Source organism: Tiliqua scincoides, chromosome 1, assembly GCF_035046505.1.
Source record: "Tiliqua scincoides isolate rTilSci1 chromosome 1, rTilSci1.hap2, whole genome shotgun sequence".
NCBI classification, from domain to species: Eukaryota; Metazoa; Chordata; class Lepidosauria; order Squamata; family Scincidae; genus Tiliqua; species Tiliqua scincoides.
This window is the reverse complement of record NC_089821.1, coordinates 15,037,318-15,166,921: the sequence shown is the minus strand read 5'-3', so window position 1 is coordinate 15,166,921 and position 129,604 is coordinate 15,037,318. Positions and strand designations below refer to the sequence as shown.

The following is a 129,604-nucleotide window of genomic DNA, read 5'->3' as shown; positions in this document are numbered from 1 at the left end:
TGCGCCTGAGGCGGTTAACGGCTGTTTCCGTTGCCCCTGCTTAGGCTTCTCGCGGCTGCTCCTCCCGCGCTCACTCGAGGCGCTCGGCAACCCCGCCGCCTCAGGCGACAGTCATCTCCGCGCCTTCCCGGGAGAAAGCCCGTTGACGAGAACGGGGCTCAGTTCCGAGCAGACAGGCGTGGGACGGGGCTCTGAGGCGGCACTCCTGCCCACACCTGCCTGGGAGCAAGCCCACTGACTACAACGGGGCTACATCTGAGTAGGCGCGCGCAGGGCTGTGCCCTGAGGCGGCGGTGTGGCGCTTCTCCTTCCTCCCCTCAAGCCCCTCCCTGCGGGCGCCGTGGCGGGCGCCCTTCAGCTCCTCGCGCGGCTCCGTTGCCTCGGGAGGCCGCGCCCGCCTGGCGCCAAGCCCTCAGGCTGACGGCAGCCGGCGAAGGGGCCGCCCCGCTCTCCGGCTGTGCCCGCTTTGCGCCTGCTGCTTCTCCGCAGGGCCGGTTTTGGCCGGCTGCGAGGGCGGGAACGGCTCCCCTCGGCGCCTCGCCCCTCCCCCCCGCCGCCAACGGCCGTTTTCCCTCATACCTCCTCGCGCCAGCGATTCCCCCCCCCCCCCCCATTCCTCGAAACAGGCGCGAAGTCTGGCTTGGCTCTCTTCCCTCAGCACCACCTAGCGAGTCCTCTTCCTCCTCCCTCACAGCCACCCAGCCGCATTCTCTGTCGCCTTTGAAGGCGGACGAGGAGAGCTGCTCCCAGCCACGTGGAGGAAGAGATGCTGCAGCTGCAGATGCGCATGAGGGCGAGGATCCAGTGGCTTAAGCATCCGCACACTGACACAATCCACACTTCTACAGTGCCACTGGTAAGGCTCAGTGGCAGCCCAAGGGTATGCATGTCTACTCAGAAGTAAGTCCCATTAGAGTCAATGGGACTTACTCCCAGGCAGGGACGTGCAGTGGATGGGGAGACAGGTTAGGCAGAGCCTCCCCAGTGGAGTCCTTCGAAAAGTGGCACCACTGTGGGAGGTGTGCAAGCACCCTCAACCCGTGCACTCTGCTTGCACCTCTCCCACAGTGATGCCACTTTTCAAAGGATTCCGCTGGGGAGGCTCTGCCTCACCTGCCTCCCCATCCACTGCACATGGGTTGAGAGTGCTTCCGCACCTGCGTGGCAGCACTTTTAGAAAGACTCCTCTGGGGAGGCTTTACCTCACCATCCATGGGTTGAGAGTGCTTGTGCACAGTGGAGCCGCTTTTCAAAGGACTCCGATGAGCCCTGGGGAGGCTCTGCCTCACCTGCCTCCCCATCTTCCCGCAAGTTCCTGCTTCCAGGAAAGGGTGGATAGGCTTGGGCTGTCAGGGCACAGCATAATTCACTATAAGCCACTTTCACTTAACTGGCCATTTAAACATTTGTTTGCTGTGGTTGCAGCCTCTTTGTTGGATTTTTAAAAAAACTTTCATTTAGGCTGCAATCCTAACCACACTTTCCTGAGAGTATGCCCCATTGAACAAAATAGTACTTACTTCTGAGTAGACATGGTTAGGATTGTGCCCTTAAGAACATAAGAAGAGTACTGCTGGATCAGGCCAAAGGCCCATCTAGACCAGTTTCCTGTGTCTAACAGTGGCCCACCAAATGCTTCAAGGAGCACACAAGACAGCAAGACACAACGTGCATCATGGTGCCCTCATTTTGCTTTGAAATGTTTGCTTTGAAATATTTTTAATTGCTCTGTTTTAAAAGTATGCCACTTTGGGCATTTCCAGCAGCTGCAAATTAAGAACATAAGTTCTGCAAATAAAAATAAAATTTAAGAACCAGTGGATAGCAAGGGTGACCAGATGTCATAACTGGAAAAGAGGACAAGGCACCCCAAAATGTGCAACGTCCAAGAAAAATGTAGGACATGACAAAATAAATGCTAATAACACTTGCATATTGATTCTATGTGGTTAAACACTATATTTTTTAGTAAATTTAAAACTATTGCATGTAATTTATTAGCTATAAGAGGCTACGTGCTGCCTGCAGGGGCCTGCTCACAGGGAAAAGGAAGACATTTTAAGTTCTTTTCCAGGACATGAGTCTAAAAAGAGGACATATCCTGGAAAAAGGATGTGTGGTCACCCTGGCTGTTAGGAGATTATCATGAACTTGACCGTGTGAATTTTTTTTTTGAAAGAGCAGTCTAAAGTGTTTTTCAACCAGTGATACTTGTACCACTGGTGGTACTTGAGGTGGTGTCAGCTGCTACACATGGGACCCCCAGATCCCCACAGCATGGCAGTGAGACAGACAATGCAATGCAACAAGCAGCAGTAGAAGGCTTTTCATGTGCTTGAAAAAGCCCTTTTGTCTGCCCTGAAACTCTTAACAGGTGTTTGTCTGTTGTGTCTGGCCTCCCAATTTGGAGGTAGCTGGTGATAACATTTCCAGTTACTTCCAGTGGTACTTCCAATAAGTGGACCATGTTAAGTGATACAGTGAGGGACAAATGTTGAGAAACATTGGTCTAAAGTGACTCTCTTTAGTTGGTCAAAGAATTAGATGACTCTCTAATTCTAGGAGTCATCTCTTGTTGGCATCCTTCAGTCTAGTAAGACTATGGTATCGCGCTCTGAATAGTGGTTCTGGAACAGAGTGTCCTCTTCAGTGCGCGAAGCCTGGGTAAAGTAGATATGGAGGATAGACTGTTACCAATGCAGAAAATCCCCCCTCTCCACGTCACTGAAATGGTCCAATGGAAAGGCAGAGGCCAATACGGTTGGTTCCAGCGGCGTCGCAGGAGTTGCCAGAACATGACTGTGTTCAGCCATGAACTGCCTCAGGGACTCCGGCTCCGGATTTTGCCTTGAGGTTGACTCCTGAAGCCTTTTCCATAACTGGATGTAGCCACAAGGCAGTGGAGGTTTGGGATCAGAGTTTTCCTTCTCTCAGATGAGCTGCCTTCCCAGGCTAAGGAGTCCCATCTACCCGGTGGCTGTTTAGTCGCCTCTTACGACAAGTACAGCCAAACTGAGGACCTATTCTTATCCCCAGGGGAAAGGGGATAGGAGTCATCATGGTGTCAATTACATACCATGTTTTGCTATCGCAAGTACTATATGTAAGAAGACTCTCTTCAGTTTCTCAGGTTTTATTTGGACTCCCTACTTTGTGTTCACACTGACCATAAGGCTTGGTTTCAGTACCATCCCAGTCACCCAAGTTACATGCAGCATATTCATGGGAATTTTCAGATTATCAGTTTATGTAGTAACAATAGGTATGAAATTATTGCTATTTGGTGGGCAAAAACTTAAATAAACATCACATTCTCGGGTGGAATCTACATGGCAGAGTCAGTGCTTGACATCTGAGGAAGCTCCTCCCGCAGGCAGGCAGGTCAGGTTACAAAGTCTTCCTGAGGGGAGGGGCTCCCGCCATTCCCCAGACTGGCCTTGCCTTTAGGCAGGGTAGGTTGGGTTTTTTCTTGGTCAGCTTACCTGACCTTCAAAACTGTTTTTTTTCTGGGGCTTTGGCCCCTTCTTTTAAACAAGTTGTGAGGAAAAGGACTACAGTTGTCCTGCCTGAGCTCCCCTGACTGCCATCCTTGTTGGGGCAGAAAATGGGGTTGCTTCTTGCCCCTGAAGCAGCTGGACAACTATAGGCTCATGCTTCCCCCCGGTTTTGGGAAAAACATAGGAGCCTGGCTGCAGGGCAATTCTGGATGGTGGATGACAGCTCAAGCCCTTTCCTGCCAAAACTGCACCACAGCAGTAGGCTGTTGCCCAGAAGCTGTGTGGAGAAGGCAGATCTACTCTCCCAATTCCTGCTCAAACAGCAGTGCTGACAAGACAAGCCTTTTTCCTGCAAAGCACCACACAGCAGTTAAGGTGCTGCCGAGACCCTGTGAGGGCCAGGCAGAGGCCTTCAGGAGCCAGGTGAGGCATTTTTTGATTCAATAAGGGGGTGATTGTGGAAGATGGCGAGCCCCTCTAGAGAGGCATCTGAGACCCAGAGTCCAGGCTCTCTGCCTCTAATACCTGGGAGGAATAGCGGCCATTATTCAGGCCAATGTTTCTTCCAGCTTGGCCACAGCTGTGGTGAGCCTCCAGAGATCCCTTCTAAGCCTGAGCTCCCCCCCCCCCAAGTACTGAGTCCCTCAGTGTTGGGGGGGGGGGAATTTTTACCTCAGAATTTTTTCCTCAGTAGCTGCTACTGCACTTAAAGGATTGTTTAGCTCCTGCCTGGGCACATAATAAATAATAATAATAATACAGGTATTTATATACCGCCTTTCTTGGTCATAAGATTTCTCCTCAGACTTTATTCAAAGCGGTTTACTAAGGCAGGCTGTTCTAAATCCCCGTAGGGATTTTTACAATTGAAAGTTCTATCTTTCAAGAACCACAACGTTTCAGATGGATCTTTCTGATCTGGTATCACATTCTGGCCTCCAGTTTCCTCCCACACAAGCTGACAAGCAGCTCCTTCATCTCTCACATAGAGGGCAGCCAAGACACTTCTTCACTCACACCAAAGTGCAGGTGGAATAACTCAGCTTGCCAGCTGCTTCAAGGTCTCACCGTTCAAGGTGCCTGTGGCCACGAACTGGTGACCTGCAGATGTTATCTTCAGGCAAACGGTGGCTCTACCCTCTAGAACAGAACTCCTGCCTACATCCCTCTCAGCTGAGGGGGATTTCAGCCTGTTCCATCAGGTGTGGAGGCCTCACTCCTAAGAAATCAGGAGGCTGCCAACTGAGTCATCCCTGATGAGGCACCACATCCTGCTGGGACTGTGTTATTCCTTCTCATCTCAAGCAGCAAGGCAGAGGGTTCAGGAGCTGCCAGACCTCCTGTCAACTGTGCTCAGTGCTTTGGCACACTGAAGGTCAGGCAGGCTTAAAAGAAATCTGGCGCCCAGCCTGTCCCACGCTCCAAGCTTCACCTTTTCTCCACAGCATTTGCTGAGGAGTGCCTTAAGGACTCCATTTTGTGAGTCATGGTTCCCTCATGGCTTCTAGGGATGCGACAACATGCCTGAAGTCTCTGCTTTAGTGTATGCAGGATCAAGTTCCCTTTCCCCAGAGCATTGGAGAGAGTGCTGGTTCAACAAAATCAGTTTGAGAGGGGATTTGGCACTTCCTGGGGCCAGTGGTGTCACTAGGATTCGCGTCACCCAGTGCGGTATGCCAGCATGTCATCTCCCATGCAGTGGGCGGGACAACACCCCAGGTGGTGGGCGTGGTGATGTACCATCACTCTGCCCCCACTGGTTTTTTGGCTTTACCTTTTGCTAGAACAAAGATAGAACACATTCTGCATGAAATTATGCATTGATTGATATATACCGTGCTGGTATTATTCCTCCAAAGTGTGATTTTAGTCACTAGTGGTGTCACACACACTTCCCCCTGGGTGTCAACTTACGAACAACTTTGTCGGGGCCCCTTCCAGATGCCCTGACCCCCGACTTACCCTGGAGCAGGCACCCCATGCCCAGGGTGGGGAGACTTCCCTGCCCTTGAAGGGGGCAAAGCAGGTTGGTTCACCCCAACCAGCCAGAGGAGGTTGGCAGGGCAAACAAGGAATACTATAGGAAACAAGCCAGGAACAGGAAAGGCCTTTTCTGCCCCACCTGGAAGAAGGGGAGGGGCCAAAGGGGGCGGGCTTGCTCCATAAAACAGGGAGGCCAGGGATGAGAGGTCTGGTCTGGGCAGGAGGTCTGATCTAGAGGGTAGAGCCTCCGTCTGCCTGAAGATAACATCCACAAGGTCGCCAGTTTGAGGCCACCGGCACTGTGTGACCTTGAAGCAGCTGACAAGCTGAAGCTGAGTGATTCCATCTGCTCTGAGCGTGGGAGGATGGAGGCCAGAATGTGAAACCAGATCAGAGTGAAACACCTGGACTGTTGTGGTTCTTGAAAGATAGAACCTTCTTTCAATTGTAAAAATCCCTACGGGGATTTAATCAGCCTGCCTATGTAAACCGCCTTGAATAAAGTCTTGAATAAAGACCAAGAAAGGCGGTATATAAATACCTATTTAAAAAAAAAAAAAAGAGGTGGTCAGTGTGAAGCAGGGAGCTGTGAGGTAAACAGCTCCTGCTCCTAGGCCAGGTCTGGCAGCTCTGCTAGTTAGGAGGACAAGGGTGCTGGAACCCCCTCCCCCTTCAGCCAATCTGAGGCCTCCCTGGGGGTGGGGCAAGCCTGCTCCAGGCTCCTCCAGAGCAGGGACCCTACAACCTTATTGCACCTTATCTCAAACTTTTAGCACTGGGACCCACTTTTTACAATGACAATCTGTCCAAGACCCACCAGAAGTGATGTCATGGTAGAAGTGACACCATCAGGCAAATTAAAATAAATAAGTATAAATAAGTAAAGTAAAACCAATAATTAAATAAGCAGAAGCCCTGTTCCACCAAGTGAATTTCCTCTGTAGCCTGCATGCAATAACACCCCCCCCCCCAAAACCAGTAAGGTTTTTAGCCCTACCCAGTGCCCAGTTCAATTGAAGAACTTCCACCTGGCTTTGCAAGTCTCAAAAAGTTCACCTCATCAGCTGAAGCCTGTTTTGATCCTTTTAAGTGGGGGGAGGCTGCCTTCTGGAGCACTTGTTGAGCTCCAGTTCCATCAGATCAGGAACATTCTGGTGGCTTCACATTCCCCTTTGCATGGCCTGACCACCCAGTAAGGCACGTTTGCTTACTCATGAGTAAACATGACCATGAGGCTTAGTTTTGCTTTCCATAGGGCTCAATACATTTGTCTGCTTGGAGGGAGGAACTTCCTTCTCAGGTATTTTTGGGGGCTGCATTCATTGGATCAGGACTATTCTGGTGTCGTTGGATTCCTCTCAGCCTGCCCTTTCTGACGGACTAAGGCAAGTTTGCCTGCTCACTAATAAACGTGCGATACAGCTCACTTTCACTTTCCATAGGGCTCCATGCATTTTTTTGTTCTCCAGCTTTTTGGCCATAACTTTTGATAGAAAGGAGATGTTTCACTCTGGAGTTTTGCATTGCATTCTACTGTAAATTCCGCATCCAATGGTATATAACATGATGGTATTACTCTTAACCACCGTGATTTTAGTGTTTCACTCCCCCAGTGCACGTCACCCCCCCTGCGCATCACCCAGTGTGGCCTGCACCCCCCGCACCCCCTAGCGACGCCACTGCCTGGGGCTGCTGTTGCTCTCCCAGGACATGATTCCCCAGGCACAGGATGCCTTGCTAGTGTCCCAGGAAGCACAAAATTTAGTGCAAAACTGGGTTTAAGTGCTTGTGAATCAGACTGCAGCTGTCAAGTTGGGGCAGCTCATGAGTACTCAGCAGGGGGTGAGAGGACAGGACTTTATGTCCTATAGTCTAGTCTAAGTCCTATAGTATCTGGACTTTAAGTTCAGTGTTCACCTTCTCCTCCCCCCCCCCCCCAAATCTTCATTGGGGTCTATTTTCTCTAATTCTGAGGGGACTCCACTAAGATGTGCACATCTCAATCATCATCTTCCCTGCCGCCCCAAAGCTTCTACAGGGGTGGTCAACATAAGAAGGCTCCAACTACTAAAGGTAACTGGCTTCTTGAAATGGGCACAACAGACTCCATATCCTCTAGAGAGGAAGGGTAACTCTTGGGGGAGGAAGCCCCTAACACAGAATTACCTGAACAGGCTTTTACCAGTGTCCTATTTCCTAAACTGTTACCTAAGGCAACTAGGTCTCTCAGTCATGGCTCAGAGGCTGGGTCACCTTCTGCCTCTGCCAGTGCAACCAGGCCAGAAGCCAGGTGTCTGTTTTTTTCCTCAGGGTCCCACCAAGCCACCTGAGGTTCCCTTCCAGAGGCATTTAAATCCATCTTGGAAGCAGAGTGGATGACACCATTTCAGAAGAAACATACTTCCAAATTGCTTGGTAAGCTTTATTCTCTGTCTCAGATTACTCTGCAAACTACAAGTCAATACTCCCATTGCTACCTTGTCTTCACATGCGGTGATTCTGTCAGAGGGCGAAGGGGAACTGAGGGGCCCTTGAGATACAGAGGTGGCTCTCAAGAGAGACTTAGAACCTCTTCTTATGCTTTCAAGGCAGCTGCCACCAACTTCCTAATATCTAAAACTACCTTTTGGGGGCAGAAGAGTTGGCCATTTCAGACCACTACCTATCCAGGAGTGTCAAGAAGGTGCTGAGGAAAATTGCTCTGTAAGTAGCCTTTTCTACAGATACCCCTCTTGATGTTTGTCAGTTTGCTGCAAGATCCATGGCCTCTGCCTTAGTGGCTAGAAGAAATGCCCAGCTCCAACCCTGGGTTGTTGACGAAGGTTCCCAGGCCAAATTGGTTGTCCTTCCCTTTGAAGGGAATAAAGCCTTTGGGGAGCACAATATCCCATTGAGAACAGGGGTCAGAGAGAGGTTTTGCCCACTCTTCAAAAGGACTATTCCAAATATAAATAACATCAGTCCTTTCATGGTCACAAACTATCCTTTTGTCCCAAGGGTCGATCCAAGTTTACATATCAGTGGTGCAAATTTTAGTCCCATCATCCCTTGGGCAGATCTCCAAAATCTGCATCCTCCTGCCAGAGCATCAAGTCTAACAGATAATCTAACACTTGATGTCAGGTTTGCCTTTGAGTCGGCCAGAGTAGGTTAGTAGGACCCCATCACAGGTCTTATACTAATGGGGGAACAGAGATTAATATGTGAGTCTTCTTATAGTAATAAATGGAGTGCTTTGGCAGTCTTTTCCAGCACATCAGGAGCCACTTCAAGGCTTTTCTGTCACTCAGCTGTTTGGGCAAGGGAATGGGTTACTCCCTATAAGAAAGAGCAAAGCACACTGGCTGAGCCTCAAGAAGACAGACCAGGCTGAATGGTAAATTCACAGCCAAGTGTTCTCATTTCTGAAGGTTCAGGCCACTGGTGCTAGACCTGTTTTGTAAGCCAGCACTACAACCAGCTGATGAGATTTTTTTTCCAAGGGAGATGCCAAAGGGATGAACACCCTTCATCTCACTTGGCCCTGAGGTGTTCTGTATGCTTTCCTTCCTATCAGAGGACTTCCAAAGGTGTTACTAAAGATAATGCTAGAAGGGGTTTCCAACCTCAAAGTCCCCTGAGTATACCAGCCTTTTCACCTTCCACTGAGGCTGAACCTGCTATCTCAGGGTCCCAGCATCCATCCTGAGATAGTGATGCTGCAGCTAACTGTATGGCACTCGAGCAACAAACACTGTCCTAACTTAAGATATTGAGAGCTAGTTCTCAAGATCCTACTTGCTGATAGGAGGGCCATCTAGCGGGTTTATATTCTACCCAGAGGGGGTTGGTGGGAGTCTGTTTCCAAAACCAGGTCCATCCAGAGAAAATTAAAGTGAGGGAACTCTTAGAGTTCCTTTAGTCAGGTCTGGATAAGGGTCGGAGTATGGCCACTCTGATAAGATTTCACCATTTCATGTGTTTTGGGGTATCCTGAGGGTTAACTCTTGTCTTCCTATCCTCATGTTAGAAAATTCACCCCCCTCCAGTGACCAGGGCCCCTTGTGGAACTTAGATCTAGCTCTCAAGGCATTAACACAGCTTCCTTTCAGGCCTATGGCTACTTGTCCTTTACATAAATTTTTTCCAGAAAACGGCCCTTTTTTAGTGGGAATAATATCATCTAGATGGGTGTCTGCATTGACAGATTTTTCTGTAGCTAGAACTTGTGTCTGTTTCAGAACAGGGTGGTTCTCCTCACCAACCCTACCCAAGATTAATTCTGTGTTTCCCAGATCCTGTCTTTCGTTCCAAACCTTTCAACCTAGAGAGTGGGATTGGCATATTTTGGATGTGTGCTGGACAGGAAGTATATCTGCAGAAACTCTACCTTCAGTCATATGAAAGCTGTTTTTACTGCACAAGGCAAACAGAGATTTAAGGTTTCCCTATCCACCATCTCCAGATGGGTAAAGGATGCAAGAGTTGATGCGTACAGGGCTCATGGAAGGGAGCCGCCTCAGGGCATAGTTGCTCATTTGCTAAGGGGTGCTGCTACCTCTAGCATTCAGGGCGTTTTTTGTCTTTGGAGATGGTTTGTAGAGCAACCACCTGCAGGCCCCCCCCCATTTGTTCATAAAGCACTACTAGGCAGATGCCTATGCTTCCAGGGATGCAGCCTTTGCCAGGTGCATGCTGTAGAGCAGTGGTTCTAACTCCTTTAGCACCGGGACCCACTTTTTAGAATAAGAATTTGTCAGGACCCAGCAGAAGTGATATCATGACCGGAAGTGACATCATCAAGCAGGAACATTTTAAACAATTCTAAACTGCAATCCTACTCAAACTTACCCTGGAGTAATTCCCATTTACTGTCATTGTTAAAAGCATCTTCATAGCAGCCTGTTAAACATACAGACATGTGACATTTCCCCAAATGTAGTCACTTACCAGGGTAGCATCAAGTCTAATGTATTAAAAATAAAATATTGAAATGAATGGGTTATTCATTTCATTCATTCATTCAAGCCACCTGAAATTGGCTTGCGACCCACCTAGTGGGTCCCAACCCACAGTTTGAGAAACACTGCTGTAGAGCATAGTTTCAGATGCTTCAGGTAGCTCCCACCCTTGAAGAGAAACTGCTTAGGTATTTCCCAGATGTCAAGGACTGACCCTGCCATGGAGATTTCACCTGAGAACAGGGAGATTTGAGCTTACCTGTGAATTCCCCTTCTCGGTGGTCTCCATGGCAGGGTCAGTCCACCCACCCTCACAGCCTGAAGCATATAAAAAAAAAGACAGCAAACACAAAACAATGGGGTGGTAGAAGATAAGGACAAAACATCCCTGACAGGTCCTCATTAGGTCCCTGAACTGGGGTACAGTATGGTTCTAGCCTTTCCTGGTTCAAAATGGTGAGATTTAGGTCATCGGAATTCATCGGAATTCAATGTGTCCATTCATACATTGGACTTCAAGGATGGACATCTACCTGAGCAAGTCCAAGGCAGAACTGATCTGGGGAGGGGCCATTGAGGCTTTGGTAGTCTGGGGAATCGAGGGAGCCCCTCCCCTCAGGAAGACTTTGTAACCTGACCTGCCTGCCTGAGAGGGAGGAGCTTTCCCAGATGTCAAGGACTGACCCTGCCATGGAGACCACTGAGAAGGGGAATTCACAGGTAGCTCAAATCTCCCCAATTTCTCAGCACTCTTATGGCAGCATATTGTTGCTGGGAAAATGCAATTTGGAAAGGACTTTTATTATGGCTTAAGTTGATTTGCCTGAAAGCAAGCAAGGGAGAGGTGCACATAGACTTTATAGTGTCATCAGGATACAAACAGCTTCACAGAAAATACGACAACTGATCTATCCCCAGTGGCACAGATATTGATGCAGGAGTGTCTGAATATTGACACAGGAGTGACAACAGAAAGTGAGGGAAGGAGGTAGTTTTAGGCACATGTACAATTTAGTCACAATGGGCATATCCCAATCAGAATCTGGCCCAAACTGTGCTTCAAACAAACAAACACCTAAGAGCACATACCCCTGCATGTTAAATTGGAAGTGAGCCCCATTGAGTTCAGTTGGTCTTATTCCTACATGAATGAGTATCGGATTGCAACCTAAAGCACCTTCAGTGTAAAACTTTTATGTGTGAAATAGCTCTGTTGACTCACTTGTTGGTAGTTGGATTTAATGTGGTTGGTGACAACATGTAGTATGGAGTCTTGCTGTTTCCTGCCTGCTCACCCTTCCAATATTATCTGTACTATCCCTGTCTGCTGCCCAGTGAAACTGACAAGATGAATAGAGCCATTTTCACCTACCTTTTAAAAAAAATCTGACTTTTACTGTGCACAGCAGTTAGGCCATACACACACATAACCTTTTTTAACAGAGAAAAAAGATATTTCTTATCAGAGTATCAGCAGAAAAGTCCCATTTCACAAAATAAGAGAGGGGATGAGTCCCCACAAAAGCTAGATGGAGGCAGAGTAGTAGGGCTTGAGACAGAGGAGCAAGTGAGCCAGCCCAGTCCCCCAGGCTCCTAAAACACTGAGCTACTGGAGTTTGTAAACTCCCACTTTGGAGACCAGCTTGAAGCAGAGCGATCTATTCAGTGGCTGTTCTGCTCATGCCTCTATGTATCTGCTGTTAGATCTGTTGTGTGCCCAAAATGTCATTGGGATGGACAATCAGCACTGGATCAAATAGGTACAGCGTGGAGTTTGTGCTTCTTGGCATTGAGTGGATTCAGACTGGCACTTCCAAATGTGTTCTTTCTATAACAGCCCAGTCCTAACATGGAGTTGAACCAGCTCTGAGTGTTGCAAACATGCCATAAGGCATGTTCACAGTTACTCAAGAGCTGGCAGTGCTGGCACAAAGATGTGTGCCAGCCTGATGGCACCAGATCCATTCCCCATGCCAGTGGGCACAGGTAAGTGCATGCCTGGCGGTGCGGGAGTGGAAGAGTGTGGCAGGACATCTGGAAGGGGGCTTTCTGGGCAGGGGAGGATGGAACAGGAAAGAATCAGACCTGGATGGGGGCTGCTCATACCATATTGATTGGCCATGGCAGCTCATACCATATCCTAACACCCATTCCCAGACCGGGCAGCCCTACACAGGCTTCTTGGATGTGTGCCAGCTAAATAGCTGTTGCAGATCCGAGTTGCCCTATAGGGCAAACCGTAAAGCACTTTTGCACCTCTCTGAGGGAAGATACGCTGGCGCACGGATGTGTGTCAGCCTCCCTGCACCAATGTGGGTCCTGGAGGAGAGGTGAGTTGCATCATTCAGGACTGGACAGGGGGATGTGGTCCTACTGGACCTCTTGGTGGCCTTCAACACCATTGACCATGGTCGTCTTCTGGGCTGATTGGCTGAGTTGGGAGTTGGAGGCACTGTGTTGTAGTGCTTTCGCTCCTATTTGGCAGTTAGGTCCCAGATGGTGGTGCTGCGGGATGCCTGTTTGACACCCTGGCCCTTGCGGTGTGGGGTGCCCACAGAGTTCAATCTTGTTCTGCACGCTATTTAACATCTACATGAAACACTGGGAGAGGTCATCCAGGGATCTGGACTGGGGTGCCATCAGTATGTTGCACCATTTCAGGGTGGCTGCTGAGGCTATAGAGTGCTGCCTGGAGGCGGATGGGACCTGGATGAGGACTAACAAACTGAGATTAAATCAGGACAAGACAGAGGTTCTCCTGGATTGGAAATCCATGATGCAGGTATCAGAATATCATCCTGCTCAGATCAGGGTTGGACTCCCTCTGAAGGAGCAGGTACACAGCTTGCAGGTTCGCCTGGATTTGCAGCTGCTCCTGGACTTGCAGGTGTTGGGCAGAGGAGCCTTTGCCCAGCTTTGGTTGGTGTGCCAGCTGCAGCTGTACTTGGATCTGCAGACCTAGGCACAGTGATCTAAGTCCAACACCAGAACCACTATACACTACCCTGGCTCTCTAAAAGAGAGCTCTGCAAACTCTTCTTGGCCATTCTGGAATTTCACCATCCAGAATTTCACCATTCTGGAAATTCTGAATATTTTGACGTAATCTTGAATACTGAGGTACCACTCTGCTAACCTTGATTCCAGCTTACTTACAGCTGCTAAATAATACTGTTCCCTATACAAATCCCTTTAGAGGACTCCACTACTTTCTACAGTTGCAAAAACTATCCATTTATTCCTACCCTCATGTCATGCGAAAGGGATCCTGAAACATAAGAACATAAGAACAGCCTCACTGGATCAGGCCATAGGCCCATCTAGTCCAGCTTCCTGTATCTCACAGCGGCCCACCAAATGCCCCAGGGAGCACACCAGATAACAAGAGACCTCATCCTGGTGCCTTCCCTTGCATCTGGCATTCTGACATAACCCATTTCTAAAATCAGGAGGTTGCGCATACACATCATGGCTTGTACCCTGTAATGGATTTTTCCTCCAGAATCTTGTCCAATCCCATTTTAAAGGTGTGCAGGCCAGTCGCCATCACCACATCCTGTGGCAAAGAGTTCCACAGACCAACCACACGCTGAGTAAAGAAATATTTTCTTTTGTCTGTTCTAACTCTCCCAACACTCAATTTTAGTGAATGTCCCCTGGTTCTGGTGTTATGTGAGACTGTAAAGAGCATCTCCCTATCCACTCTGTCCATCCCCTGCATAATTTTGTATATCTCAATCATGTCCCCCTCAGGCATCTCTTTTCTAGGCTGAAGAAGCCCAAACGCCGTAGCCTTTCCTCATAAGGAAGGTGCCCCAGCTCCATAATCATCTTAGTCGCTCTCTTTTGCACCTTTTCCATTTCCGCTATGTCTTTTTTGAGATGCGGCGACCAGAACTGGACACAATACTCCAGGTGTGGCCTTACCATCGATTTGTACAACGGCATTATAATATTAGCCGTTTTGTTCTCAATACCTTTTCTAATGATCCCAAGCATAGAATTGGCCTTCTTCACTGCTGCCGCACATTGGGTTGACACTTTCATCGACCTGTCCACTGCCACCCCAAGATCTCTCTCCTGATCTGTCACAGACAGCTCAGAACCCATCAGCCTATATCTAAAGTTTTGATTTTTTGCCCCAATGTGCATGACTTTACACTTACTTACATTGAAGCGCAACTGCCATTTTGTTGCCCATTCTGCCAGTCTGGAGAGATCCTTCTGGAGCTCCTCACAATCACTTCTGGTCTTCACCACTTGGAAAAGTTTGGTGTTGTCCGCAAACTTTGCAACCTCACTGCTCAACCCTGTCTCCAGGTCATTTATGAAGAGGTTGAAAAGCACCGGTCCCAGGACAGATCCTTGGGACACACCGCTTTTCACTTCTCTCCATTGTGAAAATTGCCCATTGACACCCACTCTCTGTTTCCTGGCCTTCAACCAGTTCTCAATCCATGAGAGGACCTGTCCTCTAATTCCCTGACTGTGGAGTTTTTTCAGTAGCCTTTGGTGAGGGACCGTGTCAAACGCCTTCTGAAAGTCCAGATATATAATGTTCACGGGTTCTCCCACATCCACATGCCTGTTGACCTTTTCAAAGAATGCTATAAGGTTCGTGAGGCAAGACTTACCCTTACAGAAGCCATGCTGATTCTCCCTCAGCAAGGCCTGTTCATCTATGTGTTTTGAGATCCTATCTTTGATGAGGCATTCCACCATCTTACCCGGTATAGATGTTAGGCTGACCGGCCTATAGTTTCCCGGGTCCCCCCTCTTTCCCTTTTTAAAGATAGGCGTGACATTTGCTATCCTCCAGTCCTCTGGTACCGTGGCCGTTTTGAGGGACAAGTTGCATATCTTAGTCAAGAGATCTGCAACTTCATTCTTCAATTCTTTAATTACTCTTGGGTGCATGCCATCTGGGTTCGGTGACTTATTGATGTTTAATTTATCAATGAGGTCTGAAACAGCTTCTCTTTCAACCTCTATCTCCTTTAATTCCTTAATTCCTTAAAACCCCTCTATTGTCACTTGGTAACGTTACTGTGGCCACTAAATAACACTGGATTTGTCAGGTTAGTGCTTGGTCCCCATCAAACAACACTGCTACAGCAGGATTTCTTTAAAAAATATTGACTATAAACTTTAAAGCAGTGAGGTAAGTATTAACATTCTCTATAAGAGGTTTGCTCCTCAGTGGGACTTTCTAGATGGTCCTCAGGCAATGCTTCTCATGTACCTTAGCCCTTCCCAACAATCTGCTCAACAGCTTTTCCTCAGAGCCACTATCTCTCCCGACATTCTTTTTCAACTGCCTCTTAACTACTCTTTCCAAACATTCCAACTGCCTTTCCAACTGCTTTTCCCCAACTACCATTCCACCACACAGTTCTCCTTTCCTAGAATGTTTCCCTATTGTTCTCTTCTTGCTTCCTGGGTGTACGACATCAGTGCTGTTCCCCGCTGTCCCCTGGCACTATAATAGACAATGCGGAACGAACCCGATCTCTCTGCCCCAAAATACACTCCCTCGACACCTCAATCCCTCAAAAATCAGGATGACGAGATGTCATAACCACAAAAGAGGAGCAGGCACCCCAAAATGTAGGACATACAAGAAAAATGTAGGACATGACAAAATAAAAGCTGAAAACACTCATATACTGATTTCATGTGATTAATTTAAACACTAGATTACTTACTACTAAATTTAAAACTATTACATATAATTTATTATGTATAATTTATTAATTAGAGAAGGCACTGTGCTGCCTGCTCACAGGGAAAAGGAGGACATTTAAGTTCCAGGACATGAAGCTAAAAAAGAGGACGTGTCCTGGGAAAAGCGGACATCTGGTCACTGTGCTCAAAATAGCCAATTACTGATTCATAAGAGGACCTCTCTTATTCCATGACTGCTCAGTTAATTGGGGGAATCTATCATGAGGGCATCTGACAAGTCTGTCTTGGAAATTCGAGTATATATAATTTCTATGTACCACCTGTATGTACATATTTATTTCTACTCTTAAGATGTTCTAAAAGGTTTTTCACTTTACAGAAGTCGTGCAGATTCTTCCTCAGCAAGGGCATTTTTGGCACGTTTATTAACTATAAATTCAACATCTTCTACCAATTTAACAGATATTAGGCTAACAGCTGTTTCTTTGATTTATTTCTAAAAATTGGTGTTAAGGTGGCTACCATCCAATCCTCTGAGAAAAAGGCCAATTTTTGTGACAAGTTGTATATTTTTATTATAAGATTAGTAATTTTGCACTGGACTTCAAAAGTCTCCAAGGTACGCTTTCAAGACCTAGCAACTTGTTAATTGATCTAGTAGTTTATTCCTTGTCATCTCTTTTTCCTCTTCAGTCTTGTTTAGCAGAGAAGTTAGTAATTTTCTGGAAGCCAAAACAAAGTACATGGAATGAGAAGAGATGTGATCTAAGCAAGTACATAATTTAGGCCCACCCAAAAATCTGGACATGGCAAGAGGATTTTGGTTTTTTGCTTTGCCCAGCAGACTTCTATGTCTAATCACATTGCTTTTCAGTCTCCCTAGTTTCCAAAAGGATTGTTCTGTAGCATGAAGGCAAAGTTCAAAGATCCCCATAGAGCCAGTTTCATATTTCTCTGGACCACAGCCAAGAATAGGAAATCATTTCCTTCTTCAAATTGAAAAATGCTAACTATATCATGAGATCAACTTCAACAGGTGACAGAAGACAATTGTGCATCTGGAAGAACAAAGATATGTGACAATACATTTAAGGCAGGGGTGCCCAAACCCTGGCCCTGGGGCCACTTGCGGCCCTCGAGGCTTCTCATTGCGGCCCTCAGGGAACCCCCAGTCTCCAATGAGCCTCTGGCCCTCTGCAGATTTGTTGGAGCCCGCACTGGCCCGACGCAACTGCTCTCAGCATGAGGGCAACTGTTTGACCTCTCGCGTGAGCTATGGGATGAAGGCTCCCTCCACTGCTTGCTGTTTCATGTCTGTGATGCAGCAGAGGCAGCAAAGGAAAGGCCAGCCTTGCTTTGTGCAAGGCCTTTTATAGGCCTTGAGCTATCGCAAGACCTTCATTCATTCATATAAGTTCATCTTTAATATATTCATTTATGTAAACTTATTTAAATTTATTCAAATTTTAAATGTAAATTAATTCTTTTTTTTCCCCGGCCCCCGACACAGTGTCAGAGAGATGATGTGGCCCTCCAGCTAAAAACTTTGGACACCCCTGATTTAAGGTGTAATCCTGCTTGCTGTGCATATACAGAGCAGTATGCAGAGTTTCATCATAAGAACCAGGATCACATTCTCCTTCCTGCTGCCAAGTAGACAGCTCTATAGCCAAGCAGTGTACTGCAAAGATAGGCCATTCTGCACTGCCATTAAGAGCCAGCATCTTGGGTGTGGGAGCAAAACTACTCCCCCCCCCCACAGCAAGATGCTTCTAGAAGGCATAAGAACAGCCCCACTGGATCAGGCTATAGGCCCATCTAGTCCAGCTTCCTGTATCTCACAGCAGCCCACCAGATAAAAGGCAGTCAGAAGGGCCTTGCTTTGGAGTGTATGAGGTTGACTGTGATGCTGCTTGATGAGGTTTGATAATGTGTTGATGGTTTGGTGCAAAGGCCCAGAAGGACAGGTAAATAGATTTTTTACATACCTAGTGTCAAGTCTAATCAGGTACAGACAGGAGAATTCTGAGAATACAGATACAGTGACCTATGACACAGGTTTTCCTGTTGTGTAGTGAATGAGTATATCCTTCTTTCAGTCTATGTGTGGTACACTTCCCTTTCCTAGAAAGTATCAACTGTTATAGTCCTGTTACACATGATCACCAATTTCATCTTTCCGGAGAGACTGTTTTCTACAAAAGGCCTACCTGTCTCCACAGGTTTTCCTTTACGCTGCTGATTCTTCTGCATCTCTATTGCTTTCAATTTTGCAGAAATATATTCTAATTTCTTTAAGACTACCTGCTGCGACTTGCCTAGAGAAAACAAAGAGTCAGACTTCCTTCATGCTTGGCAAGCCAAGGGGGATTCCAATCTGGTGGGACTCGTGGGGAGGCTCTACCAAACCTGCCTCCCCACACACCACACACACAACAGGTGTGTGTTAGAATGCACCTGTACTAACACCCCCTGGGCATAAACTAAGGCAGATCATGCACAAGCATCCCTGATGGTGCAGCACAAGCTTTGTGGCTGAGCTGCCCCCTGGATGCAGGAGGGGGAAGGAAGCCACGCGGGCACCAAGCCTGCCACGCCTCTGATGGGCTCACCCTCCCCCCCGCACAGCCAATCCTAGACTTCGCCCCGCCCCATCCCCGCCCGATGCAGCCCAGAAGGCGTCAGAGGCTCCGCGAGAAAAGGGGAGTGTTGCTTGCACAGGGATGAGCTTCCAGCAGTTTCCCAGGCGCCTGGGAAGGGGGAGGACCGAGTCCTTCCCATGCACACCCCTCCCCTTCCCACTGCTTTCCCTGCTTAGGCAGATCCCCGCGTGCCGCCAGGCAGGAGCACACCGTGCGCCCATGCGGGCAGGTCGCCTGCTGGCCGCTTGTGCCCCAACAGAGTGGCGTCCTGCAGCTCACAGTGGCCCACCAGATGCCTCAGGGTGGGCTTGAGACAGCAAGACACACCTGCATCCTGGTGCCCTCCCCTGCATCTGGCACGCTGAGGTAGCCCGCATCTTATATCAGGAGCTCACACATACCTACCAGGACCTGTAACCAGTGATGAACTTTTCCTCCAGAAATTTGTGCAATCCCGTTTTAAAGGCGTCTAGGCCAGATGACCTCACCAGACTAATTACACACTGGATAAAGAAATAGTTTCCTTTGTCTCTCCTAACTCTCCCAACACTCAATTTTAGTGGATGGCCCCTGCTTCTGGTGTTATGTGAGAGGGAAAAAGAGCGTCTTTCTATGTCCATCCCCTGCATAATTTTGTATGTCTTAATACATACAACTTGCAACTACGTGCAAATGTTGCACATGAAGGCCTAGGCCAGAGGTTCTCAAACTTTTAGCACTGGGGCCCACTTTTTGGAAGGAGAATTCTATCAGAACCCACTGGAAGTGACATCATCAACTAGGAAATTTTTTTAACAATCCTAGGCTGCAATCCTACCCACACTTACCCAGGAGTAAGTCCCATTTACTATCATTGTTAAAAGCATATACATAATAGCCTGTTAAAAGTAGAAATCTGTAACATTTCCCCAAATGCATTCACATACCATGGTAGCGTCAAGTCTAATATATTAAAAATAAAATGTTGAAATGAATGGGGACCCACCTGAAATTGATTCATGACCCACCTATTGTACTGTGGTAGGTAATCATAGTGCAGGGCTGGGTTGATGGAGCAGCGATGTGCCTCCTCACACCAGAGGTGTAACTGGTGGAGCCTGAGGGCCCAATCCTATCCACCTTTCCACTGCTGATGCAGCTGTGCCAAGGGGATGTGTGCTGCATCCTGTGGTAGGGAAGCAATCAAGGAGGCTTCCTCAAGGTAAGAGTACATTTGTTCCCTTACCTCAGGACTGCATTGTGGCTGCACCAGTGCTGGAAAGTTGGATAGGATTTGGACCTGAGGGGGCACTTGCTCATGGTGCTATGCCAGGGGTTTGCAACATGCAAGTTAGTCACTTCTGGATTCTCCCCAGAGGTGCTAGCAGCTCATGCCCCCCTCCTCCTGTAGTGGCCCCCCTTTAGGAATCCTTCACAGGAGGAGGGGGGCATGAGACCGCCAGCATCTCCTCCTCTGGGGGGAACCCAGAAGTGATGCACATGAAGGCCTAGGCCAGAGGTTCTCAAACTTTTAGCACTGGGGCCCACTTTTTGGAAGGAGAATTCTATCAGAATTCTATCTATTCTAAAGGAAACTATTTCTTTATCCAGCATGTAATTAGTCTGGTGAGGTCACCTGGCCTAGACGCCTTTAAAACGGGATTGCACAAATTTCTGGAGGAAAAGTTCATCACTGGTTACAGGTCCTAGTAGGTATCGTACGAAGAGCAACCCATGGGGCAATTACAGTTGATCTCTTCCTGTTTGTTTGTTTTGCTTGTTTACTTAAAGCCATTTGGTACTTTGACGATATTTTGCAGAAATATTTTGACTGTGGCAGGGAAAACATGTACATTGGATTAGTTCGTGACACATATCTTGTATTGCCGCTGGTGAGAGCAAAGGTTTTTTTAAACTTACCTGGGATATCTTGCTGGCCTCCAGAAGGCTCACAGCCCCCTCAGTGGGCCTCCCCACTGCTCCAAATAGCTCCAACCAGCGATCAGAGCCAACTTCCAGTTTTCATGCAAAAATCAGAAATGGGCTTTAATCTGCAATTGAAGCTATTTGCTGCAGTGCAGAGGCCCATAGAGGGGTCTGTGAGCCTCCCAGGCCCTCCAGGAGGCCAGCAGGACACCCCAGGTAAAACCCCTTGCTCCTGGTGGTGGCACCATTGGTTCAGCACCCTCACGGCCTCCCTCTGCCTCCACCAATACTTACCATGGTCACAAAGTAGGACTTTGGGAACTGCTAGACTTGGATCTGTTAGATGGCAATGCTCTTTGCCATTTAGGGCTTATAACTAGTAGATACAACACAATTCAAACCTGATGTAGGGTTATATTGTGTACATCAGGGGTGCTCAATAGGTGGATCGCGATCTACCGGTAGATCGCGAGGCAAAATGAGTAGATCGCGGAGCCCTGTCTCTCCAAACTGTTAATATGTCAGTTTTGTCTAGTGACTAGACGAAACTGACATATTTAGCTGACACTAAACTGACACTGAAACTGACACTTTAGCTGCTCTTCAGGCATGCAGCAACAAAACTGACGAAACTGACTAGACTCCAGCAGGGGCTCCATACATTAAAGGGGGTGTCTGTCAAACGCTTCCTTCCCCCCTGGTAGATCTCCGGGCCTTGCTGGGTTTCAAAGTAGCTCTCGAGCCAGAAAAGTGTGAGCACCCCTGGTGTACATAGTTTTGCTACATAGATATAATAATCCATATAAAACTTGCAGGAATCTTATATTAGTGTTTATGAGCAATATAGTTTTATAGTACTGCTAATGATGTGGTCTTAAACCAAGCCTTAAAAAAAGTTAGCTTCAAAATCTCATTCAATTAAGAAAAGGGTGATATCTTCAATCAAGGGATGGGAAAGTATTAGGAATTAATCTCTAGTTTTTTGAGTTGCTGTGAGTGGTGGGCTGGAGGAGGGGGGCAACCACTGGAGGGGTGACCTGTACTCTGTACCTGCCCTGGTACACTGCCATCCTGACCACTCCACGTGGATGCTACTTCATCTTTTCCTAGTGTGCCCTCCGTGGAGAGTAAGAGAGAGGAGGATGGGGGTGGACATTACTTTCTCCTCCTCCTTGAGCAGTGCTCCTGAAGTTTGCCACCATTGTAATCCTGATCCACTGCAGTACTGTTGCTTTAATCTAAACCAGGAGTGCCCAAATCCTGGCCCTGGGACCACTTACGACCCTCGAGGCCTCTCAATGCAGCCCTCAGGGAGCCCCCAGTCTCCAATGAGCCTCTGGCCTGCCAAAGATTTGTTGGAGCCCACACTGGCCCAATGCAACTGCTCTCAGCGTGAGGGCGACTGTTTGACCTCTTGCGTGAGCTGTGGGATGAGGGCTCCCTACACTGCTTGTTGTTTCACGTCTATGATGCGGTAGCAGCAGCAAAGGAAAGGCCAGCCTTGCTTATTCATATAAGTTCATCTTTAATATATTCATTTATGTAAACTTATGTAAATTTATTCAAATTTTAAATGTAAATTAATTCTTTTTTCCCCCGGCCCCTGGCACAGTGTCAGAAAGACGATGTGGTCAGTGGGGTCACTAGGATTTGAGTCACCCAGTGCGGGAGGCCTGCGTGTCACCCCATGTAGTGGGTGGGGCAATGCCCCAGGTGGGCTTGGTGATGTACCATTGCCCCACCACCACCGGTTTTTTGGCTGTACCTTTTGTTATAACACAGATATTTCAATGTGGTTTGTTTCATTGCATTCTGCATGAAATTACGCATTGATTGATATATAACATGATGGTCTTATTCCTCCAAACTCTGATTTTAGTGATTTTGAAAACTTGCAGAGTCTCTCTCTCTCTCTCTCTCTCTCTCTCTCTCTCTCTCACACACACACACACACACACACACACCCCTGTGTCAACTTGCTTACAACTTATTGCAGCAGTTCTCAAACTTTTAGCACTGGGACCCACTTTTTAGAATGACAATCTGTCCAGGACCCATTGGAAGTGATGTCATGGCCAGAAGTGACATCATCAAGCAAATTAAAATAAATAATTATAAATACCTAATTAAAATAAAATAATTACATAAGGGGGAGCCAGTCCTATTCCACCAAGTGAATCTACTCTGAAGTAAGTCCTATTGTGGTCAATGGGGCTTACTCTCAGGAAAGTGTGGGTAGAACTGCAGCCTGTGAGCCCAATCCTATGCATGTCTACTCTGAAGTAAGTCCCATAGTGGTCAATGGAGCTTACTCTGTAGTCTGCCTGCAACAACAACCGCCCAAAAAGAATCAGTGAGATTTCCAACCCTCCCAGTGCCCAGTTTAAAGTTCTTCTGTTTCAAGCATATCAAGATAAAGACCCACCTGGCTTTGCAACTGCAAAATAGAAAACTTCCCCTTACCAGTTCAAGCCACTTTTTTGTCTTTTTTAGTGGGGGGGGGGGAGGCTGCCTTCTGGAGCATTTGTTGCGCTCCAGGTCCCTGGATCAGGACCATTCCAGTGTCCTCACATTCCCCTTTGCCTGGCCAGACCACCAGCCAAGGCACGTCTGCCTACTCGCGAGTAAATGCAAGTAAACGCGAGTAAACGTGAGTAAAGGCTGCTTCACTTTCCATAGAGCTCCATAGACTCGCAGCTGGGAGGGGGGACCTCCTTCTCCGTGTTTTTGGGGGCTGCATTCATTGGATCAGGACCATTCTGACGTCCTTGGAGCCTCTCCGCCTGCCTTGACTAAGGCAAGTCCGCCTACTTGCCAGTAAATGTGACCACGTGGCTTCCTTTCGGGCTCAAACTCTTAGCTGGGAGGGGGGAGCTTCCTGGATATTTTTGGGGAGCTGCATTCATTGGATCGGGACCATTCTGGTGTCGTTTCCTTCCGGTTTTTTGGTCAAAACTTTTGAATGAAAGGAGCGATTTCAGTTCTGTTTTTTGCATTGCGATCCGCCGGCCATTCCGCATCCAACGGTGTATGGCATGATGGGCTAGCTCCTAACGCTGCGAGGTTAACACATCTTCCCCCGGGCGCATCACCCCCCTGGCGTGTCACCCAGTGTGGCCCGCACCCCCACACCCTCTAGCGATGCCAGTGGATGTGGCCCTCCTGCCAAAAACTTTGAATCTAAACTAAGAAGGTTTCTGTTTTTTATTTTTTTCTGTAAACCGCTTTGTGAACTTTTTGTTAAAAAGTGCTATATAAATACTGTTAAGAAGAAGAAGAGGAGGAGGAGGAGTGCTGGGAGTGGAGTGGTTCTGGTCCTAGGATCCTCCATTGTAAAACTGGAGATGGGGGGAGTACCTTTAGTAGGAGATGAAATTTGGCACTACTTTGAATTCCAGACTGATTTGGATTGGATCTGTTACACCCAGGTTGGACCTCGGTATACAAGTTGAACCTCAGTATCCAGAGGGATCTGTTCCCAGTCTCCTCGTGGTTACTGAACCTGCAAGTATTGAGATCCATGGGAGGGCCTTCAGAGGACCTCCAGACATGATCGGAAGTGCTAACCTACCTTGCTCAGCTGGCACAGGGATGGGATCTGGCATGTTGTTTTCGTGCAGCCTGATCCCAAGTCAGTGCAAACAGGCTTTATAGTACATTCGCCACACTCTGGAGCCAGTCTCCATTTTGTTTTTGTCTGCAAATTCAATTAGTCTGCTTAAAAGCTGCTGAAAACTACAGGCCCAAAGCCAATATTCTGTTATTAAGTGAATAACATGAGATGCCTGCCTTTTCCAAACTTGCCCAGCTAGAGCTGAACATCTGGGTTAGCAATTTTGGCTGGACAAATGAACAAGAGATGTTTTATGAGATTAAGAAATGATAAAAATGCTGGAATTGTGAGCAAGTGAGCAAAAAACCAACAGCTTTTACTGGTTTCCATTTTTAGGACAAGGAGAATGTGAAAATAACAGAAACATGAATTTGAGGGTCAGAAAAAACCTTTCTTGTTTCAAAATTTATGGTGATTTCATATTATTTTGAGGCACTGATTTCAAGAATGGCATCAGTTTTGCTCCATGATGTCTATTTTCAGAGATACATCATAGCCTTGTAGTAAATGGTTCAGTCAGCTTCCTTGTGATCAAAACCTGGATGTAGTTTGGGAGCCCTGCAGAGAGCTCTGCAGGGCTCACCACACCCCTCTCAGAGGCTGGCGCTAGCTGCAGATAAGGTACCCCTAATCAGCCCAAGCAGCAGCAAGATCCCGGGGATCGCAGCACTACCTTCCTCTTAGGAGTGGACCTCAACAGGTGGGAAACCCTGGCCTCTGAGCGGCCCGCTTAGAGGCAGGCTGTGCAGCATGGCCTTTCCCAGTTTGAAGAGACACTTGGCCAACAGTGAGGCAAAGAGGCAAAGAAGGAAGGCCCATAGCCAGGGAGACAGACCAGGGACAGACTGCACTTGCTCCCAGTGTGGAAGGGATTGTCACTCCCGAATCGGCCTTTTCAGCCACACTAGACACTGTTCCAGAACCACCATTCAGAGCGCAATACCATGGTCTTTCGAGACTGAAGGTTGCCAACAACTAACGGGGCCAAAGGCCTTGTGAGGAAACTGCTTGAACCATTCACTAACAAGGCTATTCTGTATCTCTGAAACGTGATATCATTGTGCAAAACTGATGCTACTTTTAGAATTAGTATCCCAAATATACCCAGGAGTTGGTCTTAACTTTTAAGATAGCAAAAAAGTGTGTTGGCCTTTGTAATTCATCAGATGTGTGTGTTGGCCTGTGTAGTTCATCAAACTGTGTTACTGAGACTCCAGTTTTAGTGCACTCTTCATTAAGGTAAATCAACACAGTATTACATTTCTGTCATTTCACAGTCCTGTCTATATGTTTCTGTTTTTAAATAATGTGATTGTTCTGTGATGGGATGAAAAAAGCATACTAGCAAGATACAAGTGCAGACTGCCAGAAAACTAAGAACTTGGAAATACCCTATGGGACTTTGAACCCCTTTGGAGCATAGGTCCAAACCGTATTGGCCTCTGCCTTTCCATTGGACCATTTCATTCCATTGGACCAACCGTATTGGCCTCTGCCTTTCCATTGGACCATTTCAGCGACGTGGAGAGGGGGGATTTGCTGCATGGGAAACAGTCTATCCTTCATATCTACTTTACCCAGGCTTCGCGCACTGGAGAGGACACTTGTTTCCAGAACCACCATTTGGAGCGCGATACCATGGTCTTCCGAGACTGAAGGATGCCAACAGGAGCATTGGTCTCACTGCACAAATGTTACTGAATTTTGGAAGGTATGAGAAGCTGTTGTAGCTTTTTGGCCATAGTAACTCATGCCTTGGTCACACCCAGGCTGGACTATTGTAACAGGCTCTCTGAAGGGCAGCTGTTGAAAGCAAGGTTTGGTATGAAATAAGGCTGCCAAGTTCTTGACTGAAATTGACCACTTAGAACATACTATCCCAATTTTCCAACAGGTGCCTTGTTTCCTGATCAGTTTTTAGAACCAGTTTAAGCCATTTCTGCCCAACGTTGCATTTACGCAACAGGGATCAAATGTGCACATCTGTGGGATGGGCAAAATTGGATTAAAGTGCTTGTGTTTACCTTTAAAGCAATAACTTTTCTGGGCTCTGGATATTTGAAGAAGTGCTTTCTCTGGTAGCTGCTGTTGATTTGCTGTACCATCTTTTTAAACCTTTTTTTTTTTTTTAAACAACCATATTCAATGTTGTTAGCTGTCTTGCGGATTTTTTAAAATGAAAAGGCAGAATCCAAATGCTTTAATGGGTGAATTGAGTCTCAGAAGCAGTTGTTCATGAGTGGGACTTAACAGCAAGAAGGACTTCTGCAATGGCCAGGCTATAGTAGGGATACACTCTAGGAAAGTTGGTTTACTCTCACCCTATATCCCAATTTTGCCTCATCAGCCCTAGGAAGGCAGTGGTTATTTGATTCAATACACTGTGTAATCATTGAATTTCAGGGACACCCCGTTTTCTCAGTTCCATTCTGAAGAGTTTAAAAAAGCAACTGTAAGGAAGTGACATGAAGCAAACAATAGGCAACCATTATGACACAGTACCAGTTTTATTTTAAAAAAGCATAAAAACTAATGACATGCTTCAGAAAATTAGACTTTGTATGTACACTTACTCTTCTTGTTAACTGACTGCTGCAGGAAAGCTGCAATCTTATGCGCACTGACTTGGGAGTAAATCCCACAGAATCCACTGAGACTCCATTCTAAGTAAAGAGGCATAGGATTGGGGTGTTAGCCTTCATGTTTCACACTGCACACTTTGAGAGCACAAGTGAGGCAAGGTGGTATTCTTTGTTAAGAATTAAGTTTTCACCCCTCTCCTGTGACTCTTGTAAACAAACTTAATAAGGGGTGAAGTGGAAGATGGGAGGGCACTGCCTAATCTTCAACAAAGTTCATTTGACACCTACGTTGAATTATTGCGTAGGCCACTGAAAAGTTTTCATTGTAACTCTTGCTTTGAGTGGCCAGTTCAACCAGATGAGTATCCATCTAAGGTTCATACTATGTCAGAATATTTATTCCAGATCTGGTCTCAAATGCAAGAGTGGAATTTAAAACGTGGGACTTTTGTCATAAGTCTCATAGGATAATTTCTTTTCAATGTGGTCTCAACTATAGTGCATTCACACTCTGCATGAATACAACACACCAACTCTTACCACTTTGTTCAAGAATATCAGATACAGATTTCTCAATGCTTACGCCATTTCTCCAGTCATACTGCCACCCGTTTTTCTAACCTCTGTCAGGAATGTCCAACACCCAGAAGACTCCTTTTGGCAGGTCCTGAAAGCCCAGCAACAGGCCCCCCTGCTCTTCCTGCTTCAGAAGCTTTTCTATCTCCCTGCTGATCCTTTGGAGAAGGAGAAGCCAGAACATTGTGGGAGGGAGACTGAAAAGCCCTGCTGCACCCAACTCCACTGCTTGCAGATGTAATTGGCATTGATGTCATCACATCACCACCAATTACTGCTAGGGGTTACACAAGGGTCATGCAGTCCCCTGGCTGACCAAAGTTGGATTGCCCTGTGCTAAAAGGTGAAGTAGGAACTGGCTTCTATGAACTGCTTACTAAGAATGACCACTCTACTCCTTGGAAAAATACTCCCCTCCATTATGCATCTGATTCATGTGAACAAAAGGGATTAAAACCAGATAACAGTAAACTAATTCATATAAGGTGCCTTGTCAATGTTCCTCAGCAGGGTTTATATGGTGATTTTAGCTTCAGTAATTCTGTAATCCTGTATAAATGTTGGGAAGATATTTCTTCTCAGCAAGCAATTAATGACACATCCTTCAAGAAAACATGTCTTAACACAAACGTATTATCGGTGGTATTCTCTTACTGTCTCTGGGGTTTGTTGTGCAAACAGCCTTTAAGGGATGTGCAGCCCAGAAACAGAACAATGGGTATGATCCAGCCTAAAACAAGCATTTTAAGTCCTACAGTAGGAGAGAACTAAGCATATGCTACACTCTCTCACGGAAATAAATGGGCTGTAAAGTACTTAGCTTCAGGTGGGTCACACTCAGTGTGATTCTGTGGCTACATAGGAACAGCATGGTCTAAGGGAGTCTTCAAACAATCAGAGAAGAAGAATTTAGATTTGTTAAAAGTTCAGGCAGCCAAGATCTGGTGCAGTGCCCTAGGTCTACCTTACATTAGGAACAGCTGTAAAAAAAATGGATTGATTTACACATTGTACTATTCTTTTTTCCTCAAAGCACACATTATTCTTTTCAGTTATGATTAATCATACACAGGCAGATTTTAAAAATGAATATTTCCTTCTGGAATGTTGCCAAAATAGGCACAGTTATGTTCTAATGCAGCTGAACTTGAGCAGGATGCCAGAAGAGCGTCTCATCAGGTGGGCCAGTGATTCTCAAACCCTTTCTGACTGACAATCCCTTTTTGATCTAGGAAGCATCTCATTGGTGTCTCCTTCTTTTGCTGGCATCAGTTTACCAGCTTTGTCGCTGCAGTTACAGATTATAATTTTTTTTTTAAAGGCAGCGGGATAAAGAAAATAAAACAGAGGTTCCCACAGACCACTGAGGCAAAAATTGGAATTGTGGATCACATGCAACCCTCCCACCCACCCCTGTACACAAAAAAATACAATACAATTTGGTAGTACACATCATGTGCTCAGCGAGGCACTGGAAATGCTGGCAGTGGACAGTGTGTTCGCCTTCTCTGTGGGGAACAGTGAGCACTTCCTCACAAGCTACCGAGCAGGGTGGAGAACAAACCACCAACAGCCACAGCTGGCACTTCAGTGCTGGTTGCAGGCAATCTGTTCTTCACTCTTTCTGGTGGTCAGTGGAGAAGTGCTCATTTGGTGAGATACTGGAAGTGATCAAAGGTGATCTTTTTTTTTTCCTGAGACCTCATGGACCACTTCTCAGGGTCTCACAGAGCACATGTAGTCCATGGACCACCTGTTGGGAACCACTGCAGTAAAATGAAAATCTATTTTTGTCTGAAAGTACTGCTGTCTACTGTCATTATAGCCTTTAAAAAAGGCTTTTCTTTGCTGGGTATGTAATGCTTTGCATAATTAACAAGGCAAGTATAAGCATGTTTATTCATAAGTATATCCCATTGCACATAGTAGGGTTTACTCTTTAGTCTGCTTAAGATTGCAATGTTAGCATCCAGTTATCCCACACACCGCTCCAGCTTTGTCTGCAGTATTCTCTTTAAATCTGTCTGAAGTTTGGTTATGTTCATCTATGTTTTATCACTGTTCATTTTTGCTTCCGATGGCAACTCTGATTAAAACTGATTTTATGTGAGACATAAAATGGAGGAAGACAAGAAAAGCTGACCCTCTGGAAGGGAGTAGAGTGTTGTTACTTAGCTGCTGGGGAAGCCTTGAGGAATGCCCAGATTTTGCTGGCAACAAAACACTACTCTCGAAAAGGTGCAATGTTTCCCCATTGTATGGAAGGAGCTTTTCAGATCCTGGTTTGAGAACCACTGAGGTAGATAAGAGCTCTAGGCAGTACTGCTATATGAGGGTTTTTCACATGCTTGAAAGACAGTATAAATCAATGTGAACATCGGCCAGATAAACCTTCCCCCTCATGTTTTGGTCCCAAACTTGCTTTCCCGAGGGAGAGGGGGAGAACAATACAAAAATGAGAGCGCCAAGAGCACTCTACTTGACTCCAGTGCTCAGTCAGAAGTCTGTAGGCAAACTAGCATTTCCGGGCTGTCACAGACTGGGCCTGCTCTCATTGGATTTCATTGACCATTGAGCCTACCCTCAGAAGGCCAAGAGGTGATTAGGATTTGTTATTATTTCCAGCTGTCGGCCACAGCAACCAAAACAGCTGTAGGCAGCCACAGAAGTAGCCCATGTTAAAGCTACCTATGCTGGTTACAAGCAGCCTACAACTGTCTTTGTCAAGCGGTACCATATGATGAAAAAGATACACACATCTTATTGGAGGAGAGGAAAGTGTCAGTTTTCTTTCCAAGCTAACATTGTTTTGCTCCCATCTCCAGATCGTACAGAAGGCTCCTAGCCTCCCCGTCAGAAGCATCTGGGTGTCTCTCGCTTTCAGCATCATTTCCAAGGCACATGGGGCTCATGATGTAACGATAGTCACTAGTGACAGCGACAGCGGCTGCTCCTGCAACATCCACTTCACTGTCCAAGGTTCCAAACGGAGAATCCATTGCAGGTTCATTCCAAGATACTTCGTGTGGTTTCCCAATGTTGACGTACAAAGGATCTTGACTGGAAGAGAGCAAAGACAGTCTTGCCAAGATCATCTCCAGCTGCAGCTTCAGTGCTCCGAAGCTCGGGCGTAGCTTGGGCTCCGAATGCCAGCATCGACACATGAGATCATAGCTGCAAAGCAAAGAGAGGAAAAACTACTGAGAAAAAAGGGCTTGGAGCATCCATCTCTCCCCACCAGGTTTCAAATCTTGTCAGTGTAAACCGCCCTGTCGGCAGCACTGTCAGCAGCACCATTAAAGCCATGGAAACAGAAGTGGATTAACAGACATGAGGTCCTCAAACTGAAAGCAGTCTGAGCAGAAGAGGCCTGAGTCATCCCGGTATTTGAATCAGAAAATTCAAATGATGTTCCTGAGGTTGTAGAGTATAACAGAGTGTAACAGTGTAGAGTGCAATAATGATCTACACTGAATGATTTTCTGCCTTTTAGTTATATTCCCAAATCCACCATGTGAGGCAGGGTGACAAATCCTACCTGGTGGAAGAGTTGGTCCTGAATCCAGAGCCGTGATCCAGTGAATTAATTAGGCTTAATTCAGAAATGTGAACTTTGTACTAACATAGTGGATTTCTTTAATTCTTTTAACTTTTAAGGCCTGGAAAAAGTGCTGATTAAGGAAAAAAAAAAAAACAAGTCTAAATCTCCACTTGGGCTCTTGTAACTAGTTTTGTATATTTTGATTCCTGGCCTGGGAGATCCAAAATGGTCTGCTATTTATGCTCTTTCAGTATTCCATTAATCTCCATGCCTGGAAAAATGGCCACAGCTACATGAGAATAGATGCCATCCATGCCATCAACAGTCTTCCAGCTGTGAACCACATTCAAGGCTCTTTGAAAAGTGCACATTTTAAAGGAAACCTGTGCAAGGAGAAGCAGAACAAAGAATGCTTGGATGACACCCTTAGCAGGGCTAAGCAGGGCTACATCAAGTTTCTTAGGCTTACTGAAACTTATTCAATACCACAATTTGCTGACACAATACTAACTAGCACCATTTCTGAGTACTGTATACAATACTAGGATTGTTTTTCTAGGAAGATCTTGAATAACTGATGGTAATTCCTCTTTAAGGCTGCGATCCTAAACACACATACCAGAGAGTAAGGCCAACTGAGCTCAGTGGAACTTCTGACAAATATGATCAGCCTGCATATCAGCTACACCAGGTGTTCTCAGAAGTAAACATCCCAAGATAAGTCTTTGTGGGGGCAGGGAAAAAGGCAGCGATGTGATCCCCAGGATCGTGCCGCTGCGGGGACAGGATTTTTTTTTAAAAACCCATTTTACCTTCTGCCAGGGTCTGAGGGATGCGGGGAGCTCTGCAGAGCAGTCTGCAGGGCTACCTGCAGCTTGTAAACAGTGAAAATAGTGATCACGACCAACTTCTGGTTTTGCAATTGCAACCTAGAAGTGAGTCACAATCTCTACTTTCACTGTTTACAAGCTGCGAGAGCTCTGCAAAGGGCTCTGTGGGGCTCCCTGCACCTCCTGGACCCCAGCAGAAGGTAAGATGTGTTTTTTTAAAAAGCCCCCCCCACCCCCACAGCTGCATGATCCTGGGGATCACATTGCTGCCTTCCCCCTTAACCTGCCCCTTAAGGGGGTAGAGGCCAGGGCTCTCAGGCAGGGGCATCAAGACACTGCAGTTTGAGAACCACTGAGCTACACTAAATAAGCTTACCAATGTTATTTTCCATAGGTCTAGCATACGCCACAGACCTCCATTTATTATCAAGCTGTATCATACAATAGCATAGGATATGACTATCAAGTCTACACTACAAATTTAAATTGGTTTTGAATTTCTATGGCTTTCTGAAAGAATCCCGGGATTGTAATTGTTGTAGCATTATAAACATAATTCTAATCCTTTTCTCAAAACTACAGTACCCTGAATTGGTTGGGTTGAAAACCATGACAGTTACATTGTTTTGAAATAGGTTTGTGATGTATTGTATGTGTGCCTTTTGTTTTATTTTTAAAGGGTTAAATGTTTGAATGGTCAAATGTACACATACCCACAAATATTAATGAATTAAATTTGTGTTTGCTTAGTGTGGTGGGGAACAGCAGTTAAAATTGGCATGTCCCACTGTGCAAAGTTTAATTTCTAAATTGTTTGCTTCTTTCTTGGTTGTAAAAGACATTTTCAAAGCATGGTGGCAACTGTTGCTTAAGGCACAATAAAAAGAATCACAAGGACATGAAATAATCTGAATGAAATCATGGCTCCCCTCCATTAAGAAAGCATGTTTTCCTATAAGCACAATTCACTGAAAGTCTTTTATATGCAAATTGTATGAAATATGTTTTGAAAACTTGGCTCTGTTTTTGTTTAACTTCTGCTTATCTTAGTGTGGCTGGCACTGGAGAAGATATGCCTACATTCACGGAACAAATGGACCAATCAACTACTCACACATCTTCCAGGCACTCCGGGGGCTGCTTCAGTCTGTTTCCACTGATGAGGTAGTTGTAAATTTCTGCATTCTCAATGCCTGCATATGGAGTTTGCCCTCGGGTCACAATCTCCCACATAGTCACACCAAATGCCCACTGAAATACAGCAACAGGGGGAAAAAATTGGAGTAAGAAAATTAAGTAATTATTTTTTATGACCGGGAATGATTGTTTTCAGCTTATGCATTTATTGTGACTTTGGTTATGAAAGCTGAGGTTTGCATGCATATATGATTTACTGGAAATATTTAGTTTAAACACAGGACAACTAGAGATGTGGAGGGATAAGCAATGTTAGACCAATAGATACTAATATAAGAAAAACAGGGGTAGGGGTTCTCCCTCCCCCCCTTCAGAGCCATTCTAAGCAGGGAGAGGAAAACAAAGCATTTGCCTCCCTGCCTCCACCTCCATTTTGCTCCCCCACCCTGGAATGGCTCTGAAGGGGAGGGGCCCTTGTACACCACAGTGAGGCTCCCTTCAAAACTTTGAGCTTTGCACCCCCTCTAGCTATGCCACTGAATACAGCCTTTCCTTAAGTTTGCCCAGCTACAAGGTGGAGAACTGTATCTGGGGAATTCCACCTATTACTGCAGACCAGGCAATATTGTCTCAGAGATCAGCACCACTACCGTAGGGATGTGGCTTCTCTTCTCATACCTTATATTAGCAGTACCCTACCTTGTCTGCATGATAAAACATGCAGATACTATTGTTATTATTTAGCACTGTACATTATCTTGGCAATCTTTACAATCTTAACAGAGGCCAGACCCAGTATGACTGTTTCCAGAATGCAGATGAGGAGCTGAAATTGAGATTATATTAATGAGCTGAAGTTTACTTATGGCCCAGTCCTCTCCAGGGCCAGCCTGTATGGTGCAGGGCCACTGACACTGTGTCTACTACATCTTGCATGCTGGCTGGGGAACATGTGGGAGAGGTACGTAAAGAATTTTTTTACTTAACACTTCTGCTGCCCCTGGTCTCCTATGGACCTATTCAGATCTACACCAGCTATTTTGCTGGAGTAGTTTTGTTAAGGCGAAGGACCGTGTCAGGGCCAAGATGGGGGTGGTGGGTTCCAAACCCACTGCTGCTGCTGATATCTAGCTTGGCCAAATCCCTGCCCTGATCCAGCCCCAAAGTACCTCTCCATCAGCCGGGGTCTGCTGGCGGTTAATCTGTGGGCTGCTGTCAGCAGCATGCAGCCTTCTGGGCCTTACGCAGGCAGAAACATTCCACAGAACCATGGAAAGCCTGCTGCACCAGCAGCTCTTGTGGTCTGTCAGTGCAACAGGCCAGTAGGATTGGGCCATTAGTGAGTGTGTTGCTGAGGGGAAATTTGAACTGGAGATATAATGTTCCACCAGAGATATGCTAGAAAATGCTATTCTTGCAAAAATGGAATGGAAGCTCTAAGTGTCACAACAGTTGACCCAGATGGCTCACAAGCTGTCAACAACAATATTTTTGATGCTGCAGTGTGTGAGCTTTCCCACTGTACTCATGCCAATAATTTCAGATTTGGGACAATATGTATATTTCCTGATCAATAGTACTACCATGCTACCCTCATGGATTCACAGTTTCGCTGTCTTGTAACAATTCTTCCACACCTCTTCTCCTTGACTACATCAGAGTTCCTTTGATCTGTTTGAGATATGCTAATACTATGGGCTCATAGGAAGAAGGTTCTAGAAAAATTCCTTTAGGATTTCAACAACTTTCGTTGCATCATTAACTTGCATCACTGTCTCAGTCTACTCTTCAAGTAGCAGAATCACTTTCTGAATGCTATAGTCCAGCTATGTCATGACTACATAAATGCCACCATATTGAACATAAGAACAGTCCCACAGGATCAGGCCATAGGCCCATCTAGTCCAGTTTCCTGTATCTCACAGCGGCCCACCAACTTCCTCAACGAGCACACAAGACCACAAGAGACCTGCATCTTGGTGCCATCCCTTGCATCTGGCATCCTGAGGTAACCCACTTCTAAAATTAGGAGGTTGCACATACAAATCATGGCTTGTAACCCGTGATTGACTTTTCTCCAGAAATTTGTCCAGTCCCCTTTTAAAGGCACCTACGCCAGATGCCATCACCACATCCTGTTGCAAGGAGTTCCGGAGACTTATTGGAGCCTGTGCTGGCCCAACGTGACTGACTGTCATTTCAAAGGCCAACTGTTTGACCTCTTTTGCAAGCTGAGAGCTCCTTCTGCTCTTTGCTGTTTCACATGCGTGGCAGAGCCTGCTGCTGCCTTCGCCCCCTCCCAGGCCTACTCTTCCCCTCCCTCCACCCACTTCTGCCCCCTTTCCACCTTCTTCCCCCACCTTGAAAAGCCCTGCTGCCGGCCAGCGGCTGTACACACTGCCAGGAACTCTTGGTGTCCATCTAGTATGTGTTGTTAGTGCCTGTGCAAAAAGTGTCTTATGGCACTTTTGCTACAGTCCAAGTCAGCGGCACTGGTGGAGCGCTGATACCACAGTCCATAGGATTGGGCACTCAGTCACCATTCTGAAGGGGGCATGAACAGTTTCTATCTACCTAGTAAAAAATGAAGCATTCAAGCTTCTTTTCAGTTCATTTCAGCCACTGTTACTGACTAAAAATTTCTGTGTTCTTTCCTCAGTCTCTCTCTCAATGTAATCAAACAATAATACAAAAATTTGCCAACCTTTCTCTTTAAATAAATAATACTAAATTAAATTTAAAAATGGTTTGGTGGTCCAATACAGCTTGAGTCTTTACCTGTACTAATCAAGAAACCATGCTCACAAGACCTTTTAGAACAACTTTCAGCCTCACCTGCCTCACAGGATTGTTGTGAGGCAAAAAAAAAAAAAGGAAGGGAGGAACTATGCCCACCACCCTGAGTTCCTTGGAGGAAGGTCATTATAAAAATATGAAAGACTAAATAAATAAAATAAAATAAATAAAATTAATGTTGCCCTGTATGTCTGCCTGAGATCAGAATTGAATCCAATAGTTAAACATGTGTAGCATAGGCCAGAAAGTGATCTATGCACAATATTACACTAGAGGGAGCACTCCTCTTCATTTTGTAGCAGAATCAAAATACAGTAGACTCAAGACTGCCCTTTGGTCCAATTGTCTTTTACATTTGCCTCATCCTTCTGCCACAGAACTCACGTTGGCACACTTATGACATTAGTTACGCTGAAAGATTATGGCTTGTCCAAAATTACCCAATGAGTTTAGTGGACAAAGAGGTCTTTCCATTCTGAGACAAGTACTCTGCTACACCACAGTGCTCCTCAATAACTGCTGGATCCCAGCCCCGCCTCCTGCTCCCCACCTGCCCATCCCCAGGGCCGCCCACTGCTCACCCAGCCCCCACTTAGGAACACCTCCCTCCCACCTACCCCAGAGCCTTGTGTTGGCTCAGCTAGGCTGACACAAGACTCGTAGAGGAAGCCACCATGGAGGCTGGATTCAGCCTCCGCACCTTTGTGTGCAGATGCAGCTTACTCCAGAGGAGGCACGTTTGCGACCCTCCTGGGCCGGCGCAAGACCCAAGTGAAGGTCAGGATTGTGCCCTCAGTGACCTTTCATCAGTCATTACATCATGGTGTTTTATTAGTATTGTGATTCTTTCTTCCCTTCCACAGAAAAATGGATTCCCCAGAACTCATGGAACACAATTTTCTTGTTGCTATTTGCAACGTGTTTTTTTTCTTTCGGAGTTCTGTCTTGACCATGGAGATCTCAAATGTGTTTACATGCTGCTCTTTTCAAGTTGAGAAAAAAAATGGCAACATTGTCAATATTGTTTTTGGGTTGAGACAGTACCTAAGGCAAATGTCTGTTACTCACACAGAGCATGAGTGTTGGCAACATAACTGATGCAACATTATACCACTTCTCAAGCCAAGCTCACCGCTGAAAATGGAAATGGAGTTGAAAACACTCACCACGTCACTATGCGTCGTGTAGAGATTGTCCGCCAGGCTTTCCAGCGCAAGCCACTTCACTGGCAGCTTAGAGGCACAGCCCTGACGGTAATAATCTCCACTGTAGATTTTCTTAGAAAGCCCAAAATCAGCAACACACACATTCATGTTTTCACCCAGCCTAAAGGAAACCAGAAAGTGACTGTTGAAAAATCCAAACCATTTAGCATGCCCAGGTGGTGCAAGAGGGAAAAGCTGGCTGAAGGGCTTCCTTCCTTGTGTCAATGCAAGGTTTCATGTCAAAAGAATTATTGATCTCATGCTGCTGTGAGGTACTGTGAAATAGAAGCCCATCTAAGCCCAACCATTATCTACACTGTATTTTAAAAACCCCAAAACAAGGCTTGTAGTTGGAAATCACACTTCTCCCACCAACTCAGTAGTTTGACAGCTGGCAAAATGCAGTTTTTCCGCTAGCTGAGAGGAAAGATGTCTGCAGTCCTGTCAATAGCTCAGCAAGCACTGTAGCAGCAGATCACCTGGTTAGCATTGGGATTTCTCAACTGCCTCTATTTTTCTCCACCACAGCACATGCTTTAGGGCCCAGTTCTGACGTTGGCAGTGCCCAGGGCTCCAGCAGTGCCAAAATGGTGAATGCAGGATCCTGTGGGCACTGCAGCTAGCACCAGGGTCTCCTCAGGGAAAGGGGGGTTCGCTCTCTTCCTCTGGACAGACAGCAGCTGGCAGCAATGGGTCTCATAGGCTCTGCACTTGTGGTTTAACAGGTACAGAATCGAGGAGGCCCATGTCAGGCTGCCTGGTTTGCAGGGGGGTTCAGGATGCTGCCGTCTCCAACCCCCTCATGGGCCTGATTCTCCTCTCCTCCACTCAGTTCCCCATGCCTTCCCCACCGTCCTCCCTGCACCCTGAAAATCTGTGACTTCTGGTGGACTTACATGCAGTTCCGAGCAGCTAGATCCCTGTGTATGAAGTTTTTGGAGCTCAGGTATTCCATGCCACTAGCAATATCAATCATAAACTTCAAGAGTGTCTGAAGAGGCAAGTTCTGCATAAAGAAACACAATTAAAGGCAGGTTATTGGAAACACCGCAAACATTACACCATGTTCTCTTGTGGTACTAAATTCATTATCCGCTCTAAGTAGGCTCAGCATTGGTGACTCAATACAATTTAAGAAACCTTATTGGTTGGAATCCCTAGTATGTATGCACTGCTGAAACAGAGACGCCTGCGTTGGCTCGGTCATGTCGTGAGAATGGATGATGGCTGGATCTCAAAGGATCTCCTCTATGGAGAACTCATGCAGGGAAAGCGCCCTACAGGTAGACCACAGCTGCGATACAAGGACATCTGCAAGAGGGATCTGAAGGCCTTAAGTGTGGACCTCAACAGGTGGGAAACCCTGGCTTCTGAGCAGCCCGCTTGGAGGCAGGCTATGCAGCATGGCCTCTTCCAGTTTGAAGGACACTTGGCCAACAGACTGAGGCAAAGAGGCAAAGAAGGAAGGCCCATAGCCAGGGAGACAGACCAGGGACAGACTGCACTTGCTTCCAGTGTGGAAGGGATTATCGCTCCCGAATCGGCCTTTTCAGCCACACGAGACACTGTGCCAGAACCACCATTCAGAGCGTGATACCAGAGTCTTTTGAGACTGAAGGTTGCCAACCAACTGGCTAAAAATCCTATGCAGTGCGTGCCGGCTCACTGCTGGCACACACTGTTGAAAATGTGCCGTTAGGCATGTTTGCGGTCCTTGGCGCCAGAAGAGCGCCAGTGCTAGCCCAGCTGGCTGGTGCTGTGCTAGCTCCAGTGGACCGCCGGAGCTCCACTGGGCAGCGGAGAGGTAGGTGGGGTGTGGGGGGAGGCGGGGAGGAGGTGTTCCAGGGTGAGGGGAGGCAGAGGGAGGGCAGGGAGAGGGCAGGAAGAAGGAATGCTGAGGGAGAGAGCTGGGCAGGAGGGAGGCCGGACAAGTGGAGCTTTGCTCCATCAGATCCTGAGCCTCTGTGTTGGGCAGCCTGTCCGACACAGGGGCTCTAAATTCTACGCTGGCGCTTGGGTCACTGTAGAATCAAGTAGCCCCATTGTGGAGCTACTTGCCTTACCTGGAGGAAGGGGACGAAAGTCCCCTTCTCCTGAGGAGGCAGCAATAGCTGCCTGGGGTGTGCTGGATGCTGCAGCACCCATTTTCGGTGCTGCTGCAGCCCCACATGCCAGGCAGCTCAGGATTGGGCTGCCAATCACTAAGCTACATCAGGTCTTTGTAGTTGAATGCATGGAGTGTTGGCTCCCTTCAGTGGCACTCCTTCTGGGATCCTCATAGGTGAGGGGAAGGTTTGTGTCTGCAAGTCAAGCTACATGAGCACTGCCAAACACAGCAAACTCCCTGAACACAGAAAAGTAGCATATCAGGGAGAAGGCTAGGCTAGAACCATTTTTCTGAACATTCTACTTTCTTTTAACATGGATTTTTTTTCTTGTGTGGGGGAGTTTAAACTTGCCATTCTCTTGCCTTCAGTCCAAATTGGTATAACCTTGCAACCATGTGATTCTCCTGCTCAAACAGCTTGGCTCTTCAAAGTGAGGAAGAAGAGAGTCAGAGTACTGCACTGCCCATCATTTCTCATATAAAAAGGAGCCAATCAATGAACTTGAAGCCTGTCAAAGCTGCAGCCTGGGGGCTGATAACACAGGCCTACAAAACTGAGGGTCAGAAAAGTTTTTCCCAAACTTGATGGTGGTTCGATATGAATTTGGGGTGCCGAATGGAAGCCTACACCATGGCTTCCTCCATTCACTAATGAGGCTACACTATATCTCCAAAACTAGACCTAATAGGGCAAAACAGATGCCATTTTTGGAATCAGCACCCAAAATATACCCAGGAATTGGTGTAACGTTTAAGGGAGCAAAATGTGTGTTAGCCTGTGTAAACTGTAAATTACGGAACTTGAGTGGTTCCAGGGAGTTGTGGGAAAGTTCCTCCTCCTTGTTTTAAATATTCTTACTAAATAGCTTTGTCCCTGTACAATAAAGCTACAAGATAACTTCTGTCCTCAGTTTGTTCACTGAGAGGTAATTACTGGAATCCAAGAACAGAACCATACTCATGTGCTAGTTTTATTGTTTGATGGGAAAAATAGCGAGGCCAACACTGGGGCCACGTTACCCTGAATTCACATTTTTTGCAAAAGCTAACTTAGGTAAAAAATAGTAGCTGGTACAACCTAAAAAAGTACCAGCAGTTTCTTGCAGGGAACCGCTGGTACAACTTTTTTTAGGCAAGTGTGTCTGTCTAGTGCACTCTTTGCTGACTATAACAAGTACATCTGATTAAAGGTGTAGATTCAAGAGTCATATAAAGGCTTGATTTGCTTAGATGCCCAGAATAAACCAAATATGATAATTTTCTACGACTGACAGCAAAGAATAAGACTGCTGAGTTTAATGCAGGAGAAAAGTAGTTTGCACCTGTGTGACCAATACAACAGAACAGCGGTCCTCAAACTTTTTACTGCTATGACCCACTTTATTAGCTGCAGCAGTTGCATCACACCTCAGAATGCCTTGTGGCTTCCAGGTCACACTGGCCTGTAACCCACCCAAAATCAGGTCGCAGCCCACTTGTGGGTCATAAGCCATGGTTTGAGAACCGCTGCAATAAAAGATATACATTTGTGAAACAAAAGGCTATGTTCTCAAGGTGAACTTAAAATTGATTCATCCTTCGGGGTATGGTAAGAGAGAAAATCTTACAAAAGGGTTCTCTCCAATCCGGGACATCAGCAGGAAAGAGTGAAGGTCCCCGTGCTTCATGAAAGGCAGGATAACCATGGGGATTGGAAGCCGGCCTTTCGGCCGATTGCGCAAACTGACCCCTAATTGCAGAGAACGGGAAAGAAGAGAGCAGTTAGCAAGTTCAGTTGTCTTTGACCTGGATTCTCACACTCTTCACAATCTGCTGAAGCTACAGCAGATTATTTTTGAAAGCTAGCAGCATCTCTAAACTCCAGATCCACACAACATGTCTAGTGACAATTATAATAATCAACTTCACAAGGATTAAAGTGTTTCCAAAAGTTTATCCTTTTGATATTTGACACTAGAACTCCATAAGCACCTTCCAAGGAAGCGGGGCCTCTGCACTGAATAATCAGAAGAATCCATTTTGTGCTCTCAATTTCACAGGGCCATATAGTTAAACCAGAACCAGGAGGCTCTTTTTCACTTGTAGCCAGGGAGATTCAATTGGAAACATTAGGGCCATTTATGCTCTGAGGCTCTATTGGTTAGTCAGCCCGTTTTACATATCTCTTTCTACAGTGCAGTCAATTTATAGTTGTGCTTATAACTGATACATTGCTGAGAGCTAATATATGTTGGGGAAATTAGGATTAGAGAAGAACATGACAGTTGAGCCACATCTTATGGGCAGATTCCCTTCTGATGACAGTCTGTAAAGCCAACATTGTATATAGACAAAACTCCCTTAAAGACAATAAATGTGTACTGCCTCTCGCATACGAACCCACAGAGAGCTTCTACAGTAGGGTAACTTCAAAATAGGACCATGTGTTTCTCGACACACTGCCTTCAAATCTAGTACTTGTCTGCTTCCAAGGATCTGTGAAATATGCACAGTAAGGGATATTTCTGCACAAAACAAGTATATCATGTACAAGGGCTCACCAATCAGTTTAGTAACATGTGGATGGTCAAACTCCTTCATGCAAGCAGCTTCCTTCAGGAATTCCTCAATGTCATTGGAAGTGAAGATGTCCGCTGAAATGAAGGGAAGAAGTACTGAGATTTTGTTCTGAGTTCCATGGGGCTAACTTCTAAGAAAACATACACAGAATGGACCTGTAAGGAGCACTGAGAATGCTGATCACCAAATGTTGGTACTGAGAAGCAGATAGGCACATAAACCAGGGTGAATTATATCACTACGAAGCACATCCTGTGCATTTGTCCATCTTTAGGATGCAGGGATGTGTAGTGGGTGAGGAGGCAGGTGAGGCCTCCCCGCCAGAGTCTGAAAAGTGCTGCGGCGGCGAGAGATGCTCAAACACTCTCAACCCACATGCAATGCATGCGGGTTGAGAGTCTTGCGCACCTCCCATGGTGGCGGCACTTTTCAAAGTACTCCAGCAGGGAGGCATTGCCCCACCTGCCTCCCCACCCACTTGCGCATCCCTGTTAGGATGATGAAACATTGCTTCAGCTCAGTGAGATGTCTTCAAGTACTAGAGAAATTACACAATTCATTCTTGTCATAGATTTTCCCTACTAACCACAGAAGTCATGGCTTTCATGGAAATGGCAAATATTTAAATTAAATTAATTAAATTCCAATTAAAATTATATGGGTTTAATTATCATGATCTAGTCAAAACTTGTCAAAACTTGTCAAAACTTGTGGACATTAAACCTGCAAGATTTTAATTGCAATAATAGCAACACTAGTCACAAAAGCCTCTATGTTAAATGGCAAACAGTTTCCTAAACCGGCTATCACCAATGTTCCTCTTTGAGAGACCAGTGGAGGGGCACTCCTGCAACACTGCAGGAGTTATATCCTTGAGGAACCGGTATGGGGGCTACAACTGAGGCAGTGGCACAGACTCCAACCACGAGAACACACCTGCGGCAGACTGACACGCCCTTGGCTGCAGGTCAGAGGGAGGGACAAGGCCAAGGAGGAAAAAGGAATCATATGGGGACAAGTAAAGGGGTGAAGTAGGTAGTGGAGAGTGCAGAAACAAACCGGGGGGGGACACAGGTTCATGTGAGGGGTGGTGGAGTTTACCTAGGCCTGGCTTCTATGCTGCTCTGATCCAAGGACCAGACAAGGAGCACCAAGAGTGGGACAAGTTGCCTATACTAACCGCCCCCACCTATAGTTGATCCATGGGCTGAGGTATCTTGGCAGTGGCACACCCCATCTTCAACATCTGGGGCTCATGCAGACCAGCTGGACTGTGAAGAGGAGAGCCAGGCTAGGTGCTCAATGTGCAAGGAGGAGTGAGGCAAGCAAAAGGAATAGGACCCACCCTAGGTGACAGTCCATGTAAGGGGACACAAGCAAGAGAAACAAACTCACGAGTGGGAATAATAGATTATCCAAGCAAAGTCAGATTGGGAGTGCCTGGAAAGATTCACAGGGTTACAATGGCTGATAAGGAAATCTGTTACTTTCACATCTCAGGCTGGTAAGCATGTTTCTATCCCTCTTTCCCCCATTGCCACAGCCCGAGCCATAGCCAAAACTCATTCACGTGATGTAGGAGGTCATCTCTCCATGGGATGACCCAGGGCCCAGGGGCTGCCACACACTGGCATAGCTCAAAGGTAGGATTGGGCCTCAATAGCTATAATTATGGTGGCAACAACGTTGGTAGTATTGTAGCACTCGAGGTATACTTAATCCATTTTTGCCTGGTCCACAAGTATACATATTTGGTCTGTGTTGCTTATATGAAACATTGGGCAGAAATGGCTTAAGGAAAGGGAAGTTCTTAGAGTGGAAGTCCAACAATGGCAAAAGGTGAAAATTGAAGAGAACAGCAGTAATGTACCCACGATGGGGGGCAGAAAATATTGCAGGCACCGCAACATGAAAGCGGACCCTACCACTCGCTGTCGGAGTCATTCTGGGCAGTGCTTTACTGTCGCTGCCCAGAATGGCTCCAACAGCAAGTTGGAGGAGTTGCTTACATGGCACGTTGTGGAGCCTGTAATACTTACCGCTCCACTCTCCTTGTAGCTACACTACTGGGGAAGTGGAAGCATAATGAACAAGGTCAAGGACTGATCACAGACACATAAAGACAGGTGGGTAAAAGGAGGCAATGGAGGGTCTTCAAGTAGCCCAGATTTTACTCACCTTTTAGCATTTTCACTGCAACCTTCTGGAGAGAGCCATCAGGCAGTCTCAGCTGACCCTCTCTTACAGACCCAAACTCTCCTGTTAAAGAAGAATAGAACATAAGAGCTTTCCTGGGTGAGTCTAAAGGTCCATCAATTCATCTTGCCCAAAATTTGGTTTCTCACAGTGGCCAATCTGATAGATGAGCCTCTGGGAAGCCCTGAGGCAGGAGATGTCAGCATCATTTTAACAGCAGAAGAAAGCAATATGAGATGACAGGTCCAGCCCAGTGCAGGGCATTTTCATCCCAGGGGAGCTTTGAGGTGAAGAAGTGCACAGGAGGAGGCTGCTAATTGAGAGCATTTTCCAATGTACAGTTCTCTTTCCTGGGAACACATTTTAGCAGTAGCGTAGCTACAGAGGGCGGTGGTGTGGTAAGCCACACCTTCCACTCGCTGTTGGCGCCATTCTGGGCAGCAACAGCAACACACAGGAGCACTCTGCACCATCACCCTCCATAGCTATGCAACTACCTTTTGGAAAGATTTCCAAAGATGGATACCTATGGGCAACATTACCTTAGAAAATGGACAGGGGCCTTTTTCCCAGGAAGTATACAGGAGCAGGAATGGGACAGGAAATCAAGGCATAATGCAGCCAAGGTTGAACTGAAATTAATGGGACTTTAAAGTGTTTAGCACTAACTACACGGTACTCCTCAATCTTTAGGAGATGATATGCAAAGTAGAGGGTGGCTAGGCAGGGCCACCTGCCTACATTTGCAAGAAGCTGCAATAACCCTGATTCTTTTTTTCTTCCTCCTTCTCAAATTTCTCCCTATTCCAGCCCTTGACTTTAGTTACGTCCCTTTCTCTATACTAGCACCCCCACTTCTTCTTTGTCTCCTGTTTGTTTTCTCTTTTTTGCATATTTTGTAATATGCTCCCAGGTCCACTTTCAGACTCCTCAACATCTGCCATTCTTCCTTTGCTGAATCTCTCTACTTCTTTGACACGCCCCTAGGAATGCCTGTGACAACTGCAACAGGGTTATGCATAGCATATTTGGCCCGGGGGCAGGGCCTCCACTTATTCAGCAGGGATCTACATTGCCTTGAGTGGCCTAATCCAAATGCAGAACAGCATCAAAGATCCAGTTAATCTACAACCATAGAGAGACTGATTCTAACAATGCAGTAGTTAAAAACAGACCAATCTTGGGCCATTAAGCAATAGGCTAGGTGTACCAAACTCTACACAGGACTAGGCTGTAGTCGTAAACCAAAATGAATGCATTTTTGTCTAGACCAGGGGTCTCCAAACCCCGTCCAGGGGCCAGATGAGACCATGGCAAGCCTCTATCTGGCCTGCGGCCAGACTCTGGTCCCCTGAGAGCCTCTGGCCCAGTTGACCAAACACAACCAGAGCTGTGCTTGTGGGCTGGGGGAATGGGGATCTATTTAAGTGTATGCTTTATTTCTGTGGTGTGTGTTGATGCTTGGAGAAATCCTGGAAATTTGGCCCATTCATTTATTCATTCATCTTCCATCTCTAATGTATTTATTTGAACTTTAAATTTTTTTCCCCAGTCCTCAGCACTGCCAGATATTTGATGTGGCCCACTGGCCGAAAAGTTTGGAAACCCCCTGGCCTAGACTTTGGTTCACACTCACCCTTGCCTAGCATTCTTCCCAAAGTAAACTGCTGCTCCTGGATCAGGACATCTTTCAGCTTGGTCTTCAGCTCATTACTGATTCCTATACTGTCCACTAGAGAAATGGAAGGAGAGGTCAAATGAGTGTTCTATAACCTGCCATTCCTACAGAACCCTCAATCTTTGATCCTAACCACAACTAGTGCTGAATGTGACAGAGAGTCTAGAAAATGCATAGCTGGATCGTAAACATCTCTACTCAGAAGTAAATTGTATTGAGTTTAATGGGATTTGCTCCTGGGTAAGTATGCCTTAGCATGCAAGCGCAGGATTTCCCAAATCATATGAAAAAGGAGAAGCCCAAAATATCCAGTTTAATTAAAAACATAATTTTTTTCAGTGCTTAAAGTTTCAGAAATTGTGTGTCAATCTTCTTTTTAAACAACTAATTGGGGAAGGGGAGAAGTAAAAACAGTTTAAGTCAGTGATTCCCAAACTGTGGATCATAATCCACCAATGACTGTGTAAACTGGGCTATTCCCCCTTAAGGGGAGTAGCTCAGTAATAGGACCCCTATTGATCCTATAGTATAGAGCAATTGTGGTGCTGCAGGGTCCCAGCAATATTTAAGCATACCTGTGGGGCTGCTGAAGTGTCCATGAGGGCCCTGGAGGCTCACAGCCCCCCCCCCCACTCCACGCAGTTGCACAGAGCTCCAATTGCTGAATGGAGTTCAGTTCTGATTTGAGTGAGTGAGCTCTGTTTGGCAACTGGAGCTCTGTGTAACTGCGTGGAGGGGGCTGCAAGCCTTTAGGACCCTCATAGATGCTTCAGCAGCCCCCCAAGTATGCTCAAATATTGCTGGGACCCTGCGGCACTGCAATCACTGTGGTGCAGTCAGGGCTTCCCCCTTCGCTCCCGCCCTGCCCCTGCAGGGACTTATGAGGTTCCCTACTCCCTGGTAGGAGTTTGGGAACCTCTGTTTAAGTAATACAGATGAATCAACTTGCATGAGTTTCACAGATGGGCATCTGAGAATCAGTCTGCAGACATTTACATCACAGCTGTTTTAACATTATAGGAGTTATAGCTGAATGTCTAGACCCTCACCAGAAGTGCAGTAGAAATTCTGATATGTAATAAAGGTAATGGTGCAGCAGTTTCCAAATCAAGCTTCCAAATCATTGCCTGAGGTCAATGGGGCTTACTCTTAATTAGGTACACAGGCTTATTATTTCTCCTAATTAGGTACACAGCCATTTCATTCCCAAAGTAACCCTCCATGGTTTGGACAGGGCTGGAGGGAATCAGAATGAAAATATGTTGTTGCAGTCATCTCAAGCCAGCAACGAAGGATTTGCTTTTTGAAGAATTCAGTTTAGGAACAGGCAGCCCAACCCTAATGGCCACAGCCCTGCTGGGTGCAGCGGCACTAAAATAGCACCTGCTGTATTCAACAGCCTCACAGAGGCCACGAGAAGATTCCTCAAGGGAAGGGGAAGTTTGTCCCCTTCCCCTGAGTAAGGGCTCAGACCCCGCAATGGGGCTTCTCAAGTCTGTGCTCACTATTTTGCAGCACAGACTTGAGAATCTCCATATCAGGCTTTTCAGGTCGACGTGGCAGACAGGATCTGGGGAAGGAGACGTCTCCTGGTCCTATCTCCCTCCCACCCAGTCCCATCCTCATTTCACCCTTCCCTTGCCCCAAAATGCCTCTCCCCGCCCCAAAAGGCCACACTGCCACCCGGCGATCTTACCTTCCACCAGTGGCCAAGTGATGTCCTCCTCCTGGTGGTCCTTTCTCCTAAGGTGCTGTAAATATGTTTTACTGCACATATACAGCACCTAGCACCAGCAGTGATGCTCAGCCCCAGCGCTGAAGGCTATTAGGGTTGGGCCCTAGATGCAGGTCTAGATGTGGGATTTTTACCCTAAAATGTTTCTGTGGATTTCAAGTATCGGTATCAGTGATACTGAAGCCTTGGCTGGAACTGAAGTATCGGTTCCAGCCAAGACTTTTGTCAACATCTCTCCATGAGATCATTCAGTTATGCTGACACTTTTTGTATGTGTATAAGAAATGTTCAGTACAAAGAATGAGAAATTTCAGTTTCTCAGGAGAGGGGGACAGGGAAAAGAACAGCACCTGACATTTAGTTGAAAGAAATTCCATAAATGATAACGAGTGAAACAACCATTCAGAACAGCCATTTTACCTACATGTTGCCTCGATAAGCTCTGGGCCTTCCCTGTTGAAAGATCTCACTGCTCTGAAATGGACCACTGGATCCACTCCCACCACACTGCCAAAGGCATGACTGGAAAGTAAAAAAAACACAAAAATTCTTATTAATATAATGTCTCTGGATTATGACAAAGGTACAACATAGTCTACTTGCACATACTTAATATGGACAACAGCTTAGAGCCTCCATAAATTGGGCAGTATTTTGTCATTGTGCAGTTGTGCAATAGCCCTGGTTATTAACCAGAGAGATATTCTAGCCACTATCACTGCTCTCACTGCTCACTCTTTCTTTTCCCATAAGTCAGTTCCCTTGAGCTCCTTCACTACTTTGCAAGTACCAGAAGATTCCCTACCCCACCCTGATACTTGCAGTCCTGGCATGACGCAATGAATTTGCGCAAATGCAGCTCCATAAAAGACAATAATTCTCAGCACAATTACTACTAATAATAAGCTTACCCAAAACGAGTCTCCTTCCTTCTTTTCCGTAGGAGGATAAGTGCCAAGGCAACAGCTGTAACCAGTGCAGTAAGAATTCCTAAAACCACAGGAACCCAGGATGTGCCATAGCGGGGCTGTCTCTGCCCTCCTGTTTCAAAAAGGGAGAAAGCAAAAAATAATATGGCACAAAATGCACCTAAAATAACCAGTCTTCAAATAGTTTCCAATGTACAAGGCTTCCAGCACCAGAAAGAGACACAGAGTGCAATCCAAAGGATGCACTGGGCTAGAGCAAGGCCGGGACTGTCATAAACGTGCCATAAGGCACATTAGCATTGACTTGGGAATCAGGGAGGCCGGCGCAAGGACGTGAGCTGGCCTCCCTGCACTGATGCAGGCCCTGGGTCTGGTGAGTTCACACCGTCCTTTCCAGGCCGGCACAGGGATTGGGGGGTGTGTCCTGAGGACGGGAGGGAGGCATTTCAGGGCAGGGGGAGGGTGGGAAGGGAGCAGGCCCTTGGGCAGGTGGCAGGGAAGTGGGGGGGGGCAGAGCCAGGATCCAGCACTTAAACCAGATCCTATCCCCATTCCCAGGCAGCCCAGGGCAGCTCCAGGCTCCTTGGATCTCCGCCACCTCTTTAGGTGGTGCAGATCCGAGTAGACTCATTGGGGCTGCAGTGGCTCTCTCTGGGGTAAGGGGAACCAATTCCCCTTGCTCTGGGATGAGCCGCTTTGAGCCCCAGACTCACACTGGATACGAGGCAGGCCTGCCGGCCTCCCCATTCTTACACAGGTGAGGATTGTGCTGCCCGTGATTTTATGGCCCAATCCTTTGAGGCCGCTGCACTGAGAGCACCAGGCAATGGGCAAAATGGCCACTAAATGAGAGGTAAGAGAGGTGAGACTTACCTTGCATCCTGGTTGGAACATAACCCCCATGGAACTCATCAGAGCTACATCAGCTCCATTGCTGACATAGCACAGTGGAGCTGCTGGGGGCATGTCTGGCTTGGGACAGGTGTTGGGATCCAGTGGCTGCTAACTCCACATCATCCCAAATGTTTTAAATAAATAGATACAGGAAGCTGGACAAGATGGGCCTATGGCCTGATCCAGTGGGGCTGTTTTTATGTTAACCCACCTAGACAAGATGTAGCAGCACTTCTGTCTACCTGTTGTGAATGGAAATCTCAGTATTTGAGTCTCAGCCACCAGCTACCGCCCATAACATTATCTAGTGCCCCTTCTGGGGCTTGGAATTAGCCTTTTCTGAGGTGGAGTATCCCATTGCTGAGGGCATCAACAGGAATAGGAAACGGAGTTGAATGACCAACAGTGTTAGCCTATCCTTATGTTACATCTGGGAGAGAGGGGAGGAAAAGGTAACTATTGAATCCTTTATACTGATGGAACAAAATACTGTATTATACCAGTTTAAACAGGTATAGAGTTGTTGTTGTACTGATGGTACACAATGCTGCAAGTCTAGTATGGGGTATTGGGGGGGGGAATGTGCACAGTTGCGTCAAGAAAAAAGTGGTATAAATTAAACCAGTCCTTATCAAACTGTGAGTTGAACCCCACTGGGTGGGTCGTGACCCAATGTCAAGGTGGGTTGCAAGTTGGTCCCGCCCTTGCTCCAAATTGGAGCCAATTGGATGCAACCGAAGTCCACTTCTGGTTGTGACCCACCTCCAGCAGCTGCTCCAATGTTACCAGCTTGGGATGGCCTCCAATGGCCTCTGTAGGCCTCAGAAATGGCTCTGGAAGTGACTTCTGAGTCACTTCTGGTTTTGCAAACTCAACTGGAAATGACTTAGAAGTCACTGCCAGAGCCATTTCTGAGGCCTGCAAAGGCCTCTGGAGGCCGTCCCAGGCTGGTGCGACTGCCGGAGATGCGTTACGACACCACCACCCAAGGTTGAGGTGAATTGTGGCCCTGGTAAGTTTGAAAACCATTGCACTAAAGCATTCCCACAAGAGTGTACAAAGAAACCAGAGGCAACTGCTCCCACTCTCCTCCACCCCTGTTCTTGGCTACATCATTGGATGGGATTCCAGCTAACTCAGTTCCCAATCATGGCAAACTGCTAGGCATATAATGGTTTGAGCAAGAGCAAGGAGTTCATACCAAGATGCACAGCCAGAGGCTACCCCAGCCTGCCCCCTTCCCGTGTGTAGATCTCTTTCACACATTGCTCTAAAACTGCTGATTATACAGATGTTTTGAAGATGTCCAAAGACATCTGGATAAAAAAGGTTAATGCCAGTGTGCCAAATAGGACTAATTATATTATAAAAGCCAGATCAGATGAATGCCAAACGTGGAAAGTGATTTCTTTTTGTCTGTTTTTCTCTTCTTATGCCCTTAATGACAGACAGCTACACTGTGTGAAACCGGCACACTCCTAGTCATTACTGAACTTGCTGCCAATCCCACAACAATTGCAACTGCCTTCGAAATGGTCTCTCGTACTCCTTGTTGAAAAGAACAAGAAACTCTGTCACAGAAACCATTCTGTTTCTGCAACAGTAACCATCTGCAAACCATGTGTGCAGGGTACGGCCAACTGCCTATTAAATTGAGCTTGTGTCAGCATGTCCATCATTTCCAAAACTAGGCAGAAACACCACAGAACTTTTCTCATCATTGCTTGTGGCACACAGCCAGTGAGCTTATACTGCCATCTTGGCTGTAATAGGCTATAACATTACCCGATCTTATTTAGTTTTTCCATTCCCTTATTCTAAGGCTGTGTAAAATAACTTATCCTCCAAGCCCTCCTAAACATCAGCATAAGGATAGGAAAAAAGTAGATTGTGAAGTCCACATCTAAGGTTGCCAATTTGTAAGCAATTTAGGCTAAAGACTATAACATCCTGGACCTATGGGTTATAGGGAAAGACTGAGCAATGCTTGTTCATAAGCTGATCCACACGCCTTGGCAGTCCTTGCCGACCTGGAACCAAACAACTTGATTGTCCATCAAGTTGCCTTGTAAGATACATTAAGGGATGGTACCATTGCCCTAATTCTACTCCTAAGTGCATTTGGCTTCACTATCATCAATTTGATGTCATTTTCACAGGACACATGAATTCACAGTGACATATCCTGCATTTAAATGAAAACATCAGAATTGCCCCCATTACACATGTTCAAATGCTCACATATTCAAATGCTTTGAAACAACAGCATTTGAAAGAGAGAGAGAGAGAGAGAGAGAGAGAGAGAGAGACTACTTGTGCTTCCACATAAAAGTACTTGAGTGATCTTTTTGTGGCATTCTCCCATGGTCTGTTGCAAGCAATTTTATCCCTGTAAATTACCCCTATGCTTAAATTTGATCTTGTTCCCATTAAGCTCATGCAACGTCCACCCCCTTCCACTCCCAACAGTCATTCTTTGAAAGCTAGAATTGGGCAGACAGAGCGGAGTGCGAAGAGAGGCATCCCTCCATTTTCTTGCTGCCACTGTTGGAAAGTGAGCAGGGAAGTGTTTGAGGAAAGGCAGGCGAGTGGGCGGTGATTTGGGTATTCATGTCGTATATGGGGCAGATAAAACTGGACGCTGTCACATTTTCAGTGACATCACTGGGGGACTGAACAGAATCTGAAAGAGATTTGGAAGTGGACTCAGAAAAAACCCAGTTGTTTGTCATTGAGGAAATAGATTGTTTTTTCTAAGCCTAGTTCTGCACCTGACTGGGAAGCATTTATGATCACCCAAAATAAATGGTAGACACTACAGAAGCGGTAACAGTGAGAGCAAAAATAGGAACATTTTGGACCATTCCCACACTCTTAAAAGGACAGGGCACAACAGCATATAAATGTGTGTCCTGCAGACTGAGGGTGTTGTCAAGTAAAACTTGAAGGAATTCCCTCAAACACGCAGGGTTTTTAGTAACACTATTAAATGGTTTTATAAGCTCCCTCACCCATGTGCTGGGAGATGCTGACAAGCTGTCTCAGATGGTTTACATGCAAAGGCAGTGTGGAAAATGCCTATTCAATACCAGCTAGTTCTATCTGGAAAGTAAGCAATTTTTATTTTCCAGCAAGCTTAGGCCCAGAATACAGTTTCATTATTTTTACAGCTCTATAGCTTTGGTCTGTCAGCATTTTCATAATGGAGCTTTATTTTCAAGTGCTTATCAGCTTTGCTACATACCACACTAGGTGTGGTTGATGTTTGGACACCGCAAGCCTCAGGCTGAAAGTGTGGTGTTTGGGCTTTTCTTTTGATCCAGAGCAATTGTTTAAACAGAGGGAGCTTATTTGTTTTAAGCACCTTCTTGTCAGATTTAAGGGAACCCATTACTATTTAAGGCTAAGCCCATTCAAATGCTGTTGTAATTATTCGTCTTTGCTTCGGTCATAATCCAATACAGAGCAAGGCACTCTTAAGTCTAAACATGCAATCAATGGGCTCAAGTGTGCTATTTTGGTGCGGGACTGTGGCCTTCTTCCAGAATCTCCCAGCCATGCTTTGAGGTCAATCACATTTTCTGTTGCATAGAATGTTCTTATCTGTATTTTTTCTTCTCTGAAAAAGACAATAAGTACAAAGGGGGACCCACAGATTTGACCCCCTGCAGGTTTGGAACCCATGTCTGGCGGGCCCATAGAAGACCTCCAGATGTGACCGGAAGTGCCTTCTGGTCATGGCTGGAGGTTTTCTGAGGCACGAGGAGGTCTTCTCAGAGAACTTCTCAGGCATGGGGTTTATCCATCACCTAAAATAAATGGCAGACATTACAGTATAAGTGTCTGCACAGTCTCCCTGCACCTTAGACAGTGTCTTCTGGTTATGTCTGCATGTCCTCTGTAGGCCCGCCTATGGATCTGTGTTTAGTATCTGTTTAGTGGGTTTAGAATCTGTGAAGGGTCCAGGAACAGATCCCCCACGGATACCGAGGTCCAGCCTATAGTCACTTTTAAATCCAAAAAGCACTTTGTATCTCTTAAGAACATAAGAACAGCCTCGTTGGATCAACCCATAGGCCCATCTAGTCCAGTTTCCTGTATCTCACAGCAGCCCACCAAATGCCCCAGAGAGCACACCTGATAACAAGAGACCTGCATCCTGGTGCCCTCCCTTGCATCTGGCATTGTGACATAGCCCATTTCTAAAATCAGGAGGTTGCACATACGCATCATGGCTTGTAACCTGTAATGGATTTTTCCTCCAGAAATTGGTCCAATCCCCTTTTAAAGGCATCTAGGTCAGATGCCATCACCACATCCTGTGGCAAGGAGTTCCGCAGACTGACTACACGCTGAGTAAAGAAATATTTTCTTTTGTCTGTCTTAACTCTCCCAACACTCAATTTTAGTGGATGTCCCCTGGTTCTGGTGTTATGTGAGAGTCTAAAGAGCATCTCTCTATCCACTCTGTCCATCCCCTGCATAATTTTGTATGTCTCAATCATGTCCCCCCTCAGGCGCCTCTTTTCTAGGCTAAAGAAGCCCAAACAATGTAGCCTTTCCTCATAAGGAAGGTGCCCCAGCCCCGTAATCATTTTAGTCGCTCTCTTTTGCACCTTTTCCATTTCTACTATGTCCTTTTTGAGATGTGGTGACCAGAACTGGACACAATACTCCAGGTGTGGCCTTACCATCGATTTGTACAATGGCATTATAATATTAGCCATTTTGTTCTCAATACCTTTTCTAATGATCCCAAGCATGGAATTGGCTTTCTTTATTGCCGCCGCACATCGGGTCGACACTTTCATCGACCTGTCCACCACCACCCCAAGATCTCTCTCCTGATCTGTCACAGACAGCTCAGAACCCATCAGCCTATATCTAAAGTTTTGATTTTTTGCCCCAATGTGCATGACTTTACACTTACTGACATTGAAGCGCATCTGCCATTTTGCTGCCCTTTCTGCCAGTTTGGAGAGATCCTTCTGGAGCTCCTCACAATCACTTCTGGTCTTCACCGCTCGGAAAAGTTTGGTGTCATCTGCAAACTTAGCCACCTCACTGCTCAACCCTTTCTCCAGGTCATTAATGAACAGGTTGAAAAGCACCGGTTCCAGGACAGATCCTTGGGGCATACCGCTTTTCACCTCTCTCCATTGTGAAAACTGTCCATTGACACCCACTCTGTTTCCTGGTCTTCAACCAGCTCCAAATCCATGAGAGGACCTGCCCTTTAATTCCCTGACTGTGGAGTTTTCTCAGCAACCTTTGGTGAGGGACCGTGTCAAAAGCCTTCTGAAAATCCAGATATATAATGTTCACAGGTTCTCCCGCATCCACATGCTTATGTCCTTTTCAAATAATTCTAAAAGGTTCGTGAGGCAAGACTCACCCTTACAGAAGCCATGCTGATTCTCCCTCAGTAAGGCCTGTTCATCTATGCATTTTGAGATTCTATCTTAGATGAGGCTTTCCACCATTTTACCCAGAATAGATGTTAGGCTGACCAGCCTATAGTTTCCCGGATCCCCCCTCTTTCCCTTTTTAAAGATCAGTGTGACATTTGCTATCCTCCAGTCTTCTGGCACCGTGGCCGTTTTAAGGGACAAGTTGCATATTCTAGTCAAGAGATCAGCATTCTTCAATTCCTTAATAACTCTTGGGTGGATGCCATCTAGGCCCGGTGACTTATTTATCTTTGTTAATTAGGTCTGAAACAACTTCTCTCTTAACCTCTATCCGACTTAATTCCTTGGTCAGGAGGGGCCATTCGGGCAGCAGTATCTGCCCGAGGTCTTCTGCCATGAAGACAGATGCAAAGAACTCATTTAATTTCTCTGCCATCTCTAAGTCTCCTTTTATCCCCCCTTTCCCTCCCTCACTATCCAGAGGGCCAACCGCTTCTCTGGCGGGTTTCCTGCTTCTAACATATTTGAAGAAGCTTTTATTATTCCCCTTAATGTTGCTGGCCATGCGTTCCTCGTAGTCTCTCTTGGCCTCCCGTATCACCTTACATTTCTTTTGCCACAATTTATGTTCCTTTTTATTCTCCTCATTAGAGCAAGACTTCCATTTACAGAAGAAAGCTTCCTTGCCCTTTACAGCCTCTCTAACTTGGCTCGTTAGCCAAGTGGGCACCCTCCTGGACTTAGTCCTTTGCGGTATACAATTCTGCTGGGCCTCTATTACTATTGTTTTAAACAGCCTCCATGCACTCTGGAGAGACTGGACTCTCTTTACCTTCCCTTTCAACCTCCTTCTAACCAGCCTCCTCATTTGAGGGAAGTCCGCTCGTCGGAAGTCAAGAGTTTCTGCGACAGATTTGCCTAGTACTCTTCCCCTGACATGCATGTCAAAAAGATCGCAGCATGGACACTGTTCCCCAATGGCTCAGTAACACTGACATCTCTAACCAGGCCCGGAGTACCACACAATATTAAATCCAGAGTCACCTGTCCTCTGGTGGGCTCCATGACTAGCTGCTCTAAGGCACAGTCATTTAGCATGTCAAGGAACCTGGTCTCTTTTTTGTTACTAGAACACAAATTGACCCAGTCGATGTGAGGATAATTGGAGACCCCCATGATTACAACCCTGTCCCTCCTTGTCACCTTCCTGATCTGTTTCCTAATTTCAAGGTCCCCTTCCGGTTTCTGGTCTGGAGGACGATAGTATACCCCCAGTATTACATCGCTCCTGAGGCCTGGTAATTTAACCCACAGAGATTCTATGGTGGAGTCAGACCTGCCTTCAATCTCTACTTTGCTGGATTCTATCCCTTCCTTAACACAAACAGTCACCCCACCTCCAACACGCCCCTCCATGTCCCTCGGGATTATAGCCGGAGGGTTTATATTTTATAGCCCAGGATTGCCCAGGATCTCTTTTTGTTTCAAGGTTCTAGAACACAGATAAGGGTATCAGTAGGACTGTACCACATGCTGCATTGTTTGGGGTGTCTGAATGAGTACATGAAAGATAACAAAAACCTTCTTGGGATGTTTCTATATTACACCGTTCCTGCATATAATGCAATTAACCAGAAAGCAACCTGTAGACTGTAAGATGTTTCACCCCTGCTTGCAGGTTTTTCATCAGTTACGCTGCTGCCCCCTGGTGCCAGCCAACATGCTCCCTTTCAACCTAATCCTACTGAAATATCCCTGCAGATGCAGCAGAGCCAGCATGGCTTGCACTGAATCCTGCAGGGGAATTGTCCCCTTGTCCTGGGGAAGGCCCCAGTTGCGGCAACAGGTCTACTCAGACCTGCGCCTGCTAAATCATAACTAACAATAGCTACCAGCAGGGCTTCTCGTATAATCTGCAAAGCTGCTGTGTCCTGCAAAATGACATCCTTCTCAAATGCACAAAACAAAATGTCTGTAGGGCTCTGACTCTAACCACCATTCCAGTCAAATAAACCACGTCATCCCCACAAACTTTTTCACTGATTTATTTACATTAACAACTGCACCAATCAATGGCAAAGAGGCCTCCTGAACTGCATTTTCCTTTCCTTTTCCATTGCAAGAGGAAAAGCATATTATAGCTGCAACTGATAATGCTTTTCCTCCTGGATTGCTAGCTGCTATTTGGCTTCAATCTCCTTCAGTTGAAATGTACAACACATGCAGCTGTGAGCACTGGGAAGAGCAGGGCCAGAGAGATACAATGGTACCACTGGCTCTCAGTGTTCCTCAGCTCATGCCCAGTACTAACAAAGGACCATTTTCCTTGTGCAAAAACAAAACAAAACAAAAGCCTAGTAAAAAGCTTCCTGCATATGCAACTCACCTATTAAATCTTGGGCTGTAACCAGTAAGGGCTCACTCCACAGTCCACAGCCAGCAGAGTTGAGTATGCACACTCTGATGATCAGGTCTTTTAGGGGATTCCACAGAGAAAGGTTGGCTCTTGTCTCCTGCACTACCATCTCCCCCTGAAACCATAAAAACAGACATGGTGATCAGCATTCAAATGACATTGGGAAGATTCACTTAACAGATTTGCTCGTGCTCAAGAACTGCTTGCTTTCAAGATCTGCCCCCTCCCCTGACAAGGAATTTCCCCCCAGGTTCAACTGTTTAATGATCCTGGTAGTGTTTTCTTGTATTCTTCCTGCAGTATGTAGCAGAGCTAACATAGGCTATTTATGTATTTATGCAGTATGTAGTAGAGCTAACATAGGCTAAATGCCTGAGGCTATTTGTGCTGACTTGTTGAAGCCATTTTGCGCTGCAGGGCACATCTATACTGCACCTCTTGCTTGGGGCAACTATGGGTTGGAGTGCAAAGGCTGGCCTGTGACAATCCCCTTGGGGGGTTGTTCTGTCCCACTGCAGGTTGCTGAAGTACACAGTCTTCTAGTCTATGGATCTAAAGTTCATGAAAACTTTTGTTTTGCTCTCATGACAAATTATTTTCTTCAAGGATTGACCATCAATACTCATTCATCTTTGTTCAGCCACTTATTTCTCAGGCCATTGGTCCATCTCAGCCAGTACTGCCAACACTAACTGGCAGCAGGTGTCCAGGTATTGAGGCAGGGGTCTTCCCTAGTCCTACGCAGAGATGCTGCAAGCGATTGAACCCTGGGACCCTAAATATATGTGAAATATATGCTGTATCCTTGAGTTAAAAGCTCTGTCTCCAAGACAGGGCAACGCGAATGCAGATATAATTTTATGCAATTCCTATCACTTCTTCAGTCCCTGAAATTTCCTGTAACAGATTGTATGAAAATTCTATGCATCAGATTTGGTATTTTATTTTAGGTCATATTTGTATAAGTCAACCCAGGCCTATTTGTAGTGGTACAAGACATACTTGAGAAGATGTGAATTTGTAACAGTGTTTTATTTTTGTTGCATTTGTAGTGCCTTCCAACTCTGTGTCACTTCCATTTCTGAGAGGAAAAAAAATGCTCCATTTCTTAATTAACAGACCCAGACAAGAACAAACTGCGTTAGTGCAGCATATGTTACCACCTCCTTCCTATTTGACACAAAAACATTCCTATAAGCAAGAATGTGACTTTTGTGTGTGGCTTTTTTCCCAGAGCTCTTGGCCTAGAATCCTCCTTTAGCACTAAACTCAAATCTTCTTTCACTCCAGATGAATTTCCATTTTATAATCCAGGTAATTTGAGACGGACCCCAGGAACAACAATGAAGAGACTCTGACAATGTTTTTTCATTGATTTGGAGCACTCTTGTGGGGGAGTTTCAGCATGTTGAGGCCTTTGCCCCCTTTCCCTTTGCTACCCAGCATGCTATGCTCCTGTTCATTTGAAACCAGAGTGGTGCAGAGGAGGAGGCTGAACACCAAGAACAGTCTCAGGTAAGTGAAGGGAAGAAGCATGGGTGGGCTCCAAATTGCCTCTTCCTGACCACTTGGTGCTTTCAAAAGCAGCTGGGTAGATGGGGAGAGGTGATCCAGAGCCACAGCAGTTTCCTCCCCTTCTTGTTCCAACAGTACTGGAGGGAGGAGAAGACTATCATGCTGCGATCATAGCACCTACTGGAGCAGCAAACAGGTTGCGGGGGGACATCAGTTTTTACCACCCTTCCGGGTTTGCCACTTGATGCACCAGTTTCCTGTCACTTAAATGACAGGCCTTCAAGCTGCCTTATACTGCAGGCGTTCAGTCCAATCAGCACTGGCTGGTTTCAGCTCTTCAAGGTTCAAACAGGACATTTCTTTGCTCTACCTAGAGATGATGGGGATTGAGACTCGGGCCTTCTTTGTTGGAAAAGAACACGTTTCACCAGTGAGCTGTGGCCCCTCTCCTCTTATCAGCAGTAGCTTGACCAAAGGAAGTACTTCTTATACTATCAGTAATTTAACTTGCAGGAATCGTTACCACATGATGTGGTGATGGTCCCTAATTTAGATAGTTTTTCAAAAAAAGATGAGAAATTTGTGGAGGATGGGTCTGTCAAGGGCAATTATGTTCAGGCTTCTGAGTCTTGCAGTGAACCGCAGAGGATGGCCACAAGTTCCCAGAAGTCTGTAGCTCGCTGTAGCTACTAGAATGCCTGATGGGCCGCCTGATCCTCCAAGGCGATTCTTATGTTTCTCTACCTCTTACCTGAGTTATGTTATCTTGACTCCACTCCAGCCTGTATCCCAGGACACCGTCTCTCAGCATATCTGGAGTTGTTTCCCATTCCAAAATCAGGCAGGAATCTCTTTCGATAACATGTACGTTTTGTGGAGTACTGTTTGGAGCTATATGGAAAGAAAGTCACAGTACATATGAGGTTGTTAAAAAGGAAGAAAGTGAGACGAGCACTCCTTAGCCATTGCAGCCTTAGGGCAACTAGGTATTCCGTTTGATAATTCACTTCTGCAAGGGACTCTTGGGATCCTGGACAGTCCAAGAACTTCTTTCTGTCTCCTAATAAGCTACAAAAAGGGGAAATGGCAGTTCCACTTTCACACGATCAATTTACAGGCAACCTACATCATAGGCTGCAAAATAGGAAGCAGAGGCTCAACTATTTGATTCGGCCCTTTGGTTAGGTTGGTGATGTGCCCTTAGTAACTTTTACTTGACTAACAGCCCAGTCCAACTGGGCTGTGAGCTGGCATTTGTTTCCAGCAAAAGTGCCACTTTTGCAGCCCGTGCAGTATGGCCAACAGCGCACATTGCTGGCAGCTGTGTGCACAGACCAGTAGAGAAACCTCCCACTGCCAGAACTGGTAAGGGAGCGGAATGGGACAAAATGGGGCAGAAGGAACAGGGGATTGTCTGAGCAGAGAGGGGAGAAGGTGGGAGGTGGAATAGGGTGTGTTTCCCGGTAGCCCCACATGCATTCGGATCCTAATCCCTTTCCCTCTCCTCTCCTCAATTCTCATCAACAAAATGGCTGGTACAGATCTGAAGAAACCCACTAGGGCAGTGGAGACTTGCCATGAGGTATGGGAACAAGTTTTCTTTCCTCAAGGAGGCCTCAGGGACTGCCCCCCTCTGCAGGATGCAGCACACTGCATGCACTATTCAGGATGCAGCTCCATTGGCCCAGTTGCATTGGTAGCAGAGATGTACAGCGCAATCCTAATTGCACGTTAGGCTGGCGCAAGTCCCTTGCTCCGGCCTTGGAGGGTTGCAAATGTGCCATAAAGCACGTTTGCACCTCCTCGTGAGCAAGCCGCACCAGCGCACAGAGGTGCACTGGCACACGGAGATTGAATTCAGCCGCTGTGGCAGCTTGCGGGGTGAGCCTTGTGTCGGCCCAGTGAGGTGGGCAGGGAGGTGTTCTGGGGCAAGGGGAAGGGGGGCAGTGGGCGGCCCCGGGGGCAGGTGGGTGGGAAATGGGAGGCGGGGCTGGGACCCAGCAATTAAGCTGGATCCCAACCCCAGTTCCTCAGGTGCTCGAAGTGGCTTCAAGTCGCTCTGCTCTCCTTGGACTTGTGCCAAGTCAGGAGGTGGCGCAAGTCCGAGCAGACCCATAGGGGCCAGGGTGGCTTACCTGGAGGTAAAGGGAAGTTTCCCCTTACCTCTGGCTGAGCCACTTTGGGCACCTATCCTGCACTGGATACAGCGCAACCCTCCTGGCTTGCCTGTTCCAGTGCGAGACAGGATTGCACCCTTAGTTATGATTGGACTGTTATTTATCTAATTTTTAATTTTTATCCTATCTTTCACTGAAAACCAGACGTTAGCTAACAGTAAAACATAAACACAACGAAACAATTAAAACTACTTAAAAACATTAGGGATTAGTGATCCACTAAAGTGATCCAGTAGAGTCATCCACTTATGCTTCAGAACTTTATAATTCTTTGAAAAAATCTTTCAAAAATTTCCATGCACTTGCTTGCTGTATTCTTACCTAACCCCAAGGTCTGAAAATAGATCCAGTCTGTAAAAGGGGAGCTGCCCATTTCATTAGTGCACTGGACTCGGACACTATAATTAGTGGAGTGCTTCAGTCCTGGGAAAGAACTGGTAAGGGACCGGACAGGAACAACTTCGGTGAAAACCTCACTGCCTTGTGGCTCAGTCACCTGTTGCAAAAGGAAGATAGAGTTGTTACATATAGTGCAAAGAAAATAAATTTAAAATTTTTTAAATAAATCTTTATGAATTGTACCCAGGAAATAATATATTTATAAATTTGGCTCCTATGCATTGATATACAATTCATTCAGCAAACACTTAAAAAACTGCAAAGCAATATACAATAGAACTTTAGAATAACGTTTGAACTGAAACATAGTGGCATGGAAAATTGGACATGATGTTCCATTTATTCCTCGATCCAAGGCCTTCATCCATGGAGCTCAGGGTAGTTAGTATGTACATGGGATACACCACTGAATCTTCACAATGATCCTTTGAGATAGGCTAAGGTGAGAAATAGTGACAGATTCAAAATCGTACAATGAGTTTCAAGGCTAAGTAGGGATGCAAGCCCAAGTCTCCCTCGTCTGAGTCCATATCACAATTGATCACATATGGCAGACATATCCTAGGACTGGGAGACAGGATTGTTGCTCAATAGCACAGCATCTGCTTTGTATGGAGGAAGTTCCAAGCGCAATCCCTGGTATCTCCAGGTAGGGATGGGAAGACCTCGTCTGAAATCTTGGACAGCTGCTGCCAGTTAGTAAGGACCAATACTGAGCGAGATGGACCAATAGTCTGACTCAGTAGAAAGCAACCTCATATGGAGAGGTTCAGAGCCAGAGATTATAATATATCAAAGCCATCAACAACTAAGAACCTCTTATGGGCCCAAAGATTGTCTTACCAAATGACATGAACACAAAATAACTTCTAACATTGTGTACCCAACTGATTGTTTTTTGTTTGCTTGTTTGGCTTTTGCAGCAAATTCAGAAAAGGAAGAAATCTCCAAACGTCTAGCGATTGTATGACAGAATTTGGGTCTTGCTCGTTTACAGATGAAATTACTTTACAAACAAAAGACATTATAGGAAAGGGAGAGCACACAAACCAATTTTTTGAAGCAGTCGTTCCTTTTCTTGTCTTTACTGAAAACAAATCAACATATCAACAAAAGTTTTTGAGGCTGCAATTATGTCCTTCTGTTAGGGAACTAATTCTATAATCTTGACTCTCAATATGAGTTTACTTGTATGCTCCGTTACATACAGTCCTCCCAATCTGCATTGTCTTTTCTTGTGTATCTTGTAAGATGCAATTTGGATTTGCGCCTAGATTCTTTCAGATATTTTGCATTTTGAATTCTTTTTATCTGATGAGTTCTTTTGTATTTTTATCTGCATGATAAAGGGATGAATAAGTTTTTAAAAATAGAAGATTTATGGATCTGGCCCATATCTGCTCCTTTAATTTTTTACTGGAGAATTTTACTCCATTTTTTTTTAACCATCATTTTTAAAGAAGCCGAATATGATATGTTGCCTGTGGTACGTGCACACCTGTCTTTAGTCTCACTGTTATCTTTGGCCAAACAGGCTTTGCCTGTTTAAAAAACATTGCAAAAATCTACAAAACCTGTGAACAGAAATAATAGTGGGATGAGTGTGCACAATAGTGGGACGAGTGATGCAGGGGTGGCAGTGAGGCAGGACTGCCCCACCAGGGTCCTTCAAAAAGTACTGCCGCCACCACTGGGTCTGTGATCATGCAAACACTTGCAACCCATGCACTGTGAACAGCAGCTGGAGCATGGGGCTTGGATGCATTTGTGTGATCACAGCTCCAGCAGTGGTGGCAGTGATGGCAGCGGTACCTTTTGAAGAATTCGGGTGGAGCAGTCCTACCTCACCTGCCACCTTCACACCCCTCATCCCTGGTGCACACTACAGCCAATGAGGCCCCTACCAGACCATCTTCAACTTTGTGAAAGAAGGAATCACTTGTCACTTGCCTGAGAATCATTCATTTCCTGGCCTTATAAAATGGTCAAATGAAAATATGGGTCAATGGTACCCATGATGAAAAATCAGGCCAGAGTGTGGGAGAAGTCAGGTAGCTGAAACTTGCTGTGGCATTTGCCCCAAAACATGGCTGTTCTCCAGGTAAGGCTTTCTGCAGTGGAGCACTATTGTCATGTTAAACCTGTTTGGAGGCTGAAATCCCTCTTTGTTTCTCCTAGTGTGGGATCCAAAGCCTTGCAAAGCTTAGAAAAAAAATGCTGCTGGAGGAGGATGAAATCCAAACCGCTCTCACTCTGCTTGCCTCTCCACTTCACCAGTTACAAAAAAGAAAAAGAAATTTGGGGGGGGGGGGAGAGAAGAGAGAGAGAAAGAAATGGGAAGGTTGGGGGAGGAGCTGAACAGCAGGAGAGATTAGCATTGTATGGTGACTGGTGGACGTGCAGACGAGGAAAGGATAGGCTGTACCAACTGGGGAAAGCTCGGCATTCCAGTGCGCAGGAGGAAATTCATTCTGATGTGTCAAGGGCCTCAACACAGCAACAGCAGAAATGGTTCCAGAAAGCAGAGGAGAGCCGTTGCATGCAGAAAGTCAAAATGAATGTAGTTGTTCACAAGTTATTTGATTTGATGAACGAAGAAGGCAAGAGCTGCATCTTCACCAAAACAGGAAAAAGCAGAATAACCTCAGCAGGCTGATAGCAGCAATAGCACAGAGCAGTAGTTCTCAGAATTTTGAGCACCAGGACCCACTTTTTAAGACAACACTCTATTGGAACCCACCTTGGTTGACCAGACTTTAAAAAATAAAAGAGATCTAGAGAGAAACAATATTTTATTATTTATTTTTAAGTAATAATGACCAGAAAAAGACCCTCCAACTTTATCTCTCTATATTTACACATGCTTGCAAACTGCAGAACCTTGCAGAGCAGTTAGCGGCTATCTTGCAAACTGCAGGAGCTGAGTTCTTTGCAGGGTAATTAGCAGCCACAAGTCTTAAGGCTTGAGGTGATTAGTTATCTGATCTTTCCATCACCCTTTAGCGACCCACCAAACATCAGGTTGTGACCCACCAGTGGTGTTGTGGCCCACAGTTTGGGAACCACTGGCATAGAGGAATCCCATCCTCAGAAGTAGTGAAGCAGGGAGCCTGGGGGGGGCGGGGGGCTGTGTTATTAATATAGATTGGTGAAAACGGTTTTATCTTTTTGCAGATTTTGGTGTCTTCCAAAGTTAGAAGTACAGAAAGCGAAGTCATCTGTTTTTGTTCTAAGGGTGCATTCTTATAAATTATTTTTATAAACTTTTAAGTGTACTAGGCAAATGATACAGGTGGTCAGCAGATCCAGATCCACATTCATGTAGACGTGATAGAGACTGATTTCATTTTGTAGCAAATTTTGCAGATTTTTCAGTTTTTGTTTTTACAAAAATGAGAAGTCCAGAAAGCAGTTCTGCTTTCTGAGTGTTTTTATGCGCTCTTATTTTGTTATCACCAAAAAAACCCCACCTCTAGTTATTAAGCCTTAAGCCATTTCTGCTCAGTGTTGCGTATTCACAACAGGGACCAAATGTGTATACCAGTGGGCTGGGCAAAAAAATTAACAATGACCCTAGAGGTACTGGCTCTGCTGTCTGGAGTCAGAACTGGAAGATCACAGCTCTGTACCCAGCACTCCTGTGCAGTGAGGCACCAGAACTACTGGTTATAACATCCCCCCAGGCAGTACATGGTTCCCTGAGTGAACTAACAGGGCTCTGCCCACCTGGACTGGCCATTGGCTTTTCTCAGCATGAAGGGCTATAAAGGCTTCCTGTTCAAAAGGGGACTTTGCTTGGGCTCTGATACTCTTTACTGACTCTGGCCCCAATTCCCATCTCTGACCCTGGTTTGACCTCCAGCTCCCAGTCAACAGTTGTATACAGCTCAGCTCTGATAACTGCTTACTGAAGAACTTGTGCACTCGTGAGAACCCATAATTAACACAGCAACTTGGCATGTTGAGAATGTGGACTGAATGGAAGTAGACTTGTTGCAGTGATGACTGCAATCCCCAGGGCAAATACGAGTTCTGTGTAATTAACAGCCCAACCCTGCTCAGGGCCAATGCCTTGAATGGATCTCATGGTCAAGACTGGTCACCCCACCACCAACACTGCATGCAGGGTCTGCTCCATTGGCACTGCTGCATCACGCAGGCTGGTGGGGGATAGGATAGTGAATTTTAGGCTCACATCCTGCCAAGCTGGACATTTAAAAGATGCATTAGTTCTGAAATCTGCAGTAAATCCTGAAGCTGGGGTGATGCGAGACAGAAGTTTAGCTGCATGTGCAAGTACTGAGTATTGGTCAAAGGGAGGTACTTCAGGGTGAGCGAGCATACATGCAAGAAGCCTGGAACACATTAGAACAAGATGTAATATCACTGTACTGAAGAAGAGATGATGTACATTGCATTAGCCTGTCCATGTAACCTTTAAGTAAAATTCAAAAAGCGGAAGCCTGTTGAACATTAATAGGTCAAATCACCAATTTTTTTTTTAAATCCAGCACAATGTTTTTATATCTTACTTGGGCAAATCAACCACAAGACACATGGAATAAGCTCTACTAGGACTTACTTTGTTGAGTCAATCAGAAATATAAAAAACACACCATGTTTATCATTATACAGAAAACTAGAGCTTTGCAATCTTTGCTGATTAGCTCCCTACGGAAGGCATCTGCCTCATTCAACATGTGTTTTGGTTTGCCGCTCTGGAGACTTTCAATCAAGTAGCAGCAGTTTAAGAAGCTTAACAGCCCAATCCTGAGCGCACCCAGGCTCGGCAGCTCCGTGGAGGGCTGCCACCGAATCCTGCACCTCCCACAATACCGCGGGAGGCTCCTCAGGAAAAGGGGATGTTCGCCCCCTTCCACTGAGTAAGGGAAGCAGCCCCACAATGACCAAAAGCAGACCAAAAGGTCGGCGCTAAAGTAAAGGCGCTCGTGTAGGGCGCGCAGCCCTGCACGAGCACCCTGGATCCTGCGGAGCACAGCTCTGCGGATCCACCTCTCTCCCTCCCCCCGCGTCCCGCCCACCCCCTGGCACGCCTCCTCCCTCCCCGGAACGCCCTCCGCTCATGCCCCCACCTCCCATTCCACAGCCCGGCGATCCAGGAGACCACCGAGCCGTGGAACCTGGGCCACCACCCAGCACTAGCCCAGCACCAGACGGCGCTGGGCTAGGACTGGCGAGAGCCTGGCGGTGAGCCCTGCAAACGTGCCTTACAGCATGTTTGTGACTGTGGTCCACGACACGGAGCCGTGCTGCGGACCACAGGATTGGGCTCTAAGCCATTTCTGCCCACCATTGCATATATGCAACAGGGTTCAAATGTGTACACCTGTAGGCTGAGCAGAACTGGGTTAAGCTGAGTTTACACAACTCTGTTTGCAGCCTGAAGGTCTCAGAACAATGTGCAAAACAGGCACCTGTAATCATTCAAGGCATCACGCACTCCAGCAGAAAAAGCAAACCTCTTGCTGGATATGGCTGTTTACTTTGCAGAGCAGGGTATATAGAAGTATTAAATACCTGAACTGTACACGAACGAAGTGAGGAACGGCCATCAAATCCCGGCACCCAAGTGATACTGGCATTGTTGCTGGTGATCTGAGTTACTGTCACATTGACAGGTGGGAAGGGAAGAGCTGAAAACAAAGCAGTTTAGCATATGCAGAACTGAGCAGATATTTGTATGACAATGTGCAGACACCACAATCTGGGAATTTGGATAAGGTCCCTCAGAGGTGCTAACAGAGCTCTGAATGAATGGAGGTAGCTTGCTGATGCCATCATAAATCCTGATTAACACTGAATAACTTATTTTCTTTATTCACTGCTTGGTGGCTAAACAGACATTTGTTATAGATGCTTCTGAAAACAGTCTGTTCTAGAAGTTTAGAAGCAAGCAGTATGGCCTGAGATCTTTTTTATTTCTCACTCCTTGCAACAGCCCATCTCCTTGAAAACTGTGGCAGGTCTTCAAAGCATAGCCTTTTTTAACAGGTGAGTGGTAAAATTAATGTGTTAGAATAAATCCGTACTGAACGCCCACTTCAAAAAAATAGGAGAATACAGGCTTTTTTTTAAAAAAAAAAAAGTTGGTGTGAATCCAACAAATGTGACATTCCAGTTTCATAAAGTAACCTGCCCTGGAAGATGCTGAGTAGACCCTTCATTCAAAGTCCAGGAAGTCTTGAACTTTTCATAAGCTCCTCATTGCATAATTATTCCCATGTCATCAAAGAACCAACAATAAAGTATAATCTGGTGCGGTGCATTCAGATATATAATCACACAGTAATTGTTGTATGTTTCACAATTTATAATTCTTTTGTTACATTTATATCCTGCTCTTCTGTTGGGAACATCGCAGATGTTTACATGAGCTTTTAAGAAGCCTGATATTGACTAGGCCAGTGGTTCCCAAACTCACGGGGCACTACAGGACATCCCCAGTGTCCCCTCCCACCAAGATCTTGCAAGATTGGAGCACTAGCATCTTGGATCGCATGAGTTCTTGCGCTATTTGGGCACCATCATCTTGGATCATGCAAGATCTTGCAAGATTTGGATGCCACTGTCTTGGATCATGTGAGACTTTGTGTGATCCAAGACGGTGGGGCCCAGCTTTGCTGGGAAGAAGAGGCTTTGGGGGCACTGCTGCGTTTGGAAACCACTGGACTAGGCTGAGACTTGCTTAGCTTTAGCAATGTCATTTGCCCTTAGACCATTTTCTGGGATCATATGGGAGCAGCATAACAAGATTCCATTGTTGAGTTAAGGACCTTTTTCCTCCATTTTAAAATCAGGAAGTCAGTGGACATGAACGCACAGCTGGTGCTGTTACCTAGCTAGGTCATCTTCAGTGATATGGTGAAAAATAGCTCCCGAACGGCTTTTGTTTTCCCAGTAGGCATAAAAACAGCTTGAGGAAGATTTTCAATGAGAAAACAGAGAGAAAGGGGTTAAGAAGCCCCTCTCCCCCATGCCAGTCTTCCCTTTCCCACTGCAGCTACAATAAAAAGAAAAGCGCATCTCTAAAATGGATAATGGAATTACACCTACCATGCAAAAGGGTCACAGCAAGCAGACATAGAGTTAAACTAAATGTTATGTGGGAGATACATAATTGGATCTCTCTACATAATTTTTTTTCTTCTAACAGCTGCAGTGTCCCTCCCTTCCAAATTAGGGTCCTGTCCATGACAGAGGGAATGGGAATGTTTTCTCCTCTGCAACTAATAGCAGCTGAGGGGGGATTTTAATGAGGGTGTAGGCCAGCAATTTTCAACGGTGTGCCGCAAATGGTCCCAATATGTGCTATGGGAGTTTGGAGGAGGGTCATTTCTCAGTAGGGCCACTGGGGGATGTGAGCCCCCCACCAGAGGCATGGTGCGCCTTCTCAATTGTCAAAAAACAGACGGTGTGCCTTGACAATTTTAGCACCTCGTCTGTGTGCTGCAAGATGAAAAAGATTGAAAACTGCTGTATAGTAGGTTAGGTCCCCCTTACCCTGGATCAGGGCTCCAACCCAAATTACATGCACTCCACAGTTGCTATTGAAAGAAGAAAAATACCCAGAGAGATCCAACGGCAGTCAAGTTTGCCTGTGGTCCAGCCAAAACCTAGGAGAGGCAGATGGACTGCCTCAGTGGGCAAAACCACTCTGCGAGGTCATAGCCTGAGGAATCTTCCAACTGGCTGTGCTAGCAGACTAATGCAGGTGGGGCAGCAGAGTTTAGATTCAAAGGTCCGCACTTCTAGCCTCAGCAACCCTGCAGCACCATCACAACCAACACATTAGACTTGGACAGCCAGTGAGTCGCAAATAAGGATGAATAAGAGCAGCTCTCCAGAGACCCTTATTGTGTGGGTGTGCCCATCCTGAGCTTTCCAACTGCTGAGTGGGAGAATTTTTTTCCCCTTTGATGCGCTACCTAATAGCAATAATAATAAACACTTATTATTAATGCCAGGCAAGTAATTCAGGAAAAAAAACAAAGTGAGAAGGTAGGACAGATTTAAAAGAGAAATGAAGTCAAAAGTTGGATGAAACTCACAATGAGACACATGCTTGGAAAGAACCCAGAGTAACATAGGGTAGCTCAGAAAGGCGTGAATTCATGGGGGTGGAAAGGGAGAATGGCACATGGTCACCATATTAAAAATGGATCTGTGTGGAAGTGCTACAATGTTGTAGGTTGCAACTCTCCTACGCTGCTCACAGTGGATTTGCACTTGGAAGAGAACGACATCTCTGTGCAGCCCCCTGGGTTAAGAGAGCTCTTTGCCATTCCTCCCTTGGCTTGTCATCTTTGTTAATTACGTCAATCCAAGCTAACTACCCTCCCTTTCCACAACTCCGGTCCTGCTGGCCTCTCCTTCACTCCCAATCTTCTCTTTCCATATGTCATCTCCCGTCCACCTCTTCATGCTCCCGTCATCTCCTGCTGCTCCCACTCTTGGCTTGGCAGTTCCATTCATGCTGCCACTGACTCTGTCGCTCCTTCTATGGCAAACACTATCTCTCACCTTCAGATCCTTCCCCATAATCCGCTTTGCTCCCATTCTCCTAAACAGTAATCCTTCGCATTTTGTTTATTTACAGGACTCTCATAAGTCCTGCTTCACAGAGCTGTAAATTCATTTGTAAACCTCGGGGTAAGTGGAGAGTCTTAAGAAATAGCTTCGCTCTTTATCTCTTACAAAGCCTCTTGCAGAAAGGACCTCTGTGGCTTGCAGTAAGCCCTGAACTGTGAACTATTTAGCTATCCATACTGTGCATCACAGATTGCCCTGTGCAGCCACAGGGCAGTGTCCTTCTAAGACAAGCCTTGATAGATCAGACCCAAAGGGCCGTCATTCTGTTTCAAGAGTGTCTAGACAGACGCCCCAGGGAAGATCACAAGAGGGACAAGATGGGGATAGCCATCCTCTGCTGTGCCTGCCTGTTTTTGGCAATGGAGATGCTGCTGGTCATCAGCTCAGCCTTGGAAACGTCTGGGCCAAACTAGCTGATTGTGACTGTGGGGTTTCTCTTCACGTCATCTTCATGGAGGCAGCTCACTGACGTGAATCCACTAGACTGGGGAGATAACTCAGGAGCTGAGGCAGTAGTTGTAGTGGCTACTGGTACCTCAGTGAGTCACTGTCATGGAGGCAACTCCTACAGAGGATCTGCTGCTAAAGCATCCCTAGATGGGCTGGAAGATTGTGAGTGACCAATCCTCTGCGATGTTTACAACAGAGGCTCTCACATTCCACCGTGATATGCCAAAGCAGCACCATAAATGGCACCATGCTGCTGCTAAGAGTGTCACAGCAGTGGGTACAAATGGTCAGCAGCTTCAAGTGCCTGCCACTAATGAACCTGGCCCATGCCAGAACAGGTAAGTTGCTGACAGGGGCGATTCATGGGTGGCTCGGGTCAGGGAGCAGTTAAGGGGATGGCGGGGGTAAAACTTGGCAGCCATGGTGTGCCAGGATCCTATCCCTCTTTTTCAAGCCCCTTCCTCTCCTCAGACTTATGCCCGCAAAACAACTGGTGTGGGTCCCACGAGACACATTGGCGAGCAGGCACCCTACAAGGCATGGCACTTACTTTTCCGAAGTAAAAAAAATTTTCTTACCTCTTGCTGACTGTCTGCTTGCCCCTCCCATCACTGCATGCAGTGCACGCTCCATCAGCACAGCTGCATGGCAGAAGATGGATAGTGCGGAATAGGATTGGCCAGTTAGTCTGGGGCAAATTCAGAATCTCTGGTGAGCTGCCTTTTCACACCAAGAACAGTCACAAACCCTGACTTGTATTGGTTATTTTACATTTAATCTGCTCCTCTTAGGGCTGCTCAGCAAAAGCCCTCTAAGGAGGGCTCTTAGCCCTCTTAGGGCTCTTAGCCCTCTTAGCTCTTCTTAGCCCTCTTAGCCCTCTTAGGGCTGCTCAGCTCAGTTCCTCTTAGGGCTGCACAGAGTGGTTGGTCTGTGGAACTCCTTGCCACAGGATGTGGTGCTGGCGTCTAGCCTAGACGCCTTTAAAAGGGGATTGGACGAGTTTCTGGAGGAAAAATCCATTATGGGGTACAAGCCATGATGTGTATGCGCAACCTCCTGATTTTAGGAATGGGTTAAGTCAGAATGCCAGATGTAGGGGAGAGCACCAGGATGAGGTCTCTTGTTATCTGGTGTGCTCCCTGGGGCATTTGGTGGGCCGCTGTGAGATACGGGAAGCTGGACTAGATGGGCCTATGGCCTGATCCAGTGGGGCTGTTCTTATGTTCTTATAAAAAGCAATGTAGAGAGCACTATAGCCCCAATCTCGGACAAACGGAAGAGCTCCTGTCTGCATTCTGAGATTTTATTGGGTACATACTGCCATTATAGATTCTCAGGATGCTATATTCTGCACTATATACCACACTCAACCGATGCAACTGTAGTTGCATGAAATATACATGATCTTCCTTGAGATAAGGAAGTACTCTAGTCTAGAACAAAGGTTCCGCCAATCCTCATCCCAATGAGCCCCAGCACATGGTCTAAGCGTATATGATACAGACACTGTTCTGTCACTAAGCCAGTCTGGGTCTGATCAGCATTTGGATGGGGTGATGCCTCACAGGCATCCAGTGAGAAACCAAAGTTCCATCGCAAAATACATAGGGGATGACAAATACAAGTGAACAATGCATCCCAGTAAAGAAGAATTACTTGAATGCTGCCTGCTAAGACAAGAACAGCAGCAGATTTGTCCAGATAGGGGGTGGCTTCTTCTTGGCCTATATCTTGGGAAAGGAGAAGAAAAGGCAAGAGCAGGGACAAAAATGGTCACATATTTTAAATTGGAGAGTTGGGGTCTGCAAAGCACAGAAATCTGTACCATCAGAATATTTCTGAAATTTAATTTCTCCCAGTGGCAATCTGTCTCCTCTTGTCTTCAGCAATTACCGAGATGCCAGAGCATCAGAGTGAAAAACAAAAAACGGGGGAGAAAAGGAGTTTTTGGCTGCAGAGACAAATCTCTGTCTACATAGAAGGACGATTTTCCCCATTTACTCACTGCAGATTACGTCATGGCCCACCTTCTACAAACAGTGCAGTGCCCTGGATCTATCCTTTTTCAAGGAGAATCTCTAATCTTGCGTCACACTCCCTTCCTGAATCAGTTGTGGGTTGTTTTTGACTGCCAATTTCACTGCAGGGGTACAGGCCTGCATACCAAACAGTAAGCACAGTACATTATTTCATCTGCTGAGAACATAGTGCAGGCAGCTCAGGAAAGCAGCTCAGAAGTGCGCGTGTGTGCATGCGTGTATGTGAGAAAGAGAGAAGGGGGTGCGCGAAATAAAGCCTGTTGTTTAGCAGAGCTCTGCTTGCTTTCAGTCTGTGCTCCTCCCTCCCTGTATTTCCTTTTCTGGGGAGGACAGGAAAAGCTCTCTCACCTTTAATTTGCACAGTGGCCGTCCTAGATGAAGACAGTCCCTTTATGTTGTGGGCTTCACAGGAGAAAACTGTGCTTTGATTAATACCTGGAGACCAGCCAAGAAAAGAAAGGGGAGAAAAAAAATAAGAAAGCTGCACACAAAACTGCTGTATAATTCCCCACCTCCCCACCCCCAGCTTCCACCTCAAGCAGAATTTCAATCATATTTGATATGTGGCTCTGGCTCTATATATGCAACTTGGGGGCTGAACTTGGAAGCCGATCAAAATCACATGGATTTAAGTGTAATTAACGTGTCAATTGGCTTTCTTTTTATAAAACAGAAAGAATGCGGCATTGTGGAGGAGTTCACAGCAGAGGCTAGTTCTGCAAGCCATGAAAAGGGAGGGTGAAGAAGGGATTTTGTAAAGCAAGCAGCCAAAGTGCCTCTTCGCGCTCCTATTGTTGTGATCTCACTGCTGTCCTTGGCTGGACTCTTTCCTATTGTTTGTGGCAATCGAGTCAAGGCTTGTGTACACTCTGTGAGTGTGCTTGTGCAATCCCTGGGAAAACAGGGTTTCAGGTCTGACCGGGCCTCTAGCCACTATTGAATTATAGCCACCATGTCCCCCAATCAAAACATCTCTATATTCAGGATGAATACAACACAGTTTGAACAATAAAACTGAGGCGCCATACCCCAAGTTCTAAGGCAGTCATTTAACCAGCGCTTTGTCTTAGCTGTGAATATTCTTTGCAAGCATTCACACAAAAGGGGAACAAATAGGTTCTTCCAATAGGGTTTTCTGGAAAGGGAGAGGGGAGTCCACTGGCAGTGCTTAATAAATTACTTCTTTTCTATTCAAGTATTGTAATTATGTTAGAAAAAGCATGTGCATCATAGTTTGCCTGCACCAGCGCAAGTGCTTGGGTACACGTGGCAGCTTTCTGTTTATTAACACAGCAACTAGATGGGAGAAATTAAAGAAATGCAAAACTAGCCAGCCTAACAGCACAACCTCACCCATTTTTCTCGAAGCTAATAGTTACTTTGGAGAAAAGGACCCTCTCTCTCTCCTTCACTTTCTACTGGAATTTTTTTTCCAGCAGGGACTTTGCTTGAACCTCATTTTTCATGCAGACATCAGAAGACAGAAAATGTGTGAAGGGTTCCTTACTTCAGAATAAGTGGCGTAGCTCGAGAGAGTGCTTTGCACTGAGTTTTGCAGGGAGCTTTTCCGTGGTGGGCAAGCAGCTCCTCCTCCTCCCCTTTGGAGCCATTCTGGACAATGGGAGCAAAACAGAGTCTCCCACTGCCTTGAATGGCTCCAAGGGGGGGAGGGGCCACTTGCATGCCACAGTGAAGCTCCCTGCAAAACTTAATGCTCTGCAACCCCTCTAGCTACACCACTAAGTCATGATAGGAGCAATATTAAAATTGATGGTTTTGACACAAAATGGAAAAAAAATAATTTCCATTTAAGCCTGTCAAAACCCAAATAAGAATCATATTCACATGACAACAGAGAACCAATTTAAACTACAGTATGTATCCCATTTGACTTAAGGCTTGCTAGCGGCAAGCGGCTAGTGCTTGCTTGGGATAATTAAAAGGGGAATTGAGAATAAAAGCCAATATTATTATGTCATGTTACAAATCAATGGTAAGGCCACAGCTGGAGTACTGTGTCCAGTTCTGGCCGCCACATCTCAGAAAAGATATGATAGAAAAGAAATAAGTGCAGAAGAGAGCAACGAAAATTATGACTGGGCTGGGGCACCTCCCTTATCAGGAAAGGCTACAGTGTTTGCTCATTAGTCTAGAAAAAAAGGTGCCTAAAGGGGAACATAATTGAGACATACAAAATTATGCAGGGGATGGATAGAGGGATGTTCTTTTTCCTCTCACACAACACCATACCGGGGGACAGCCACTAAAATTGCATGTTGGGATAGTTAGGATAAACAAAAGAAAATATTTCTTTACCCATTGCGTAATTAATCTGTGGAGCTTCTTGCCACAGGATGTGGTGATGCTTTCTGGCCTAGATGCCTTTAAAAAGGGATTGGACAATTTTATGGAGGAAAATTCCATCACAGATTACAAGCCACGATGGGTACATGCAGCCCCCTATAGGCTATCTCAGAATGCCAGATGCAAGGGATGCAGGTATCTTGTTGTCTTGTATGCTCCCTGAGGTATCTGGTAGGCCACTGTGAGATACAGGAAGTTGGGTTAGATGGGCCTGAGATCTGATCCAGAGGGGCTGTTGGCAGGCCCTAGAACCAGGCCCTAGAACCTGGTGGCAGGCCCTAGAACCAGATTGCTTGGTACTGGGCATTTGCAAGCACTCTTTTTCTCCTGCTGGCTGGCTGAAGAATGCCTCAAATTCAACAAAAGATGCCAGCTCTTACAAGTCCCAAATCAAGGACCTTTGGATCACACTTGGCCCAAAGTCTGGAGTGCTCTGAAAATGAAAAACCAAATACAAGTCGCAGAGTATTTTTTCATACAGTGGGACTTCCATTCAGGCTTGAATACCCAAGCACTAAGAAGTGATTTATTTGTGAGCCACTCAACAAGCAGCTTAACAATGGCAGCTCTGCACACGCAGTAAACTGTGGTGCTAGAATCCTGAGAAGGTAGAGCAGACTGTACTACTTCAGATTACAGGTGGAGGTGATTTTTTTTTAAATTTTAGCCATTTCTCATGTAAAAATATTATCTGAAAAATAAGCCTACTGCATAAAGGAGAAAAATTTTTGCCATTCCTCTTATACTTATCTCCTATTTGCAGAGAGTTTTGCCATAAGGGAGCATTCACAAATATAATCCCTCCTCCATCTAAAGTGGAGCAATCCATTCTGGCACCCTAGAACTCTACCACTTAATTCTGCACACCACTACTAAGTGGCCTGCAGTCCTACCACTTGTATAGCTAATTACAACAGGACACAATGGGATCCAAGTCTACTCCACCAGAAAGGTTGTAGTTTTCGCTTCTTAACCAACACGGAGATAAAACAATGAGACCTGCGGCCGCAACCTCATTTGTTACTGTCTTTACTTAGCATTATTCTGATCACAGGAAGCACAGAGCTGTTTACACATAAACTGGAGCCTTAAGCAGGATTCAGATGACTGTGAGGGCAAATGATACTTTTAATAGACTCTCTATGGTTTCTTTCTTAATGTATTATTCCCCTTGTACTTTCTGTTTTCTTTTAATGCTGTGCCTTGTTTTATGTAATTATTTGTTGCAATATTGCTTGTAAAAGAACCCAAAAAGTCAATACTTTTTTAAAAAATGGAACTAGCGACAGTGGCAGGGGAACTTGCGGGATTTTCTTCTGCTTTAGCCTGCCTCACGGTGCAAGATAAACTGAAGTCTTGAACTGCAGCTGAGAATGCAGTTTGGGTATATGGTATATATACTGTCAACGCTTGTCTGAAACAGAGCTGTGCAATCTTCACTGAAAATGAAAATAAACAGTGGAAGATCAGAAGATGGACAGATGACAGCATAATAAATGTTAAAAGGTAGTTATACCATGAAACCACAAGGTGATATATTCTGGTTGGTTACAAACCAAGCAACAAGAGTATAATTACTGTTCTTTCTGAGAGTGGAAACACTCAAAATGTCCTCCGTGGTTGAGGCACAATGACTCTTTGCTCTGAAGATGCAATCTGCATCCTGAACACGAACCAGCTGGTGAGCTGAAACGTTGACCCCACCCCAACTTCTTCCACAGTTCTTGTTTTTACATTTGGCTTGTCCATTCCTGCTGACTCCAGCTATCTCCTCTGCCCCAGAGTCTGTGTTGTGGCATGCTTCAGGGAATTGTGGCCCAGCCATAATGCACACAGGCTCACCCTCTGATCCTTCCTTTTCCCTTTCGAGACAAGAACCTACACGCACAGCCCAGAGAGTACTAGAGAGCTGAACCATGAAGAAAACAGAGATTTCAAGACAAGATGATTTATTATTCTTTCTTCCGCAGTGCTTGAGCAAACAGACATGAAATAAATCACTGACTGCCCAGAATTCTACAATGATGTGCACTTCTGCCTGAAAAAGGCCTGGTGGTACATGAATCCTGACTTTGTGAGTGGGAGGAAAGCACTGGAAACAGATTACCTTTTTCCACAACTTCAAGAAGGAGGTGTAACATTCCTCTTCTCAATTGTGTCCTTGTTAACGGTGTGTGTGATACCCCGGGACAAGGGTAGTGAGAAGGTTTGGTCCCCATTGTAATGCTGTCTCTAAGTACAGCTCTCATCTTATTGAGATAAGCAGGGTTCAAGCATACATCCCTTGCTCAGGAAAGGGTTTACATACCAAATGTATAGTTGACCAAGAGGTGTGGCCAATGGGCACACTGATAACAGAGCCAAGACCAGTGGGTGGGATCTGCTCCCCCCCCCCACATTTTCTGAACAGAGGTTATGAGAAGGTTAATGAGCATGCAAGCAGCCTGAGATAAAAGTGAGATAAAATAAAGAGGTGCTGTAGTGGTTGGATACCAGAAGAATATTGTTATGAGTTCATGTGAAGTTTTGTCATTTGTCCTGTCTACCTACTCTTTTAGTGAGACCATGGACTCTTTTAGTGAGAGCCATGGACTCACAGCTGCTGTTTTGCTATAAGCATAGAGCAGTGCCTAGCACAAGTTATCTTACTCCACAGTTGACATAAGGCAAGGCCCGGATTGGAGGAGACCTATCTGTGTGAGACCAACAGTATACGTTTTTGTTATTAGATGCTAAACTTGCAGCTTCTCAAAGCTTCTCTGAGAGGACATATATAAACCCCAAGAAATGCCAGCGCCCTTAGGATTTCACAAGCGGGTGAGGAACTGCGCAGGTGTGCCCCGGAATCATGCCCCATTGGAGTCTATCCACCGCTGTGAAGAGTTCCCAGCAAGCTGAAGGGGTGTTTGCCATGTTCTTTTTGTAACTTCTGTGTATCAATCACTCTTACTCTTTCTAAGACACATTGTGGTCTAATTCTCCTTGGTCATAAGAACATAAGAACAGCCCCACTGGATCAGGCCATAGGCCCATCTAGTCCAGCTTCCTGTATCTCATAGCGGCCCACCAAATGCCCCAGGGAGCACACCAGATAACAAGAGACCTCATCCTGGTGCCCTCCCTTGCATCTGACAAAGCCCATTTCAAAAATCAGGAGGTTGCGCATACACATCATGGCTTGTACCCCGTAATGGATTTTTCCTCCAGAAACTTGTCCAATCCCCTTTTAAAGGTGTCCAGGCTAGATGCCATCACCACATCCTGTGGCAAGGAGTTCCACAGACTGAGCACATGCTGAGTAAAGAAATATTTTCTTTTGTCTGTCCTAACTCTCCCAACACTCAATTTTAGTGGATGTCCCCTGGTTCTGGTATTATGTGAGAGTGTAAAGAGCATCTCCCTATCCACTCTGTCCATCCCCTGCATAATTTTGTATGTCTCAATCATATCCCCCCTCAGGCGTCTCTTTTCTAGGCTGAAGAGGTCCAAACGCCGTAGCCTTTCCTCATAAGGAAGGTGCCCTAGTCCCGTAATCATCTTAGTCGCTCTCTTTTGCACCTTTTCCATTTCCACTATGTCTTTTTTGAGATGCGGCGACCAGAACTGGACACAATACTCCAGGTCACCCTCTGAACTTGAGAAAAGCAGAATCTGGGTGGGCCTGACCAATCTCTGGAATTTAAGATGGGTGCTAAAACTTTACATTGTTCCCAGGCATTCCTGTTAGTTTAAGCAAGTGTCCTAAATCTCAGTGGGGTGACGGTATGACTGCTGATTGGCAGACTCCTTTTCTTGTATGAGAAAGGCTGCCCCAGGGGTGAGTGTGAATGGGAGAAGTGGATCAGTGTGAATTGAAGAAGAGGATCAGAATGGCTCAACTGGATCAGCGTCTGGTCCTATGACAACAGCACACAATGAGGAGCAGGTTTTTGGCTTTCTGACACTCAGGTCCAGTTCATCCATGAGAACAACTGAAGTGGTGGCCTAAGGCAGCAAAATAGGGGAGGGCATCTCTGCTCTCTAACTTGCCCCCACTGCTCCATCTTCTCCTTCCACTCTCTGGATTGGAAAAGGAGGACAGAGATTATGACGAAATGTGGAGAAGAGTGCTGAGCTAGGAGACTGGAGGGTGAGAGGAGCAGGGCTGGGAGATCATAGGGTAAGGGGGCAGTATTTGGCATGCCTCCTCAGGTGTTAAGGGGTCTTGGTGCCACTTAAGAAGAAATATTACTGGATAAGGCTTTGGACAGGATTCCTCTCTGCTTCTCCCAGTAACATGTTTCCAAGTCTAGATTACACATCTTTCCACTAAAAGCTTGCACGAAACCTGTGTACTTGCTGCCCAACTCAGCAGCAAGTATGGAGGAGCCTGACACAGGGCAACTATTGAACTTTACAGCTCAGCATATGTGCCTTCAGCAGCTCAGTTGCCTTCAGAAGCACCAGGACACATTTCTGGCAAGATGAACCTTATTTTAAAAGACAAAGAAGGAAGGCAGAAATTCTCAGTGTTCTATCAAGGTCCCGGCGACTGTTTAAGAAGATTGCAGTGGCCAAATGATTCCCAATTCTCCTGTATTGCTGTGCTTCTTTCCAGCACTTACACACTGGTGTAGTGGGCTGTCTTTCGGTAACTTTGGAGGAAAGACACATTCTCAGAACAACTGTGGGCATTAGAACTGATAAGCCATATGAAAAGGTATCATACACTAAGAAGGACAGCTACAATGAGTGAGGCACATCGGTCATTTTTGCAAAGGCATTTATTCCTGAGATCATCTAGTTTGTACACTACCTCCAAGTTCCATGAGCATTTTAACAGAGATAACTGCACCTCTGATCATGTCCACATTACACTGGTTCTTCACTGTGACCATTTGCTTTTCTGCGGGGTAACCTACCCGAGACACAATCTTGCTAGTTGGCAACCTTCAGTCTCGAAAGACTATGGTATCGCGCTCTGAAATCTTGCAGAAAATTGGAAAAGTGATGTAAGTATCTCCACTCCCAGCCCACTCTTTCTTGATGATTTTATACATCCTAGAAGGAAGTCTTACCTGACACATTTAAAGTGGAGGGGGAGATGTCAGGCAGCCCAACTCTGGAATCGCCCATCCACCAGACAATTGTCACTGGCTCAGGTGGGCCAACTGCAGCACATGCCAGGTGGAAAGGAGTATTTGGGATGACAGACAGATCTTCAGGCTCAACAGTGAAATAAGGAACACCTACAAGAGCAAAGCAGAGACACAACAGTGAAAGAGTTTTCCTTCATCTTTATCAACCAGAATAGTTTCAATTATTTTTTCAAGTAATTTGTACTTAAAACAAAGGGTCTTAAAAACTTCCAACATATATTAAGAACTGGATTTTTTTTCCCGTCACTGATGATTGGGCTAAACATTTGAGAATGTTTAGCCCAATCATTTGCCCAAACATTTGCCATTCTCTTTAGCAAAAACAAATCAGCTCAGTTCAAGTATACAGGGCCAAATTTGTGTACATTTACAGCCCAATCCTATCACTAGATTGTTTTCTGGTAACACAGTCTGACTTATGGTGTTACCAAAAAGAGCTGTTTTTGTTTAGGGAAATTATCACACTGCCCTTACTGGAACATCAGGACCTTAGGCTAGATAACAGGAGTGCATCTGAAGAAATCAGAAGAGGAAAGGGGTTGTAGGAAAGAATTTTAGGGGTCCTTGCTATACCAACCCCAGTTGCTAGCTGAAGATGGGAAGAGAAGGGGGGAGAAGTGAAAGAGTTCAAGGCACAAGATAGTTACGTATCCTGTAGAGCAGTTGGAGGGGGAGAAAGTCCTGTGGAGAGGACAATCTAACACAAGTGTGTTGGGCCTTGGGGAGAGGGAGACCTCTCTTATAAGGGTTAGGGGACAGTGCCTACATGCAGAGCTGGAAGGTAGCTTGACAGTTGGTTGCTTAACTAAATGCTGGGTGCTTGGAGTACTGTTTTCATATGTACAAGTATCCCTGGAGTCTGAATGGGGATTAGGATGTAGATATTTGTTATCAGCAAAAGTCAATCAGGGGTTAGATGACTGGCTTCCTAAAAAGGGGAAAAAAGACTGTGTGGAAAAAATACAGGATGCAGGTACAATAAAATGAATCACAAATAGTGTTTCTACACCTAAATACAGGGAGTTGATGGAAGGTAGTTCAAGTTTGCATACAGTATGGTAGAAGATGCTTAAATGGTGATTTGATTAAGACACAAGAATTTGTCCCAGAATGTGTGACTATTGGGGGGAGGGCACTGCGTAAACGAACAATGAGCTTGAGGCTTGACCACAGTCCTGGAAATGTGGCCTACTAGGAAAGTTTAGCTTGGATTAGATTAGAGTCCATAATAGAGCATAACCAGGTACAGAAAAAGAAAATCAAAGCTAAAAGACAAAAAGGGGGATTGTCACATAACAATTGTGTCGCAAAATGTGACATTCTATAGCATGCCGTTGGCCACTGCTGGAAATGCAGAGCGATGCAGGCTGTGTGGCAGCTGCCTTCCTGAATTCCCCAGTGGTGGTAAGTCAGTGGCAGCGAGGAGACATGGGTATGAAGATCAGGGTGTTCCATGGGACGAAACAGAGGCGAGGAAGAGGAGGGAAGGGCTCAATCTGGTGGCATTGGTGTACATTGGATCTTATTATTATTAACAGTATTTATATACCGTTTTTCAACAGAAAGTTCACAAAGCTGTTTACAGAGAAAATCAAACAACGAACTAATGGCTGCCTGTCCCAAAAGGGCTCACAATCTAAAAGGATGCAAAAGAACACCAGTAGACAGCCACCAGAAAAGACAGTGCTAGGCTGAGGAGGACCAGTTACTCCCCCCCCCCCCACTAAATAAAATAAAAGAGCAGCCACTTAGAAATTTGGGAGAGGGTCATTTATCAATAGGACCATTAGGGGATGTGAGCTCCCATTGACAGCACAGAGTGCCTTGTCAATTGTCAAAAAGTTGATGATGTGCCTTGACCATTTTAGTGTCTTGCCAGTGTGCCGTGAGATGAAAAATGTTGAAAATCACTGTGGTAGAGGGATAAGAAAGTTTGTTTCTATTGACTTTCTGATGGACTTCGGAAATATCCACCAGGAGCCCTAATTTAACAGAGAGGCTGAGGCTGCACACAGCTCTTTTTTAATATCCCAGCAAGTCTAGATCCCACCACTAAGCCCACAGAGGAAGGAAAGCTATGTAATTAATTCCGTAATAAAAAGAATATTTTTACGGCGTTTGGGCCTCTTCAGCCTAGAAAAGAGACGCTTGAGGGGGGATATGATTGAGACATACAAAATTATGCAGGGAATGGACAGAGTGGATAGGGAGATGCTCTTTACACTGTCACATAATACCAGAACCAGGGGACATCCACTAAAATTGAGTGTTGGGCGGGTTAGGACAGACAAAAGAAAATATTTCTTTACTCAGCGTGTGGTCGGTCTGTGGAACTCCTTGCCACAGGATGTGGTGCTGGCGTCTACCCTAGACGCCTTTAAAAGGGGATTGGACAAGTTTCTGGAGGAAAAATCCATTATGGGGTACAAGCCATGATGTGTATGCGCAACCTCCTGATTTTAGAAATGGGTTATGTCAGAATGCCAGATGCAAGGGAGGGCACCAGGATGAGGTCTTTTGTTATCTGTTGTGCTCCCTGGGGCATTTGGTGGGCCGCTGTGAGATACAGGAAGCTGGACTAGATGGGCCTATGGCCTGATCCAGTGGGGCTGTTCTTATGTTCTTATGTTAATAACAGTACCACCAACAAATTGTTCAAAAGACACATATTAAAACACTTTTTGTGGTTTCTAGGAAGGGTTTCAAAGGTGTGATGGAAACAAGGAGTCTAATAGCCGAAAGGCATCAGCAGTCAATTAGGAAGTGTATTCCTATTTATGTTCTGACTTTGAACACCTTCCCTTAAGGGCTGCTGCTACATATTAAAAAAGGAGTTGTAGAAACACAATGATGCCAACCTTGCTCCAGACAGAGAAAAGAATGGGAGAATGGCAAAGGGAGGCAAGACCTTGACTTGCTCCTCCTACACCATTTGCCAGAGGTATGTGAAAAGAGATGTTTTGCAACATGCCATGACAGCCAAATAGGCTGGCTCTTGACATCCAAGGACTGCAAATGGGTTGCAAAGCTGACAGGTCCCAAGCAGAACTCTCCACATACTACTAGAACGGAAAGAAACGTGGGCAGAAAAAATAGGCAGTGAATATTTAAGGAGGCCCATAGGCAGCCCTAAGGCTGAAATTAATTTAGCAGATTTCTAAGCTGAAATCTAGCTGAAACTAGAAATTAGCTTGAATTCTAAAGACAAACGTCTGTATAAAATTTAGCAGGCATCACAGTTTTAAAAGTAAGCACCCCATAGCAGTAGCATAGCTACAGGATGGTGGCATTGTCAGTATTGCAGGTGCCACACTGTGCTGCGTAAGTGGCCCCTCCCACTTGCCATCAGAGCCATTCTAAGCAAGGAGCGCATTGCCATCACTACCCAGACTGGCTCTGATGGCAAGTGGGAAGAGCAACTTACGCAGCACATTGTGGCAACTGCAATACTTACCATTCAAAATTTACTTCAAAATGAGTTTCACATTTCGTTTTGGGTTTTCCTAGTAGATTTCTTTTGGAAAAATGCGGATTTCACTATGAAAGCCACGGTTTGCCAGGCTGTGAGGCTGCCCACCTGTGTTCAAACCTTCGATCTGAAAATGCTGAACCCTCAACGCTGTTATTGTCTTCACCTTCACTACTTGTTCTCTCTTCTATATAATCTCTGAGGCTATTTCTGAAGCTGTAATTTGGGCTGTTACCCTGGAAGGGCTCTCGCTTACACAAACTGTGGGGGCATTTTACCAACACATCCTTGCTCACTGCCTTGAGTCACTCCCACTGTTTGCTTGCAACGAATTCTGAATTTCTGCCACCTCTTTGTACTCAAGAGAAATATGGACAGAATCCAGCCAAAAGTTAAGCACTTTTAAAGAATAAAGCACATTCCCTAGCAAGTTAAAAGTTCGTTGGTGGAGTCATGCCACAAGGCAATATGTACACAGTGACACCACAGCCAGAGAAGAGAAAGGTGAGTCTAGAGCCCGTTTTACACAGACATGCATTTCCTTGCTTTCAGGTCACTTAATCTTTGATTTACCGATTCATCATACAGAAATATCTCAGCCATGCAAATAAATTCTGTGTAATATCATAGGGCATTCCGAACATCTCATGAGAAGGGAGGACTCTTTCGAAAAGATCCCGGTGCTGGGAAAAACTGAAGGCAAAAGGAGCAGGGGACGGCAGAGGATGAGATGGTTAGATAGTGTCACAGAGGCAACATGAATTTGGACAAACTTGAACATGAATTTGGACAAACTTGAACATGAATTTGGACAAACTCCGGAAGTTAGTGGTAGACAGGGAGGCCTGGCGTGCTGTGATCCATGGGGCCACAAGGAGTCAGACATGACTTAATGACTGAGCAACTACAATATCATAGGGAAGGTTTTCCCAAATGGTGGGTTGCCATCCACAGGTGGGTCACAAGCCCATGTACTGTGTGACCTGGGTCCTCCCAATTGGCCTTGCTCAGTTTTGGCACCAAATCGGATCCATTCTGGAGGCCAAATTACTCATCCTCCATGGTGGTTCACGATGTGGGAATGACCTACCAAGAAGATGGGGAGGCCTCTGCCAGGTCGCACTGGGCCAGCAATCCACCCTATTGGCCTCTGAGGGCCTCGGAAAGCCAGGTTTTTGGGAAGCTACTTCAGGTTTGCTTCCAAAAACAGGAAATGGGTTTGAGGCTTCTGCAGTCCATTCCGAGGCCCACAGAGGCCAGTAGAACGGGTTGCCCACCCAGTGCAACCCACATGAGCCTCCCCATTCTCCAGGTAAGTCATTCCTACATCATGAACCACCACCACAAAGGATGAGGTGGTTCATGGCACCAATGAGACTGGGAACCTGCTGTCATAGGACCTGCATCCCAGATGACTAACAAAGCTCCTCTCAAATATGCCAGTCCCAACATCTTGTGAACATCAATAGGAGATCTTTGTGGCTCCTGAAAACTGGCTATATGTGCCCTGAGTAATAAATCTTTTAAAGATTTTAGCCTTTGAATTTTGTTTTTGTGCTGATTACAGCTCAATGCACATTGCATTGCAACAGACAGGTCTTGAGGAGATAAGGACATGAAGGGGCTATGGCAAAGACCACATCTCTTAAACAAACAAACAATGGCTGGACAATGGCTTCCCAGAAATCGAGTAGAATAAGCTGCTACGTGGTCAGCTTAAATTCTATTAATACTGGGGTGTCCAAAGTTTTTGGCAGGAGGGCCACATCATCTCTCTGATACTGTGTCAGGGCCGGGGAAAAAAGAATTAATTTACAATTAAAATTTGAATAAATTTACATAAGTTTACATAAATGAATATATTAAAGATGAACTTATATGAATGAATGGAGGTCTTGAAATAGCTCAAGGCCTATAAAAGGCCTTGCACAAAGCAAGGCTGGCCTTTCCTTTGCTGCTGCTACTGCATCACAGACGTGAAACAACAAGCAGTGGAGGGAGCACTCATCCCACAGCTCATGCGAGAGGTCAAACAGTCACCCTCACGCTGACAGCAGTTGTGTTGGGCCAGTGTGGGCTCCAACAAATCTCCGGAGGGCCAGAGGCTCATTGGAGACTGGGGGCTCCCTGAGGACTGCATTGAGAGGCCTCGAGGGCCGCAAGTGGCCCCAGGGCCGGGGTTTGAGCACCCCTGCTCTAAGGCAAGAGTTCAGTGCACTGTTAATATCAGAACAAAATTAATGATTCTATTTTTGATCTCTAGAACCTCAGAATATGAGAGTTTAAAAGGCCTCTGAATGTAGTTTCTGATATTCAGTTATCTGATAGTCACGTCTTTTAATATGTTTAAATCCTCAACTGGCCCTACACAAATATAGAGGTCTCTCATGCACATATCTGTCTTTTTCCCTGCTTCCTTGTTATCTTCACATAGCTAGAGGGGATGCAAAGCACTAAGTTTTGCAGGGAGCCTCACCTCAGCTTGTAAGGGACCCCTCCCTTCCCCTTTGGAGCCACTGGAGGCAGTGGAAGCAAAACAGAGGCGAACACTAGGAATGGCTCCAAAGGGGAGAGGCCCCTTGCATGCTATGGTGAGGCTCCCTGCAAAACTTAGTGCTGTGCAACACCTTTAGCTATCCACTGTTTATGATATTCTCTGACTGAATAAGGGAGGGGACAGCTCATCTGAACCACCCCTCTAAATACACTGCTTAAAGGAAATGTGCGTAAAGGAGATGTTTGAATGAATCCCCCACGTGATTAGGAAAACCAACCAGGAAACAAGGAGGGTCAGGACATGCATGCATATCTGTAATCATGTGGGGCTGGTACAGGACTTATGGTCAATCCTAATGGGTCACTGCACAGTCGGAATTCTTGTTCCAGAGGTGTAGCATGCTCTATGGCTGTCACAAAAGGCAACACACCATACAGCACGTCCTGACCACCACCACCAGCAGCAAGTGGCCAGTTCCATGCTATAGCAGCTTCCCAACAAACCCCAGTACAGATAAGTCAGCACAGGTAAGTCAGAAGGAGATGGGCAGAACAGGGAGGATGGGGGAGGAACTGGGAGGAGTCTGGGTTGGAGAAGGAGTGGACTGAGGGCGGGGAGGGGTGTAATGGCGGTGGCGGCACAGCTGATATCCTATCCCCATCCTCAATCCCCCAACCTAGGTCCATTCAAACCTGCACCAGCAAAGCAGCCAGCGCAGGTCTCAGTAGGACAAATGGGGCTGTGAAGATACCCCAGAGCAAGGAAACAAATGTTTCCTTACTTTCGTGAACTTGAAACTCTCCTGCAGGATGCAGCGCATGTCCCAGTGGCATGGCTGTATTGGTGCACAAGGAGTTAGGTAGAATTAGGACAGTTCAGATGATACCTTAACTGCCCAACATTAATCTTTTAGGTATCATATAACACACATATTTTGCACAAGACATGTTTAAATACAGATGGAATCTCGGTATCCACTGATTTGACTTACCACTGATGCTAGGTCCACCTTTCAATGCCTTGTAACAAAAGGCACCAAAATCCAAATTTTCTACGTTCACACTGTCAAATAATTATAATTTAATTCCATTAGATTCCATTATTCATTCCATCTAGTGGCTGAAGGCAGCATAGTGTCTATACCAATTCATTCTGGGGCAACAATGGAGAAGCAGGAAGTACAACCTTCCTGGAAGTAGGTCTTTAAAGCTATTTTTACACTGATTTGGCATCCACTGATTTTTTTTACTTCACTAGGCATCCTGAAATGGAACCCTAGTGGATAACAAGGCACAACCTGTATTGGGACCAGTTTCAACTAACATTTTATACTGCTTTAGTAGGAACTAAAGCACCTGATAGGAAGCACCTGATAATGCCAAAACTGACAGCCCTCAGGCCATGCTGGCTCTAAAAATCAATAACATTTTTCTGAAAGTAAAAACAGTACAGTTTGACCTTTACGCGTCAGATTAGGAAAACAGAAACTTTGGGCTGTGTAATCCCCTGAATAAGCAATATATGTAGAGGGTTTTTATAAATGGGGATTTATACTAAAATCTCTTTCTATATAAGGATGACAGGCACATAACAGAGGCACTTCTGAGGCATATACAAGCAACAATGTACAATGAAGGTATTTTAATGATATTCCCAGATGAAATAGTAAGGAGATTTATGAATACATAGAATAAGGCACTCCAACAAGGATTTTTTAGCAATCACAACTAGTTGTTCATGAAAATTTCAGGATTATCACTTTCTTATCCCTGAGAGTGAGAAAGATAACACAGGCCAACACACATTTTGCTTCCTTAAATGTTACACCAATTCCTGGGTATATTTGGGGTGCCGATTCCAAAAATGGCATCCGTTTTGCCCTATCACATTTAGTTTTGGAGATATAGTATAGCCTCATTAGTGAATGGTTCAAGCAGCTTCCTCATGAGGAAGCCATGGTGTAGGCTTGAAGTGATAGGGCAAAACAGATGTCTTTTTCGGAATCGGCACCCCAAATTCATATCAAGCCACCATAAAGTTTGGGAAAAACTTTTCTGACCCTCAATTTTGTAGGCCTGTGTAACCCAGTATTGCCCATTTGGAATTTCTGACCAGGAAAGAAGCAATTTCTCTGTCCACATAATGGCTGATGACTCACAAGTTACTTGATGGACATGATAAAGTCAGGTGCTTTAACCTCTTCAGGTGCCTTGAGAATGATGGCTATGGTTCTGAAGAAGGACAATATTTCTGCAAGGTGACAATATTCCATCACCTCCTTCGGTTATGACTGAGGGACGTGGTATTACTTTTGGTATGGTGACTGACAGCCCAGACCTATTGGGCACTGGTGGAACAAGTGTTCTGTCAGGCGCTATCTTATGACAGTCACAAAGAAGGTCTCCAGCAGGTCATGAAGTCGAGTGCTGGTGGAGAGGCCATAGTGGCTTTGCATGTGAAAACACAGCACTGGTACACCAATCCAGGTAAGAGGTGGAACAAGGTGGGGGAGGACAGAACAGGGGGAAGAGGGTGGAACAGGCTGTGATGGGGTAGGAATGGGCCAGATAGGATCTGGGAAAGGGTGGGTTCAGTGGCCGTCACTGCTGCTGGACCCACATCCTTCCCGGAGCCAAATCTACCCATCCCCGCCCCACTGCCTCTCTATTCCACCCTCCCCACCTCATTTCTGTCCTCCACCATCCCCATCCTGCCTCACCCGCCAACTTACCTATATCCACATGTCCCAACAGGGCTGCCACTGCATGTGGTGCAGCTTCGGCCTTCCCACTGTCATTTCACCCACGCATGTCTCCACAACCTGTTACTGCGTTAAAGCCCCAAAGCACATGTCAATCCATGTGCTTGTGTGCTGCTGTGTATTGGAAACATGTCATGGAAAAAGAAAGAAAGCTGTAAATTGAATATTGGGGCAGCATTATGCAGCATTCTGTCCCAAAACCAAGACAGGGGAGAGTGGCAGATTTACACCTTGATGCCACCCTGCAAGCAAGACTGGGTACAGGTGGGCAGGAATCTGGATGGGAAGAATGTTTATAGCACCATCCATATTCTTAAGCAATCCTACTGAACAGGCCAGCCTGAACTACAGCACATTTTAGCCTGATGTGGGAAATACCACTTCCCACAATGTTAGGGTGCACCAAAAATAAATTATCCATGATGTACAACTAATGTGGGAAAAATGCTTTGTGACAACTTCATCATGTGAAATGTTTCTGAGATCAGAAGTGAAGGTGTATGAAAAAATGGCCCAGGACCAGTGTTGTCTAGTGTCTGGACGTTATATGTAAATGGTCCCTCTGCCAGGATAGGTTAAAAATGTAGTAATATGCTAAATACACAACCCCCATATCCGCAGATCCTGTATCCATGGTTTCAGGTATCCACGGACGCCCCTCCGCGCACCCATTTATTTATTTATTTATTTATTTATTTATTGGATTTGTATTCCGCCTTTCTCCCCAAAGGGCACTCAAGGCGTCGGTTTAAACCCATTTACACGGTTTAAAACCTAAGGGGTGGAGGAAATCTTCCTTACAGTGAGTGCTGTAAGCCTACACTTTTACAGCACTTGCAAGCTGCCTCCTGGAAGCCAGGACATTTAGAAAAAAAACTGAAGGTCAACAGGAAACACTAACTTCACTTCCTGTTGATCTCCTTTGAGTTTTTTTTTTTCCAAGAGCTCTGGCTGCAGAAGCGCAAAAACACAAAGAAGGTCAAAATGAGCCTTCCTGTTAACCTCCTTTTTTGCAACGTTCCTGTAGCTGGAGCACTTGGAAAAACCCAAAGGAGGTCAAAAGGAAGGCTTGTTTAGACCTCCTTTGAGCTTCTGCAAGTGCCTCTACAGCTGGAGCACCTGGAAAAAGGCTCAAAGGATGTCAACGGGAAGGGAAGTTAGCACTTCCAGTTGACCTCCTTCAATACTTCCTAAATGTGCTGGCTGTTGGGAAGTAGTTTGCAAGCGCTGTAAAACTGCAGGCTTACAACGCTCAGTGTAAGGAAGATTTCTTCACCTGGTAAGGTTCTAAACCGGGTAAATAGGTACGGGGGGAGAGAGGGGTTTCCCTTTAACTGTGGTTTCTGCTATCCACGGGGAGGGGTCAGGAATACATCATCTGTGGATACCAGGTCACATGTGTGATTGACAATTTACTGCCTTTTAAGGATACTTCAATACCTCATCCACTTGTGATGGCAAAGCTGATATTAGGTTAAAAGACAGTAGACAAAAGCAGAATAGCTCAAAATTGGAAACACTATATTTGATTTCTGACAGAACCATGATCATCCTGTATCCAGTAAATATGCTGTTGCTGGGGATGACGGGCTCTTACTTCGCATTTTAAAGATACTAATGTGTATTTTAAAAATCTGCAGTCTTAACAGAGGCTGCTTTATCAGTTCTCAGAGGCAGGGCTGCCCATCTGTGTATACAGCCTTTTTAGAACTTGGCCTGAAGTTTGTTTCCTTTCAGCAAATGGAGTTGAGCAGAAGTAAGTTTATTTACTCTTTTGTAAAATGAACCGATAAGCTGTTGTAAAGACGACTGTAAAGACAATGTAATATTTGTGATCATTAATGTGCACTTCTAGGGTGCAACATGGTTACTTGCTTCCCCTCAAAATGAACTTATGGGCCAAAGTTTTAGATGTGGAAACTAGAACTGAAAGAGATTTTTTTTGTCCAGGGACATACACTAAGTTCGTAGCTAGGAATTTGAACTGAGATCTACCTCCTGGAGCCAACTTTTCCTTTCTAGGGATGGAGAGCAGCCCATAACAACTTCTTCACAGCCTCAGGGCTGTGCGGAGACTTATCTACATTGAAGAGGACAGGAAAAGGGTTAAGGAAGAGGGAGGTTATGTCAAAACAAAAGAGATTAGTTGAAGGGAAAAGGTATGCATGCAACTGTGTTTCTGCTGGGTCTATTCATGCATGTTCTGTTCACATGAAGGGACTGGGCATGTTTGGTGAAAGCTAGAGAAGTGAACATACAAAGGGCCCAATCCTATGGAGTGCATGCCGGCTCACTGCTGGTGCTCACTGTTGCAAACATGCTGTAAAGCATGTTTGCGGGCCCTCATGCTGGTGCTCTGCAGGTGTGAGGGTGGGAGGTAGGGCTGGCTAGCATCAGCCCTTAAAGGCAAGCCTCAGACAAAGAGAGGGGGAAGGAATGCAGGGAGACAGAAAAGGAGGAAAGAAGGCAGAAGGGAAAGGAGAGAAGGAGTAACAGGTGGAGGAAGAAGGAAAGTGGAGCAAAAGGAGAGATGGGGCAAGAGGGAGACCCAGGAAGGAGGATCAAAAATGAAAGGACAATGTGGAGAGAAGGACATGTGGGGGAGACTGAAGAAAGACTGGGGAAGCCAGCAAAGAAGCAGTGGAAGGAACAGAGGACATGGAAGGAAGACAGCAAGGACCTGGACTGGCCAGGGAAGGGCCAGGGAGAGGAGCAAAGAGAAGAGGCCACCTGACTCTTGAGCACAAAACTACCTGCCAGCCAAGAAAAGCATGAAGTAATCCAGCAGAAAGGTCCAAAGGCCTGTTCTTTTCACTGCCTAATAAAATCCTTACATTTGCTGGCCATTTTTCTCTTTGTTGCTCTCTGGAGGCACCCATGGTCTTCCAGAGCACCCTGGATGTGGATGTGCCCCCTACCCAGGAGGAAGACTGGGAAATGAGAACATAAGAACATAAGAACAGCCTCGTTGGATCAGGCCATAGGCCCATCTCGTCCAGCTTCCTGTATCTCACAGCGGCCCACCAAATGCCCCAGGGAGCACACCAGATAACAAGAGACCTGCATCCTGGTGCCCTCCCTTGCACTGACATTCTGACATAGCCCATTTCTAAAATCAGGAGGTTGCACATACACATCATGGCTTGTAACCCGTAATGGATTTTTCCTCCAGAAACTTGTCCAATCCCCTTTTAAGGCGTCCAGGCCAGTCGCCATCACCACAACCTGTGGCAAAGAGTTCCACAGACCAACCACACGCTGAGTAAAGAAATATTTTCTTTTGTCTGTTCTAACTCTCCCAACACTCAATTTTAGTGGATGTCCCCCGGTTCTGGTGTTTTGTGAGAGTGTGAAGAGCATCTCTCTATCCACTCTGTCCATCCCCTGCATAATTTTGTATGTCTCAATCATGTCCCCCCTCAGGTGTCTCTTTTCTAGGCTGAACAGAAATGAGGAGAACAGAAGTTACCATAAGCTCTTGGCTTGGGAGCAAACAGTCCCCTCCTTCCTCTCCAATGTGGCTGTGAGTCCACACATCCTACCTGTCTTATTTTTAGGCACCAACCTCCACCAGAGAACACATCTCTCCACGGGAAGAAAAAAACAAACTGCAGCGAAATCTCTTATGACTAGGAAAGATTAAGGCTCTTCATGTAAGAAGACAAATAACTGAAGCAACACAGTGCTCTGAGCCCATGCTGGGACACTGAATCAGCCGTGAGTCAGCCAGAAGAGTGCTGCCTACCACAGCAGCAACATAACCTTGCTACAGATCGGCTGCTGAAAAATCCCTTCCAGATACTGTACTGATCTGTCACTGCAGGCTGACGAAAGTGCTTGGTATAATTATAGCCCAAGGAGGACATATAGCTGCAAATGAAACAAAGCCACCCATCTACCCTACACTGTGTAGCTTCTGGCTAGACTTTTACATTCATATGAGACCACAAAGCTGTTCAGCGTGTCCTCCAAGTTCATGTGTGCCATTCGTATATAGACTAAACTGTTGTCAACCTGAGCAAATCTGGTTAGTGCTTCCTCCACACTGATGAACTGAGTAGTGGTGGTGGTGGTGAAGAAGAAGAACAACAACAACAACAACCACACCGGTGTGGGAAAAAAAACCATGGGGAACAATGGAGATTTCATGAGACTCTTTCTGGCACCTGAAGCATAGATGATGAGAAGGTCTCAGCAGTCAAACTTATGATAGACTTATCGTAAGATCACTCTTAAAACTGCTACTGGCATTACAGTTCCCCAGCCATGTTTTGGAAATGCTCATAGGAGGGCAGCTAGGTGGAAGATGCAGGACCAAAGGCCCATTTGGAAGGCTGCCTTCTCCATTGTTTTTATGCAACATCACACCTAAATATTCCAGCCTTCCAAAAGTGCACATTGGCAGGCCTATTCTGGCTGTTTCCTGAACATGTTTTCAAAGACAAGTTGGGAACTATAACATTGGAAGTGCTCCATATTCTGCAGAATCGAAGGCAGAGAGAAAATGATGTAATAGGCTGCTACAGCTGCTTCCAACTGTCTTCTGATCCTTAGCTGTGAAAACATCATTGTCCCAGTCACAGAGGCAGAGACACTGGAAGTGGGCCAGTATCAGTCAAGAAATCTCCAGTCAACAGTTCCACATGCCACTGACTATTGTGTGCTCAGCCCAATGCCCTCAACAGAAATTAGCAACATGAACCCTCCTTACCTTCCACAATGAGCCACACTTGCTGTGACACTTCTTTCTTCCCCTTGGTCTCAATTTGGCACCAATACTTTCCAGAGTCTGTTCGATCTACTGACTTCAAGCTAAAGGGTTGAGAGAGCAATATAAAATCATCAGCACTGTCGACTACAAACAAGCAACTGTCTTCACACAGTACCACGAAGCATTCAGTGATCAATAAACAGATAACAATTTGTGAAGTGGGAAAGCCACAATGGAGTATTTGCATGAGTACTGCACTGTGGAGGCAGTCATATGAACACAGGAAGCTGCCTTCTGTGGCATCAGGACACAGGTTCATCTAGTCCAGTACAGTCCACTCTCATTAGCAGTGGCTCCAAGCAGAGGTTCTTCCTGACCCTTTAACCGGACATGCTGGGGACTGAGAAAGGAACCTTCTGCACACAAAGCATGTGTGCTACCACAAAACTATGGCCCTTTCCCTTGTGGTAAGATCACAGTTTATTTTACCACATGACAGGTAAACAAGGCCATGGAAATTCATGCTCAGTCTAGAAACTTCACAATTGGACTGTTGCAAAGTGGTCTAGGAAAGACTGTCCTGACCTTCATAGTGTCTGGAAAATTTAAATTGATTCAAAATGCCGCCTCAAGGCTACTGAATGAGGCAGGCCAAGTGAGCATATAACTCTGGTCACACTGGATCTGCACTGGGTGCCTATTCATTTCTGGGCTCAAATCAAGGCAATGGATTTTACCTTTAAATCCCAAATGGTTTAAGACTTGGGTAAGTTAAGGACCACTTTCTATCATGTGTATCTTCCCATATACTCTACATATACCGTGCAGGATGTTCTGCTTTGAGTCCTCTCATCAACTGAGATTTGGTGCATGGACACAGGGTGCGGAGGCTCTTCAGTTGTGGTGATAATGGACTGGACTGCACTCACCAGAAAAGCCTGTCAAGTCACCTCCCTATATGTCTCCCAACATCAGATGAAAACTTAGCTTTTTGACATGGTGTTTGGGAAATGATTGGTGGATTCTATTATTACATCATTTCACTTTAGTACCAAATTGCCTTTCTCTTCTAGTAGGCATATTCAGGTACCTTGTGATGTGCTCCAACTCCCTGCAGCACAAGATGAGCTGCTACCCCTGGGGCTTGGAATGAGTGATAACATCATTGCCGCATGCCTCGGAGCCAAGAGCAGCTGACAGTACACTGGCTGGCCATCAATCTCTATTGATGGTGTCATTCTTTAAATGGGGCTGCTGGGATAGGATTAGGGCAGAAGAAAGGTGGTGAGAATGTTTAGTGAGAATGAAGATACAGGCCCAAATCCTAACCAACTTTCCAGCACTGGCATAGCTGTGCCAATGGAACGTGTGCTGCATCCTGCAGTTGGGTGGCACTCATGGAGACCTCCTCAAAGTAAAAGAATGTTTGTTCCATTACCTTGAAGCTGCACTGCCCTTATGTCAGTGTTGGAAAGTGGGTTAGGACTGCGTGCATAGTCAGAGAAGGGGAGAAACACACACATAAAAAATGGGAGAAACCGAATAGAGAAACAAAGAGGCTGGACAGGAGCAAAATGGACAGAAAAGAGGACAGGTCAGCCTAGAGGTGCAGAAGAAAGGAGACAGGCAGGGAGGAAGTCAAGAGGAAATGCCAGGAAAAGAAGCCAGGAGTTTTGACTGGGAACCAGAGAAGGAAGCTGTTTCCCCTGTATCTCTCTCTGTTGGCAACCTTCAGTCTTGAGAGACTCTGGTATCGCGCTCTGAATGGTGGTTCTGGAACAGAGTCTAGTGTGGCTGAAAAGGCCTATTCGGGAGTGACAATCCCTTCCACACTGGGAGCAAGTGCAGTCTGTCCCTGGTCTGTCTCCCTGGCTATGGGCCTTCCTTCTTTGCCTCTTAGCCTCAGACTGTTGGCAAAGTGTCTCTTCAAACTGGGAAAGGCCATGCTGCACATCCTGCCTCCACAGCACTGGAAACGACAGAGCCATACATCATAGTGCCAACCCCCCCTGGCCAGGAGGGAGGGGCAGAGGACACCCCTTCATTGGGGCAAACCCCCTGAGAGCTGCCTTGCAAGAGAAGGACCTAGTAAGCCACACTACGCAGATGTCTTGGAGCCTGACGGCAGGCAGTGGAGATCCTCCACCTGAGGAAACCGAACCCCCGTTTGAAACTAGGAATATTTCAAGGAAGCTGAAGCAACCTATACTTTTTTACTGTAGCCCACTGGGCTTTGATCTTATCTTCATTAAGGCCCACTGACTGTCACCCTACAACCCCAGGATGCAGAACTGCTCCAGTGAGACAAGTGGGAAAGCTGATACCTAAACACCACATACCTAAACAATGCAAGAAAAGTGGAATGCAGTCTTTTTTTTTAAATTCTCTCTTTCTCCTGAAGAGCACACAGTGTCTAGCATTCTGTGGGACATATTAACTTGGATCTTTTATAGCATGAACTGGGCAGAAACAAATCCCATGTGGTGGTGCTTCCATGGCACAGGCCATGAAAGACAGGGGCACATGGCACAACACAGTGATAGAAAATAGATTACAAAGACAAAGATATTGAGGTGATAGGGGAAACCCTCTTCTTCAAACTGTTGATGGACTTTTGGTATATACACAGGAATTGTTCTCTGTCTAGAACAGGGGTGCCCAAACCCCGGTGCTGGGGCCACATGCAGCCCTTGAGGTCTCTCAATGTGGCCCTCAGGGAGCCCCCAGTTTCCAATGAGCCTCTGGCCCCCTGGAGATTTGTTGGAGCCCGCACTGGCCCGACATAACTGCTCTCACCGTAAGGGCAACTGTTTGACCTCTCACGTGAGCTGTGGGATGAGAGCTTCCTCCACTGCTTGCTGTTTCCCATCCGTGATGCAGTAGCGGCAGCAAAGGAAAGGCCAGCTTTGCTTTGTGCAAGGCCTTTTATAGGCCTTGAGCTATTGCAAGACCTTCATTCATTCATATACGTTCATCTTTAACATATTCATTTATGTATACTTATGTAAATGTATTCAAATTTTAAATGTAAATTAATTCTTCCCCCCCTCTCCCCGGACACAGTGTCAACAGAGATGATGTGGCCCTCCTGCCAAAAACTTTGGACACCCCTGGTTTAGAACAACTCCACAAATCAATTCATTTAGAGCTACACAGTTCCTGTCTGAAGAATGTGAAGGACTTCCATTCTCAAATTGGAAGCTGGGACTGCTAACCCACCCAAACCCTCAAACTGAAGTCTGCAAACATACTGAGGAAGCCAATGCGTTGCTCTGACAAGGGTGAAGAGTGTGGAGCAAACACTCCCTTATGTACAGATGATGACTCAGAATTGGATCTCTTTTTCTCTGACCTTATCCAGCGTAAGTCAAATCTAAAGAGGTTTCTAATGAACCTCTTAAAACCTCTATCTTTTAGAGGGGAAAATGACACCAGGCCTTGGGGAGCTGCCGCATTCACAGCAAATGTTACTATTACAGATTTAATGCCCAGTCCACGGGAGGAAACTGCACCATCTATTTCCAGGTACCACACTTTGTGTGGGGCACCATCAGCCCTGGGTTGCCACTGTTGCTCATTCTGGTGAGTAGGGGGGCCCATGGGGGAGGCCCCACAAAAAAGTTTTGCACTGGGTCCCTGCAGCTCCTAAAGCCAGCCCCGTTCAGAAGTCTGTGGACTTCCAACTGTGTCAGACTCTGGCAGAGCAACTGCCTGGAAACCAAGATGCATACATAATTCAGACTGGAAGAGCTCTGACAGGAGCGTGTGGAGTGGGTGGGAAGAGGCCCGGGCCCCTTCTTCGTGTGAACTGTACTCTCAGCTTCCCCTGACCTGTCACTTTGCCAGGCCAAGCCTGAACACGACAGCTTATAAAGGTTTTTAATAAGCATTTGCCAGAGGTGTGATTTCAATGTCATTGGCTGTAATGAAGTGAGATAGACTGCAGCTCTTACATTGTCCCTGCAAAACAAGTGTTTACAGGAGCACAATTCAATTTCAAAGGCTCTGCTGGGAATTCAAGATTCTCAAAAGAACTTGGTTAATTCCAAATGCCTCAGGGGAGAGAGAGGTCCTTGGAAAGAGGAAATCTTTGTATACTTCTGGCAAAAGTCCTGCTGTATCCACTGTACTTGCAAATTGGACTGCGAAAAATGCCTGACACTTTCCCTTTTTTTTCCACACCAAGGAAACTATTGAATATTTTACCTTATGGTAATTGACCTAAGAGTAGCATGCTTGGCTAGTTCTAAATGATGGAGTAAATGTGCTGGAACATCTCTTGTGGGGATGACTAAGGCTGGGTTTGCATGACACATCCTCCTCTCCCAAACAGGACTGAGATCTGGTCTCAGAAGTCTGATTTTAATTAGGGCATCTCCTTTTAGTCAGAGCCTGGGAGAGAGGGACATGCTGGGAATAAATAAATGCAAGATAACTTGTAAATACATCTCCGAATCTAAAATTCCAGCCAGTGGTGTAGCTACAGCGGGGCAGCTCGGTAAGTACTGCAGGTGTCGCGTAAGTAGGTCTCCCACTTGTCATCAGAGCCATTCCAGGTAGCAGCTGAGCACCTGCATGTTGACACTGCTGCCCAGAATGGCTCCAATGGTGAGGGGGAGGGATAGCTTACCCAGCACATTGAGGCGCCTGCAGTACTTATTGTGCGCCCCAAGTCGTTTTAACAGAATGCTGCCTCTGTCATTAAAAAAAAAATTCCTTATTCCACATCTACAGTTCTTGATGAAAGAAACACAAATTAGAAGCAAGATTCACTTCCTCCCCCATCCAGCCTATCTTGCCCTGGAGTCCAGGACCCTGGCCTCAATAGAACACACTACACAAACATCACAGCAAGCTGACATCACCATCACCTTCTTTATTTTCATTAGATCATACTCGCAGCCAGTGCGTGGTGAGACGTGGAAGAGGAGAAGGTCTTAACATCAGCTAGGATCTAATCTTTATATCACTTGGTAGAAATGAGTGGTCAACAAAAGGGACAGGTGAGAAAGGACTGCCACAGAATAGGATTAGATCAGTGATTTTCAACCACTGTGCTGTGACGCAATGTTCTACAGATGTTCTGTGGGAGTTTGGGGGAGAGTCATTGGGGGATGCAAGTTCCCCACTGGCAGTGTAGTGTGCCTTGTCAATTGTCCAAAAACTAATGGTGCGCCTTGACAATTTTAGCACCTTGTCAGTGTGCTGTGAGATGAAAGAGATTGAAAATTGCTGGATTAGATGGTGAGGAAGGATGAAGGGAGTCTGGGAATAGCAAGCATGGCAGATGCAAAGGATGCAATATCCTAATGCCCCATGATCTGACCAGAAAAGGTCCTCTGCAGATCAATTCTCCTTTCTGAACCTGACTGTGCCCATAAGTTTGTGTGCATTTCTCCACAATAGCAGGAATGACAAAAGGGTTGGAAAGATCTTCCAAATTCCTATTCATCAGCATGTTTGTTTAAGAACATCAGAACATAAGAAGAGCCATGCTGGGTCAGCCCAAAGAGTCATCACGTTCAGCATCCTAAGGGCTAACCAGAGGCCTCTCGGAAGCCCAGAAGTGGGACATCCAGGGGAACAGCCTCTTCTGATGTTGCCTCCTTGCTTTAGATGTCTAGAAAGGAAGGAAGATCTTCATGGAGTTCCAAGGAATGAATTCTATGCCTGAAATCTGTGGAACAACAATGTCAGCCCACTCCCCAGTTCTGTTCTATACACCAATCCTACCTGAGGAAGGCAATCCAGTGTTCTTCATCTACCGGAATGTACACCTGGTCTACACTCTGCACCACGGCTCCATCTTTGATCCACAGCATCTCGGGGTCTTCCATTCCCTCAAGGCTGCAGTTCAGTTTCACTGGCTGTCCCTGGGACACCTTCAGTTTGATTGGCATTCTGGTAACCTCTGTGCCTAAAAGAAAGCAACCTCCCTCCTCTCCTCACCCACGCAAGGAGCGAGGAGGTTGGGAGTACAGCAAATTAACCCAGGTTGGTGTCCTGCGGCGCAGTACAGTCAAAGAACAGAATGCACAGCCACCTCCATGCTTCATCAGAGCTTCATTATATTTGTTTAACGATTATAGGATGAGAGGACTGAAATTCCACTTAAGAAATAATGGAGGAGGCTAAATCCATGCAGGGCTTCTTCAACAACATGCCAATTGGGAGATCAGCAGGGTAAAATCCATAAAGCAGCAATCTGTCAGTGCTAGATACAGATGCCAAGGGCATCCTGGAGGCAGTGCCCTGGTAATTCTTTTGAAGGAGTTATTCTTGGAACAGAGGTACAGTTCAGCCAAAATCCCCCCTGGATTTTTGACTGCCAGGTAATATTCATATGCTCTTAAGAAATCACAGCTTTTGATCTACACCTGTGAAAAAAGCTCACGTTTTAGAAAGTCATTCATGTGGGGTTGTTCTATATTCACTCTCCCTTTATTGCAAAAGCTCACATCACAGTGCAAGTAAGGACTGATCCAGCCATGAAAGGAAACCAGCCATTTAAAGCTCTCTCTCAGGCATGGTATGGGATTACTTCAACCAGTAGCCAGGCAACCCCCAAACTTGGGACATGATGCCAAATTCTGATCTCATCCCCCCACTTGGATGGGTGTCACTAATTCATTTGCAGATGGCAACATTTCTCAGATTTGCTTTGGGGTAAAAGTATTCAGAATGTGCCTCAGGGCCCTAGAATGTGTGTAGGTGGGTGGGTGGAAAGCAATTGTTTCCTCAGAAGCAAATGTATGGAATATGTTAGCATGTGCAAATACTGGAGCAGGTTGCACCATCGCTTGGGAGAAAAATGAACATATGTGGCAAAGAAGAAAATAAACAAGTTGATAAATTTGCAGCAAGGTAGAAGACAAGAGATGCAACATCCCTTCTGGAGAGGAGGAAAGCCCTCCTCCCTTTGCCATTAACTGCTGTAGCCACTCCTGGACAACGTTAATTTTCTGCAGCAGAGGGAGGCACCAGCTGTTAATTTTCTATCAGATTATTCACTATTTTCATCAACAGATTTTTATGGTGATTGTTTGTTACTGATTTGGTGTAACTGCTTTGTGCGGCGTTGACTACTTGAGCTGCCTTGGGCATGCCAAAGAAGAGTGGGATATACATTCAATCAATAAAAAGAAGATTAATGATTATGTATAGCAGGGGTGCTCACACTTTTTTGGCTCAGGAGCTACTTTGAAACCCAGCAAGGCCCGGAGATCTACCAGAGTTTTTTTTACAATGTTCACGCCATCATAACATATAACATTTATGTGTACAATGTATGTTGGTGTACCTTGAGCCCCACTGAGTATAATAGGACTTACTCCTGAGTAGACATGCCTAGGATTAGGCTGTGCGGCTGCAATCCTAGCCACACTTACCTGGGAGTAAGCCCCATTGAGTACAATGGGCCTTACTCCTGGCGTTTCCTCCCAGAGGCACCTGAAGGGGGGGTGTCGGCACTCCGCGATCTACTCATTTTGCCTCGCAATCTACCAGTAGATCGCGATCCACCTATTGAGCACCCCTGATGTACAGTATGTCCAATATTTCAACAAAGTGATTTTGGCGGCAGACAGTACCAGAACCTCCCCAGAGTACTATTTCCCAGGTCTACAACATGCTGCAATGCAGTGGCGTAGCTAGAGGGGGTACAAAGCACAAAGTTTTTCAATGAGCCTCACTGCAGTGTGGGTGTGGAAGCGGCCCCTCGCCCTTCCCTTCAGAGCCATTCCAGCTATGCCTTCGTTTTGCTCCCCTCATCCAGAATGGTTCTGGAGGGGAGGGGAAGGGGCCGCTTGCACACCACAGTGAGGCTCCTTGAAAAACTTCGTGCTCTGCACCCCCTCTAGCTATGCCACTGCTGCAATTCATCCTTTTCAATTATGTTCCTTATAACTCTAGTGCAGAGTTATGCAGTTGTCCTCCACAAAGAGCTTCTTTTCCCACACCATTGCACACAAATCTGCACAAAGATTTTCAATTTTTCAAACAACTCACTCCTAAAATTCCCGAACATTTGCCAACATTTGATTTTACTCAGCACTGTACCAACCAAAATGCTCAGCCAGGGTGGATGGACTGGCAGCAACACCCAATGTCCATAAACCAAATAGCCAACCAAAATAACTCTGGTGATGAGTCAGTGCCCTGCAGTAAAAGTTCTGCCTAAGTAGGTGTAGCAAGCAAGCATATTCTCAACTGCCTTTGGATGCTATGTTACGTGTTGTCTCACACTCAGCCAGGATCCATTTTTTTTGCAAACACTGAGATTTTAAAAAGCAAGAGCTAAACACCCAAAGTTCTATAATGGCGAGATCTCCATTAGAAGTCATTGGGTAGCATCAAAAATTAGGGCTTCTATGGGTACACAGCAGGGGTCAGGCAGTCTCCTTTCAGTGTAACCGTTCTTTGGGGTGGGACTGATCCTTGAGAGAAGGTCGAATTCTCACTGCGGTCTGGTTTGGAGCGGATGTAATCGTGTAAGGGCATAACTGTGCTAACCATATACTTTTTTCCCCTGTTGCTATTGTGTTGTACTATACAATTGCAAGGACACTATGCTATTACCCAAAGCTTGAAAGTTCAAACAGAAGGAGACCACCTTGAGAATCCTGCCTTCTAGGTTAACAAAGAGCCCCAAGATCTGGGCACATTCTCTTAAAATCATCCACTAGGAGTATGTGAGCATTCTGGTAAACAGGGCAACCCATTCCTGCTTGAGCAAACTAAGATCAGGCAGATAAACCATAAAAGACTTAGTCTGAAATGGGCTCTACTCTGAACATCATGGCACACAGCCAAGGATATAAATGCCCCCATCAGGAAACACTTATCTCATATATCAAGTCATGCAGCATGGAGCATCATCAGGCCATGTGTCTAGAGAATGAAAGGCATACAAATGGAGACTCTGGTGACAGGGATACTTTGTACAGACCAAAAAAACATGCATCCAACAAAAAATAAATGAAGCAAGATGAATAATACTCATCTTTATAAGATCCTTAGAAGTAACAGTCCCCAAACATAACACACTTATCAGGAACCCTGACTCCACACAGAAAACACAGGAAAACTCCATATCTGCAACTGCCCTTCATACATAAGCAAGGATGTTCCCACATCTAGTACCAGACATATCACAAGGCATGTCTACAGCAGCAGCATCCACAACCATTAGGAAGCTGGCTGTGCCTTTGTGCAGTTGCCCTATTGTCCTCTCAGGGCTCTTTTCAATGTTAACCACCATGGAGGTGCAGTGTTGCAGGTGCAGTGTACTTCCTGCCTTTCTGCCTGACAGCTTTCAGAAGTACAAGCACCCTGCAGGATCATAACCCTTGGCAACCCCATTCCTCTGAGATGCTGTCATCCCATGATCACTGCTGCCCAAAAGAAACTGAGGGCGCAGTCCTAACCCCTTATGTCAGTGCTTTCTAGCACTGGCATAGTGGTGCCAGCGGGGCATGTGCTGCATCCTGCAGTTGGGTGTCACTCACGGAGGCCTCCTCAAAGCAAGGAAATGTTTGTGCCCTTCCCTCAGAGCTGCATTGCCCTTATGTCAGTGCTGGAAAGCACTGACATAAGGGGTTAGGATTGAGCCCTGAGTATCTATTCTCATTATGGTTGCTCAACAGGGAACCATGTCCTCTCCTGTTGCTACTCACCTTGGATATCTTCAAAATGGAGCACACATACTGGGAAATGGGGAAACAACAGGTGCTCCACCATCACATCACACCAAAGGTCTACAACCTACCCAAGGATTTGCCACTGGAATACTAGTGCAAGGGGAAGATCCCAGCAGCTCAATGTCCTCTAGTCTCCTCCTGTTATTGCTGGTACAGTGAAAAACTCAGAAGTTGGGCCACAGTGCAAGGAGGAGAAGATTGATGTCCTGGGACAACAGTGTGCACTCACTGGCAATCCTCCTAAGGAACATGGAGATGGCTGGATGGAATGAAAGGCATCCTGGAGCATGAATAAGCTAGACCTGAACTGCATGATCCATGTGCTAGGCACTCTGATTGGCAATTTGTTGAATGCTAAGCCTGGAGCATTATTGTGTGGGTGACCTGGTTACTGTAACTGCCAGTGATATTACTGGTTGAGAATAGAATCCTAACTTACTGTATCTTACTAATCCTGGTTACTGTAATAGCCAGTGTTATTACTGGTTAAGCAAAGAATCCTATGGTCTAGTTCTCAACAAGATCGTTAACCTACATGTGGCCTGCAGGTCACACATTTCAGACTGCAGGTGACAATTTACACAGAAAACAAGCAGTCAGAGAGGCTAGGTGAGAACCCTTGTTTCCAACAACTCATTTTCCCTGCTGAGAGAATTATTTGTAAATAGGAGCATTCGGTCAAGTGAGCCACTATCAGCAGTCTGAGATAGTATAGCCTAGCCCTAGATTCTGTTTATCACAGCAGTGAGAACTGGGCCTACATTACACTGAATACATTACACAGTATGTACACCCAGTATACACTTAATTCAACATATTGGGTAAATGGTGGGTAGGCAGCCAGTATATACTGGGTCCTACCCAGTACAGCAGAACCACAGGATCACCTTTGCTCAGTGGTACCCAAACAGTGAGCCGTGGCTCCCTGGGGAGCTGTGGAACTCAGCCAGGGGAGCCGCAGAATCTTCATGAAAAACTCAGCACCCTATACAATGTATGCTATTCAGCTGGAGGTTCCCTTGACCTTCCAGGCCATTGGCTGCGGTTCCCCATTCTGTATATCCTATACATTGTACAGGATATATAGAATGGGGAACCGTAGCTAATGGCCCAGTAGGTCAAGGGAACCTCCAGCTGAAAAGGTTTGGGAGCCACTGCCTTTGCTGGTCTAGCAGGTAGTTATTGCATAAAATGCCTATATCAGTGTTTCTCAACAATTGTTCTCTACTGTACCACTTCACATGGTCCACTTATTTGAAGTACCACCAGAAGTAACTGGTGATGACAATTGGCGATAACATCCTCAGACTCCTGGGTTGAGAAGCCAGGTGCAATGTGACAGACACCAGTAAGAGGTTCAGGGTGGACAGGAGGGCTTTTCTGAGCACAGAAAAGCAATCTTTGGAATTCTGCCTACCAAACCAAGACTCCTATTGCTGTTTAATGTGTCGTGTTCCTGGTCTTGCTGCTGGGTGTCCCACAAGTACTACCAGACACCACTTCAAGTACCACTGGTGATACGCATACCACTGATTGAGAAACACTGATCTGTTCCAAACTAGCAATTGTTCATATCGTCACATGACACTGTAAGAGTTACTAGGGAATTTTTGGCTAAGAATAAGAAAAGGGACCTAGTATCAGGGGATCCCACAAGGCTTGGTGCAGATTCCCAGTAAGTGATCCACACCAGGTCAGTGATGTTCCCTCCATTTAGAGAACTTGTCAGGACAACAATGTGCTGTTCTTTTATTGGACTTTAACTGGATGAACAACCGGTTTATCCACAGGCTGCCACACCATACTCTGTAAATTTTCCTTTTGTTGCTCTTGTTAATGAAATTGCTCAGAGCGCTGAAGCTGGGAAAACAATCCTGTACATTTAGACACAGCATTTTTGCTGTTGTTGGGCAAAGGACTTAATCATGCCACTAAGATGATATAACTCCATATTATTTAACTCAACAATGGCATTAATCACACGTGGAACGCATGTGTGCGTTCGCTTTGTGTGCTTGTGCCAGAAAACACTCGCCCTCTCATTACACATAATACTGAAGCAGCAGATCTCTCTGCAAATTATACAATAAAACCAGGCATACTACATATATTCCACGCAGTGGTGTAGCTGGAGCGGGTGCAAAGCACTAAGTTTTGCAGGGAGCCTCACCACGGCATGCAAGGGAACCCCCTCCTTCTGTTTTGCTTCCACCACCTGAAATGGCCCCGAAGAGGAGGGGCTGAATCTCATCCTTGCATGTGGTGAGGCTCCTTGCAAAACTTAGTGCTTTGCACCCCTTCCAGCTACACCACTATTTCCACATCTGTGCATAAAATGACAGGCAACCTCGTGAAACAGAAACAGCATCTTGCTGCAGAAAAACTCTTAGCTGTCCATAATCCTTCTGCTTGAAAGGCTGATTCAAGTTCCTACCCTTGCTGAGATTCCAAGGGCTCAAAATGCAGAACACCTTTAAAAGAAAGTACAGGGCAAAGTACAAGGAGGAATGGATTTAGAGAGGGCAAAGCACAGGAATTTTAAAGGGACACTTGGACAAATGCGGCAATCCTGCTCACACCTACTTGGGAGAAAGTTCCATTAGACGGAATAGGACTTACTTTTGAGTAGACATGCATAGGCTTGTGCTGACAGCCTTTTGGCATTTGATAAAAGAAAATGGTGATCGCTTAACAGATAGGTAGACTTGGAAAGATCAGAGGCTTAATAATAATATTATTATGCTCATACATACATACATGTATATTGATTCTCTCAATTTTCAACCATAATCGTTACCTAATTAAACTCTTACTCATGGAGATAATTAAAACCCAGTCATTAAGCGTCTCTTCAAAGTGCAATGGAAATTAGTGTTGCCACATATTTGCTGAACAGGAGTAGCTTAAGAATGAATGACTTGGGACCTGGGCTCAGATGGTGGCTCTTAATCAAATACCTTTCCAAATCAGATGGAAGTTGCTTGCTTTTCAACATGAGTGATGCAACTATGTAGAAAAGCACTTGCAAGCCTTCCTTGCAAACAGGGTCACCTTGCTAGCTGATAATTTGGTAAAACAGAAAGTTACCTGAGCTGCCCTGCCCCTGAGACAGGGACAAGTCCACCCAGCTGGGCTCTGAGTGGGTGGGAAGCAGATTCTATTTGCCCCTCTCACCACTTGCCTGCCTGCTGTGAATCGTGTCCTGCCAGTGAAAGGGAAAAAACTTTCATGATCAGGCAGAAGACACTCACCTTTATATTTCTAAAATCAATCAGCAGGAAGTAGTACAATACTGTGGACTCCCTGTTGGCTACTCCCCCATGCCAAGTTTGGTTCCTGTGGGTCCCTACAGATAATAAGTTGCTGTTTCACTTAACTAGGATTAAGATTTCTATTAAAGCATAGTACTTTTTGCTAGTTAGCGCTGACAACAACTGAGTACTCTCAGATGTCTCTGCAAATGCTGATTATTGCTAATAGAGGTATTAAAATTCATTCTTCAGAGAGGAGAATGGGTGTCTGGAGACAAGTATCTGCAAGGGAGCAGTTCCCAGTGCTTCAAGATCTCTTCTGTCACATGCTAGATGAGCAAGACCAGCGCCCACATCCTTTGAGAATGAAGGCTACTTTGGGCTTCCGAAGTTGTTTCACTGCTTGGTCATAACACGTGAGAGCTGCTTACTAGGAACATGGACAGACTCCGTGTCAGCGTCACACATTCCTGGTGCCAATATCGAGGCTTTCCAAACATGGGGATCAATTCATATTGTAGCACTATCACACATGATTGCAGCAGGTTCTACTTGGCTCCTGTAATGCTTGAATTGGCCCTTATCCAACAAGGAATTCCTGAGCAACTGTAGAGCTGTCTAACCTTTCCATAATTTTTTCCCCCCAAAACTGCAAGACATGATTGGCAAGGACTTCTGTGTAATACTTTCTGGATTTGATCAGCCTTACTTTAGGATATTGTACGGTCAACCTGATGCAACTGGAATTTGCCAATCTGGAGCCAGTGAGTCAGGGTACCTTATTCCTTTAGGCTTTGACTCTCTTATATTTTGATTCCTATCCACATATGTCTATTTCTGCTATAGATGCCTTCACACCCAGTGACTCCAGCCTTCATATACTCAACCACTGTAATCATCTAACCCCGAAAATTAGTACTAGGTGGGGTCCATCTGGAATAGCCAAGTCATGACTCAGAGACAACACCTGCAAATTTTAAGAGCTCCTGACATCATTCAATAACTGTGACATGCATTGCAGTCCTATAGTAGGAAAACAAACCACTGCAATGTTGCATGCACTTAACAAATTTGCTTTGTTTTCAGATCACGGGCTGGCAACATTAGCCCAAACAACCTTGTCTGGCCAACAGCATCAAGTCCATGTGTAGGTGGGCTCCTATCTATTCTCAAGGTGACTGACAAATCACATCTTGTAACAGTTAGTTGGCATCCTTCAGTCTCGGAAGACTATGGTATCGTGCTCTGAATGGTGGTTCCGGAACAGTGACCTCTCCAGTGCGCAAAGTCTGGGTAAGGTAGATATGGAGGAAACCCATGCAGCAAATCCCCCCCTCTCCACATCGCTGAAATGGTCCAATGGAAAGGCAGAAGCCAATACGGTTGGTTCCAGCGGCGTTGCAGGAGTTGCCAGAACGTGACTGTGTTCAGCCATGAACTGCCTTAGGGACTCCGGCTCCGGATTTGGCCTCGAGGTTGACTCCTGAAGCCTCTTCCATAACTGGATGTAGCCACAAGGCAGTGGAGGTTTGGGATCAGAGTTTTTCTTCTCTCAGATGAGCTGCCTTCCCAGGCTGACGAGTCCCATCTACCCGGTGGCTGTTTAGTCGCCTCTTAGAACAAGTACAGCCAAACTGAGGGCCTATTTTTATCCCCAGCCCCCAGGGGAACAGTGCGCCCCTCTATATTCAGTTCTGCCATAAGGTTTTATGGGCTTAGCTGAATTTCACAGGAGGATCAAAACTTAAATCCTCAATATAAGCCTTCAGAACCAGCATGACAATCGTTCACTTCCTTTCCACCCTTATCAATGTTAATGTCAGAGTTATTCCATTGTAATGCGATTGTCCCACTGCTTTCTCTGTGTCTACTCAGGAGTAAGTCCCATTGTGTTCAATGTGGTTTACTCCCATGAAAGTGAGTATAGGACTGCAGCCTGAATTTGTCAGAGGTGAAATTAGGGGGTTCATGTACTTGGCCTCCTTGGATGCTAAACTAAATTAGCCAGCTGAAATATTTCTTCCAAACAGTTCTGCAAGTGTCTGACTTTCTCCAGTTTTATTTTATTTGTTCTTTTTGGTAGTCATGATGGGGGAGCCCTGTTTAGTTCCAAAATATTCACTAAATTCACAAGGGGTTATGAGTGTTACGTGCATAATCCATGTGCCCCTGAAGCATTTGCGTCACTCATTATTTTAACCACCATTTTGAAAAACAAAACTTGTTGATTTCACTGTTGTCTTGCCCCAGCGATGAATGCCTGGGATCAAGTTGCACACAGAACAAAAGAGACCCATCTTACATACAGAGGTTAAGGTCAAATATTATGACAATGAAGAAAGCAACAAAGTCAATCAAGGAATTTGAAAAAATGGGCTGATCTCAGCAACCTTTTGAATGGCAATTATTCTGATAAATGCTGGCAATGTTTTAAAGGCAGGAACACTTCAAACCAATGTACTCCATGAAATAATTCTCATAAGTCATTCTCTTAAGTTCATCTGTGTATAGATTCTATAGGTTTTGATTTTTTGCCCCCAAACAAGCTAATCATAAAGAGCCATTGCCTGCTGTGGTGTGCTCACTTGGAACTGCTGTGCATTTAACAAGGACACCCATGGAGTTGCTGACAGAACACCTATAAAAGCATCATGCTAGGTGCTCAAGAAAAAAAACAACCTGTTCATCCAATCATAGTATTCAGGTGAAGCAGATCACATGTCACAAGAGCCCTGAAATCGTGACTGCTCCAAGAATGCAATCACTGTTTAAGAAGGGCTGGTATGCCACACCACTGCAGATAAGGGGGTGGGGGTGACACAGAGTTGAAATCAGAGAACACCATAGCTGCAAACTGTTGATTCTGCTACAGATCCATTCATTCATACAGGGCAAGAGATGAAATAAAACACTGAAGCAACAAAAACCCAGCCACCCAAGTTAAAACCTGTGGAGCTGTTATCTATGGAGTCCAGTTCCCTCCCAGTTTGTTTTGTAAGTTGTCTCATCGGGTGATTAGCAGTTAGGGAAAAGATTTAGGCCAGTTTCACAACAAACAGGAAAGGAAAATGGTGACCGGTGGACCTGTAGCTAGGGAGTCCCTTCCAGGGAAGAAGTCCATTGCCAAGTGGAGTTTATTGTTGGCTCTTGTTTTTAACAAACCAGCCCTGGAAAGAGCTGGGGAGAGGAATGGCAGATCTTGGAGAAGGCTGGGGAGGGGAAAGGAGGGAAATCAATGTCATCTTTTTGATCAGGGAAGAATCTAATCAAGCAGGGTGGCAGTAGCCACCAGGGACCGAGAGCCCAAGGCTATGCATGCCTACTCAGAACTAAGCCCCATTAGAGCCAATGGAGCTTACTCCCAGGAAAGTGTGGCTAGGATTGCAGCCTAGTCCTATGTATGTCTACTCAATAGTAAGCTCCATTATAGTCAGTGGGGCTTACACCCAGGAAAGTGTGGCTAGATTGCACTCTTGGAGCCCAGTATTAAGCATGTCGACTCAGAAGTAAGCCCTATTACAGCCAAGGGGGCTTACTCCAGGTCAGTGTGGATGGGATTGCAGCCCGAGGCGTTTGAGAACAGAGCTTGGGGGGGGGGCAACTTGGGAAGCCCAAGAAAAGCGGTGGCGACGGTGGCCACCCAGGTGAACAGGTCCCCCCACTCCTCGCCCCCCGCCTGCCGCTGGAGGGGCGCGCGGGGCTCCTTCCCCGCCGGCGAGAGCCGCCCTACCTGTCCCAGCCGCGGCGGCGTCCCGCAGAAGCAGAGCCCACAGCGCCGGCAGCAGCAGCAGCAGGGTGCGCATAGTCCGCTTCATCTCCGTCCCTTCCACACCATCCTCGCCGTCAGCATCCTCCCCGCGGAGCCACCTCCGAGCCGGCGGCCGCTCCTCGCTCGCGAAGGGGGCGCCCGACACTCCCCTCTCCAGCCCCGGAGGAGACGCTGCCGGCACTCGGGGATGCCCAGTGCGCGAGCCCGATGCGCCAGGCTCAGCGGGCGCCTCCGAAGGGGCTGCGCCTTCCTCCTGCCCGCCGCGCTTCCCAGCGCCCCGAGCCGGCAAGGTCCCCCCCTGCTGGCCTCCTGCCGTTCATTCAGCGATCGAGCTCCGCTTGGCCAGGCTCGCAGCACCCTCTCCCTGCCGCTGCCGCCGCCGCGACTTCCTTCCCAAGTCTCCCTCGCCTGGCCCTCCTCCTCCAGGAAATGGCGCTTTGGGGAGGCCCCACAGCTCAGCTCCACTTCGCATGACATCACCGCCCTTATGAATATGGATCAAGTCCAGTGGCGTAGCTGGGGGGGGCAAAGCACTAAGTTTTGCAGGAGCCTCACCGCGCCGTGCAAGGGACCCCTCCCCTTCGGAGCCACTCCAAGCATTCCCACCGTTTTGCTCCCCCCTCCTGGAATGGCTCTGCAGGGGCCATTGCACGCCTACAAAACTCAGTGCTTTACCCCCCCAGCTACGCTCCCCGGTTTTGCTCTTCCCCCCTCTCCTGGAATGGGAGGATAGGGGGCCCCTTGCACGCTGCAGTGAGGCTCCTTGCAAAACTTAGTGCTTTGCCCTCCCAGCTATGCCACCGGTTTTGCTCCCCTCCCCCTGTAATGGCTCTGAAGGAGAGGGGTCCCTTGTAGGCAGCAGACCAGCTCTCCAGGAAAAAAAAAATTGACTTTAAAATGTATCCTCTGTGCAAGAACACCTGTGGAAAAAAAAATGAAAGATTTGGGTATTGAAAAACACTTTGCAATATTTAGAAAAATAGGCTTTATGCAAACATGCTGCAAGATTTCTGTGGAATTTGCAGGACAGATCAGAGGGAAGGAATCCATTGAGATTTTATAATAGTATATAAACATTTTTTCAAGTATTTTTCTCACCAAGTTGCTTTCCACGGCAGCAACACATGGCATTGAAATTGGTCCTGGGTATTTTTTCATTTATTGGATTTGTAATCCGCCTTTCATCCAAGGCAACAACAATCAATACATAAAGTAAAAAAAAAATCAATAAAATACAGATAAAAACATAAAAATAAAAACAGGCAATATAAAAATAAAGCAATCAGCAATAAAACACATCAATAAAAAACATTAAATAAATTCCTAAAAGCAGCCATTATAGGGCCTAGAAGGCTTTCCTAAATAAAAATGTCTTTAGGTCTCACCAGAAGGTTAATAAAGAGGAAACTGTCCTCAGCTCAGAGGGGAAGGAATTCCATAACACAAGCACCACCACCGAGAAGGCCCTGTTTCTGATTGTCACCCCCTGACACCCCCCTCACATTCACGCGCATCAATTTAATGGTGTGTCAATTTAATCACACCTAGAGCCAATTTAATGCTTATACACAGAGAATTAATACATTGTGACCATTACATATTTTAACGCAAAATGGCAGCATGTAGGCTTGAACTGAGAATATACCAATCGAGTTTTCTCAGTCAATGAGAAAGGGAAGGATGATGTGCTGATCAATGAGACTTCTCAAGGGAGGTGCCCCAGCCAGAGCATAAACCAGCTCTCAGGATATCCCACTGGGTAGAGAGAAAATTGAGCACAAAGCAGTGAAGAAAGAGAAAGAAATGTGTGAAAACTCTGAGCTGCTTCCATGTATCTCACTGCATTTTGTGGGACCAATTTCTTAGTGCCTAGGACTGCAGTCTAAAATCAGGAAGAAAATAGTTAACAGAGCCTTTACTTTAAATGGGTAGCAAACATCTGTCACTTTCAAGCAGTAATGAATTGAGTAATGCAGGCTTTAAACAAGTGTCCATCCATGACCAATATTTCCTTTTGGGGCAAGGTGCTCAAGCAGATGATTGCTATGAACACTCCAGGTGTTCTTGGAAGATACTAAAGAACCATTACAAGCCTTGCTTTGGGCAGAGCCAGGATGGTGTAGTGGTTTGGGAATTGGAGCTGGAAGATCCAGGTTCAAAATCTTGCTTCCTGGGTGACCTTGGGCCAGTCCCTGTCTCTCAGCCTCACCTACTTCACAGGGTTGCTGTGCAGACAAAAGTGGGAAGGAACCAGGCACACTGAACACCTTGGAGGAAAGATGGTATAAAAATGTGAAAAATAATCTAAGCTGCCCTGGTTGTCCTCATTGCTAACCTGTGTTCAGGGCTCACCCAAAACCTTCTGCTGCCTCCTTACCTGCGAATGTGATTAGGCACTGGGGAACGTTTTGGGACAAGCGGGGCCTGTACAAGAGGGACGGGCTCCATTTGAACCAGAATGGAACCAGACTGCTGGCGCATAACATTAAAAAGGTGGCAGAGCAGCTTTTAAACTGATCCCTGGGGGAAGGCCGACAGGAGCCGAGGGGCATCCGGTTTGGGACTCCTCATCCCTATGGGATGAGGATGGGGAGGTTAGAGAACAACAAGACAAAGGCAGGGTAGGAGAAGAAATTGGGAAAGGTAGGGAGATGGGATGTGATAGACGGTTTGGCACACTGAGAGGATGCGGGGACAAAGGAGCGAATAAGCAGCCCATCCTGGGGCATTCCGTGTATAAATGCTTTTATGCGAATGCCCGAAGTCTACGAGCAAAGGTGGGAGAACTGGAATGTCTGGTGACAAGGGAAAATATTGACATAGTGGGCATAACGGAAACCTGGTGGAATGCGGAGAATCAGTGGGATACCGCAATCCCGGGCTATAAACTCTACAGGAGGGACAGGCAGGGGCGTGTTGGAGGTGGGGTGGCCCTTTATGTTAAGGAAGGGATAGAATCCAGCAAAGTAGAGATTGAAGGTGGGTCCGACTCCACCGTAGAATCTCTGTGGGTTAAATTACCAGGCTTGAGCAGTGATGTAATACTGGGGGTGTGCTATCGTCCTCCAGACCAGAAATCTGATGGGGACCTTGAAATGAGGAAACAGATCAGGGAGGTGACAAGGAAGGACAGGGTTGTAATCATGGGGGACTTCAATTATCCTCATATTGACTGGGTCAATTTGTGTTCTGGTCACGATAAGGAAACCGGATTTCTTGACGTGCTAAATGACTGTGGCTTAGATCAGCTAGTCACAGAGCCCACCAGAGGACAGGTGACTCTGGATTTAATTTTGTGCGGTACGCAGGACCTGGTTAGAGATGTAAACGTTACTGAGCCATTGGGGAACAGTGATCATGCTGCGATCCGTTTTGACGTGCACGTTGGGGGAAGAATACCAGGCAAATCTCTAACAAAAACCCTTGACTTCCGACGGGCGGACTTCCCTCAAATGAGGAGGCTGGTTAGAAGGAGGTTGAAAGGGAGGGTAAAAAGAGTCCAGTCTCTCCAGAGTGCATGGAGGCTGCTTAAAACAACAGTAATAGAGGCCCAGCAGAGGTGTATACCGCAAAGAAAGAAGGGTTCCACTAAATCCAGGAGAGTGCCCGCATGGCTAACCAGCCAAGTTAGAGAGGCTGTGAAGGGCAAGGAAGCTTCCTTCCGTAAATGGAAGTCTTGCCCTAATGAAGAGAATAAAAAGGAACATAAACTGTGGCAAAAGAAATGTAAGAAGGTGATAGGGGAGGCCAAGCGAGACTATGAGGAACGCATGGCCAGCAACATTAAGGGGAATAATAAAAGCTTCTTCAAATATGTTAGAAGCAGGAAACCCGCCAGAGAAGCGGTTGGCCCTCTGGATGGTGAGGGAGGGAAAGGGGAGATAAAAGGAGACTTAGAGATGGCAGAGAAATTAAATGAGTTCTTTGCATCTGTCTTCACGGCAGAAGACCTCGGGCAGATACCGCTGCCCGAACGGCCCCTCCTAACCGAGGAGTTAAGTCAGATAGAGGTTAAAAGAGAAGATGTTTCAGACCTCATTGATAAATTAAAGATCAATAAGTCACCGGGCCCTGATGGCATACACCCAAGGGTTATTAAGGAATTGAAGAATGAAGTTGCAGATCTCTTGACTAAGGTATGCAACTTGTCCCTCAAAACAGCCACGGTACCAGAAGATTGGAGGATAGCAAATGTCACGCCTATTTTTAAAAAGGGAAAGAGGGGGGACCCGGGAAACTATAGGCCGGTCAGCCTAACATCTATACCGGGTAAGATGGTGGAATGCCTCATCAAAGATAGGATCTCAAAACACATAGACGAACAGGCCTTGCTGAGGGAGAGTCAGCATGGCTTCTGTAAGGGTAAGTCTTGCCTCACAAACCTTATAGAATTCTTTGAAAAAGTCAACAGGCATGTGGATGCGGGAGAACCCGTGGACATTATATATCTGGACTTTCAGAAGGCGTTTGACACGGTCCCTCACCAAAGGCTACTGAAAAAACTCCACAGTCAGGGAATTAGAGGACAGGTCCTCTCCTGGATTGAGAACTGGTTGGAGGCCAGGAAGCAGAGAGTGGGTGTCAATGGGCAATTTTCACAATGGAGAGAGGTGAAAAGCGGTGTGCCCCAAGGATCTGTCCTGGGACCGGTGCTTTTCAACCTCTTCATAAATGACCTGGAGACAGGGTTGAGCAGTGAAGTGGCTAAGTTTGCAGACGACACCAAACTTTTCCGAGTGGTAAAGACCGGAAGTGATTGTGAGGAGCTCCAGAAGGATCTCTCCAGACTGGCAGAATGGGCAGCAAAATGGCAGATGCGCTTCAATGTCAGTAAGTGTAAAGTCATGCACATTGGGGCAAAAAATCAAAACTTTAGATATAGGCTGATGGGTTCTGAGCTGTCTGTGACAGATCAGGAGAGAGATCTTGGGGTGGTGGTGGACAGGTCGATGAAAGTGTCGACCCAATGTGCGGCAGCAGTGAAGAAGGCCAATTCTATGCTTGGGATCATTAGGAAGGGTATTGAGAACAAAACGGTTAATATTATAATGCCGTTGTACAAATCGATGGTAAGGCCACACCTGGAGTATTGTGTCCAGTTCTGGTCGCCGCATCTCAAAAAAGACATAGTGGAAATGGAAAAGGTGCAAAAGAGAGCGACTAAGATGATTACGGGGCTGGGGCACCTTCCTTATGAGGAAAGGCTACGGCGTTTGGGCCTCTTCAGCCTAGAAAAGAGACGCTTGAGGGGGGACATGATTGAGACATACAAAATTATGCAGGGAATGGACAGAGTGGATAGGGAGATGCTCTTTACACTCTCACATAATACCAGAACCAGGGGACATCCACTAAAATTGAGTGTTGGGCGGGTTAGGACAGACAAAAGAAAATATTTCTTTACTCAGCGCGTGGTCGGTCTGTGGAACTCCTTGCCACAGGATGTGGTGCTGGCATCTAGCCTAGACGCCTTTAAAAGGGGATTGGACAAGTTTCTGGAGGAAAAATCCATTATGGGGTACAAGCCATGATGTGTATGCGCAACCTCCTGATTTTAGGAATGGGTTAAGTCAGAATGCCAGATGTAGGGGAGAGCACCAGGATGAGGTCTCTTGTTATCTGGTGTGCTCCCTGGGGCATTTGGTGGGCCGCTGTGAGATACAGGAAGCTGGACTAGATGGGCCTATGGCCTGATCCAGTGGGGCTGTTCTTATGTTCTTATGTTCTTATGATTACTTTGGTATGAGGTTAATGAGGTGAGTGTAGGACTTTCTGGTGCACTGACATAGATGCTGTACCAGGCTACAGCATCCAAGTTTCCTGTAATAACAGAAGACTAGTTGAAGTGCTAAATAGGTGCCTGGCATCAGTGCTGAACTGGTAGAGGGCCAATAAACTGGAACTAATTTCAGATATATTTACTTCTTAAAAATACTTGAATACCCTGCCTTTCTCCTCCAATAGTTGTTTGAGGCAGCATGTAAAATGGAGGCACTGCTAATGGGTATTACATTTGTCCAAGGAGGTGGTGTTGTCCTTGTTTGGGACAGGGTTGCACTCCCCCTTAAGGGTCAGGTTCTCATTTGGAAGTGCCACCCATGACATAACTTGCCATCCATTGGTTGAGGACACAGCACCACTGTTCCCTCCTCTGGCCAGGGATAGCCTGTCTATGCTCTGGCAACCTTCAGTTTAAGCTACTGTAGCACACTGTACATGGGACTGCCTTTGAAGACTGTGCATTGATATAGTTTATCAATTGATATAGTTTAACACACAGCCACAAGGCTGAGAACAACATAGATTACCAGTCTTTATCAGCTGTCTCCTGAAATGTCAGAGGCCTGCTACTTACCATTCAAGCCGGGGCCTGCATGCCTGAAGAATTGCCTTCTCCAACAGGAGCCTCCGCGTCATCTTTGAAGGCCTGTCTGTGGTTAGGAGGATGTCAAAGGGAGAAGAGGTGCTTTCTGGGTGCTGGATCCCCATTTGTGGAGTGTTCTCTTCACAGAGGTTGGCTTTCAGCGATGTCCTTTCAGCACCAGAAATCTTTTTTTTCTCTTGCCTTTTTCATTGCTTAACAAATTTATTTTAATGTTGTTTTTGTGTGTTGCTGTGTCTTTGTCTTGTTTTGTATCTTATTGTATTGTATTGTTTAAATTTTTAAGCAGTTGACAGAGTTTTGTTACCTGAGATTGTATGTAATGTAAAGTTAGGCTTCTGGTGAACATCAGTGATGTATCTAGATGGGCCGCAATGCAGTAAGTTTTCCAGGGAGCCTCGCTGTAGCATGCAAGCAGCCCCTCCCAAGCCATTCCTGGTGGGGGAGCAAAACAGAGGCAAATGCTCCCCTGCCCAGAATAGCTCCAAGGGTCACGCTGCAGTGAGGCTCCCTGGAAAACTTAGTGCTTTGAACCCCTTCTAGCTACATACTGCTGAACATATCTATATTGATGCAATGACTAACAGTACAGCCCTATGCATGTTTACTCAGGAGTCCCACTGTGTTCAATAGAACTTACTCCTAGGCAAATGTACATATACTAGGGAATAAATCCATTTGAACTTAATGAGACTTCCTTCTGAGTAGACATGCCTAGGCTTATGCTGTTAGACTGACATTCTGACTTTCATATTTTAAAAGTCCCATTTTTTAAGAGAGTCAGCAGTGCTGGGCCGCTGTATATCTTACGTGAATTTCTTGACTGTCGCCGTGGCAACAAGAACCTGACTCTTCCTTTCCCCTCCTTTCTGCCTAGTTAGTTGTTGCCCACCAACACGGAAAGTCCTGCAAATGTGCCAGAAGACTGTCATAATTCCTGTCATACTGTCCCATAGCACAAGTAGCCACTATAATACTGTATATCCTTCCTGAGAGCCCAATCCTATGCACGTCTTCTCAGACATTAGTTTCATTATAGCCTATGGGACTTACTCCCAGGTAAGGGTAGATAGAACTGCAGCCAGATTTATTCAACATACTTAGGGCTAGTGGCATAGCTAATGATCATGTAGCCCCGTGCCAAGCTCAAAATGATGCTCCGGAAGTGATGTCACAATCGGAAGTGACATCACACCTGGGTTTTTTAAGAGGTGCAAATTGGGGGAAAACAAAACTCTTCAGAACAATTGGTCTCATAGGTGAGTTCTGAGTTAAGAAAATCCACTTACTGTTCCATAAGGCAGTTGTGTTTTCATTTTCTGGTTAATTGGCTGTAACTTTTGATAGAATACAGATATTCCAATGCAGTTTGTTTCATTGCATTCTGTCACGTTTCCAATGATATATAACATGGTATTATTCATACATAACAAGATTTTCACAATTTTGGTCACTAGTGTCAAGTTCAGTTTGTTGTCCCCCTACAACTTGATGCCCAGTGCAACTGCTACCCCCTGCACCCCCTTAGGTATGCCACTGCTTAGGGCCTGATCCTATATTGGCTACTGTCAGCAGAATGGGCATGTACGGTGTGACAGTGGCTACATGTGGGCCAGTGCACCAGCAGGCCTCCACCAGAGCTGGAACTTTGCCTGCTGAACAGGGATAAAGGGCACTGCTGGCCAGCTGGGAGAAATGGGGAGGGTGGAATGTGGGTGGGGAGGGGGTGTTTCTGGACAGGGCAGCTTGGGGACAGTTCAGGCCCCGTGAGGGGGTGGGGATGGTAGCAAAGACTATCCCTTCTCCCGTGCCTGAAAACCTTACAGGAACTACTTGAATCTGTGCCAGCAACCGAGCTGGTGAAGATCAGAGTAAACCAACTGAGACTGCCTGAGCACTACACAGGGTAAGGGAATCGATATACCCTTACCCCAATGAGACCTCCAGCTGCCTCCTCAGCCCTGCAGGACAGTGCTAGCTGTTTCAGGGCTACTGTACTGCAGCATGAGCAGCCCAGGTAGGATTGCACTGCCTGTTTAGTTTACCCCTCATTTGCGAAGAAGACATCTTAGTCTTACAGCCCAATCCTAACTAAACACCCCCGCCAATGCAGCTACACTAACAGAATACACGCTGAATCCTGTGGGGAGGGCAGTCCCAGAGGCCTCCTTGGAATACGTCTCCACTTCCCCAATGGGTCTTCTCAGACCTGCACCAATTTGCTGGCTCAGAACCCGGAAAAGTAAGGGAGAGGAAATAGGGGAAGAAACAGGGCTAGGATCCTGCAACTCAAGATACCTCCAAGATCCACCCCTCCCTTTCTGTTCAGCCTCCCACCTTCCCCCCTCCCTGCCCAGACACTCTCCCATTCCTTCCCTTTCCCACTCAATTCCTCCCATGCCTGCACCTGCCAACATCTTACCAGTGCTGACAGTGGGTCTGTGCTGTACCTAGGGGGTGCAAGAGGGACAAATGCCCCAAGTGTCAGGCTTGGGGGTGGTGCCACACCACCATCCACCCCCCTTGCAGCACCCCCTATGGCACTTAGTTGGCCTGTGCACTGATCTGAGGGCATTTTGCCAGAGACATTCCAAGAGCCAGGGAAGCTGTGCGCTGCCTTCCTGACCCTCAGAAGGCCTTCTAAGGGCTTGAAAATGTCACTTTTGGTTTTCTCCATGAAACCAGAAGTGATTTTTTTGACCCTCCAAGGGCTTTATGAGACCTTTGGAGGTTTAGGGAGGCTGTATGCAACCTCCACGGGCCTCTGAAAGGTGCAGCAGCCCAGACGGTGGGGGGGGGGGTGGCAGCTTGCGGTAGTTGCACTGGGGCAAGGATCACCACTGAAACAGGTAGCTGCCAGCCACATGTACTGGCAGCCTTTTTGTGTGCACCACTGCAGCTGCTGTTGTAGCAGCACTTCTGCCAGCAGAACATGCAGTAAGCTGGAGCCCTTACAGCGCAATGCTATCTTGTGTTGGGACAGGCAGGTCAGGCAGCCTATGCCGGGGTGTCAAACATAAGGCCCAGGGGCCGGATGTGGCCTGCGGAAGCTTTATAGCCAGCCCTCAGGCTCTCAGCTGCTGAACAGTGCTGAGGTGTTACTGCTGAAAGGGCAGTCCATGTGAAATTGGACTCTTCCATGACTTGAAATATTATCAAGATTTGCATATTTTCTTTTCTGTCATTTGCAGCTAATGAGTTCCTAAGTGAGAAAAAGTGATTATTTTTTGGTTATGACCTGTTTAATGACATCACTTCCTGCCTAATGACATCACTTCTGGCCCTCAGCAGGCATCATGAATGATATTTGGCCCTCTATTTGAATTGCGTTTGACACCCCTGGCCTATGCTGTATCCAGTGCAAAATAGGGGCCCAAAGTGGTTCAGCCAGAGGCAAAGGGAAACTCTACCCCTTACTCCTGGGTAAGCCACCACAGCCCCAATAGATCTTCTCAGACTTATGCCACCCCCAGTGGTGGCATAAGTCCGAGGAGAGTGGCTTGCAACTTGGGGAATGGGGTTGGAATCCGGCATAAAACAAGTCCCAGCCCTGCCTCCCACTCCCTGCCCGCCCACAGGACCACCCTCCTCCGCATTGGAACAGCTCCCTCCCACCTCCTCCCCACCCCACCCCCACCCTCCAGACCCTTGCATTGGCTGAGCTCAGCCTATGCAACCCTCCCTGCCTAAGTCAAGGAGGCCTCCAGTGGCCAGAACTCCCCAGTGAAATTCAGTAGTAGCCATACTAGAGCTGCAGCATCTGGCAGGTAGGTAGGATTGGGCTGTGAGTATAGTATAGAATTTGTCATATCTCTGAGATTCTGATTAACTCAAGACCCTGGATGAGTGGACACACTTTTTGCCAGCTGCAAAATATTCTCCTTATTAAAGGGACAGGTCTTGCCCCAGAAATGCAGATTTGCAAATGCAATTGGGTACTGCTGGGATTACACAAATCTTCATTCCTTCTTAGCTGTTTTCCAGAATACTTGCATAGGCCAGGTAGCAGTTTCCCATGACCTGAAATCTGGCTTTGAAAAATGTATGTTTCATTTTAAAAATTCTGTAACTATATGCCTTGTCCTTTATGCCATCCTTGGAAAAAGAAAGTTTGGTTTTCAACCATATTTTGAATGCCCCTTTTCCTTCTGTGCTTTAATTCTGAACTGCTAACCTTAAATCTGAACTATTTTACTGTATTATTATTCCTATAGGTTTAAACCCTCTGAAGCTACTAATGTGCCTAACAGCCCAATCCTAACCTGCCCTAGAGCATGCAGGCTGGCCGGCCTGTGCTGCATCCAGAGCAGCATTGGGACTGTCTGCGTCTCAGCCTGGGTCAAGAGGAATTAATTCTCCTTACCATGGGTAAAACCACTGCAGCCCCAATGGGGCTACTTGGATCTGCGCCACCTAGAGAGGTGGGACTGGAGTTAGAATCCAGCAGAAGTGCCAAATTCTGCCCCACGCCCCACTCAGCTGTGGCCCACCCATCCAACCCATCCAACCCACTCTGGAACACCCCACCCACCCACCCCCAACCCCTGCGCTGGCCTGACTTGGCTAGCATGGGCTTATCTGTTGCACCAGCCCTGTGGTGCTTGGGTCAGCCTCTCAAAACCAGCGCATGTTCATGCACTGGTCTCCCTCCTCACTTGGTGGTGCAGATGTGCCTTGTGGCACATTTGCAACACCACTGGGCAAGGGACTTGTGCTGACCAATTTCTTTATTTGGATTGAGCCCTGCAATGCTCTGTTTTGTTTCCTGTAATGGATAGATAGATAGAGTTTTTAAATGAGAGACCATCACCTCCAAATACCTAACAACCAGATAGAAAAAGTATTATGTTGAAATATGTGTTATTAAACACCCACTTGGAATAGTGGCAGTGATTAATACACTTTTGTTAACTTTGGGTTAACAATGGAAAGCTTTTATAGAAACTAAGGGTGCAAGGCAAGAAGATTAATTAAAAAACCCTGCTCAGGTTTCCCACATAATTGCTAATGTAAAAAGTTTGAAAATCATTGCTTCTGTTGCTATTTTTATTTTATTTTTAGTATATAAAGGTGAAGTCCTGCAGTGTCATGTAACAAAAAAACTTACTTAGAACCTCAGATAGAATGTCTTATATTGACCAAAAGACAAAACAGAAAGTTATTTTTGATGCCATGATGATGGCAGAAAGCAATTTTTAATGAAATACAGTGCTGGTGACAAAGTGTTGGCAGTTCAAGGATGCCTCTCCCCAAAGCATTCTTCAGATATCAGACCTTAAAATCTATTCAGGAACATGGCAAGTGTTCGGTCACTTGCCGCCGCCGGCCCCCCGTAAAGAAGGAATTGAGGCATGATTAGAATGGACTTATTTGACTCTTGTAGTTGCCAGGACTACTCTACAGTCATATTATTACTCATATCCTTGAGGAATCCCTATAGCACTGAAGCAGTGTAAACCAGGCTCCATGACTGGAATGAGAATGTTTCTTCCACTCCTGTTCAAAAAAGTGTCACAGGAGAGACTGATAAACCATGGATAGGTGAGACACAGAGAAGTCCAATTCTCTTGGCTCATGACATCCTTTGAAAAGTCTTGTTCAGATGCAGAATGCTTTCAAGTAGTCTCAGGCTATTAAATCCTTTGCATATATTTGTTAAAAACCCTAGGCTGCTGCTGGTGTGCTAATGGTTTAAATAATGTCTGCCTCACTCTTGCACTTAACAATGTGCTGCTTTTGTGTTCGTTGTGGTTTCCTGGAAATGTAAACAAATAAAACAGAATCTCACGAGGACTATCTGCATCAAGAAATCTCTCAAAAATCCTGAGCTGAATTAAATTTTGGAGGAAAATTTTCAGGCAAATATCCCCAAATCCTCTAAATTCTGCCGTGCCCCACTCCTCAGGTATGTTTGACAGTGACCTGGAAGCAGAGTAGACTGGGCAGTCTGGACAGGCGGGTGTCACCAGGATTTCCAAGTTTACCCAAAGCCCAGTTGGAAGAATAGTCCTAACTCCTTGAAAGAGTTGCTTTGAATGCCCACTTGAGAGATAAAATGGGATATGTGAAAATGTTTCAAGTTCTCAAACTTCAGTTCTGAAGTGTGTCAGATTTTGAATTTGTGTGAAATTACATTTGAACTGTACACACGTTCCTTTCTCTAGATCAGGGGTGGGCAAACCCCAGCCCGCGGGCCATTTGTGGCTCTTGGGGACCCCCAATCTGGCCTGCAGAGAGCACCCAGTCTCCAATGAGCCTCTGGCCTGTCAGAGACTGTTGGAGCCCACACTGGCCTGCGACTGCCAGTCCTGAGCACAAAGGATTGTGCACAAAGGATACACAAAGTCCTGAGTACTTGATACAAAGTCCTGAGTACTTTTGTACTGTGCACAAAATCCTTTGTACCGAGTATTTCTTCAGTGCATTTCTCTATATCTTTGAGTGTACATGTAGCTTTTGAGTAATGTATATTTCTTCTGTGTGAAGGTTGTTGCACTACTAATGTGTGTTTGATATTGCAGTAGGTTTTTCTCAATTTATTGTTTTGATAAACATGCTTTTTGTTCATTGCAATGCATTCCAGGGCACGCCTGGGCGAAAACAGGGGCCTCTGCATGAACCAGAAGAGGCATAGGGAGCTCTAAAGACTGCCTGGAGCCCTCAAAACACAACTGTTCACTGCATAATGATAGGGGAAACTATTTTGGGCTGTATTTTTTTACTTTCTACACATTTTTAAAGTGGTTCCCTGGTATCCATGGGAACAGCGGATATCTGAAACAGCAGATGCCAGATCTGCTGATATATCTATATGTAACCATTTTTTTTGCCTAATGCACTTACATTTCTTACTACTTTTCCTTTATATATTAATTCTTCCTAATGCATGTTTCTGTCTGGCTGTCTTTGGTTACCCTTCAAACTTGAGTGGAGCAAAGAGTGACTGTACCAGTGTCTGATGTTAAGACAGCGAGGCTCAAGCCTGCCAAGTGTCAGCTATCTCGGAGGTGTCCAGGCTCTGAGGACATGAGAATGAGCGGAAGAGGGGTTTTTAAAGTTTTGATGATACTGGACATTCCTCTTGCAATACACAGTATGACCTCATTTTGTCCTGTAAAAAGCCGTGGATGGTATAATATGTAATGGCCAAATGGCCGTTGCCACAGTCCCATTAATATGAAGTGCGTGGATTGAAAGCACTGGAGCAAAATAGATCTAAATCCCAATAATTCTGTTGAACTCGTACAGTTATGGTTGGACACTTAATTGCTGCTGACACCAGGTTCCCATAAGTTTTTCCCCATATAAACTGCCTGTAATAATCAAGCATATTTTTTTTTTTTAGTGTTTTCATAGGAAGCTGCCTTATACATCTCAAGCCATTAGCATGTCAAAGTCAGTATGGTCTCCACCGGCATGTCTCAACATTTGTCCCCACTTCACATTGTACACCTGTTGGAAGTACCACTGGAAGTAACTGGTGATGCTGTCATTGCCAGTTACTTCCAGATTGAGAGGCCAGATGCAACATAAAACACGGGTAAGAGGCTCAGGACAGACAGGAGGGCTTTTTCAAGCACACAAAAAGTGCATGCTGGAGCTCTGCCTGATGAGCCTAGCGTCCTACTGCCACTTGTCACGTTGCATTGCTGGTCTTGCTGCCAAGTGGTGGGGGTCTGGGGGGTCTGCAAGTACCACCAGACACCACCTTAAGTATCACCGGTGGTACGAGTATCACTGGTTGAGAAACACTGGTCTACGCTGACTAGCAATGGCTCTCCAGAGCTTCAGATAGTCTCTCCCACCCTACCTAGAGATACAAGGCAGAAGCAAAGCCAGGGTGGCGGCATGCTAAATGTGGCAGACACCACAATGCACTGTGTAAGCATGCCCTCTGCCTCACCATAGGAGCCATTCAGGGCAGCAATGGCAACATGCATGTTGCCATTACTGCCCCAAATAGTGCGTTGTAGTGCCTGCTGTACTTAGCACACAACCCTTCCGACTATACTTCTGATACCAGGGATTAATCTGTCACCTCCTGCATGCACAGCAGCTTCTCTTCTACTGAGAGACAGTTCCCAATTGCTCTTCTTACAGATTTTCAGCTAGCAGCAACCATACAAAATCAATTTTAAAATGTCAAGTAATAAAGGAAAACACCCAGATTCCCTGCCAATCTGTGTGGGTTCTTTTGAAAGAGTGTTTGGCTGAGCAGAAATGTAAGTGCTGGTAAAAAGGTGAAGTGGTTGTGTCTTACACCACCTTAGCCTTAGGGCCTTCTCCAGTTTTACAGGACTCTGGCACCTCCCATCCAGCCTTTCCTTAGTCCTAACCCTCCCCTTATAGTCCCCTGGACTTGGTTGGTCCCTCCCCTTTCCTGGTTCTATCCACCCAGTCTTAAGCCCCCCACTTCTGGGAGATGGGAAGGCTCCTGCAGACATTCACCAAGCCTTGCTGCTCCAACATATGCAGGCACACTCTGCTGAATGGGCTGACAATTCACAGTGTCCCACCAATGCCTCTCCAGGACCCGGTCCTGTGTCCACTGCATCCACTGGGCAGGCCACTCCCTGGATCTAGTAAGACCTGATGACATTCCTGTCTATGGATTCAGCCTACTTATGCACCTGAATTTGGAGGGTGGGGTACAGTTCAGTAGTAGTTCATCTGTTCTGAATGCCAAAACTCCTGCGTCACTAGGGGGGCATGGGCTGCACCAGGTGACATGCAGGGGGGGTGACATGCACTAGTAACCAAAATAGCTAAAATCACAGTTATTAGGAATAATAACCATTCAATGTGCAATTTACAGCAGAATGCAGTGAAAAATGCCAGAGTCAAATATCTCCATTCTATCAAAAGTTGTGGCCAAAAAAACCCAGAAAATAAAAATTCAAGTGTCTTATATAACTAGAAGTACATTTCCTTAATTCAAAACAGACCAACGAGACTGATTGTTTGGAGAGCTAACGAGATGCTTTTATGACCCAGCATGGCACCAATAAAGTGTTAGTAAGGTGACACCCTGGGGGGCTGACACACACACTAGTGTCCAAAAAAGCTAAAACTGCAGTTATTAGGAATAAGACATCATGTTATATACCATCCAATGTGTAATTTACAGCAGAATGCAATAAAAACATGATAAAAAACCATGTTGAAATATCTGTGCTCTATCAAAAGGTATAGCCAAAAAATCAGTGGGGTGGGATAATAGTACATCACCATGCCCGCCACCTGGGTCTATGCCCCAGACACTGCATGGGAGGAGGTAAATCATAGGAATGACGTACTGGCCTCCTGTACCAGATGATACAAACCCTAGTGACGCCACTGCCCTGAAGGCCTAGATGCCTTTTAAAGTGGGTTGGGCAGACAGGGGTGCTGGACAGGGGCTGCCTGGCTGTGGTGGGTCTGTGGAACTCCTTGCCACAGGAGGCGTTGGTGATGGCACCCAACAGCCTAGATGTCTTTCAAAGGGTGTTGTACAGAAAGGGGTTCTGGACACAGCTGGCTGGCGGACTCTCAACCTCTCCGCCCTTGGGGGGCTTTTCATGGTGTTGCACAGGTTCTGTGGGCAGGAGGCCTTCTTGTGGACAGCTCTCTAGAGTTGTGAAGCAGCCTGTATGGATCTCCCTGTGTGCCTGGAACCTAGCCCAGGTGCCATCATTTTGGAGACTGGAAGCACCAAACAGGCTTCAAAGGGGCAAAGAGTGCAGAGCCTCCATGCGCTGCTGGACTGCTGCAGGCAGGGACACCTCTTTGGAGGTTGCTCACTATGCTCAGCATCCTTCTTGGATTTTCTGGAGCCAGATCTCAGTAGGAAGGTTTTGACTCCTGTCTCTTCTTCCCCAACTTTCCCCCCCAAGAAATGCAGTGCAGGGAGAGATTTTGCAACTTCAGTGGTACCATTCAGTGGCTGAGAAAAGCTGCATCTACTGCTCAACCTCCCTGTCCTCTGCTAGTCCAACCTGCTCCCCTGGAGCAAGTCCAAGTGAGATTGGAAAATGTAAGATCCCAGGAAATTTCTAGGCCCACCACCATTTCTAGGCCCCCTCTTTTGGCTCCTGGACCCCCTCTCTGATCCTGGGCCCAGGTACAAATTACCTCCAGTATCCACCTCTCATGGGCCCTGGTACAGGGAATTGTTTTGCCAGATCCCCAGTCCAAGCTTTGCCTAGAGAACCTATGTCCATTTTAAGCTAATTAGCTCCCTTGTGTTCCCAGTTCTGCACTGCAGGACCCCATCATCAGGGTAGCTCACCTGTTCAACCTGCAGAGGTCCTTTTTCCTATCCTCTCCTGCCAGCAGCTTCTCCAGCCACCACAGCAAAAACTTGGTCTTCAGCAGGTTTTGGGAGTAGCACCCATGCACCAATCCCCAGTGTCTTCTGGGGTCTGGTCCTCAGAAGTCCAGTCACCCAGTCCATGTCTGTCTGTCGTCTCCTCCTACCCACCAAACTCTCCTTCATCGGTGCTGCTTTTATCCCTTGTTGCCTCTAGTGGCTGCAGCTGCAGCTACAACCTAAGGGCCCAGTCCTATCCAACTTTCCAGCACCACCATAGACGCAATGCAGTCCCAAGGTAAGGAAACAAAGGTTCCCTTACCTTGAGGAGGCCTCTGTGACTGCCTCCCCACCACAGGATGCAGTGCATGCCCCATTGGCACAGCAGCACCGCACTGGAAAATTGGACAGGATTTGTCCCTAAGGCCCTGGTGTTAACCCAGGGGTGGGCAAACTTTCAACTTTAGGGATCTTGGACTTTTAACAATAGTATATAGCAGAGGGAATTTCAGCAGCTGCAGCTTGTCACCTCACTGCACCTGCTGAAATTCTCTCTCCCACACCATTGTTGACGGTCCAGGATCCCTAAAGTTGAAAGTTTGCCCACCCCTGGGTTAACTCCACGCTTGCCTGCCAAAGCAAGGGGCCACTGTTGACACCACACCCTGTCTCCTCAAGGGATCATGTGCATTTCCATTACAGGAATGTTGTGCAGTGCATGTGGGAAATCGTCTTTTCTTATTGCACTTGGGCCAGGGAAAGCAGAGTTTAATGGGGCTGTTCAAAACCTGTGTTTTCAATGAGAGAGGACAGCCTAAACATATGAACATATGTATCACTTGAGGATTCCTTCCATCAACAGAGAACCCTTCTGCCTTCTCGCTGGTGACATGTGGGCTCACAGTGTGTCCTCATGCAGCATGCCCACACAGTACCCACATAGCGACAACATGCAGTACATCCACACGACAGTGCGTCCTCATGCAATATGCCCCGTGTCAAAAGGGAGAGAGTGATGTGTCATTTACCTGTAGGTTATCCACATGCAGTAGCTAAGGGGGTGCAGGGGGTAGCAGTCACACTGGGCAACAAGCTTTAGGGGGGCAACAAGCTGAGCTTGACACTAGTGGCAAAAATTGAGAAAATATTGGTATGTATGAATAATATAATCATGTTATATATCATTGGAAAGGTAATTTAATGCAGAATGCAACTAAACAAACCACATTAGAATATCTGTATTCTATTAAAAGCTATGGCCAATTAACCAGAAAACTAACACACAACTGCCTTAAGGAACAAAAAGTAGATTTTCTTAACTTAAAACTGACCTATGACACTGGTAGTTTTGAGAGCCAATGACATGTTATTATGATACAGCATGGAACCAATAAGGTGTTAATACGAGTCAGTACTCATTTCCATGTATCATAATACAGCTACTCCTGTTAACTTATATTTAGCAGGAAGAGAATTACCATCCCTCTTCATCCCATCATAGTGTCTCTAATCAAGAAGGGGCACACTTTTTATTTATTTACTTAATTAAATTTGATTTTGTCATAGAGGGGGGGTTACAATTTTTTTTTAATCCCAAGTAGCAGATAGATGCCTTAGCTATGTCATTGGCTGGGGGGAGGTAGCAGATTAAGTGGGTGGTGAGCTTCTGGGGGGAGGAAGTAAGTTCCCCCCTCCATTTGCACTTTTTAAAAGCCCGGGCATGATGTCACTTCTGGTTGTGACATCTCTTCCGGGGCATCCTTTTGAGATCCGCATCGGGCTACACATTCATTAGCTACCCCACTGTCCACATGAACATTTATTTTGCAATTTATGTGCTGCTTAGAATACAATATACAACTTTCATGAAGGCAACACGATGTCTGCTTCTGATCTTCTTGTGGCTGTCGCAGTCGTCCCCTGCGGCCGGCAGGTCCATGACTAGACCCAGAGAAAAGATGTGCCCACCAGTGGGGGGAGGCAAGGGATAGGGCTGGGCTCTTAGATCCCCTACAGTCAGTGTTTCTCAAGCGGTGGGTCGGGACCCACTAGGGGGTTGCGAGCCAATTGCAGGTGGGTCATGTGGCACGCAGCTCAGCTCAGTCACCATCAGCTGAGCGTTCAGCTGGGGGGGTCGCAGTTCCTCTCCTCTGCCCCCCCTTTTCCTTCACCGGCCAGACTTGGAGCCTGGGGGCCCCTTGCCCACTCCTTGCCCTGGGAATCCCGGCGCCCTCCCCTTCACCAGCTGGCCTCGACACACCAGTGACTGACAGCGCCCTAGATCAGAGGCTGGTGAACGCCCCCGCCCAGGCCTGCGGCTCACTGGGAGACTGCTGCCCTAAAGGGGGGGCTTGCTGTGCCAGTTCGAGTCGCCCCAGTCAGTCGTGCGGAAAGCCCAGCTGGCTGGTCTCTCGCTCCGCTCGAGGGTCGAGCTGCGGGAAACCTGGAGTGGTCGAGGGGGGCTACAAGCCTATGCACACTTTCCTGGGAGCAAGTCCCACTGAACAGAATGGGACTTACTTTTGAGTAGACCTGCTTAGGATTGGCTCCCCTCCCCCATTCACAGCAAGACCTCAATAAAAACTAAATGAAGGAGTTGGACAGACCGAGCCCTTGCGTGCTACTCAGAAGTAAGGCCCGTCGCATTCAATGGGGCTTACTCCCTGGAAATGGTGCACAGGATCGCAGGCCTGTCTACGCACTTTCCTGACTCAAGAGTCACTCTCCGCACTGCTGTCCAGGTGGGACCTGCCCTGCTTGGGGGGCGGAGGGTGAGGGGGGCTCTTGGCACCTCTTCCAGGAGGAGGAGGAGGTCACCCAGCCAGAGGGGGGTCAGGAAGGGAAATGGGTCTGGGTGGGGACGCCGCAGCAGCACCCTGGAGGTGGGGGGGGCAAAGGAGCGTCTCCCCCTCCTGTCTGCTTGCGATGAGGGGCTGGACAGGACAGGTGGGGCAGCCCTCCTCCCCCCACCTGAAGGGGCACTGCCAAGAGCCTGGGCAGCTGAGCGCAGGTGGCGCCCTGGCGGAGGGCGGGGCTGGAGCCGAGCAGCAGTGATGTCAGGGCGGGGATGCCGTGACGCCACAGCGGAGCTGCTTTGCCTCGCCCACTTTGGACAGCTTTGTTGGGAGCTGCTACATCCGATCGCTTCCAGAACGGGGAGAGCGAGACCCTGCTGTGCAAGTGTGACGTCAGCACCTGTCATTGCCTTCTTGGCACAGCTCGGCCTCTT

At 46.3% G+C, this 129,604-nt stretch overlaps 1 protein-coding gene across 1 annotated transcript; it reads right to left on the bottom strand.

The window, feature by feature from the left end:
* Positions 1 to 28,873: 28,873 nt before the first annotated feature.
* On the bottom strand, positions 28,874 to 109,995 carry TYRO3 (TYRO3 protein tyrosine kinase). The gene is made up of 19 exons (XM_066631471.1): positions 109,667 to 109,995; positions 98,721 to 98,904; positions 92,988 to 93,088; positions 79,469 to 79,639; positions 72,396 to 72,482; positions 66,487 to 66,602; positions 60,871 to 61,045; positions 59,124 to 59,263; positions 56,828 to 56,972; positions 48,119 to 48,248; positions 47,632 to 47,729; positions 45,431 to 45,526; positions 43,777 to 43,857; positions 41,580 to 41,672; positions 40,647 to 40,768; positions 37,829 to 37,938; positions 36,894 to 37,053; positions 32,909 to 33,045; positions 28,874 to 30,597 (listed from the first exon to the last, which is right to left on the bottom strand). Exons 1-19 carry the CDS (start codon positions 109,749 to 109,751, stop codon positions 30,222 to 30,224), a joined length of 2,607 nt encoding a protein of 868 aa, XP_066487568.1. The 5' UTR covers positions 109,752 to 109,995; the 3' UTR covers positions 28,874 to 30,221.
* Positions 109,996 to 129,604: the final 19,609 nt, after the last annotated feature.

Coding starts and splice junctions, on each gene's coding strand:
- TYRO3 (XM_066631471.1), bottom strand. CDS start 109,751: ATGAAGCGGACTATGCGCACCCTGCTGCTGCTGCTGCCGGCGCTGTGG. Junction 47,730..48,118: donor AGGAAGGAGACTCGTTTTGG/GTAAGCTTATTA, acceptor TTTACTTTCCAG/TCATGCCTTTGGCAGTGTGG. Junction 30,598..32,908: donor CCGGAGTGCCTGGAAGATGT/GTGAGTAGTTGA, acceptor TTTGCTTTGCAG/CTATGATCTCATGTGTCGAT.